The following is a 144179-nucleotide window of genomic DNA, read 5'->3' on the forward strand; positions in this document are numbered from 1 at the left end:
TTTACTAAATTGCAATTTTAAATTTCCCGCGAGGTATCCTGTTGAAAACGTCGCGGAATGTTGACGCGTGTGCGTGATGTCTCGGGTTGTAGCGGACAATTTTTTCCAGCCCGATCCAAGCTATAAGTAGTTTGCTTTAATCGCATAATAACACAGTATTCTGGACATCTGTGTTGCTGAATCTTTTGCAATTTGTTCAATTAATAATGGAAAACTCAAAGTAGAAAGATGGAGGTGGGAAGCGGTGCACTGCAGCCGCCTTTAGCCACACAAACACAGCCGGTGTTTCCTTGTTTAAAATTCCCAAAGGTGAAGCTTTACTATGGAACAGAGCGGTCAAGCGAACATGGATCCCAACCACATGTCAACCGGCATGTTTCGGTGAGAAAATTGTGGTAATAAGTCGGCTCTTATCGGAAACATCAGCGGAGCTTGCGTCCTGCTGCAGCTGCGGACTATCACCTCCTCCCAACGGAGACACTGGCGGTCAACACACCCGTGGCCACACCCCTCCGACTTTCAGGTACTATGTAATCTCACTAAAACACCAGTAACACAATAGGCAGATAAGGGATTTTCCAGAATTATCCTGGTAAATGTGTTTAATTACATCTGAATCGCTCTCACTGCCTTCGCCTTTTTTTTTTCTTTCTAGTCCTTCACTCTCATTATCCTCATCCACGAATCTTTCATCCTCGCTCAAATTAACAGTGAAATGGTCACTTTCTCGGTCTGAATTGCTCTAGCTGCTGCTGGCTATGATTATAAACACGGTGAGTATGTGAGGAGCTCTACAACCCGTGACGTCACGCGCACATCGTCTGCTACTTTTGGTACAGACGAGGCTTTTTTATTAGCGACCAAAATTTGCAAATTATATCATCGATGTTCTCAACTAAATCCTTTCAGCAAAAATAGGGCAATATCGCGAAATGATCAAGTATCCCCCGTTTGAATAAGAAAATCTCATTTCAGTGGTACTTTAACTTTAAAATCCAACCGATACTTGCAATGTATTTGTAGATTCCTAATGAAGCCTTAGCTTGACACTCTACTTTCTCGTGCTCCCGCTTGCTGCGGCAACAACAAACAAAACTCCAGACGCTCCTCTTCGTTTTGTATCGTTTACTTCTCAACTTTATCCTTCAAAAACGTAAAACAACAACGATGTGGGAGCAAATGAAAGGCAAAATGAAGCTAGTTTGTTACAGTAACAAAAAAATGATAAACGTATGCATTATCCTGTTGTATCTCACATTCTATATTGTGTTTTGCAAAAAGTTTGTCATAAACGTTACTTAATTCTTTAAAAAAATAATAAAAAAGAAAACAAATTTGTATGCATATGTAAATGTATTCAGTTATAAACATTCATTCACTTTCTTCTTTCCTTCATGGATCTAAACTTTACCGCTGTTTTTATTTAATAAGTTGTAGGTGTATTTATTTATTTCAGTATAAAAGTGTAAAAAGTGTTTTGCTTTGGTCAGGAAATGATAATGGTGTGCCAGGGCATACATACATTTTATATTTAACGCTTAAATATCTGGAGTCTACATCAACTTCAGATCTATCCCTCATTTCAAAATATATATATATATATATTTTTTTTTTTTCCGGCCTTTTTTGTCAAACAAAACTAAGTTTTTAATGGCAAACACACAAAATATGCAAAGTCTTCCATCAAAAATATTTTTCAAAGGGGAATATTTGATGTGAAGTAATCGGAACCTTGGATGAATCAATAATTCATAATAAAATTGATTTTGTGTCAATATTATGTTTCGAGCAATGACAGTTTGAAAGAAAAAACAGCTTTGTTTCATTAGTCAACATTGCAACTTTTTCTAAATTACATTTCACCTTTTAAGCTTTTTTATTTCATTTTGTTATTTTTTTGTTTATTTTAATAGTATTTTTAGAATGTGCCGTGGGCCTTTAAAACATTAGCTGTGGGCCGCAAATGGCCTCCGGGGAACACTTTTGACACCCCTGCTATAGATAATAAAAAATTTAATCTGATAAGTCTATCGATAAAAAGCAGAGTGTGGCGACGCATGCGCGTTTATCATAACTCTCTCGCTCTCTGCCCCTCCCTCACAAATGCTGCTGCCTGTGCACACCTTCACAATTTGTTTTGTTTTCAACCCCTTCTTAACCCTGAACGTACATTGAAAATTCACGCAACCATAACTCAAAATGCCGGACATTTGAGGCATTTAAGATACTCCGCCCGGATAGCCCGGACAGCCCCGCAAAAGAGGACATGTCCGGTGAAAAGAGAACATATGGTCAGTCTATTTTAGACACAAGCCAAAATAATCTAAACCTTTATTTATGATGATTATGATATTGGACACATCATTTCAATTACGCTTAAGTGTGAACATAAGGTGGGAAAATGTGTACTCACCCTTTGATGAAGCCTGGACACAAAGGGTCAAGTCACCAAGCAAAAAGACTTGCAGGCTGCCCACTTTGTCACGTCCATTTTTCTTATGTTAATATCACTGTTAAACCATATTGTACCGAGCAGCCAGGAAACATACCAAAGTGATTAGAGTCCCTGCCGCCATGTCACAAAAAGTTCCATTTTCAGTTCCATGGTGAGCGTCTGCAGTGACATTACATATAAAGACAAAAAAAGCAAAAATACACTCGTGAAGTTATTTCTTCAACTCACCAATATAAAGCCTCGCCAGATTTGCCGATTCGCACATGCTGATCATTTGAAACAAACCCTTTTGTGGCATATTTTCCCCCAAATTGTACAATCGTAAAGTGTTCCAATGACGAAGTTCCGCTTATGTATAAATTGTATCGTTATCTGCCAAAAACGTCACAAATTTTACGTAAATAAAATGACATTTCTGCAAGTAATCATGTTACAGTCTAATAAACTACTGCTTAGCTAGTGGTGTAGCTAGGGATGACAAACAATTATGTCTAAGCTTTACAATACTGTTATTATATCAACTTGAAATACAAAGTTGGGAGTTAAGCACATATTTCAATTCACACTGGGCGGTATAGCTCGGTTGGTAGAGTGGCCGTGCCTGCAACTTGAGGGTTACAGGTTCGATTCCCGCTTCCGCCATCCTAGTTACTGCCGTTGTGTCCTTGGGCAAGACACTTTACCCACCTGCTCCCAGTGCCACCCACACTAGTTTAAATGTAACTTAGATATTGGCTTTCACTATGTAAAAGCGCTTTGAGTCACTAGAGAAAAGCGCTATATAAATATAATTCACTTCACTTCACTTAAACCAACTATTGAATTTATGACTGACAAATCAAAATTTGTGCATTACCACTTGAGGAAATGTAGTTTAGGATTAGGCTTGTAACCATGTCTCAAGACTCTGCAATCTGATTGGCTAACAGCGTACTGAACTGCCTTTTGATTGGTGGGACATCAATAAAAAATGGACAAAGTATACCACTATGAATATTTATTAATGATAACAAAGCCAAACTCTAAAAACAGTTTTTTAAATAGATGTGGATCAATTTGAAGACTAATTTAGGGTTTTGGTTAATCATGGCAGGTTATGCAGAGGAGTGTTTATGGAGGTTTATTTGTCTTTATTACGAAAGCTTTTTTTTGACGCTGAATTTGTTTAAATTAAATTATGTTGACAATAAAAACATGTGAGAAAAATGTGTATCTAAAAATGTAGTTTGCTAAAATAGTGTTTTAGAATTCATTGTGTAAAAATTGTGGCTTCACGGTGGTTAGTGCGTCTGCCTCACAATCAAAGGTTGGAAAGTGAACAAGTGAGGTTATCCAAACTGTGCTGCTCGGAGGAAACATTACTTTTATTAACTGGATGAACAATGATCCTTTTTCCCTTTCAGGTGGACATTTTGTCTGTAAGACGTTTGACCTTTTCACCCCTTTCAGCGTGGGTTTGATCTACTTAATGTACCTTTGCTTTGACCGGGTCTCCCTATTCAAACCTGTGACCAGCCGGCCTGCCAACTCAGAGAGGTGGGTTGCTGGTGTTCTTCTTATCGTTGCTCTGAGAGTGTACTGTTGCGGTCAGAAGTTTACTCAATGTAAAACATTAATTGGGTGGGCAATAGAAATTGGAAATGGCAAATGGAATTATTGTGGACCTCAGCTTTTATTTTTATTTTGCCTATTACTGTGTGAATGGGCTTCACGGTGGCAGAGGGGTTAGTGCGTCTGCCTCACAATACGAAGGTCCCGCAGTCCTGGGTTCAAATCCAGGCTCGGGATCTTTCTGTGTGGAGTTTGCATGTTCTCCCCGTGAATGCGTGGGTTCCCTCCGGGTACTCCGGCTTCCTCCCACTTCCAAAGACATGCACCTGGGGATAGGTTGATTGGCAACACTAAATTGGCCCTAGTGTGTGAATGTGAGTGTGAATGTTGTCTGTCTATCTGTGTTGGCCCTGCGATGAGGTGGCGACTTGTCCAGGGTGTACCCTGCCTTCCGCCCGATTGTAGCTGAGATAGGCGCCAGCGCCCCTCGCGACCCCGAAAGGGAATAAGCGGTAGAAAATGGATGTATGGATCGATGTGTAAAAATTAATAAAAAAAAAAAAAAAAATTCAGTGCAGAAATATTTGTTGCTCTTTTTTTTTCCCACTGAAATTTTACCTAGTGAATTTTAAAACACTGTATTTTTACACACAAATATTCCTAATAATAATTTCAAACTTCATTGGACAAAATTCAAAGGCAAACATTTTTCAACATGAATTTAGCATAAAAAAAAATTTCGGAATAAAGACACAAATGAACCACCACGGGTGTTTCTAATGTTTCGACATGTAAATGCGGACGCCTGACACACTTATAAATAGGTACTGGTGTTCAAGTGTTTCTTAAAAAACACCTGGACTCGCTCCCACAGGTCCAGCTGAGCCTCTGAGTGGGCTTTTAGCTCCCCACCGAACACCACGGCGCGTCCTGCCGCTGCGTGGAAGGAAGACGGGCAAAAAGGCGTGTGAGGGACTTCCAAAAAGTGTCCAGCTTCCGGATAGGAAACCACTTGGAACGATTCCTTGCCGTGACTTCTCAAAATCCCCACGGCCTGCTTGGCGAAAAGCGCGCTGTTCCAGTTGTGGTCGTCTTCCGAAACGGCAAACAGGAAGTGGCAGTTGGCACGCTCTATTGGAATCAAAGACGGTCTATTTTTCTTCAGGGTCGCATCTGGTGTGACGTTACGTATGTCAACAATCCATGATTTGCTCATTCGAACTTTCCAGAGGACGGGTCGAAGTGGCGGTATGACAATGTCTTTGTAATGTAATGGAATTACAGTATTTCCATTGCAGCCGTTAATGCAGACCGTCGCCGTGATGCCGGAGAAAAAAGATGCCATGGACAAAGCCAGTGCACCGCTATGAGACATTGATATGACACCTATGCCGGGACCTTTTACCTGGAAAAAAACAGAATATTGCATCAATGATCCAAACGTATAAACCAAGGGTGTCCAAACTACAGCCTGCGTTATGCGGCCCACAAGACGACATCCTCAATTTGTCTCATTAGAATGCACCATTTCAATAAGCAATATGGCCGAGAGCAGGGTATTCCTATTATATTCAAAAAGACAGAGGTCTAATCCGCAGGTTTGCTGATATCCGGTGGCCAACCATAGTTATGAAGGCACACAACACAGCACTTACTTATATGACCCAATCCAAACAACCTTCCCTAGTCATGATGCAGGTAAAAAATAAAAACCCGGCACAAAATTACAACAAACATGGTCACACATAACACAACCTGCTTGTTGAACTTCGTGGATATTATAAGAAGGTCCAAGTAACATGAAAAAAAAAATCTAAATCAAAATTACATCCAAGGGATAATGGGAAAAGGCAAAAATTATTCAAAAACTATTAAGGAGGTTGTCACAAAAGGTAAACAAGATAGGAGTTGAAATTTCACATTCTTTAATATCCAATTATAATAATTATTATTTATATATTATATTGTCATCATAATATGTACCCATGTATATATATATCCATCCATCCATCTTCTTCCGCTTATCCGAGGTCGGGTCACGGGGGCAACAGCCTAAGCAGGGAAGCCCAGACTTCCCTCTCCCCAGCCACTTCGTCTAGCTCTTCCCGGGGGATCCCGAGGCGTTCCCAGGCCAGCCGGGAGACATAGTCTTCCCAACGTGTCCTGGGTCTTCCCCGTGGCCTCCTAACGGCTGGACGTGCCCTAAACACCTCCCTAGGGAGGCGTTCGGGTGGCATCCTGACCAGATGCCCGAACCACCTCATCTGGCTCCTCTCGATGTGAAGGAGCAGCGGCTTTACTTTGAGTTCCTCCCGGATGGCAGAGCTTCTCACCCTATCTCTAAGGGAGAGCCCCGCCACACGGCGGAGGAAACTCATTTCGGCCGCTTGTATCCGTGATCTTATCCTTTCGGTCATGACCCAAAGCTCATGACCATAGGTGAGGATTCGTACGTAGATCGACCGGTAAATTGAGAGCTTTGCCTTCCGGCTCAACTCCTTCTTCACCACAACGGATCGGTACAACGTCCACATTACTGAAGACGCCGCACCGATCCGCCTGTCGATCTCACGATCCACTCTTCCCCCACTCGTGAACAAGACTCCTAGGTACTTGAACTCCTCCACTTGGGGCAGGGTCTCCTCCCCAATCCGGAGATGGCATTCCACCCTTTTCCGGGCGAGAACCATGGACTCGGACTTGGAGGTGCTGATTCTCATTCCGGTCGCTTCACACTCGGCTGCGAACCGATCCAGTGAGAGCTGAAGATCCCGGTCAGATGAAGCAATCAGGACCACATCATCTGCAAAAAGCAGAGACCTAATCCTGCGGTCACCAAACCGGAACCCCTCAACGCCTTGACTGCGCCTAGAAATTCTGTACATACATGCACATTTTTAAACGTATATATATATATATATATATATATATATATATATATATATATATATATATATATATATATATATATATATGTGTGTGTATATATGCATATATTTATATATATATATATATATATATATATATATATATACATATATATACACATATACACTCATATATATATATACACACACACACACACACACAAACACATGTACATATATAAATATATATATAAATATATATATATATATACATATGTCCCGAGTCAATAAGTTTGGACACCCGTGGTACATACTAAACACCCTGTAGAGGGAGACATTTTTCAGTGAAACTACTTTGTTATGAATCATCTAACCTCAGGGTGATTCTGTAAATACACTGCAGCCTCTTCAAAATATTCCAAATCCAGATTCTTGGGTTTCTTGGGCAGATCCTGATAACCATAATAAGCCAGCGCCAGCACAACAAAACCTTTGCTTGCTAAGAGGCTGGCTCTCTGCTCATTCAGACCTCCGCCTAAAATATATAAATCCACGATTCCAGGGAATGGACCCTTTCCTGAAAAACATAAAGTATGGTCAGTTGGATTGATTAATGATTGGGTGTTTGTGTCCAACATCTGGTAAAGTTTTAATGGACGCCTTCCAACCGATTAATTGTTTTGAAAAGAACTTTGATTTATATTCTGTTGCTTTGATTAATCCTTTAAGTGTAACTAATACAAAATTAGCATGGAGTGCTGGAACTTTAAATATGTGGTCATGCCCGATTGTAGCTGAGATAGGCGCCAGCGCCCCCCGCGACCCCAAAAGGGAATAAGCGGTAGAAAATGGATGGATGGATGGGTTTTCAAAAGAGAGCACATGAGAGCAGGGCTGTAAGGAGTGAAATTACTGCCAAAACTCCACATCCTTCCATTCATCCATTTTCTACCACTTGTCCCTCTCAGGGTCGCGGGGGTGGCTGAAGCCTATCCAAACACACAAAAATGTTTTTTTCAATCAAAAAAAACAATCACAAGTAAAAATAATTTTTTCCAGTTAAAAAAAACATATGCAAGAGTAAATACAATTTTCTTAAAGTAAAAAACAATTTGCAAGTTCAAAAAAATATATTATCTTTGAAATAATCTAGTAAAATATAAAATTGATTTGCAAATTTTCTTCGATTAAAAAACTATTTTCTGCAAGTAAAAAACAATTCGCAAGAGAATAAACTATTTTCTTGGCAATCATACCGTAAAGTATAAAAATGATTTGCAAGTTGAAAAAAATATTTTCTTCTGTTGAAAAAATATTTAACCACAATTTGCTGCGAATAAAAAAAATATTTGAGAGTACAAAAACAATTTTCTCAAAGTAAAAAAACGATTTGCAGGTTGAAAAAATAATTTTCTTCAATTAAAAAAAAGTTTGCAAGTATTGAAACAATTTTCTTAAAGTAAAAAACGATTCGCAAGTAAAAAAAAAAACATTCACAAGTATTAAAAACATTTTTTTCCAATTAAAAAAAATATTTACAAGCACAAAAACTATTTTCTGCAAATTATAAAACAATTTGCAAGTATAAAACCAATTTTCTTAAAGTAAATAAGGGAATAAGCGCTAGAGAATGGATGGATGGATAAATAAATATTCGCCCAAATAAATACTATTTTCTGCAACTAAGAAACAATTCGCAAGTAAAAAAAAAAATCTTGACTTAAACTGAGTTGCAATAAAAACAATTTTCTCCAGTTAAAAAAACATATGCAAGTATAAATACAATTTTCTTAAAGTAAAAAACTATTTGCAAGTTAAAAAAAACACTTATCTTTGAAATAATCCATTCATCCATCCATCCATTTTCTACCATCCAATAAAATATCAAAATGATTCAAAAGTAAAAAAACAACTATTTTCTTCAAATAAAGAACAATTTACAAGTATAAAAACTATTTTCTGCAGGTAAAAAACCTTCACAATTACAAAACAATTTTTTGCTAAAAAAAAACACCTTTTCAAGTATGAAAACTATTTTCTCCAATTAAAAAAAAAATTGCAAGCACAAAAACAATTGCTTGCAAATTAGTAAACGATTTTCGAGTACAAAACCAAGTTTCTTAAAGTAAAAAAAACGACGAGTAAGTAAACAGAAACTTAGAAAATGTTTTCTTTTCTTACAAAAATTATTTGAAAGTATAAAAAATATTTTCTAAAAGTAAAAAACATTCACAAATATAAAAACAGTTTTCTCCAATTAAAATTTTTTTTTGCAAGTACACAATCTATTTTCTCCAAATTAAAAAACGAAGTATAAAACTAACTTTCTTAAAGTAAATAGATGATTAGGGAGTATAAAAAACATTTTTCTTAAAGTAAATAAACATTCGCAAGAATTAATAAAATTTTCTGCAAGTAAAAAACAATTTGCCAGTAATAAAAACATTTTCTTGACTTAAAAAAATGATTTGCATGTATAAAAACAATTTTCTTTACGTACAAAAAGGATTTGCAATGGAAAAAACAACTTTCTTCAAGTGAAAAGATTTGCAAGTATAAAAACAATTTCCTTCAATCAAAAAAACATGAATTATAAAACCAATTTTTTTCTAAGTAAAACATTTGGCAGTAATATCTACACACTTGCACTCAGAGCTCCCGTAATTCGCTCTCCACAACGGCAGGGGGTGCTGCCGAGTCAATCTAAGGCTGTCATAGCTACGGTTATTTGCGCATAGTGCCATCCGCCAAAAATAACAAAGAAGAAGAAGCAGTAGCGTGGGGAGTAAAATGGCGGACAGACGGGATGGGAAACATTGCAAACATTACAGCGAACATTACAACAAGATAAAAAAAATGTATGTGTTAGAATAATTTTAGCGAGTTTATCACAAAAACTTTGGGTTAGATTAAGTTTCCGGCGAGAAGCAAAAACATGTCTTTGAATCTACCAAGAAGAAGGCTTGTCAAACTCCACTGTGTAGGATGGAAAGCAACATGAAGGTGTTCTGTTTCTTTAATGTATTGTAACCAACAGAAAGATATTGTCTTGACCCAAGAACCACAAAAGCGAAGAGGAAGCAGGACCAAACCCCCCTCCAGGCACCGCTTTTTTGAACTCTTTTACAACCTCTTTTTTTAACCGGCTTTTTCTTTCGAACTGTTTTGTAATCGAAGGCGATGGCCGTTTGCGACCCTGTGCCATTGGAAGCAGCTGTTGCAATGTGGTCAGGGAAAGTCCAAATAAAGAGAAGGAGGCGTATAATCTTTCGCCAGAGCGTGCTGAGACACTGTACAACGTATTATTTTCGGGTCTCCCCATGTCTAGCATTAAAAGATTACAGTTGGTACAAAATGCGGCTGCTAGACTTTTGACAAGAACAAGAAAGTTCGATCACATTATGCCTGTACTGTCTCACCTGCACTTGGCTTCCTGTGCACTTAAGATGTGACTTTAAGGTTTTACTACTTACGTATAAAATACTACACGGTCTAGCTCCAGCCTATCTTGCCGATTGTATTGTACCATATGTCCCGGCAAGAAATCTGCGTTCAAAAGACTCCGGCTTATTAGTGATTCCTAGAGCCCAAAAAAAGTCTGCGGGCTATAGAGCGTTTTCCGTTCGAGCTCCAGTACTCTGGAATGCCCTCCCGGTAACAGTTTGAGATGCTACCTCAGTAGAAGCATTTAAGTCTAACCTTAAAACTCATCTGTATACTCTAGCCTTTAAATAGACCTCCTTTTTAGACCAGTTGATCTGCCGCTTCTTTTCTTTCTCCTATGTCCCCCCCTCCCTTGTGGAGGGGGTCCGGTCCGATGACCATGGATGAAGTACTGGCTGTCCAGAGTCGAGACCCAGGATGGACCGCTCGCCTGTATCGATTGGGGACATCTCTACGCTGCTGATCCGCCTCCGCTTGAGATGGTCTCCTGTGGACGGGACTCTCGCTGCTGTCTTGGATCCGCTTTGAACTGAACTCTCGCGGCTGTGTTGGAGCCACTATGGATTGAACTTTCACAGTATCATGTTAGACCCGCTCGACATCCATTGCTTTCGGTCCCCTGGGGGGGGGGGGGGGGGGGGGGGGTGCCCACATCTGAGGTCCTCTCCAAGGTTTCTCATAGTCAGCATTGTCACTGGCGTCCCACTGGATGTGAATTCTCCCTGCCCACTGGGTGTGAGTTTTCCTTGCCCTTTTGTGGGTTCTTCCGAGGATGTTGTAGTCGTAATGATTTGTGCAGTCCTTTGAGACATTTGTGATTTGGGGCTATATAAATAAACATTGATTGATTGATTGATGGTACAGTGTCCAGGCGTCTATCCTCAAATTGAGCCAAATTTGGGTCCGTGTCGGTTTAATTCTATGTTTCTCGTCTTGTTTAATGGATGTCATCAGTGTTTGAACCTGACAGTGTGAGTTAACTTACAGGTTGAACTTGACATAAGCATCTGTTAGCATGATCAAATTAACACCTGGCACTCTCTGTAGTTGAGTAATTGAACCCCATTTGAGGGAGTAGAGTAAAAAAAAAGACCAACCTGGAGGGATAAACAGGACTCCTCGCACTCTTCCCTCTTCCACAGGGATTCTCTTCATGCCCTCCACCATGTATCCTCGCTCGTTGGTTTCACAAGCTAGGAGTTCTCCAGTGTCGCCGTTGTGCGCCGCTATCTCAATCAGGGTCGGGCTCAGCACGTTCTTCTTCACAACTTTTTTGTGTGGAGTTTCTGGCGCCATGGCCCACAGTAAACCCATGGGCTCCACTCCGGTGTAGCTCCCACCCAGAGAGGGGTCGCTACTCACGTCTACCAAGCCCCTTTCATCGGCTTTGTAGAGGGCAGAAGCTTTGAAGAGTACCCCTTTGTCATCAACCAGCCTGGACCTTAACTGTACTGCTTTGTGGGGAGCAAGACCCTCCACTTTCACTTGGACCACTTTGTCAGCCAGGCAGCGGACACTGGGGAGGATTTTGAGGCGGATCTGAGAGGAAGCCATTTCCCTTCTTGTGACTCAGACAAACCACAGCATTTGTCCCTTTTCTCACCTGGAAAAAGCAGAAGATAAGAAGTTTCAGAAACACAGGGTTCATACACGTACAATACTCCAAAGTAGGGGTGTTCCGGTCTGCTATTGATATCTACTTTAAGTCCCATCTTAAAACTCATTTGTATACTCCAGCCTTTAAATAGACCCCTCTTTTTAGACCAGTTGTTCTGCCGTTTCTTTTCTCTGGTGGCCATGGATGAAGTGCTGGCTGTCCAGAGTCGGGACCCGGGTGTGGACCGCTCGCCTGTGCATGGGTTGGGGACATCTCTGCGCTGCTGACCCGTCTCCGCTCGGGATGGTCCCCTGCTGGCCTCACTATGGACTGGACTCTCACTATTATGTTAGATCTACTATGAACTGGACTCTCACTATTATGTTGGATCCACTATGAACTGGACTCTCATTATTATGTTGGATCCACTATGGACTGGACTCTCACTATTATGTTACATCCACTATGGACTGGACTCTCGCTTTTATGTTAGAGCTACTATGGACTGGACTCTCGCTATTATGTTAGATCTACTATGGACTGGACTCTCACTATTATGTTGGATCCACTATGAACTGGACTCTCAATATTATGCTAGATCTACTATGGACTGGACTCTCACTATTATGCTAGATCTACTATGGACTGGACTCTCACTATTATGTTGCATCCACTTTGGACTGGACTCTCACTATTATATTGGATCCACTATGAACTGGACTCTCACTATTATGCTAGATCTACTATGGACTGGACTCTCACTATTATGTTGGATCCACTATGAACTGAACTCTCACTATTATGCTGGATTGACTATGGACTGGACTCTCACTATTAATATTAGATCCACTATGAACTGGATTCTCACTATTATGCTAGATCCACTATGGACTAGACTCTCACAATATTATGTTAGATCCACTATGAACTGGACTCTCACTATTATGTTAGATCCACTATGGACTGGACTCTCACTATTATTTTAGATCTACTATGGACTGTACTCTAACACTATTATGTTGGATCCACTATGAACTGGACTCTCGCTATTATGTTGGAGCCACTATGAACTGGACTCTCACTATTATGCTAGATCTACTATGGACTGGACTCTCACTATTATGTTAGATCTACTATGGACTGACTCTCACTATTATGTTGGATCCACTATGAACTGGACTCTCACTATTATGTTGGAGCCACTATGAACTGGACTCTCACTATTATGCTAGATCTACTATGGACTGGACTCTCACTATTATGTTAGATCTTCTATGGACTGGACTCTCACTATTATGTTGGATCCACTTTGGACTGGACTCTCACTATTATGTTGGATCCACTATGAACTGGACTTTCACTATTATGCTAGATCTACTATGGACTGGACTCTCACTATTATGTTGGATCCACTATGAACTGAACTCTCACTATTATGCTAGATTGACTATGGACTGGACTCTCACTATTAATATTAGATCCACTATGAACTGGATTCTCACTATTATGCTAGATCCACTATGGACTAGACTCTCACAATATTATGTTAGATCCACTATGAACTGGACTCTCACTATTATGTTGGATCCACTATGAACTGGACTCTCACTATTATGTTGGATCCACTATGAACTGGACTCTCGCTATTATGTTGGAGCCACTATGAACTGGACTCTCACTATTATGCTAGATCTACTATGGACTGGACTCTCACTATTATGTTAGCTCTACTATGGACTGGACTCTCACTATTATTTTAGATCCACTATGAACTGGATTCTCACTATTATGCTAGATCCACTATGGACTAGACTCTCACAATATTATGTTAGATCCACTATGAACTGGACTCTCACTATTATGTTGGATCCACTATGAACTGGACTCTCACTATTATGTTGGATCCACTATGAACTGGACTCTCGCTATTATGTTGGAGCCACTATGAACTGGACTCTCACTATTATGCTAGATCTACTATGGACTGGACTCTCACTATTATGTTAGCTCTACTATGGACTGGACTCTCACTATTATTTTAGATCCACTATGAACTGGACTCTCACTATTATGTTAGATTCACTATGAACTGGACTCTAACTATCATGTTAGATCTACTATGGACTGGACTCTCACTATTATGTTTGATCCACTATGAACTGGACTCTCACTATTATGCTAGATCCACTATGGACTGGACTCTCACAATATTATGTTAGCTCCACTATGGACTGGACTCTCACTATTATGTTAGATACACTAGTAGAGATCCAACTTGCACTTACAGATGTAGCGACCAACTGTATTTTGTGACAGTGGTTTTCTGAAGTGTTCCTGAGCCCATGTGGTGATATCCTTTAGAGATTGATGTCGGTTTTTGATACGCTGAGGGATCAAAGGTCACAGTCATTCAATGTTGGTTTACGGCCATGCCGCTCACGTGGAGTGATTTCTCCAGATTCTCTGAACCTTTTGATGATATTATGAACCGTAGATGTTGAAATCCCTAAATTTCTTGCAATTGCACTTTGAGAAACGTTGTTCTTAAACTGTTTGACTATTTGCTCACGCAGTTGTGGACACAAGGGTGTACCTCGCCCTATCCTATCTTGTGAAAGACTGAGCATTTTTTGGGAAGCTGTTTTTATACCCAATCATGGCACCCAACTGTTCCCAATTAGCCTGCACACCTGTGGGATGTTCCAAATAAGTATTTGATGAGCATTCCTCAACTTTATCAGTATTTATTCCCACCTTTCCCAACTTCTTTGTCACGTGTTGCTGGCAATAAATTCTAAAATTAATGATGATTTGCACACAAAAAAATGTTTATCAGTTTGAACATTAAATATGTTGTCTTTGTAGCATATTCAACTGAATATGGGTTGAAAATTATTTGCAAATCATTGTATTCCGTTTATATTTACATCTAACACAATTTCCCAACTCATATGGAAACGGGGTTTGTACCTGAGTTATTGTGACCAAAAAAAACTATTTACCACTCCAATTGAACTGTAAGACAGGTAATAATAAAAAAAAAAAGTTTGGGTTTTTCATACATACTGTACCAATCATTGTTCTCTGAGTTTATCGCATTAAAAGGCCTGAATGTGAAATCTGGATATGAAGGGCGCGCTTGCACTTTTCAACACCAATGAACATGTATCAGCATGTATAAAGAAACGTTAGACCTTCTTCTATAAATCACCATTGAAAAGTCTCAATTTCTTGTGAGCACTCCATATTTAAGTCTGTTTTGAAGAATTACACTAGCGGAAGACCTCGTTATAGCCAAACACAGCAGTGATTATGCTAATAACAAGTGAAAACATCCTAAACTCATAAAGGCTTCTTATTTTTCCGATTACCTCATCCTTCCTTTTAAAGGGAAATTTTAAGCATGCCCAAGGGTATGTAAACAAAGCCTCTGTAATGTCTAACTGGGTGAAAGGTCACCATCGGTAGGAGGCCACGGGGAAGACCCAGGACACGTTGGGAAGACTATGTCTCCCGGCTGGCCTGGGAACGACTCGGGATCCCCCGGGTAGAGCTAGACGAAGTGGCTGGGGAGAGGGAAGTCTGGGTTTCCCTGCTTAGGCTGTTGCCCCCGCGACCCGACCTCGGATAAGCGGAAGATGATGGATGGATAGATGGATGGATATTAGCTCAGCGACAAGCAGCCATGTTGAAATTCACCTTTACTTTGTACAAAAAGCCAATCTGTACTATGTCGATGTTGATAAATAACATTGAAAGACATACTTTTTATCGAGTAACAAGTTATTGGATTGTAGCTGAGATAGGCGCCAGCGCCCCCCGCGACCCCAAAAGGGAATAAGCGGTAGAAAATGGATGGATGGATGGAAGTTATAGGACTCTAAAGCCTTCAGCTGCAAAAAATTTGCTAAAAATAAATGTAGAATGCTTACATGCGTCAAGTACTAAGTTATATGACTCGGAGGCATTCAGCTGCAAAATTAGCTTTAAAAAGTTAGCGTTGTACTGTTAGCATAACAGTTAACATGTGTCAAGTACCAAGTTATATGACTGTGAAGCGTATGCATGCAAAATTAGCTAAAATAAAATTGCATGCTAATCGCTAGCATGTGTCAATTCAAAGTTTTATGACTCTGAGGTGTTCAGCTGCAACATTCGCTTTAAAAATGTAACCTTGTAATGTTATCACGCTAACATTAACATGCTTAAAGTAAACATATGTCAATTACCAAGTAACAAGAGTTTGAACCATATCTATGCAAAGTTAGCTAAAAAATGACATGCTAATTGTTAGCATGTGTAAATTCAAAGTTATATGACTATTAGGCATTCAGCTGCAAAATTAGCTTTAAAAAGTTTGAATTGTAAAAATGTTTGCATTATAATCATTAGCATGTGTCAAGTATATGACTGAGGCATTCAGCTGCAAAATTAGCTTTTGAAAAATGTAGCATTGTGATGTTAGCATGTTAACATTGACATGCTAACAGCTAACATGTGTCAAGTACCAAGTTATATCACTATGAAGCGTATGCATGCAAAATTAGCTACCCAAAAATAACATGCTAATCGTTAGCATGTGTTAATTCAAAGTTACATGACTCTGACGCGTTCAGCTGCAAAATTAGCTTTAAAAAGTTAGCTTGTTAACATTGTGATTCTAACATTGCTATGCTAAAAGTTAACGTGTCAACTACCAAGTTATAAGACTGTGAAGCATACGCATGCAAAATTAGCTTGAAAAAGCATGCTAATCGTTAGCATGTGTCAATTTGAAGTTATATGACTGAGGCATTCAGCTGCAAAATGAGCTTTACAAAATTAGCATTGTAAAAAAGCATGATAATCGTTAGGATGTTTCAAGTACAAAGTCATGGGGCGGTTTAGCTCGGTTGGTAGAGTGGCCGTGCCAGCAAATTGAGGGTTGCAGGTTCCCGCTTCCGCCATCCAAGTCACTGCCGTTGTGTCCTTGGGCAAGACACTTTACCCACCTGCTTCCAGTGCCACCCACACTGGTTTGAATGTAACTTAGATATTGGGTTTCACTATGTAAAGTGCTTTGAGTCACTAGAGAAAAAGCGCTATATAAAAATAATTCACTTCACTTCACTTATACGACTGAGGCGTTCAGCTGCAAAATTAGCTTGAGAAAAGTTAGCATTGTAATGTTAGCATGCTAACATTAACATGCCAACAGTTAATATGTGTCAAGTACCAAGTTATATCACTATGAAGCGTATGCATGCAAAATTCGCTAAAAAACAACAAAATACTAATCGTTAGCATGTGTCAAGAATGAAGTTATATGACTCTGACGCGTTGAGCTGCAAAAATTTGCTTTGAAAAGTTATCATAATTACAATGACAGCATGCTAACATTACCATGCTAAAAGTTAACATGTGTCAACTACCAAGTTATATGACTATGACGCATAAGCATGCAAACTTAGCTAAGAAAAAGCATGCTAATAGTTAGCATGTGTCAATTTTAAGTTATATGACTGATACATTCAGCTGCAAAGTTAGCTAAAAAAAAGTTAGCGATGTAAAAAATCGTTAGCATGTGTCAAGTACAAAGTTATATGACTGGGGTGTTCAGCTGCAAAATTAGCTTGAGAAAAGTTAGTATTGTAATGTTAGCATGCTAATATTACTGTGCTAAAAGTTTACCAAATTATATGACTATGAAGCATATGCATGCAAAATTAAATGAAAATAATAATAATAAGCTAATCGTTAGCATGTGTCAATCTGAAGTTATATGACTCTAAGGCGTTCAGCTGCAAAATTAGCTCTACAAAATTAGCTTGTAAAAAAAAAAAAGCATGCTAATCCTTAGCATGCATCAAGGACAAAGTTATATGACTGAGGCGTTCAGCTGCAAAATTAGCTTAGGGAAAGTTTGCATTGTAATGTTGGCATGCTAAAGTTAACATGTGTCAATTACCAAGTTATATTACTATGAAGCGTATGCATGCAAAATTAGCTACCCAAAAATAACAAGCAAATCGTTAGCATGTGTCAAATCGAAATTACATGACTCTGACGCGTTCAGCTGCAAAATTAGCTTTACAAAATTAGCATTTTAAAAAACATGCTAATCGTTAGCAAAGTTATATGACTGAGGCTTTCAGCTGCAAAATTAGCTTGAGAAAAGCTAGTATTGTAATGTTAGCATGCTAATATTGACATGCTAACAGTTAACATGTCTCAAGTACCAAGTTATATCACTATGAAGCTTATGCATGCAAAATTCACTAAAAAACAACATACTAATCGTTAACATGTGCTAAGTACGAAGTTATATGACTGACGTATTCAGCTGCAAGATTTGCTTTGAAAAGTTAGCATTACAATGTTAGCATGCTAAGTTAACATGTGTCAACTACCAGGTTATATGACTATGAAGCACAAAGAAAAAGCATGCTATTTGCTAGCATGTGTCAATTTCAAGTTATATGACTGAAGCATTCAGCTGCAAAATTAGGTTTACAAAATTAGCAATGTAAAAAAAAATGAGCATGCTAATCATTAGCATGTGTCAAGTAAAAAGTTACATGACTGAGGCGTTCCGCTGAAAAATTAGCTTGGGAAAAGTTAGCATGTTAATGTTAGCATGCTAACATTAACATGCTAACAGTTAACATGTGTCAAGTACCAAGTTATATCACTATGAAGCGTATGCATGCAAAATTTGCTAAAAAAACAACATACTTATCGTTAGCATGTGTCAATTCGAAGTTACATGACTGACACGCGCATGCTAACATTACAATGCTAAAAATCAACATGTGTCAACTACCATGTTATAAGACTATTAAGCATATGCATGCCAAATTAGCTAAAAAAAATAAGAAAAAATCATGAAGCGCGGGCCGCAAAATAACGTCTCGCGGGCCGCAATGGGCCCGCGGGCTGCGTGCCGGAGACCCCTGCTGTAAGGCGGTCAGCTGCAAAATTAGCTTTACAATGTTAGCATTACTATGCTAAACGTTAACATGTGTCAACTACCAAGTTATGTGACTGTGAAGCATATGCATGCTGCAAAATTGGTCCAGGTTATCGGGACTGTTATTACTGACGGACAAGTGTCGCCGTGTGACTGCAGCCAGGCACGTAAGAAAACCCTCGTCTCCATTGCAACACTCCTGTCGCTTTCACTCATTTGCCGCCTATCCCCTAACATAGGGGTAGGCAACCCAGAACGTTGAAAGAGCCATTTTGGACCCAAATAACACAATGCTGTCAGGCGCCATTCATATAAAACTTGCGAGCCGCACTAACATTAAACTTTCATATTAAGGTGGGGGCCGCAAAATAACGTCTCGCGGGCCGCAATTGGCAGGTGGGCCGCGTGTCTGAGACCCCTACTCTAAGGCGTTCAGCTGCAAAATTAGCTTTACAATGTTAGCATGCTAGCATGACCATGCTAAACGTTAAAAGCCTACTGAAATGAGATTTTCTTATTTGAACGGGGATAGCAGGTCCATTCTATGTGTCATACTTGATCATTTCGCGATATTGCCATATTTTTGCTGAAAGTATTTAGTAGAGAATATCGACAATAAAGTTCGCAACTTTTGGTCGCTAAAAAAAAGCCTTGCCTTTACCGGAAGTAGCAGACGATGTGCACGTGACGTCACTGGTTGTAGGGCTCCTCACATCCTCGCATTGTTTACGATCACAGCCACCAGCAGCTAGAGCGATTCGGACAGAGAAAGCGACAATCTCCCCAGTAAATTGAGCGAGGATGAAAGATTCGTGGATGAGGATAGTGAGAGTGAAGGACTAGAGAAAACATTTTTTTTTTTAAAGTTAAAAACGAAAAAAGGCGAGGGCAGTGTGAGCAATTCAGATTTTATTAGACACATATACTAGGGTAATTCTGCAAAATCCCTTATCTGCTTATTGTGTTGCTAGTGTTTTAGTGAGATTACATAGTACCTGAAAGTCGGAGGGGTGTGGCCACGGATGTGGTGACCGCCAGTGTCTCCCGTGGTAGGAGGTAATAATCCGCAGCTGCTGGAGGACGCAAGCTCCGCTCATGTCTACGGTAAGAGCCGACTTATTAGCCCAATTTTCTCATCCAAACCTGCCGGTTGCCATGTGGTCGGGAACCATGTTCGCTTGACCGCTCTGTTCCATAGTAAAGCTTCACCTTTGGGAATTTTAAACAAGGAAACACCGGCTGTGTTTGTGTTGCTAAAGGCGGGCGCAATACACCGCTTCCCACCTCCGTCTTTCTACTTTGACTTCTCCATTATTAATTGAACAAATTGCAAAAGATTCAGCAACACAGATGTCCAGAATACTGTGTAATTATGCAATTAAAGCAGACTACTTATAGCTTGGATCGGGCTGGAAAATAATGTCCGCTACAACCCGAGATGTCGAACGCACGCGTCATCATACCACGACGTTTTGAACACGACACTTCGCGGAAAATTTAAAAATTGCAATTTAGTAATCTAAAAAAGGCCATATTGGCATGTGTTGCAATGTTAATATTTCATCATTGATATATAAACTATCAGACTGCGTGGTCGGTAGTAGTGGGTTTCAGTAGGCCTTTAACAAGTGTCAACTACCAAGTTATGTGACTGTGAAGCATATGCATGCTGCAAAACTGCCTAAAAATATTACAATGCTAACGTTGGCATGTGTCAAGTACCAAGTCATATGACTCTTAAGCTTTCAATTCCAAAATGATCTCATAGGAACTTATCAGAACACACAGCAGTGAATGTGCTAGCAGAAAACATTCCTTCAATACTCATGAAAGGCCTACTGAAACCCACTACTACCAACCACGCAGTCTGATAGTTTATATATCAATGATGAAATATTAACATTGCAACACATGCCAACACGGCCTTTTTAGTTTACTAAATTGCAATTTTAAATTTGCAGCAATTTTCTTGTTGAAAACATCACAGAATGATGACGCGTACGTGTGACGTCACGGACTGTCAGGAAATATTAGCGGTGCACCACTGGCGGCTAAAAGTCGTCTGCTTTAATCGCATAACTAAACAGTATTTTGGACATCTGTGTTGCTGAATCTTTTGCAATTTGTACATTTATTAATGGAGACTATAAAGAACAATGCTGTTGGTGGAAAGCGGTGGATTGCAGCTGCCTTTAGCACCGAGACACAGCTGTTGTTTCTTTGTTTGTTGTGAAGCAGAGCGGTCAAGCGAACATGTTTTCTCCACGTCAACCAGCATGATTTTGGATGGGGAAATTGTGATATACATCTTACCGGAGACATCAGTGGATTATTCGTCGTCCTGCAGCAGCTGTCAAAAAAGGCAGCTGTGAGCTTGGCTTCTCTCTGAGACACTACGTGTCCACTGCAGCCATCCGACCTCGAGGTATGTCTTTACAATCTTTAAAATCTCACTAACAAAATATTAAAACAATAAGCAGATTAGGTATCTTCCAGAATTATCCTAGTAAATGTGTCTAATTACATCGGAAATGCTCACACTGCCACCGCCCGGAACCGTCGCTTTTTTTTTTTCTAGTCCTTCACTATCAATATCCTAATTCACGTATCTTTCATCCTCGATCAAATTAATGGGGAAATTGTCGCTTTCTCGGTCCAAATTGCTCTTACTGCTGGTGGCTCCCATTATAAACAATGTGAATATGTGTGGAGCCCTGCAACTTGTGAAGTCACGCGCACATACTTCCGGTAAAGGCAGGGCTTTTCTATTAGCGACCAAAAGTTGCGAACTTTATCGTGGATGTTCTCTGCTAAATCCTTTCAGCAAAAATATGGCAATATCGCAAAATTATCAAGTATGACACATAGAATGGACCTGCTATTCCCGTTTAAATAAGACAATCTCATTTCAGTAGGCTTTGAAGGTTCTTATGAACACCTTCTTCCTTTCGAAGGGGAATTTTAGTCATGCCAACAAAGCCCCAGTTATGTCGAACTGGGTGAAAGGTCACCATCGTTTAATAGCAACTAAATATTAGCTCAGCAACAAGCAGCCTTGTTGAAAGTTAACTTTACATTGTACTAAAAGCCAAGCTGTACTATGTCGATGTTGCTAAATAACACAAAAATGTGATCTTTTTTCTTCAACAAACACACATTGTAAGTCACCAAAACACACTCCATATTAGTCCGAAATAATGAATATCATACCTGAGTAAAAATGCATAAAATTGGTAGAGCTTTATAAAGCAAAATTATTGAACGGACTATATAGGATGTAACCATTTCACCAAAAAGGGAAGGGGTGTTTTTATTCGGTACTATGTATTTGCCGGTGTTAACACCAAACTTTTTAACTGCTTATCGTTTTCAAAACTACTAAAATAAACGTCTAACTGTGGGTAGGTAAATTTAAACGTCAAACAAAAAATAAAATATGTTTATTTTGTGCAAGTGCTAAATTGGCAGTGGTACATACCCGGAAGAAGGACGCTGTATTTTTTTCCCGAACTTTATTTTCCCAACAATCTGATTTTAAAAAAAAAACACTATCTGTAGACCATTTATGATCTGCTTATTGTTTTTAAAACTAAGGTAATATGTTGTGTTTAACTGTGGGGAAGTATATTTAAGCTTCAATCAAAAAAGAAAATATGGTAAAAAAAAAATCTGAACTTTATTTTAACAACAAAATTCTACCAAACTAACACCATTTTACAGAACGGCGACATTATGGTTGACAATTGTTATATATTTGATCCTATAGATCAGTGGTTCTCAACCTTTTTTCAGTGACGTACCCCCTGTGAACATTTTTTTAATTCAAGTACCCCCTAATCAGAGCAAAGCATTTTTGGTTGAAGAAAAATAGATAAAGAAGTAAAATACAGCACTATGTCATCAGTTTCTGATTTATTAAATTGTATAACTGTGCAAATTATTGCTCCTTTGTAATGGTCTTTCTTGAACTATTTGGAAAAAAAGATATGAAAATAACTAAGAACTTGTTGAAAAATAAACACACTTCTATGATTACTTCTATGTGTGGAAATAAAGATTTCCACACATAGAAGTAATCATCAACTTAAAGTGCCCTCTTTGGGGATTGTAATAGAGATCCATTTGGATTCATGAACTTCATTCTAAACATTTCTTCACAAAAAAATAAATCTTTAACATCAATATTTATGGAACATGTCCATAAAAAAATCTAGCTGTCAACACTGAATATTGCATTGTTGCATTCTTTTTCACAGTTTATGAACTTACATTCATATTTTGTTGAAGTATTATTCAATAAATATATTTATAAAGGATTTTTGAATTGGTGCTATTTTTAGAGTTTTTTTTTTTTTTTAACTCACGTACCCCTTGGCATACCTTCAAGTACCCCCAGGGGTACGCGTACCCCCATCTGAGAACCACTGCTATAGATCATTTCGCATCACAGATATTATAATTATAAAGAGGATGTAAATAATTTATTTTTGGAATGTGATATTGTACATTTGTTTTGGGATGAGATGGGATGTTGGCTGAAAGATAAAGGTATAGAGATGTCCCCATTTTCAATTTATCATGAAAGATTACCTAGAAATTATTATTCATATTATTATTTTGTAAGCTCAAATATTTTAATAACAAAAGTCGATTTCTGAAAGTGAAATCCAAATGAATGGATGGATTGATTATTGAAAGTGAAATCCAAATCCTCCCATGATTAATTATTTAAAATTTTAAATGAAATCTTGGAAAAGGGCAACAAAAACAACAACAACAATACCTTATTGGAGGAATTTAAGTTGTTTTAGATGAGCCCAATTTTTTTTTTCATTTTATTATTATTTTCGTGTTGTCTCTTACTTTACTTTCTTGAATATTTTTTGTTTTTAAAAGGGTGTTGATTGCTCAACCTCGTGAATATCTGGAATTTGAAAACTTTTATCAGTAGATTGCACAGTACAGTACATATTCCTTACAATTGACCACTAAATGGTAACAGCCGAATAAGTTTCTCACATTAATCAATTCATTGTACAAATATAGACTATAGTGCCTTGAGTTGTTTGTTTATGGTCAATATATACTGTTTGTGTGTTCAATTGTTCCAAAAAATTATATATATTTCAGAGCGGCAACAATATTGACATAACATAAAACAAATCCTTGTGTTTATTTTTCAAAATGTGGCTAAAGGTGTGAAAAGTAGTCTTCGCAGACTGGACCAAACTGAACATTCTATTTTTGTTTTAATGTATTTATTTTTTAAATATATTATTTATTTACCATTATTCATTTTAACATGAGAAAAACGGTTCATTAATATTGTGTCTGAAAATGTTGCTGAATGTGAACGATAAATCAGCATTGTGTACATAATTTCTCCAAGTAGCCACTAGATGGCAACATGGGACTCAGAAACAAGTGAAAATAAATAAAGACCCCCATGGGAGGGGATATTTGCCTATATTGTTATCGACCCAATGCCAAGTCAATACAGGACTAGTATTGTCGATACTGCTACCGATAGTTGTTTTACTTTTTTACTTTCTTTAAGTCTTATGATTTTTTGACTTAAATTTGTTGATCACGACTATAAAACACAGAATACATTTTTAAACAAACAAACGCAAAAGTGTTTTATCAACAAACATATTTGGGTAAAATCAAACAATATTTATATTAAAATTATTTATACCAAAAGATATAATGATTCTTGCCATGCATAATAACAAATGATACAATATTGTATTGTATGACACTTAAACGTTTGAAACTGTAGCTTTTGATCGTAGATATTGTGTTGTCAGAAACTGTTTTATGTTTGGTCAGGTTACTCTGGTAAAATATATATTTTTTTTAAATTAAAAGTAGGTTTTACCTGATCAAATAAATGCTGTGATAAGATGATAAAAACTTTAACTGTAACGACTGACCGGTTATTTTATGCCTAAGGTATCAAACACATTTTTATTGAAGGCCGCATTGCACTCATGGCTGATTTAATATACATATATATATATATATATATATATATATATATATATATATATATATATATATATATATATATATATATATATATATATATATATGAGATGACGACTTGTCCAGGGTGTACGCCGCCTTCCGCCCGATTGTAGCTGAGATAGGCACCAGCGCCCCCCGCAACCCCAAAGGGAATAAGCGGAAGAAATAAATTGGATGGATAGATATATATATATATATATATATATATATATATATATATATATATATATATATATATATATATATATATATATATATATATATCCATCCATCCATCCAATTTATTTCTTCCACTTATTCCCTTTGATGAGTTGGCTATATATACAGTATATATATATATATATATATATATATATATATATATATATATATATATATATATATATATATATATATATATAGCCCTTTGATGTGGTGGCGACTTATCCAGGGTGTACCCCACCTTACGCCCGAATGCAGCTGAGATAGGCTCCGGCAACCCCCCTGCGACCCCAAAAGGGACAAGCGGTAGAAAATGGATGGATGGATGGGATATATATATATATATATATATATATATATATATATATATATATATATGTGTGTATATATATATATATATATATATATATATATGTGTGTATATATATATATATATATATATATATATATATATATATATATGTATGTATAATGTATTGTAGCCTCATTATTGCTTATGCATTTGGTTATTATATTCTTGCGTGTAAATTGATACATGACTTGCTTTGAGATACTAAATAAGGGTGACAAGTATCTGTTTAATGGTTAAAGTATTATTATGATTATTATAATTAACATATTATTATGTGTTAAAGTATTATTTTAATTATTCTAATTAAAGTCATATCATTTTTAACCTGTCATGCCACGTCATTTTATTATGGCCCGCCATGTTATTTTATCGTGAACCGCCACTTAATTTTACCGTGGCCTGTTCCAAAATTCCAGTGTGGCCCACCATTTCATCTTATAGGGTCCCCCATATCATTGTATTGTGGCCCACCGTGTAATTTTTTGTTGCCCGCCAAATCATTTTATTGGCCTGCTGTAACATTTAATTTTGGCCGGTCACTTAATTTTTGTTGTTGACTGCAACAATAAGCCTGTCCCACAATTTTAATGTGGAATGGCACATAATTCTAATGTCATTTTATGTGGCATGCCATATAATTTTACTCCGGCCCCTCAGATCATTTTAACGTGGCACGCCACTTGATTCTAATGTGGCCGGTCATGTCATTTTACGTGGCAGGCCATTTTATTTTATTGTGGCAAAAATTTTATCATGGACCGCCACAATAAGCCCACCACAGTTTAAATGTGGAACGCCATATAATTCTAATGTGGCCAACCACATCATTTTACGTGGCCCACCATATAATTTTACCGTGGCACGCCACAAAATTCTAATGTGGCCCAGCATATCATTGTATTGTGGTCCGCCACATCATTTTATCATGGACAGCCACAATAAGCCTGTCTCATACAGTAGTTTAAATGTGGAACGCCATATAATTCTAAAGTGGTCAACCACCCTATTTTATGTGGTCTGCCACATCACTTTATGTGGCCCGCCATATAATTTTACTGTGGCACGCCACATAATTAAAGTGGTCCAGCATATCATTCTAATGTGGTCCGCCACATCATTTTATCATGGACCGCCACAATAAGCCTGTCTCATAGTTTAAATGTGGAACACCATATAATTCTAATGTGGCAAGCCACACCATTTTATGTGGTCTGGCACATAATTTTATGTGGCCCGCTATATAATTTTACTGTGGCACGCCACATAATTCTAATGTGGCCCAGCACATCATTTTATGTGGTCCACTACATCATTTTACCATGGCCCACCATATAATTTTGTTAACCTGCCACTTTATTTTATAGTGGCCTGCCACATCATTTTATCATGGACCGCCACAATAAGCCCGTCTCATAGTTTAAATGCGGTACGTCATATAATTCTAATGTGGCTAGCCACACCATTTTATGTGGTCTGCCCTGTAATTTTACTGCGGCACGCCACATAATTTTAATGTGGCCCAGCATGTCATTCTAATGTGGTCCGCTACATAATTTTATGTGATCCACCGCATGATTTTATTGATTCCCGCCACATAATTTGATTGCGAACCGCCACTTCATTTTATATTGGCCCGTCTCATTACGTTATCGTGGCTGCCACGTAATTTAATAGTGGCCCGGCACGTCAAATATCTGGCCTGCAAACGGCTGGAAATAAAAAAAACACTTTCACTTTTGGCAGAAAAAATTTTCCGTATGCAATTGCATACATTCTCCACTTTATCAGAAATAAAGCTTTTAAATATCTGCATGTCATCTTGACTTAAAATTTTGCAAAGCAAGTTATCCTTTAATCTCTAAAATAACATAATAATCAGAACAGTTTTAGTTTGCAAATTGTGTAACAAGGATATTATTGCTATTTGACACCCCCTGATCTAATCAATATCTACAAATATGCATCGAAGTTCAAGGCCTACTGAAACCCACTATTACTGACCACGCAGTCTGATAGTTTATATATCAATGATGAAATATTAACATTGCAACACATGCCAATACGGCCGGTTTAGTTTACTAAATTACAACTTTAAATTTCCCGCGGAGTTTCTTGTTGAAAATGTCGCGGAAGGATGATGCGTGTTTGTGACGTTATTGGTTGAGCGGACATATTAGCCCAGCACCACTTACGGCTAAAAGTCGTCTCTTTTCATCGCATAAATACACAGTATTTTGGACATCTATGTTGCTGAATCTTTTGCAATTTGTTCAATTAATAATGGAGACTATAAAGAAGAATGCTGTTGGTGGAAAGCGGGGGATTGTAGCTGCCTATAGCAACCGAAACACACCCTGTGTTTCTTTGTTTGTTGTGAAGCTTTAGCGAACATGTTTCTCCATCACATGTCAACCAGCAAGTTTTTGGATGAGAAAATTGTGATATTAAGTCGGCTCTCACCGGAGACTTGTGCGGAGTCTTGCAGCAGATGTCATCTTGGCTCCTCCATTGGCTTCTCTCAGAGACACTGGCGGTCACCGCAGCCCTCCGACTTTCCGGTATGACTTTATAATCCCACAATAAGCAGATAAGGGATTTTCCAGAATTATCCAAGTAAATGTGTCTAATAACATCTGAATCGCTCCCACTTCACTGGCCTTTTTTTCTTCTTCTGGTGCTTCACTTTAACTTTCCTCATCCACAAATCTTTCATCCTTGCTCAAATTAATGGGGAAATCGTCGCTTTCTCGGTCCGAATCGCTCTTGCTGCTGGTGGTTATGATTATAAACAATGTGAGGATGTGAGGAGCCCTACAACCCGTGACGTCACGCGCACGTCGTCTGCTACTTCCGGTACAGGCAAGGCTTTTTTATTAGCGACCAAAAGTTGCGAACTTAAATAAATGGGTTGTACTTGTATAGCGCTTTTCTACCTTCAAGGTACTCAAAGCGCTTTGACACTACTTCCACATTTACCCATTCACACACACATTCACACACACTGATGGAGGGAGCTCCCATGCAAGGCGCCAACCAGCATCCATCAGGAGCAAGTGTGAAGTGTCTTGCTCAGGACACAACGGACGTGACGAGGTTGGTACTAGGTGGGATTTGAACCAGGGCCCCTCGGGTTGCGCATGGCCACTCTTCCACTGCGCCACGCCGTCCCTTCATCATTGATGTTCTCTACTGAATCCTTTCAACAAAAATATGGCAATATCACGAAATGATCAAGTATGACACATAGAATGGACCCGCCATCCCCGTTTAAATAAGAAAATCTCATTTCAGTAGGCCTTTAATCTGTAAAATAACATAATAATCAGAACAATTATCTTTGCAAATTGAGTAACGAGGCTATTATACGTAGATATTTACGTGTGGCCTTAAATAAAAATGGGTTTGACACCCCCTGATCTAATCAATCTTTACAAACATGCTTTAAAGTTTAGGCTACCCTCCCCAGCTCTCCTAAAACGCTCTTATTTTGAAGGTTCCCTCTGCGGCTGGGCTGACAGACGAGGACACGCCCCATTCACGGAGTAGCCATGGAAACCACGCGAGAGCGAGGCAGCTGCTGGAGTTCTCACACAGCGAGTGTTTCCGCTCACCTCCAATAAAGAAGTGGCGAGCCGAGGACGACGCACAACGAAGCTCGGGGAGGAGAGAGAAAAAACAGACGACAAAGACGGAACCATTTGTCGATATTTCGACACCTTTTCCGTCGTGTGTGTCCCCGCTTAACGCTTCATGCTTCGAATGTGAGACGGGAGAGCGGGGACTCGCTGCTGGGAACCTTTTGTCGGTAAGTCGCCTTATTTGCTAGCTGGAAAAGGGCCACCCTTTCTCCTTTCCACTCTTATTATGTGCTTAGTCACAACTAGGCTTTATATATCAAGCATCTACAATTAAAATACAATAAATGGTAGTTCCCTTATTTATAAACTTGACAAACAGCTGTTAATAACCACAACAACAAGCAGTGTCTAACATGTATAATTTATTATTTCTTTGGAACACAATCAGCGTATTACAATGTTATTTTTGTTTTGTTTTGACAATTAACATAATGTTTCAGTTTGCATTTTTAACATTAAATAAACATGTATACTGTTATTAAAGGTGTCAAAGTCAAAGCCCAGGGGCTAGGTTGGGATGTTTTTTTCTGACAACCAAAAATAATAATTAAAAAAAAAAAGTTAAATTTTAATGTAATCAGATATTGTTTGGATGCAAAAAAATATGTTGTTGTCATCATATGTATAATACAATAGTTTCTGCTTCACACCTAGACTTTGCCCTGCAGGGAAAACATGTTTGATCCTACTGCATACATCAGTAATAGTGCATTAGTTATGGTTCAATTTTTTAAAATAAACATACAGTAGCGTAGCAGGCCCATGTATTCATTAAAAACAAGGCACATGTTTTTATTTAAGAATTATTTTTGGCCACTGTGACATAAAAATAAAAAAAATACAATAAATGGTTGTTCCCCTATTTATAAACTTGGCAAAGAGCTGTTAATAACCACAACAACAAGCAGTGTCCAACATGTATTGTGGATTCTTTCTTTGGAACACTATCAGCTTGCTACAATGTTTAATGTTTTTTTTATTAAAATTAACATAATGTTTCAGCTTACATTATTAACATTAAATAAAAATGAATACTCTTAATAAAGGTGTAGAACTCAAAGTCCACGGGCGAGATTGGGATGTTTATAAAAAGAAAAAAGAAAAAAAAAGTTATGTTAAATTCTAAGGTAATCAGATATTGTTTGGATGCAAAAAATATGTTGTTGTCATCATATCTGTAATACAATAGTTTCTGCCTCACACCTAGAACTTTGCCCTGCAGGGAAAACATGTTTGATCCTACTGCATACATCAATAATAGTGCATTAGTCATGGTTCAGTTTTTTAAATAAACATACAGTAGCGTAGCAGGCCTATGTATTCATTAAAAACTAGGCAGATGTTTTTATTTAAGAAGTATTTTTGGCCACTGTGACATAAAAATAAAAAAAAACACAACAAATGGTTGTTTCCCTATTTATATACTTGACAAATAGCTGTTAATAACCACAACAACAAGCAGTGTCCAACATGTATTGTAGATTCTTTCTGTGGAACACTATCAGCTTGCTACAATGTTTAATCTTTTTTTTTAATTACAATTAACATAATGTTTCAGCTTACATTATTAACATTAAATAAAAATGTATACTGTTAATAAAGGTGTCAAACTCAAAGTCCAGGGGGTAAATTGGGATGTTTATTAAAAAAAAAAAGGGAAAAAAAAGTTATGTTAAATTCTAAGGTAATCAGATATTGTTTGGATGCAAAAAATATGTTGTTGTCATCATATGTATAATACAATAGTTTCTGCTTCACACCTAGATTTTGCCCTGCAGGGAAAACATGTCAGATCCTACTGCATACATCAGTAATAGTACATTAGTTATGGTTCAGTTTTTTAAAATAAATATACAGCAGCATAGCAGGCCTATGTATTCATTAAAAACAAAGCATATGCTTTTATTTAAGAAGTATTTTTGGCCACTGTGACATAAAAATAAAAAAAATACAACAAATGGTTGTTTCCCTATTCATAAACTTGACAAATAGCTGTTAATAACCACAACAACAAGCAGTGTCCCACATGTATTGTGGATTCTTTCTTTGGAACACTATCAGCTTGCTAAAATGTTTAACCATCCATCATCCATCCATCATCTTCCGCTTATCCGAGGTCGGGTCGCGGGGGCAACAGCCTAAGCAGGGAAACCCAGACTTCCCTCTCCCCAGCCACTTTGTCTAGCTCTTCCCGGGGGATCCCGAGGCGTTCCCAGGCCAGCCGGGAGACATAGTCTTCCCAACGTGTCCCGGGTCTTCCCCGTGGCCTCCTACCGGTTGGACGTGCCCTAAACACCTCCTTAGGGAGGCGTTCGGGTGGCATCCTGACCAGATGCCCGAACCACCTCATCTGGCTCCTCTCGATGTGAAGGAGCAGCGGCTTTACTTTGAGTTCCTCCCGGATGGCAGAGCTTCTCACCCTATCTCTAAGGGAGAGCCCCGCCACACATCGGATGAAACTAATTTCGGCCGCTTGTACTCGTAATCTTATCCTTTCGGTCATGACCCAAAGCTCATGACCATAGGTGAGGATGGGAACGTAGATCGACCGGTAAATTGAGAGCTTTGCCTTCCGGCTCAGCTCCTTCTTCACCACAACGGATCGGTACAACGTCCGCATTACTGAAGACGCCGCACCGATCCACCTGTCGATCTCACGATCCACTCTTCCCTCACTCGTGAACAAGATTCCTAGGTACTTGAACTCCTCCACTTGGGGCAGGGTCTCCTCCCCAACCCGGAGATGGCATTCCACCCTTTTCTGGGCGAGAACCATGGACTCGGACTTGGAGGTGCTGATTCTCATTCCGGCCGCTTCACACTCGGCTGCGAACCGATCCAGCGAGAGCTGAAGATCCCGGTCAGATGAAGCCATCAGGACCACATCATCTGCAAAACGCAGAGATCTAATCCTGCGGTTACCAAACCGGAATCCCTCAACGCCTTGACTGCGCCTAGAAATTCTGTCCATAAAAGTTATGAACAGAATCGGTGACAAAGGACAGCCTTGGCGGAGTCCAACCCTCACTGGAAATGTGTCCGACTTACTGCCGGCAATGCGGACCAAGCTCTGGCACTGATCGTACAGGGAGCGGACCGCCACAATAAGACAGTCCGATACCCCATACTCTCTGAGCACTCCCCACAGGACTTCCCGAGGGACACGGTCGAATGCCTTCTCCAAGTCCACAAAGCACATGTAGACTGGTTGGGCAAACTCCCATGCACCCTCAAGAACCCTGCCGAGAGTATAGAGCTGGTCCACAGTTCCACGACCAGGACGAAAACCACACTGTTCCTCCTGAATCCGAGGTTCGACTATCCGGCGTAGCCTCCTCTCCAGTACACCTGAATAAACCTTACCGGGCTGTTTAACGTTTTGTTTAAATTACAGTTAACATAATGTTTCAGCTTACATTATTAACATTAAATAAAAATGTATACTGTTAATAAAGTTGTCAAACTCAAAGTCCAGGGGCTAGATTGGGATGTTTATCAAAAAAAAAGTTAATGTAAATTCTAAGATAATCAGATATTGTTTGGAAGCAAAAAAATATGTTGTTGTCATCATATGTATAATACAATAGTTTCTGCTTCACACCTAGACTTTGCCCTGCAGGGGAAACATGTTTGATCCTACTGCATACATCAGTAATAGTGCATTAGTTATGGTTCAGTTTTTTAAAATAAACATACAGTACCGTAGCAGGCCTATGTATTCAGTAAAAACAAGGCAGATGTTTTTATTTAAGAAGTATTTTTGGCCACTGTGACATAAAAATAAAAAAAACACAACAAATGGTTGTTTCCCTTTTTATATACTTGACAAATAGCTGTTAATAACCACAACAACAAGCAGTGTCCAACATGTATTGTAGATTCTTTCTGTAGAACACTATCAGCTTGCTACAATGTTTAACCTTTTTTTTTTTTTTTTTACAATTAACATAATGTTTCAGCTTACATTATTAACATTAAATCAAAATGAATACTGTTAATAAAGGTGTCAAACTCAAGGTCCAGGGGCTAGTTAGGGATGTTTATCAAAAAAAAAAAAGTTCTGTTAAATTTTATGGTAATCAGATATTGTTCGGATGCAAAAAATATGTTTTTGTCATCATATGCATAATACAATAGTTTCTGCTTCACACCTAGACTTTGCCCTGCAGCTTAAACATGTTTGGTCCTACTGCATACATCAGTAATAGTACATTAGTTATGGTTCAGTTTTTTAAATAAACATACAGTAGCGTAGCAGGCCTATGTATTCATTAAAAACAATGCAGATGTTTTTTTAAGCAGTATTTTTGGCCACTGTGACATTACACAGTTGAATAGTAACACTTGGTTTTGAATATAGGAGTATTAAACCTGTAGTTTAATCGAGTGGTATAGCTATATATTGGATATTGATTACATTACACAATTAGCTTAGTGCTTCTCAATTACTTTTTGTTACGGCCCCACTAGGAAGAAGAAAAAACTTTGCACCCCTCCACTCTCTGTATTATTTGTCTATAAAATTGTTATAAGTACACCTCTGCATAGCAGTGGGTCCTTATTAAAATTAAAGAAAGGAAAAAAAGAAAGAAATATAGATCATTTTACAAAATTAATAACTTTATTAACACTGTTTTTTAGTCTGTAGCAGAAAATATTTGCCGGAAATAAAATATTAAGATCCCTATTTTTAAACTATTAACAATTTTTGACTGACTTGAACCATTGGGTACTTAAAAATAAAATTAAATAAACTCAAAAAATATTAATAAATTCAAAATGATTCGCTGCATTAACTCAGCAGTAGCACAGTATATGAAACACTTTAACCTACAATACAAACATTGACAAAACATTTAAAAAATAATGCACCTGGGGATAGGTTGATTGGCAACACTAAATTGGCCCTAGTGTGTGAATGTGAGTGTGAATGTTGTCTGTCTATCTGTGTTGGCCCAGCGATGAGGTGGCGACTTGTCCAGGGCGTACCCCGCCTTCCGCCCGATTGTAGCTGAGATAGGCGCCAGCGCCCCCCGCGACCCCAAAAGGGAATAAGCGGTAGAAAATGGATGGATGGATGGATATTAAGGAAGTCAGAATTAATGGCTACATTGTGCACATTTTAAGGCTTTTCGAAGCAGGGTTTGAAGCATGATACTGATAAAGCGTGTTCCCTGGGGTCTCGTGCATCATTTCAGAAGAACTGAATGAGCTGCATATCGTGTAAATGTATGTAAGCCTTTGTTTTCTTTCGCCCATTATTGAGCGCTCTCATGTCCTTCCGTGTGTTCTTTGTTTAAATACCTCACAGTGCATGTTCACGTGTACTCGCGTGTGACTGTGCTCCACTGACTGCATCGTCACGGAGGCACACGGGACGACTCCTGAGACGACTGATGTGCTGTTGACTTTGGAGTGGCTGTCTCTCTGCTCATATATTTCCCCGGCACAGACCGATCCCACCCTTGCTTTTGTTCCAATAAATCCTTCAGTCGTTTCCTGTTTGCCGGGTAAGACAAAAAGAAAAACGTCACGCTTATCGTAACCCAAGGATGGAAATGATTACTGTTGGGGGTAAATAAGTACTAGTCACGTTTTGATCCTGAGACAGCCCTTCTAAATCAGTAACAACTGGATTTCTTGGATTTAAGCCTGATGATTATGCTGAGAAGGTTGTTCTTCAGGATTCCTCATGTAGGAGGACACACACCAAGAAGTAAGCAACTAGAGTAAACCGTACCCGGGTCAAACTGTCAACATTAAAAAGTCCTAACTCGGGATGTAACAAGTTCATATCACAGTTATCATGAACATTTTAGTCACAGTTATCATTATTTTTGCGGTATTATTGAATGTGCTTTTGACCCATTTACTTCAAAAACTTAAACAAATTGTTTACTGTATTTTTTTGTTTTTAATATTGGTTTGTACTGTAGCGAATTATTCAAATGAAAAGTGCATAACAAATAAAATCTATTGTCATTATTAGTATTCCTGGCAGGCCTTGTGACGTCCTTCTGCGTTAAGCTGTCCTTGAAGGCACCGTAAAAACACCTTTGTATCGTATTCCAATGAATATAGAAGGAGCACTCGGTTCTACGAGAGCACAGCTTGTAGGTTCAATCTGCACAATGGAATAGCTTAGTTGCTCAAACAGTTATGTGTTAAGATTGGGGTATGTTGTTTCCTAATTTGGGAAAGACGTTGAAGTCTCTTATTTCCATGTGAGTATTTAAAGGCCTACTGAAATGAGAGTTTCTTATTCAAACGGGGATAGCAGCTCCATTCTATGTGTCATACTTGATCATTTCGCGATATTGCCATATTTTTGTTGAAAGGATTTAGTAGAGAACATCGACGATAAAGGTCGCAACTTTTGGCTGCTAATAAAAAAGCCCTGCCTTTACCGGAAGTAGTAGACAATGACGTCACCGGTGTGAGGGCTCCTCACATTGTTTATAACGTGAGCCTCCAGCATTAAGAGCTATTCGGAGCGAGAAAGCGACAATTTCCTCATTAATTTGAGTGAGGATGAAAGATTCGTGGATGAGGATATTGGTAGTAAAGGACTAGAAGAAAAAAAAAAAGGTGATTGCATTTGGAGCAATTCAGATGTTTTTAGACACATTTACTAGGATAATCTGGGAAATCCCTTATCTTTCTAATGTGTTTCTAGTGATTTAGTGAGGTAAATAGTACCTGACAGTCGGAGGGGTGTGTCCACGGGTGTGTTGGGCCAATCTCTGGGGGAAGTCACAGCAGCTGCATGGACGGCGCAAGCTCCACTGATCACCGGCATGAGGCGACTTTTTACCACAATTTTCTCACCGAAACCTGCCGGTTGACAAGTGGTCAGGAACCATGTTCGCTTGAACGCTCTGATCCATAGTAAAACTTCACCTCCGGGAATTTTAAACAAATTACATTGTTTGTGTGGCTAAAGGCTAAAGCTTCCCAAGTCCATCTTTCTACTTTGACTTCTCCATTATTAATTGAACAAATTGCAAAAGATTCAGCAACAAAGATGTCCAAAATACTGTGTAATTGCGCGATGAAAAGAGGCTACTTTTAGCCACAAGTGGTGCTGGCTAATATGTCCCCTCCAACCAATAACGTCACAAGCACGCGTCATCATTCCGCGACGTTTTCAACAGGAAACTCCGCGGGAAATTTACAATTGTAAATTAGTCAACTAAACCGGCCGTATTGGCATGTGTTGCAATGTTAATATTTCATCATTGATGTATAAACAATCAGACTGCATGGTCGGTAGTAGCGGGTTTCAGTAGGCCTTTAAGCTAGCGAGCTAGCACCAGTCAGTTCCTGAGTTTATAAAAGTGCATTCATCAATTATGTTATTAACAGCAATACGTCGGACCGTTCATCGTAACATCCTTAGTGTTAACTAACTATACATGTTGTTTTTTCATCAACAATTTTACATATAATATGTTAATAATATAGTATTTGCATTAAAGATTAACATCAAGCTTACAAGGCTTTGTCTCTATTCAACACTATTAATTGCCACAATAGTCAGTGTTAGGGGCTGAGCATTACGGGCCAAAACTGATATGCTGGTATTTTTGGTTGTATACGATATATATCGGTATTTTAAACAAAACTAAAGGTGTTTAGTTTAAACTCAACACCACAAAATCTTATTTCTACCAGTTTAAACTCAACACCACTAAATCTTGTTTCTACCAATACATATCGGTATTTTAAACAAAACGTAATGTGTTTAGTTTAAACTCAACACCACAAAATCTTGTCTCGCAGTATTCTGAAAATTACTTTTAAAAAGTAATTAATTGTAGTTACTTGTTGCTTAACCCAAAAAATATTTTAATTGCTAATATAATTACTCTTTAATAAATTAATAATTCATTAAAAAGTAAAATAATTAATGCGTTACTTTAAAAAAAAAATCAATGTCATTTGCAGTTCAGAGAAGTTTAAGAGAGCAGCATGTTACTTGCGTGTGTGTTCCTTTAAAAGGCGGTGTCTGTTGCCAAGCAACGTGTGACTTCAGCGAGGGTTTCAGCTAAACTTTTGTTGTTAGCTTTAGTAGTGGCAGTTTGTCAGGTCTGGTAATACACGTCGGCTGTGCGCGAATGTGAAAGCAGCGAAGGTCGGCGTCGGCAATGCGCGGTAGACTATAGCTGGGCGATATGGCTTTTTTTTTAATATCTCAATATTTTTAGGCCATATCGCGATACACGATATATATCTCGATATTTTGCCTTGGCCTTGAATGAACACATGATGCATATAATGACACCAGTATGATGATTCTATATGTGTGCATTAAAACATTATTGTTCATACTGCATTAATACATGCTCATTTTAAACTGTCATGCAGAGAAGGAAATCACAACTAAGTCAATTGACCAAAACTTTATTTATTAAACAGTTATCAAGCAATGGCACAAACGTTCATGTCATTTCCAAAACAGAAAGTGTAAGATTGTCAGAGACATTTTAAATGTCAAATAAAAATGAGCTGCATAATTGGAAATCAAATTGTATTCGTCCTTTGCTATGTGGTAGGTTACTACTGACGTTATTAAATTCTGTTGACTATTTTTTTCATACGGTGTTGATGTGGAAATGTTTGCCTCGGCATTTTGATGGTGTGGGCGTGTGGCACTGAACGGAGATGTTGACATGCGGAGTTTCAAACTCTCTTTATTCTCTAGCAGGTGACTTTTCAAATGATGCTACATATTAGCATCATTGAAGCCAAACCACCGCCAGACGATGGACCCCCTTCTGTTTTTCGTGGGAATTAATTCTTCCTTCATTCGCGCCTTCTTTCTCTTGTATTACCACTTGCACGGCTCCGCTAGCATCACAGCTAATGTTAGCCATGCTGCTACCTCTCTGCTGGGCGAGGTCTTATACGTATGTGACGTATGACGTGACAGTATGTGACATAGGTAAGAAGGTGCGCTTGTCTGTGAGGAGGAGAGACAAGAAAGAGCGAGAAGAGCCTGTAATGTAATGGCCACAGCTAAAAGCAACTGGGTGAGAACGTATACTTGAATATCACGATATAGTCATTTTCTATATCGCACAGAGACAACCCGCAATATATCGTCTATATCGATATATCGCCCAGCCCTATGATAGACCCTTCCCGTGTGCCATATCCTTTCTTAGCTACGTTACACCGCATCGGCCGCCAACAACCATAACAAAGGCACATAAAAAGATACCGGTATGGTGGTATTGTCTCATATGTGTACCTCTTTCTAAAATATACCGGTATTAACTGTAGTACCGGTACACCTCCCAGCCCTAGTCAGTAGAGGTGAGAATCTTCAGCCACCTCACGATTCGATTACGATGAAATTAAAAATCTATTAGTGATGTATTGATACATTAGATTACCTGTGTAGAAAGAAATCAGCCACTTGCGCGTCCAAAGTTTGTCCAAAACTGGCCTATAATGCCCTTCATCTTGAAGACGCTAGACTAATATTTATTCGAGTTTTGGCTCTTCTTTGGGGTTTTTAGGACGTACAGGGCCTTTTTTTCCTTCTCTGATTTCCTCGGTTGGGTTTTTTAGCAGTATATGCTGTAACAGCAAGTGCAGATATTGCGATCTTTCCAGGTGGGTGTTCAGCAGCCATGCTTTGCTGCAAACAAGTTTGCACCGTGCACCCGCGTCAGCCAATGAGGAGGCTCCTTCGTGAGCTCTGCCCACCCCTCCTTTCTCTAAATCCTGTGATTGGATCTGGAGGGGTTGACTGCCAGGAAGACAAATTATTTTGTCTTCCGGGCTTTTATTTACTAAAATACTTAATTGTAAGGCACAGACATACAATTTTTTTCAGAAATGATTACTGTTTCCATATACTGTAGCAGGGGTAGGGAACCTATGGCTCTAGAGCCAAATGTGGCTCTTTTGATGACTGCTTCTGGCTCTCAGGTAAATCTTAGCTGATATTGCTTAACATGATAAGAAATGAATATATCCGCTGGTAATCTGTCACGTTCAAACACTGATGACATCTTTTAAAAAGACGAGAAGCAAGGAATCATGCAGAGACAGAATTAAACTTGTCTCAATGAGGAGACGTGTTTTGGGCTGTATTCTAGTTACAGATCCAAACTACTTTGTAAAAGCCCAGCCCGCGTGCTTCCTCTATTTATTTGGGAGGTCCATTTTTAACATCACTGAAGCTGTCGCTGAGGGAAGGGGGTAAGCCCGACAGCTCCAGTTAGACACAATATATGTTTATACAAAAATGCAAATGTATTGATGCTGGTGATATCGCCTTGTCTCTCTGCTCTGTCTGCGTCACGGCGGTGTTCGGCCGTGGCAGTCAGCAGGCCGTTCCTGAACACAGACACTGATACCAGAATGGCTGGCAATCTTTTGGATTGCCAGCTTTGCACGGACAAAGAAAAATACCACTTCACTACAATTGACAATAATTATAGCAACGGCCCTTAAGCATAAAAGTTGTGATAATAGATATACAAAATTACTATAACATAATCACAGTGTTAAAAATAACATTCAAAATATAAAACATCCTCATGCATTTTAATCCATCCAACCTTTTTCTACCATACCTGTTCATGAAGTCGCATTAATGTTAAGAAGTACTTAAATTATTATTGGTTAACTTCAGAATAAAAATTTTATTAAAAAGAAAAAGAGACTTATTACACTTAAACAATGTTAGTCCTACTTAAAAATGCACGCATTTTGTTGTATTCAGTGTTAAAACATATTATATGGCTCTCACGAAAATACATTTTAAAATATTTGGCTTTCGTGGCTCTCTCAGGCAAAAAGGTTCCCGACCCCTGTACTGTAGGATGCTAATATAATTTTTTTTAGTTATAGACTATAACTTAGATACCCCAGCTTTAATAAGCGTTTATCACTTGCAACTTTACAAAAAAAAATTCCCTTCACATTTATTACATTTATGGTAATGTGTGCAAACTGGAATGTAGGTGCCCTATTAAAAAGGAGCTGGCCTAACATTTCGGTGAGGTGGTTTGCTGCAGTCAGCCAAATTTTAGAACTGTCTGCATTGCTTTATTTCCAATAAATTAATCGATTATTGGCATTTACTAATCGATTTTATAATTGTCCATGTTTGAATTGTGATACATCAAAATATCGATTATTTACCCCACCTCTGCTAGTCAGTGTATGAACTAATGTAAAAATAGTAAAGCATTTGACCTAAACTTGTGACAGGAGTCTTACTGCTTTGAATTTGAGTCCAGTTAATATTCTTATCTTCTCACGGTCTTATAACACCTCCCAATAAGTTTGGTAAAAATATGTTGCAAAAAGAGAAAGCAAAACACTCAAACAGAGTTGAACTTTGAATGGCCGTAAACTTGATCTTGGCCCATTTTTCACTGGGCAAAGATGTCCAAAGTTCACAAACAACAACATTGTGATATTTTTCCACTTTTTTTTTATTAAACATCATAAAAAATAATCCCATTTAAGGCTAAATTGGGAGTGTGACAATATGGCCTTGTTCACACTGCAGGACAATTCCAGATTTTTTTTTAAATCGGACCGAGGCCTCTTCCGTATGTGGATATAAATTGGATAACGCTCCGATCGCGGTCATCCAACCAATACGTCATCAAATAGCGATAAGCAGCATAATTATTTGCCAAAATAGACGGTTGCAAAATAAATAGTTGACAATTAGCACAGGGTAAATTAGCATAAAACAGGTGAAAATATGTTTTATATGTTATATCTGTGACTACTCGCCCACATGCTCTTTGGAGCAGACATCGAAGCAAAGGTCTTGCAAACTGCAAGAGCCAAAATGCTTGCCGTCCTTCTTCCCAATTTTCCAGGCACTATAATTCACTTCAGAAAATGTTGACTGTGATTGCAGAACATCTTTAACATTTCCACAAATGATCCAGGACTGAGACCTACAAGGATTGAAGTTAAAGTTAAAGTACCCCTGATAGTCACACACACACTAGGCATGGGGAAATTACCCTCTGCATTTGACCCATCCCCTTGTTCCAACCCCTTGGAGGTGAGGGAAGCAGTGAGCAGCAGCGGTGGCCGCGCCCGGGAATCATTTTGGTGATTTAACCCCCAATTCCAACTGTTGATGCTGAGTTCCAAGCAGAGAGGTAATGGGTCCCGTTTTATAGTCTTTGGTATGACCCGGCCGGGGTTTGAACACACAACCTACCGATCTCAGGGCGGACACTCTAACCACAAATCCACCGAGCAGGATTGAAGCCATGTTTACTTCCGTAAACACTGCAGCGTGTTCAGTATGACGTCATGTCCGAATGCGGGTCAGATTGTGTCCACATGAGACATCGCATTTGTTTTTGTAATGTGAACGATTACATAAAAAGATATGATTTGGCAAAAAAAAATCAAAATTGGACATCCTAACATGCAGTGTGAACATATCCTATATTTATGGCGTAAACTTTGTGACTTATTACTGTTTAATATGTTCTTAAAGCAGATTGTTTTTCTGTCACAACAAATGTATTTAATGAGTCCTCCTTAGTAAATGGAGTCATCGTTGTGGGAGACAAAATTACTTGTTTGCTTTACTCGAGTCTTAAAACTTCCACAGTACTCCAATGTAATGAAGAATAAAAGTAATTTTATTCCACCACACTTATATTTTCCTCCGAACACTATACTAAGAAAACCCTGTGTCTCAATACTCAATCAGCTCTCATCCGTGCCGGAAGAAACATTCTCTTAAAGAGACAGTAACGTTGTCTTCTATCCTAACAGGAAGCAATATAACAGGAAGTAAATCAAGTAAGTCACATTCACTTTAATCCATTGCTATAATAGTTACAGGATTGCTTTCAATTAACTTTATTTCCATTCTCATGAATCTTGAATTCATTTATTCCATATCAAAATATGCAAATGCTGAATAGTTTTGTTATGCTTCTACTTTTTAGATTCGACTCTGAGTACGTAGTTCAACAGTATCATTCGAAAGATGCCTGGTGCTCATTGTTCCCCATAAATGGCATTGATGGCATGCATCATATTATTTAATTGACAGGGACATTGTTTAATTCTTTAAAAAAATAAATGCAATATTTTCATTTAACAATAACAGTGAGCTGTTAATAGCTGTGCAGTCCAGTTGTTATATCTTAATTTCTTGCACTTCTGGGTCTTGTTTGTAAGTAATATAAAGTAGACGTTGCATGCAGTTACAATTCCGTGAAATGGCAGTACGGTGTGTTTTGCTTACTAGTCTTGAAGTAGTCTTTGCCATTACGCTGAATCTAGTATCTTGTTGCGCCCTTAAAGTGTTTGTACTGTTAGTGTTGTACTTATTATGCACCATATGTTTTCTTGTAGCGTGAATCTTAGTTGTAGTTTTCATTACCAAATTTTGAGGTGTTGAAATGGTCTTATGAAATCGCTAATGCTAATCAGTAGCATCGCTAGGAAAAATCCAATTAGCATCAAGCTAGCACATTTTGAATAACATAGCCTGAATGTACTTTAGAACGTTTTTTTATCAAGCATACCTTCTTTGTTGGAAAATTGAAGTATTCCCTGGAAGTGGTCTGACTGAGTTCACTCTGAGTGCTGCTTGAACGCTTGTTTGCCCGCTAAGTAGTACCGACGGAATTCGGCCTTTGCCTATAAAACAACCAAATTCGGTACCCATCTCTAGTTGTCCCTGGGCAAAGGCAAAGTGACTACGAGTTATAAATACATTTGGTGATCGTACTTATTAAAATTAACCATTTACAAAATCTTAAACACAGATAAACAAAGCAGAGCCCCCGTAAAAAGATCATATCAACAACGATCCAATACATTAGAGCTTAGCATGAAATATACTGTACATTCAGTACAAATACTACTGTAATTCCGTGATTCGCAAGATGCTTTTTTTCTATTCATATTGATTTTTACGCCAAACCACATTGTGGTGTTGTAACCCCTCAAGACCCGCATTTAGTATACAAGGTCCTTTGTCTGGCCTCAGCTCCTATATGTGACTGTTTTTTCCTCTGTCAACAAGCGGTCATCTTGGTTTTTGTTGTTGTGTTTTTGCTTCTTCCTCCATCTTTGTATTTAGTCTGTCGCTTTCCTTGACGCATTCAAACTGTGGCGCTTAACACCACCTAATACCTAATACCAAAGACAGACTACTGTGTGCCATGCAGAGCTCTGACGCTGGGCTGCCTCCAACGGCCCCCGGTGGCCTCTACCAGCTGCGGTAGCATTGGGGCCTCGTGGGTGGAAATATCCTCGCTGCTGTATCTTTGGTACAATGAGTGCTTTCTGTCCATGGACACATGCCTGTGCCACTGCTTTCCTTGGATCCCTTTGCATTCACGGAGCCGCAGGCAGCTGAAAAGCCGCAGTAACGGCTTGCTGGATGGATGGTTGTCAGCTTGGGGTCTGAAGTGGACAGTTGTCTTGTTTTCCTATCGTAAACAAAAGGCTTATACAATACATTATCTACTAGGTTATTTACGCAGATTAATCATTAAAGATTAGGACATTGATTAAACGGAACCAACGGCTAATATTAGTTAGTGTTTTATTATATTGAGTTTGTATTTATATATAACATAATGACATTTGATTAGCATGTCTGCTTCACAGTAATGAGATCTGTATTCTCATCTCTGTTGGAGCATAACTGCACTGTTTGCAAGTTCCTGTGTTTACATGGATTTTCTTCCCGGTTGCTCCGGTTTCCTCCCACCCACCAGTGTTAAGTTTTTAATTGAGTTTTAGTCATAGTCTTTTGATTAAAATATATTTTAGTTGACTAAAATTACAGTAATTTTGTCAACTAAAATATATATATAGTGTAACATACAAAGCATCTTTGAAGTTGTATTGGAAGCACTTTGATTACTGAGCTATTATTGCAGCGCATCCTTAAAACTGAAATTCACAACAAAACCTACACTCCATGAATATTTCAATAAGTACATTTCACCATAACCTCATTCTGTGTTATTTTAGCTGGAATTAAACACTTTTTTCAAATGTTAAATAATATATGACTAAAATGCTCACATGAAGAAACAAACTGGATTTATCATACATAGTGTATAACTTTACAGAGTGTGCACAATTGGCATCTTGGCCAATGTCCCGTTGAAATACAGCAACCAGTGTTATGAATGTAGAATGTGTATATCTCACATACCTGTTTTTCTTTGTGTATTGTCAAGTTGTTCAATTAATAGCTGAATAGTGTGCCGAGGACATCGATTATAGTGCACCGCACAGCTATCCTGTTCATTAGATTGGCAGGCAAGCTCGCCTATGGATACTACAAAAGTAGTGGTTGAGTAAGCAGTCTTGCTCCTTTTCTACTGTTTTAAATAGTGACAGTGATTCAATACAGTATGAATTATTTGGAAATATTAGTTGAGGCCTATTTACTGTTGATGTCCTTATGATTATTAGCCTGCAGATGGTGCTTATAGTTGGTTCTGTTTTTACAGGAGAAAATCGAGCCACAGGGTTTACGTGTGTTGTTGTCTACCGTTGCAAAGGTGAAATGTTTCCATATGTGTTCTCTTTCTTGAAGTTATAGAATACATATTTTAATGATGTGTGTAACAATACAATAGGTATGTAATGATAGGAGAATTTCATATCACGGTTACTGTGACCAAAATGATCACAATTCACATTGTTATCTCAGTATTGTGGAATTTCCCTAAAAGTTTTTTTTAAAACAAAAACTAAAATAGGTAGACACTTGGTTAGAAAAGCCAGAATTTTGCATGTCTTGTGTTTTTTTATGCTTCCCTGAAGTGTTTTAGTCTGTGTTTTATTTGTTTTAATAGCTGAACTGTAATTGTTGGACTGTAAGTATTGTTTTATAAGGTAGCACTTGAAAAATATACTTAAATGAAAAGTACGTAAAAAAGAAAATCTATTGTAGTTATGTATCGCTTTTGTCGGGCATTGTGTGTTTCGTACTCTGGTCATCCGTACTTGAACACACTGTTAATCACCTTGAACTTTTTTCATGTGAGGAAAGATTGATCATTATAATTCCGTGCTAAAAGACTAAAGTACAATTTGTATGTTCAGTGTGCACAACTGATAATCCTAGTTGCGCAGACAGCAAAAATGGGGTATGTTGCTTTAACGGGCGAAAGAGGTATGTCTCCTGTTTTATTTTAGCATTCAAGCTAGCGAGCTGGCACCAGTCAGTCTGTCGAGAGTTTATCAAAGTGCAGTTATCAATCTCGGTTTTTCAATCGTTTAATTTATAAGGGTAATACTAATCGTGGGGAGTTTTTCCGCGGTCATCATCTTTACAGTTAATCATTACACCCCTATAATACAGTCATCTATTCCCGTTCTGTTTGGCTCCCCGCTGTGATTACCCCCGCCCCTCCCCTGCATGCTACTGTGATTGGATAGATCCCTAACTTGTCCCACCCATCTAAAGACTAAATTAAACATGATTTGATTTTGTCTATGCCATCACTTTAGTCCAGTTTTTATTCGTCGACTAAATTATTAATTAAGTAATAATTAATTTCGTCATTGTTTTCGTCAACGTGCATGTGTTGTGATTCATTATCATCCCATTTTAGTCAGGGGAAAATAGTTTGTCCACGATAAGTAAGACGAAAAAATTCAACAAAATTAACAGCACCGCCAACATCCCAAAAACTTGCAAGATAGGCTAATTGGAGTCCCTCCATTGTCTATAAGTGTACCCCACTTCTTGGCTTATGTCTGCTGGGATAGACTCTTGCTCAACCACAACCCAAATGACGACAACGGGACAGGAAATGAATGAATTTTAAATTTTTAGGAATAATTATTTATATGTTCACGATATTCTTATAACGGTTAGGCAGCCATACATTCCTAAAATAGATTTAGACGAACAATATAACAAGGGTTAGTGCATGTGCCTCACAATACGAAGGTCCTTAGTAGTCCTGAATTCAATCCCGGGCTCAGGATCTTTCTGTGTGGAGTTTGCATGTTCTCTCCGTGACAGCGTGGGTTCCCTCCGGGTACTCCAGCTTCCTCCCACCTCCAAAGACATCCACCTGGGGATAGGTTGATTGGCAACACCAAGTTGGCCCTACTGTGTGAATGTGAGTGTGAATGTTGTCTATCTGTGTTGGCCCTGCGATGAGGTTGGGACTTGTCCTGGTTGTACCCTGATTTCCGCCCATGTTAAGCTGAGATAGGCTACAGCACCCCCCGCCAAACCGAAAGGGACAAGCAGTAGAAAATAGATGGAATTAGACCATTTCCTGTCACGATTATCGTGACCAAATTGATCACAGTTATCATTATTATCGCTGCATTGTTCAATGTGCTCAAAAAGTACTGTTGTACCCTGCCTTCCGCTCATGTGCAGCTGAGATAGGCTACAGCACCCCCCGCCAAACCGAAAGGGACAAGCAGTAGAAAATTGATTGATGGATGGAATATGACCATTTCTTCCCTTGATTATTGTGACCAAATTGATCACAGTTATCATTATTATCGCCGCATTGTTCAATGTGTTCAAAAAGTACTTATACACACACTACATGTAAATGGTCCTTGTGCACCCGCCACTGCAAGATAAATGCCGCCACACATGCAAAGTAAGTTTTTTAAACATGATTTTTTTTTTTTTTTTTTTTACATGAAAACATATTTAAATAATATGTTTTATGAATGGATATACTGTATAGGCTATTATTTAAGTACTGTTGGCCATTAGTTTTAAAAGATATCTGAAATATCATAAATAGCCTGTCTGTTGCGATACAGCTGGTTGCACACCGAAATAGAATTGTGAAAGTAAAGAAAGCAAGTTAAAGAGAAAGCTGTTTCAAGTTAATTGATGCATTTCTTGTTCAATCCTGTGTAAACTACCTTAATTCTTTTGACATTACTATCAACAATAACGTCTAAATTTACGCCGCTTTGGTCTTCCAACCTCCACGCGTACATCTCTGTATGACAGAACTCCCTTGTGTGTGTTTTTTCTTTGAGTAGCCAGCTTTCTCCCACATTCCAAAAATATGCATGTTAGGTTTATTTGAGACTGTAAATCGTTCAAAGGTATGAATGTGAGTGTGAAAGATTGTTTCTCTCTACCAGAGGTGTCTAAACTTTTTGACTTGAGGGACGCAAAAGGCTAAAAAAAATTGACCATGGGCCAAATACGGGTATATATTATGTTAATATGATGGATATATAATTACCGTATTTTCCGCACTATAAGGCACACCGGATTATAAGGCGCATAGAATAGATGCTACAGTAGAGGCTGGGGTTACGTTATGCATCCTTGAGATGGAGCTGCGCTGAAGGGAATGTCAACAAAACAGTCAGATAGGTCAGTCAAACTTTATTAATAGATTACAAACCAGCGTTCTGACAACTCCATTCACTCCCAAAATGAAGAAACAGCTGTTTTATTATTTTCTCCGATTCAATAAACACGTAAAAAACAGTCTGATACTGTTACGGTAAATCAAACGTTAGTGCAATCACAATATAGTAACGCTCGAAATAGTGCAAAGCAATAATATATCAATAACTCAACGTTGCTCAAACGATAATGTCACACAACAGTACACACAAAATAAACATGTGAAGCTCACTTTATTATGTTATTCTTCATCCACGAATCCCTCACATTCTTCTTCTTCAGTGTTCGAATCAAACAGTTGGGCGAATACGGCATCCGTCTCGTCGAAATCGTCATTAAACAAGTCAGTGTCTCTGCTGTTAATGTTAAATCCTCTCGCTGCTGCTAATGTTAAATTCTCTCGCTGCTGCTCTATTCCCGTGTTCTACTGTGTGACTGATCGCCTTGAGTTTAAACTCTGCGTCGTAAGCGTGTCTCTTAACGGCACCCCTCCCGCAGTCATATATCCCAGCATGCACCGCGCTTCTTCTTCTTCTACGAGGGAAAAGGAATTTGGCGGCTGCGTACTGTGGAAGAAAAAGCGCAGATCTTCTTCAACGGGGGAAAATATCGTCGGCGGATGCTTACCGTAGAAGAAGAAGCGCACTTCTTCTTCTATGGGGGAAAATTAAGTTGTTGGCTGCTTACCGTAGAAGAAGCGCGCTTCTTCTTCTACGGGGGAAAATTAAGTCAACGGCTGCTTATCGTAGAAGAAGAAGCGCACTTCTTCTTCTACGGGGTAAAATGAAGTCGGTGGCTGCTTACCGTAGTTGCGAGACCTGTTGTGGCTCAATATTGGTCCATATATAAGGCGCACCGGATTAAAAGGCGCACTGTCAGCTTTTGAGAAAATTTGAGGTTTTTTGGTCCGCCTTATCGTGTGTAAAATACGGTAATATAATAGGACATGAAGAGTGTAAATGTTTGACTCCTACCTTGTCTACTTCTGTGATGGCCTTCCTAAAGTTTTGTAATCAATCAGAAATAGCAAGCAGCTAAAATGCGCCAAACATAGTTAAGTGTGGATAGAGTGTTTTACATTTTTCCCATCATGCACTCTAATGGATTTAAATGGGTGTAATTTTGAATTTGTTTACGGGGTTTGGATGTTTTTCATTATATCCTCAGTGAGCAGGTTGTGCTTTTAAGTTAAAGTTAAAGTACCAATGATTGTCACACACACACTATGTGTGGGGAAATTATTCTCTGCATTTGACCCATCATTCTGATCACACCCAGGGAGGTGAGGGGAGCAGTGAGCAGCAGCGGTGGCCACGCCCGGGAATCATTTTTGGTGATTTAACCCCCAACTCCAACCCTTGATGTAGAGTGTCAAGCAGGGAGGTAATAGGGTGTGACAATGTGTGTTAACTTCATGTTGAGTGCATTTTTGTTTTGCAACATGACTAGGGAAGGTTGTTTGGATTGTGTCATATATGTAAATGTTGTGCAATTATTGTAAGGTACTTTCAAGGGTCATTGATCTGATTTTTCTCACATGGTCCACAAGATACCAGCAAATATGTAGCATTCAGAGACCGCTTGGTATTTAAGATTAGTTTATAAGTACTCCGTGGTGCGATACTTTAACTCACAAAGTCTCACGAATGAAATTGAAAAGGCTGGCGGGGCATAGTGTGGATACCCCTGGTCTACTGCGATTGTCCATGCTAATTTTGGTTAGCGTGCCAAGGAGCCACTCAATTAGCATTAAGCTCACAGCGTTAGAGCTGAAACCCTCATCCTGCATAACTGGATTGCTTTTTTCAGTTCATTCCAAACTAAATTATTAATTGCAATTGCATTAAACGAACAGAGCACAGTCTACCAAGTCAAATTCTCTGTGTGTTAAACATACTTGGCCAATAATGCTGGTTCTGATTGTGCTAATATAATAAACAATGGTATTAATAAATAATAACACATATATTTGTTTTTAAAAATACATAAAACTTTTTTTTAGCCTTTTAAAGAAAATATATGCATCATTCCAAATCAAATTTATCATGATGTCATATATATGATGATGTCCTGATGACCAAGCCCCCACCGCCCAATATGTTGTGGCAATCTAGGGGAAACTTTTGACCATTTGTTATAAATACATTTAATTGACACACTGTTAGAAAACCCACGATTTTGGATGTTTTGTGTTTCTTATGTTTTAGTTGTAGTATTTTATCTTTTAATGGCTACGCTTTTATCGTTGTAAATATTGGTTTGTACTGTAGCACTTTAAGCTTTTTCTAAATGAAAAGTGCATAACAAATCAAATCTATTAGTATTAATATTTTTTTATGCTTAATTCTAAGTTTAACCCAGCAGCATCACATGACCACATGGTTACAGTAATGCAAGGATTTGGACAAAGCACATACTGCACAAGCTAAAGCTCATCTTCACATTAACATTGTCTTTGCTCACTCTACAGTCATATTCTTCTGCAAGATAAAAATCTTGTTGTTCTCAACTATTCGATGAGATCATAATGCAGCTTAGGTACTTTAATCATATGCTCAATCCACACCCTAAATGACAAATCACATTTTTTCTCTACACCCATAATGCTTTAGCTATGGATGCCACCCTGCGTGAACCCTCCATAAAAGCACTATTTAAATACAGTGGGAAGACTGAGTCTATTTCTTTCCTGCATAGACTATTGTCAGTATGTGCTGTCGGCAGACATATTGTGGGTTCAAAAAGAATGTGTTTCTTTTGTATTATTGTCATAGAAGACACTATATCATCAACATAGGCTTTACTGAAGTGCTAGTCAACTTGATTTGCAAATCTAAACAAACAGATGGTGTGATAGTGGCACTAATTTGGAGAGTTCCTATATGATTGTTGCACCACAATGCACCATAAAAATGCAAATCGAGTGAACGCATTAGGATTTGTATTCATCCTGTCAGTGTAGTGCAATGTTATGATACTCACTGCGTAGGTTATGACGTCAACATTACCCTTTTGCTTGTGTGTGAGCAATTAACATAATTGTGCTTAAGTTTTCACTTTGCAAACATACCAGCCGGTCAATACTCCAACCTCTGCAAGTGCTCAGCCAAGAGCTCATTGGAAATGCCATCTCAGCGGAATCTTTGTAGCTAAACAACTTACATTTTTGTTCTGTCTGACTTTAGTTTGTCATTGATTTTTTTTTCCGCTGCAACCCTCACCGAGACTTGGAGTCCCTAATAGGAAATAAAATCAAAAGGTTGACATACAGTAGGTCTTCGTGCATGTGTTTATGCCCTCTGGCTCAAAGTGCCTTGCCAAATCTGGTCTGATTCATTCTCTCCCACAGACTTCCACCGCATGCAAGTGTGCTGTGCCATAAAAAAAACATTGAGAACATTAGGAAGACGATGATCGGTTTGGTGCATCGCCCTGCTTTTTGTGTATTGGAAATGTCTCGCTCTCTTCCAATTACCTTTAGCTTCCTAGAATCACACGTAGCTCAATAAATATACTGAGATTGATTTACCAGAGTGCTCATCTCAGCTGGAATTTTTTACAGGCAACACACTGACATTGGCATTGCGAGCATTTTTATTTGTTGGCAAGGTGTACATTGATACCTTATACATGTGCAGTAATGTCATCATCAAAGTAGCTCTGAGTCCTCTGTCAGTGACCACACAGCAGACCTGCCATCATATCCCCTGCCCTCTAATGGTAACCTTGTCATTACGGTTGCCATTAGCTCAGCAGGCGCTTGTGTGTGTGTATGTCGACTTCTCTCTCTTGCGGGTAGGCTGTCAAACGCTCTACCAGTTCTCACTTCTCCTCTCTAAGTAGGAAGTTAGTAACACAGCTAAAAAGTAGTATGCACTGCAATAAAAATATAGTTAAGCCCTTAATTTACCAACACATTAAGGCTCTACAATTACTCAATTTGAAAATAGTAATCCAATTTGTGGCCACAAATAAAATTTGCCCCGCCACAAATGCGGATTTGGTGCTTCTGGGTTCGCCTTCATTCATATACAGATTACTGTTTAATGGAACTGTGGCGGTGTGCGTAATAAATCCACTCACAACACACCTCGTACACACACCTGCTTTCCCAGGACCCTTTCCACCAAAAGTTTAGGAACTAAAACGAACCTTGAGTTACTGGAACTAAACGACTTATCAATTAGTGTTTTAGTATGTAAATAAACAGACAATATTAGGTCATATTTCTTTTACTAAAATGTAAATAAATGAAATACAAACTAATTAAATACAAACAATATGATTTAAAAACAAAGTGTAGGGATTTGTTCATAAAAAGGCAAGCTTTTGTCCTCAGTGTCCAGCCAACAGAAAGTCATCTTCTCAGTAAATTATGAATTTATGCGGGTCAGGCGAGTCCTTGTGGTCCATTTCAGCTGTAAATAACAATATATTCAGAATAAATATCAGTGTTTATTGGACAGGGACAACAAAAACACATCTGATTCAGCATTAGCATTTGGTTAATTCGGGTTGAGGCTACACAAATGACACGTCACTTGACTATTTTTACAGCATCTAAAATGATAAAATGGGTGAAAATTTCACCCGCACTGGCTCCTTTTCTTCTTTCTTCTTATGTCCTAATGGAAATACACAAGAAATAAGAAATAAACAAGTTGTCTGGCATTCTGTAATGGTGGTTGTGTGTTCAAAAAATAAGTTTTAGGAACACTCCCAACTGTATTCCACCAATCAGCAGTCAAAATCACAGCCGCCCCCTCGAAAGTTCCAGGAATCTTTTGAAAGTCTCACCCAGCTGGCAGGTACTATATATGGTTCCTGAAGAACTAAATCTATCTGGTAGTTTTTGGTGAAACTTTATTTAAATGGGAACGTTCCTGAAATAGTTCCTGCAGTGGAAAAGGGCCTTTTATGACACAGCAGAGTTCTGTTGTGCAAGTTTTGTGACTCTGTTTCTATAATTAGCATGGAAAGCTATGCATAAAAGTGAAAGAGAAGAGTTTGTCCTAAAAAAGGCGAAGTATTTGCCGTGTGACAGCAGATCCACCTCCACAAGCCCAGAGAGCGTGATTACGTCCACTTGCTTTATTTACAACTCGTTCTTGCCCTATACTTCCGGTTCTGCTCTACTGCTAAGACCTCTAAGTTATGTACTTAATCTACAAGTACCATAACATTGTAGAAATGAAATAAACAGAAAAAACATTATATCATAAGAGAAAAATGATAATACAAATAATGACTACAGACACAAATATTTGTCTTTTATTTATATGCCTAATGTTTATTTAGCATTTTCATTTTCTTATTTCATCATAATTAACATTATGATGTCGCCAAACCTCAACACTTATTGTTTTTGTAGTTTTTACCAAAAAGTGGAATTGCAAATTGAGTTTTCAGAGAAAGAAAGTTAAAATAGTATTTTTGGCCAAAACGGGCATTATTTTACGATGTTGAGTTGGTATCAAAGAGACAGAATTGTCAGTCGTGTATCTGTGTACGTATGTCAATCATTTTTAATCTTGCTTGCTGCTGCTTTCACAGTCATCCTTACAGTAGCTTTTTCCCCCCCCGCTTGGTGCCATCCTCCGTATGTTCAGGGAAACAGAATTTTCCCATTCACATTTGATAGTAACCAGTCAAAACACTGCAACATGCCACAGCGCAAGGCTACAGTATGTTGTTTTCCCAGATCGTATCAGTATTTTGTCAAGAACATACACCATTTAAGAAAAATGATTATACCCTTCCTAATTCAGCAACCATTCAATTATAAATTGTTAATGGATAATACCACAGAAATTTAACTTGGAATTAGAGTAGTCAGTGTGCAGCTCGAAAAGCATAAAACATATATTATCCTAATAAGTCGTTGCACACAGCCATTGTTGTGTAAATAGCTGCAGCACAAGGGATTGTGTCCAAATTGTTTACACACTGTCAATATCTTACGTGAGCACAATCATTATCGAGCACTGCCTTAATCCTCTTTGGCACGGAGTCCATGTTACTCCCAGTCCTTCATGCTGGCATCACAGACGTGATGGATGTTGGACAGCTTGCGGTCCTTCACCCCCCGCTTGACCCAAAGGTGGTCAATTGGGTCTAGGTCTGGAGACATACTTGGCCACTCCATAACCTTCTCATTCAGATTCCTCAGCCATGCTCTCGTCATCCTCGGAGGTGTGCTTGAGCACGTTATCTTCTTGGAAAAGTGCCCTGGTAATCATGCTCTGCTCCAGAATGTCAGAGTACATCCCCAGTGTTGGCCGCATTCATGCAGCTGCAGACCGTGGCGCTAACCTAAACTTGACTGTAAGCAAGACACAACTATCTTGCTCCTCACTGGCTTCCAACTTTTAGACAATAATGGCTGTATGTTGAGTCATTTGCAATGAATAAATATAGATTTAATGTTGAAACATGTTTTACACTGACTACTTTAAGTATTTTCATGTTAAATGTTTGTTGTATTGTCACCTGAGAAGATAGACATTACTAAAATGATAAAATGGTGACTAAAATGTTGAGGCGTGTACTCACTTGTGTGATATACCTTTTTTAACTAAGTACTTTTTTTAAATTGATTAATGGATGATTTAAGATAAGATGCCAGTGACACCAAGAATCGTCACTGAACATGATAAATGCGGTGCAGATTTATTTTTCTTACCTACCAAGAAGGGCAAGACAATATGGCTGAAAACTGTATAACGATACAAGTGTTTAATATCGGTCGAATTTGATAGGTCGTAAAGAAAATATTGATGATAATCGAAAATAAGGATCTGGAGAAAAATATATTAAATGTAAACATTATTATTTCAAATGTAGTATTCCTCTGATTGTAATCCCCTCAGCTGGCAAGGCAAAAAGGAAATGTCAACACAAACATGGAAAACACTCAATCAATGTAAACAAAATTCTAAAATCACAGTGAAGACTCAACAAGAAAAGTAAACTGCAAATATAATGAATATGTAAGAAATGCTTAATAAAGTGGAACAAAATAGTGCAAGGTGTGAAAATATAAACATAGAGAAACCTGAGAATAACTATTTTCTGCAGGTTTAGTGCCGGCTGAGCTCAAAGGTGAGCGCTGCTAAGGTGGTGTGGTATTACTGGTTACGAGCGCCTCTGCGTGACAGCGGTCTGTTTTTTAAAAATCCCCCAAAAACTGCCATGCCGGCGAGGTGACTTTACCTGTTTTATCGGCAATTTTGTCACCCTCTTCAGCACTCATTTTTACTTTCTCTTCTCACTCCATTCAAAGAATCAACCGTAAAACACCAAGATGGCGCAACCAAGCTTATTTGATACTGTTATCTGATTTGCTGTTAGTGTGTCACTTCCTGTTTGTTCTGACAAGGAAGAAAATACATATATTGTAGTTTTTATCAAACACATTTTTTATTTATATTGAAGTGAATTATATTTATATAGCGCTTTTCGCCTAGTGACTCCAAGCGCTTTACATTGAGAAACCCATTACTTACATACTGTATGAGCTACATTTACACAAGGTGTGGCTGATGAAATCTCTTGCTCAAGTACATAACGGCACTGACTAGGATGGCGGAAGCTGGATTCAAACCAGAAACCTTCACGTTTCTGGTCGGCCGCTCTAGCATCTGAACCACGACGCCCACAGATCACGTGTCTATTGCTATCCTTTTACCGGCCAGCTCTTTTACCTAGTTTCCTTTTGTAATGTCTCATTAGTAGCAAGGAAGTGTGTTCCTGTTGCATCATCTCCATCACGGCATTAACGAATAATTTTATTTAGATGTTGGTTGGAAGCCAAGGGGCATGGACAGAAGGTCGATTTTTTTTTTTTTTTTTTTGCCGTGTTTTTGCTGCTACCAGTGGTTTTCGTGAGGGAAATCAAGAAATTGCCCGTGTGTTGGAATCGACGGTGAAAGGAACTCAAATTGCCACTCATTCACTCATTAGGGAGCTGTTTGCGAAGAGAAGGCTTGTTTGAGTGACACTATGGCTTACAACCTTTTTACAAGCATGTCTGTTGTTGTTGGTTATGTAATGTGATGCTGACTGTGGATAGTAATCCATGCTCTCCCTCCCTCTCCTCCACCTCACGCTTCGGCACAGACAGGTTAAGCCGTAGAGGACTCTCGCCGGCCGTCGGAGGAAAACATGTGCAATGGAATGGTAGCGTTTCAGACGAGAGACCCTTCCTCTTCCTCCTCTTCCCTGGCAGGCAGGCTGGCCTTCCCTGCGCTCCTCCTCCTCTTCACTGTGCTCCCTCATGGCCGCGCATCAGGTAAGACGCAGACACTCTTGACTCGCCAACACAAGGCACACGCAGTAAATTGCCGCCTTCACCTGGTTTTATCGACTCCGTTGTGGTTTTGTTCCGCTCGTCTTGCAGGTCGGTCAGATTAAATTGTCTTCCTTTACCCCTGGGTCGGTCAGGTTGCAGTCCCTCCCACTCCATGGGTTATTTCATCGGCCTAATGATTCACAACAGTGTCCTGCAATATTGAGTGGGACGCGGGGATAATTTTGTCTGCTGCGGTCATGTTGCTGTCACAAGGTTTTAATCAGCTATGACAGTTCATGTCCTCTGAGAGCTTTTAGCAGAGTGAGCAAGTGTTTGTTATTAGCCTCCACCAGCCTCTGGGTCAACTTTTGCTTTTCAGTGGGAGGAAAATAGTTAATTCATCATCATATATTGCTGTACACTTAACTCTGAATTGTTTTGCAATTAAAAGGTAATCTAATCTGCTTTTATCAAGCACTACAGGTTTGTATCACACACAAAAATACAATGTTGACGTACTTGGAACCATTTGCTTGTGCCAGCTTCCTTTCCACTTCAGCTATCCCTCCTACACACGCACACGCCATCTGCACACACACACACACACACACACACACACACACACACACACACACACAAAACAAAACGCCTGCTTGTGAAATATGCCAGATGTCCGTGCTGCTAGGTTCATGGCGACCATGTATGTGTGAATTTAAAAGTGTTGTAGGGTGTGTTGAAAGTGCTAATAGGTTTACTTTTTTGTTTGAGATACCTTGAATACATAAGTGGGTGTATGTGTGTATAAGTGTGCAAACAAAACAATAGAGATGGCGGGAGCACCCAAGTCCCTTGCATCTCTTATGTAACACATGATTCATGTTGAGCCCACAGGGGCATCTCTGACGGTCACGTTCAGGGTCCAATACACTGCTAAGCTAGTCCAGCTAAATGTATCCTTAAATCCCCAGGCCACGTGCTGTGTGTGTGCGCTCAGATCCGTGCAGGACACATTGGATCCGCATGTTACTTATAGGACTTTGATTCTTCAAGTGGTAACTGACATTTTAAGCTCAAATATTATTACTTTAATCTAAGTCTTGATATTTAAACTGTAAAGCATTTGATTTATCACGCATTTGCAAAATGTTGGCGCCACTCCTAAAAGTTGTAATTTTCTAATCCATATAAACGAGGAGAAATATAACCATAGAGGAAATAGTCATTTAAAACATTTGTATGCTGGCACAACACTTAAAACCTTTAGTATATCTGTATGTGGATTTAAATTATGGCGTGGATTCACCTTAAGCACCAATATGATTTAGTTTAACAGATTGTTCAAAGTGTTGACAAAGTACAGAGGACAAAAATTATGATGAACATCTTGAACCGCCAGCACCCCCCCGAAAGGGACAAGCGGCAGAAAATAGATGGATCTTGAACCTTTTTTTTTTTAAGCTAAATATTATTTATGTATTTAATACTTGTTTACTGACTATGGTATACTATTTATGTATTATTTTTGTATTCACTGTTCTGTTACAGAGAACAAGGAAATGGGATAAAATTGCTATGATATAAAAAGGGGTAGGATTAAATAAACTCAGCTTCTTGCTTTTCCTTTTCGGACGTGCTGTAATGAAACAACTAGAAATATGTGATGCAGTACATTGTATCTTATGCATGCTTAAAATAAAATTAAACTGAACTGAACAATTATGAAATAAAATGCAAAATACTTTATACTAGAGGTGCAACATTTTGCCGACAAAAATCGATAAAGTTATAGTAGTCGTTGACGTCATTGATCTTGTTTTTCCGAGCAGAAACAAACGTTCTTGAGTCAGTGTGACCAGTGACAAGCAGCAACAGGAAGAGAAAAATGGCTGCGGCCACTGGCAACAACACTGAGGTATAAAAGTATGGAAACATTTAACGCCAAAGTGGACGTTGCGTTTCATGGCAGTACGTCTGAGATGAGGAAGCATTTAAAGTGGAGGCTTGTTGGACATCTGGAGGATGCGATCTATGATTTCTGTTGTTAGCTAGCTAACAACAGAGAGATGATGTTGTGTTAAAAAAATATTTAACTATCATCAGCTAAACTTTGTCCATATACCTGTGTGTAGGGCTGGGCGATATTGCCTTTTTTTAGTATCGCAATATTTTCAGGCCATATCGCGATATATGATATATTTTACGATATTTGATGCATATAATCACAGCAGTATGATGATTCTATGTGTCTACATTAAAACATTTTTCTTCATACTGCATTAATATATGATACTTTTGAACTTTCATGCAGAGAGGGAAATCACCACTAAGTCAATTGACCAAAAGTGCATTTATTAAAGTTATTAAGCAATGGCACAAACATTCAAGTCATTTCCAAAACATAAATTGCAAGATTGTCAAAGACATATTAAGTGTCAAATAAAAATGAGCTGCATAATAGGAAATCAAATAATATTCGTCCTTCACTATGTGGTATGTTACTAAGTTATGAAATTCTCTTCATACTTTAGCGAGTGACTTTAATATGTAGCATTACTGCTACATATTAGCAGTAATGCTACTTTTTATAGCAACGCTTTTTCCCCCCACACTTGACATATTACGGTTGTCTGTTCGACATATTCCCACTTGAAGCCGAACCACCGCCAGACGATGGAAACCCTGTTGTTTTTATCGGGAATTTAGTCTTTCTTCATTTGTTACCAGATCCGCAACATCTTTCTCTCGTACGGCTACGTTAGCAGCTAACGTTAGCCAGGCCACTATCTCTCTGCTGGGCGAGGGCGTGTATGTGAAGTGTGACGTGACAGTTTGTGACGTATGTAAGAATGTGCGCCTGCTTGTCTGTTAGAAGGAGACACAGGAAAGAGCGAGGAAAGCCTGAAGGGTACGCCCGCAGCTAAAAGTACTGTGTGAGAACGTATACTCGAATATTACGATATAGTCATTTTCTATATCGCACAGAGACAAACCCGCGATGTATTGTGTATATCGATAAATCGCCCAGCCTGTGCATCTTTTTAAACACATCATCATCACAAAATTATATTTTCTTTTTGAGCTACAGTAGACAGCTTTGGTGTTGACTTGTTTTGATTGCTGCTATTTAGTTTACATTCAAATAGATTCCTTGTTCTTACTAGCAATATGCATGTTTTTGCTTTGAAATGAACAAACGTTTTAGCGTTATTGTTTTTTTAGCAGCCAAATGACCAGCACAGTTACAGTATAAATAAATATTTGTGATTGAAGTAGTGATCTATATTGTTAGTTATCCTTTGTTTAAAAATAGCTCAAGCTGAATTTAAAAGGCGATGGCTAAATTAGAGCCATTGAATAGGTTCATACTTCATCTTCCGATTAGTTGACTATTCATTAGTGTAGTCCATGACTAGTCAAAATTGTCCTTAGTTGTACTACTAGTTAGTACTCTACGGAACAGGATAAAGCAAGCTATAGTGGGAGTATGTGGTTGCTTAGTGAAAGTCAAATGACCTTTGACCAGTGGGACACTACAGCTCTAAAGTCTCTTCCAAACATCACTTACAAAAGAGAACGTCAAAATTCCCTTCAAGGTAATTTAGGACTTTTCCTTAACACATTTAATGCACAATAGTGATAATATACCGTAATACAAACATATGTGTCGAGGGAAAACCTGTTATTTAGAGGCACAGTATAATTTAATGCTACATAGTGATAGATGCAAGACGGAAGAAGAGAACATGAGCTCTTTGAATGATGTTCTTAAAGATGGCCTCCTTCTCACTATACATAATTCACACAGGTAATCCCTTGACAGATTTCAGGGCTGGAGATTGCTCTGGAAGTTTTCATGAATATAAAATGTTGTCACTCCTGACAGGAGTATTGCAGGCCCTTCTAAACTAAACACCAGTTTGCGGTTTGACTAGAATTGGGAACTAAACTGTTCTATCGGTCATTTGCATAAAATAGTCTCACACATGTGGTGGTAATTTGTCATTCCTCATTTCATATGATTCACCCTTTTTGATATTTTTATTTTCTCCAGACAAGAAGTTGGTATATGTAGATACCCTTGGTGTTTCTTTTTAAATGGCATCCATCTAAGGATGCATCTGTAGAACTGATGTCTAGCGGGTTGTTTGTGCGGTTTGTTACACAGGAAATTGGTTAGACATAGAGGCAGAGCTGCAAGAACAAAGACGCAACTGGGTGAATAAAAGGTTATATTCAAATGATGGCATGCCTTGTTTTCTGCTATAACAGAGACAGTTGTCAGCAGGGCAAAGGCACATTTTATGGGTCTGGTAACATTATAAACAATACCCATTTAAAAACCTTCTCCACTGATGTAGAGTTACAGCTGTTTTGGAAAATGTTAGCCAGCACTAGAAGTCCCCTGTTGTGGGCTATGCGTGGCGCTAGTGTTTATATATTATGTTCATGTGTGAGAACAGGAAATGGCTATGCCTGGGACCATGAAAAAAGTGGCTTCATAGGGTGGGAAAGTTGCTGGATCGTGGCACTTGTAATATGCTCTGTAATTTGTTTTTGAGAAAATGCACTCAAGATGCCATTTCCCACTGCCTTCACATCGGTGTGTAGTGTCGACTCAAAGATATTAGCAATTCCTTGAATCTTGACTTGTTCAAGGAAACGCTTGACTACTCCCACTTCTTTTTAAAAACACTGTACCGGTAGTCTGCAGAAGCTTGCGTAGCATCATTCCTTCAACCACAGAGGGAAATATCGCAACAAGCCATGCCTTACTTCCTTAAAAAATATACATATAATGGTCTGTGGCCAGACAAAAAAGTGTGTATACAATACATAAAGTATCAGAGCATGTGGTCTTGCACACCCAACTTTTCTAGTCCTTTCTAGAGACAGTTTTTAACAAACAGTGAAGCCTGGGAACAATAGTTGCATGGCAATTAATTGTAGAGGATTACTCCCTGAAGTCCTGTTAGCTTGGCGGTTTGTAGTCATGCCGGAGTAAGGCAATACGCTGACTACTGGCCAGCTTTATGAAATGTGAGAACAAAGAGGGCTTTCAGGGGGTGTTAGAAGCCACAGGCCAAACCACTGCAAGCTGTAGCCCCACTCGATCACCAGCATGCAATTACCACTGCAGTGAAACATAGCACCACCCCTCATCTCCCACCTAATCTCTCGTCTTTTTCATTTCTACCTTTAAGGCCTTTACCCAGCTGGGACCAGAGACCATTAAGGGCAGTCAAGTTCAATTCTTCAGCTTCACTCTTTCACTATGTGTGTTTATCACTTCGGCGATAATTCTCTGTTCTCATCCAATGTCACTTAACAGCTCTTTCAGCCAATCCGTCCCTTAAGGGAACTTTCAAACACCTCTGCAGGTGACAAAATGCTCCATGGAAACAGATATTGCTACTGGACAGGTGCCTTGTGCCCCATTTTATTCTTTTTAAACAGACAGCTCTATTACTGGTTGCAGATCCCAAATGGGAGTTATTGTTGGTCACCTTCTGCCATAGGATGTCATTTTTGGAACATAATCTTAATCACATTTTAATTTGGTGGGCAGACTGTCAGGCGTCTTGCGAAGCGTGTTATTTTGGCAGGTGCTTCAGTGGTTCCGTATTTGTATATATCAAGGAGGGAAGGAGGAGGTTGTACAGAGTTAGTTTTCAAATTGTTTTTCTGGCGAATTGTGTGTGGTTGATGTACCAGGCAGTTATAATAATTTCCAAAGGGCGTCATCTAAGGGATCAGCCTGCTGAGCAGAAGACATCTCTGACTAATGAGCTGCTAAATATATCCCCAAGCCTCTCTCTTGTATTCTGTTGCGCTTGCCTCTGGTCTTTTTCTTATACTTGTCATTATGTTTCTGGGTTTCTCTTTTGTGTGGTCTTGGTTTATAATTTTCTGATTCATAAAATCCATTCGGGATGAAGTCCACCCTCCATTTAGTATGTTCTTCACAGGCTCACAGTAACAGTAGAAGTATGGTGTTAGATGCCACTCTATGTCAACATTAGCAACTTGTTCAAACAAGTTACCAGCCTACGTAGCAAGACACCAGACCCTGACACTGAATGTCTTACACATCCACACTCTCCAAGGCCTTGAGCAGTCCTATGGCGCAGTGGGAGAGAGGCCGTGCGCAACCCGAGGGTCCCTGGTTCAATCCCCACCTAGTACCAACCTCGTCACGTCCGTTGTGTCCTGAGCAAGACACTTCACCCTTGCTCCTGATGGGTGCTGGTTAGCGCCTTGCGTGGCAGCTCCCTCCATCAGTGTGTGAATGTGTGTGCGAATTGGTAAATGTGGAAGTAATGTCAAAGCGCTTTGAGTACCTTGAAGGTAGAAAAGCGCTATACAAGTACAACCCATTTATCATTTATATTTATATAGCTAGCTTCTTCTGCTGCCTTTCGGTAGACCCATTCTTGTTCAAATGAGGTTTAATATTTTGTATGCGTGAACATTCTCTGGCCCACAGAACATATTAGTGGTAGGTATGCATAATGTGTTTCAAATTACTACAGAACTGCAATGTGTCCCTTTTAAGAAATACTATTCCTAACATGGCACAACGTTCTCTACATTAGCAATCGATTAATCCTTCCATGTGGCTTTTAGTTTTAGTATAGCATCAGCGTTGTTGGAAGCTTTTAACATAAAGTATGTCTACTCCTTTAAAGTAAGGCCCTCCATAGTGCATAAGGGCACAAACTGTAGTCAGATGACTGCACTTGAAATTAACCACCCATCTGACAGGTTGATAATGAGCTGACTGGAAGGGCTGGCCTGTACATGCGCTATCTTGCTGCATTTCTGTTGATTGCTGTCATCTGAGTAGGTAGTGTGCAGCTGGGTTTTTTGGAACTGGCTGTTCAAGTGGTGCCTTTTTGTATGTTTTTGTGTATGTTTTGAAAATCCTAAGAATCCAATTAAGAAGCCAACCAAACACATTAATCCTCCAATCATTCATAAATCCATTCATACAAAAATGTAATTATCACAAGTATTATTGTTACCGCAGAGTTGTTGAATGTGCTCAAAGTGTACCTATACACACACTGAAACTGAAAGTATATTTTTAAATAACTAAAATAAATAGACACACTGTTAGAAAATACACTATTAAGCATTGTTTGGGTTTTTCTTATGCTTCACTGACAGTGCTTTAGTCTTTGTATATAGTGTTTTAATGGCTAAGCTATTGTTTTGAATGTTGGTTTGTATTGTAGCAGTTCAAGATGTATTTAAATGAAAGTGCGTAACAAATAAAATCTATTTGTATTTTTTTTTATTTCTGGAAGGCAAATCCTAGGATTCCAAATAAGAACCCAACAAAACACATTAAAGGCCTACTAAAATGAGATTTTCTTATTCAAACGGGGATAGTAGGTCCATTCTATGTGTCATACTTGATCATTTCGCTATATTGCCATATTTTTGCTGAAAGGATTTAGTAGAGAACATCGACGATAAAGTTCGCAACTTTTGGTGCTAATAAAAAAGCCTTGCCTGTACCGGAAGTAGCAGACGATATGCGCGTGACGTCACGGGTTTTGGAGCTCCTCACATCTGAACATTGTTTACCATAATGGCCACCAGCAGTGAGAGCGATTCGGACCGAGAAAGCGACAATCTCCTCATTAATTTGAGCGAGGATGAAAGATTTGTGGATGAGAAAAGTGAGAGTGAAGGACTAGAAAAAAAAAAGACTATACAGTGGCAGCGATTCAGATGTTATTAGACAAATTTACTAGGATATTACTGGAAAATCCCTTATCTGCTTATTGTGTTACTAGTGTTTTAGTGAGATTATATGGTCGTACCTGTACAACTTGAAGGTCAGCCCCGCACCTTTCTTTAGCACCACTCGACGGGTGGTGGCGATGCCATCTCTGCCCTTCGCAAGGGACCCTCTTCAGAACACGATCTTTCGAAATGATCGCTGCCTAATACACTGTACTTTGTGTGTGTGGTCCAATCCACCGGGTGTGTTTGTGTTGCTAAAGGCAGCCGCAATACACCGCTTCCCACCTACAGCTTTCTTCTTTGACGTCTCCATTAGTCATTGAACAAATTGCAAAAGATTCAGCAACACAGATGTCCATAATACTGTGGAATCATGTGATGAAAACAGACGACTTATAGCTGTGAACGGTGCTGGAACAAAATATATTTTTTTAAATAACTAAAATAAATAGAAACTCTGTTAGAAAACACACTATCTAGCATCTTTTGGGTTTCCTATGCTTCACTGATAGTGTTTTAGTCTTAGTATTTAGTGCTTTAAAGGCTAAGCTACTGTTTTGAGTATTGTTTTTTATTGTAACAGTTAAAGGTTTATTTAAATGAAAGTGCGTAAGTGCGGGCATTGTGGCGTCCTACTCTGTTCCGCTTAAGGTTAAAACACCTCTGTTTCGTATGTGTTGGGAGTACAGAATGATCAGTCTTGCACAGCTTGTAGGTTCAATGTGCACTATTGAATATCTTAGTTGCTCACACAGCATTATGTTTGTATACGTTTAAATTGGGGCATGTTGTTTCCTAATGGGGAAAGACGTTATTGTTTCGTGTTTTTGTGTTAGCATTTAGGCGAGCGAGTTTATCAAATTAAAATTATCAATCTATTTTTGGGGGATGATTTTAATTCGCTGTTATCATTTTATGGGACCTATTATGCGAAACCAACTTTTTAACTCAATGGTACCAGCTCATATGTATTTGTGATCCCTGGAAATTTTAAATCAAATTGTTGAGTTATTTATACAATAATCTTGCCTTCCTTCATACTTCTGCCCAACAAGACGTTTGGAATTGACTTTGTACTGTCACGTTTTCTGCCCTATCTTGTCAGCGGACATCTTCATACATTTTACAGTGATGGGAATTTTCCGCGGATCCGCGGAATTCCGCCGATTTTAGCTATCCTCTTGTTATGGACATGCATGCTCCGCTGTTGTCATTTCTAATACAAATCAGCATTTAGATTAAACTTATATTTGTCAGTAGACTCGCTATGGAAGCGCTAAAAACTATAACAAAGATGGCGGGGAGAAGAGGCTGTCCAAGTAGAACCACATAAATAAGACAGCCCACAAAAAGGCATATCCTGAAGGGACAGTCACAGTCCGTCAAACATAATGCATGCAACACTTTGACTAAAGAACCACATTTACCTGTTATGTAGACCACAAGGATGTGTTTTAAATGTAGAAAAAGAATCATAACATGACCCCTTTAAGACCATTTATCGTTTCATCCCTACTTAATTCACATGCTTTGTGCTGCTTTCTGATAATTCTACATCTGGATGTCCTAACCAACACTTATTATTTCCTGTCGACGTCTTGTTAATTTCCTGTCTCTATCACATCCTGTTTTCTTTTTGTGCTGTCAACTCATACCTCATAGTGTAACCAGCACGTTATATGGAGTGTTGGTTTAGTCAATGTTCATGTTAAATAAATGTTTTGTTATTATGCCATCAGCAAAAAGTATATAGCATGTACGGCTTGCCTTATGCTATAAGGCAAAAGATGAATAATATCTATGAGTAACTTGTATGTCCAGCTAGTGACAGTGATATGACACCAAAGTTTATGTTAGGAGGGATATTCCTGGTGTACAGTGGGAACTTGTTATTCATATATAACACCAAAAAAATATGTTGACATTGCCTGTTTAGCTACACACACAGAGGGACATTTTTTATCATCTGGTGTATGGGGTAAGCGGTCGACTAAGTATACACTGCATGTTGTAGGAAACAGTTGTTGCAGAGCTGGTGTCTCGGTTTCAGCATGTCACTTTCCTCAGTTGTGTACTGTAGTCTCAGTGTGTTAGAGGGTTTTTTATAAAGGTTTGCTGTTGCTGCCTTTTATTCACCCACTTGCCAGGCAGTTGTTCGTTTAAAGGGCGGCCATCAGTCTGCACAGCAAACCATCATTGCGTTTACACAGATGTCTGATGATGAGTGCTGTCTATTTAATGATCTCTCTTTCTTTGGAACGGCATATTTATGTGCCATTTATTTTAATGAAAATTTAAGAGGAAGGAACAGCTCTACAGTATGACTCATCAGCCATCAATACTTCTAGGATGTGTTGTGCTTTTGAATCATCTATTCACCACATTACACTACCATTTGTGTATTTTTCTAAATGATCTCCAACTGTCCATATCCAACAAGAGTTGGTTGACTCGGACGGATAATTTGTTTATCATTCACAATACTGGCATGACAAAAGCACAAGTATGTTTTTCTTTTTTTTTAATGCATTCTAAATCGTAAATAAATGTTAGCGAAATTCAACAAACAATGAAGCCAATTAAGTTGCTGTACACCGCCTATGTGACGCTCTAAAAACCTCCACAAAAGTTTTATATACACACTAAGTATTAATGTAATGTAGTAGCAGCCCTGGTAAAATAATAATAACATGTAATATTTAAGTTTTTGGCTCATTTTAAACATACTGTGGCGCAATAATTTCACAAACGCATCACAATGCAACTACTACCTACAGACATAACAAAACAATCACTTACTGTTTTGTAGATACCTCAGTATTTTGGTTTCAAAGTGTTCACAATAATGCCGTGACGAGTGATTGTGTCAAACAAAAATTTGGTGCGGTGACGTTGATAGGTTTTCAATGAAGTGAGTCCCTGGGACCCACAGCGGGTGTGTTGAGTGGGTCCCTGAAAAATACAGTGGATCCTGACTCCCCCAAAAAGTGTTCTTTCTTATATGCAAACAAGTGTCGTTTTATTTCTTTCTCCCCATTTCCCGGTAAAAGTTTACCAACTTCTTGGTTTATGGCCACATCCTACTGCTATGCAGATGAGAGGCATGATTTGTAATCAAGTATTAACTTTCACCTGCTCAGAGGCGATGGATCAGCTCACCGGCTGATGATGTCAATATGGCAACATAAGATAATCAGTGGGGCCACTAAATGTAGGTCGGTAACATTAGCGTGTATGATAACAATATCGCTAATACCTAATATTGATATTCAGGTCACAAATGGTAAATGGAGTACAGTTGGTGTTTTTTGGGTGTTTTTTTTTTTTTTTAGTTTTATGGGCACAATAGACGCAATGACGTCATGCCTTTTATTAGCTCCATTGTTAGCTGGCTTTTATTTACATGTATTTACAAGATAGATTGCATTAAAAAAACAGACATATGAATTATTGTCTCTCATAAAGATTGTGAATGATAGGCAATTAAAAAAAAAAGGTGCAATTCCCCTTTAAGATGCTAGACTTGGGAAAACAGTCGGGTTCAGATTATCTCGCCGTCTTTCACCTTCAACAAATGTCCTGCACACGGGACTTCACGCTCTGCTAGCTGGCAGAGTCTGACGTCTGAAATGTGATCAGCCTGCAGTTGTCACAGTTGCACTGACAGTTTGGGAGAGGTGAGGGTGGTGTGCTGCACCACATGCACATGTGCAAAAGAGGGAGGGGTGTGTGTGTGTGGAGGGGGGGGGGGGGGTGTTCCCCCCACACTCTCCTTTGTTTCCCCCCTGTAAACTGAGAAGAAGGAATGTCTGCCTCCCAGCTGTCCTCAGTGATGAGGATGATAGAAGAGCAAAGGGGGACGCACTGGTCGCCTTCACTAACATCATCCCATCTGTTCCGCCAGGTCAGAGAGTGTGTGTGTGTGTGTGTGTGTGTGTGTGTGTGTGTGTGTGTGTGTGTGTGTGTGTGTGTGTGTGTGTGTGTGTGTGTGTGTGTGTGTGTTGATTTGGAGAGTGGGGTCACACAATAGTTCCCCCCTCCCCTTGTCCCCGACTGCTTTGGCCTCGCATGCATATCTGACCCTTCAAATGCAAAATTGTCTGTTGTTCTCAAGGGAGGAACGCTGCACCGTCCCTCTGTAGGCATGAACAATGGGACGTAATAGAAGCACACGTGGCTCGCTTAAATGCATTGGAACACCAAAGGGCGGATGGGTGGGGGATGTTTTTGTCTATTTAGAGACTTCCTTCTCCCTGGGTGGACGTATTGTGTATGTGTGCTTGCATCACCTGCAAGGGAGGGATTGGGTTCTTTTGGAATAGCGCAGCTGCTGAACTGCAGTTTTGGCAGAAACTTAATTTCTGGCTATGATTGTGTTCTTGATATAACAAACAGAGGCGTAACTCACTGCCTCTGATTACATTTGTGCCATGGGACTCCCTTCAACCTCCACTTGCAATGTTATGAACCTTGTATAAATGTGCCGGCTCCTCCCTAGTCATCCTAATGTCCCTTGTCCCTTTGTACTCCTAGTGGATGGATCTACTCTGTTTCCTAGAGAAAATTGATATAAGGTTTCCCTCCATTGCGTGACTGGAAAACAAAACAGCATTTAAAATGTATTTTCAACATTTTCTCTTCCATCCACTCTTGTTTTCTTTTTTTTTTTACCCAGCTGTTGAGTGTTTGTGTCCTTCTGTGCGCCAACTTAACATGACGTACATGGTAATGCTTGCCAAAAACATTCAGCATCTACCGGTACTAGGGGTGTAACGTTACACAAAAATTTCGGTTCGGTACGTACCTCGGCTTAGAGGTCACGGTTCAGTTCATTTTCGGTACAGTAAGAAAACAACAAAAAAAATAAATTTTGGGTTATTTATTTACCAAATTTGTAAACAATGGCTTCATCCTTTCAACATTGGGAACACTACAATAATTCTGCCCACGTTAATCCACATTAAACTGCCTCAAGTTGTTGCTTTGATTAAATAAAATGAAAAAACCTTTCTTCTACATATAAAAAGTGCAACATTAATCAGTTTCAAGTCAACTCATCATGCTTAATTTATTACAGCCTTTGGGAAGCCTGTAGTTGACTTTTATTATGTAAATGTTATATTTTTATCAACATGTGATAGCAGGGACCCTGCCATTCAAAACTAGGCTGTTAATGATTAATGTAACTATTGCTGAAAACATAGTACAGTAGCAATAGGAGAGACTATTCATCCCTGAACACAATGGAGTTCAATGAAATAACAGACAGGGCTTTGCTGCGTCTAAAACACACACACACGCAAACACACACACAGCAAAATGAGCTAATGTTATGCTAAAAGCTAATTAGCCTTCACCTCAAGCCTATACTGTGAGATAACTGAGCTGAAGTTTAAGTTTCTAGAAGGTCAACGGGCTCTCAGTGATGTTTGTAATAGTTGTGACTGGAAAGTGTTTTTTAAAATTTGGGGAGAGTACCCTGTCCGCTGCTTGCCTGCTAAACGAATATCTGCTCGACGCTGAAGCATTGACTACATCGCTCTGAATACGCACTGCTGATTTGCTGTTACATTGCTCTGAATACGCACATGGCTTTGTATGTAACCAATCAGATGGTTGTGTGGGCGGGACAATGCTTGCTGCTGAGACAGAGGCAGAAAGCAGAGCAGCTTGTGAAGACTTCTGCTTACAAACTCGTTCGGTACGCCCACGTGCCGAACCGAAACCCCCGTACCGAAACGGTTCAATACAAATACACATACTGTTACACCCCTAACCGGTACTATCCTTACTATCTGACATATTCCAAGTAGGCATGGGCAAAAAATTGATTGTATCGATAAATTTCGCCAGCATACTTTTTGCCCTCAGGAGCTTTCGTAGCTTCCGCCCTCTCCCTTATTTTCTTATGGAGATTCTCACACACATAGCACAGAATGGCTAATGCTAACGCATTTGTTGTAAAAAGGAAAAAAAAGAAAAATAATTGCATCGTCATTGGTTTTCTTTTGTGGCAACAGGCATGGAACAAATGACTGCACGCTGCAAAGTTGGTTTTAAAAAAGACCACAGCACAACAAACCTATTACAGCATTGGAGTGGGGGAAATGCAACTCTTTACAAGGCGATCAAGAACATAACAACATACAATCTCAAGCTAAAAATCAGTTTACTGTGATAGAATCATTTACACAAGGTACCATGTATGATGAGACACAGTGCCCAAACAGTGGAAAAGCCTGCTTTTAGCCACCCATTAAAACTATAGACAACTCAAAGCTAAATGTTTTATTTACGGAAGTATTTTATTCAAGACATGTGTTTTGCCTCCCATAGGGAGTTCTATTTTGAATAACTGTATTTGATTAGAACAATGCATATTGATCAATGTATGAGCAAAAGCATCACATTAAATGTGCCAGAATTAGTAACAATAGCTGAATTTGATCTGTTTGTTTTTTGAAAATTATGTTATTCAAAGTCTAATGCAGTGGTTCCTAACTTGGGTTCGATCGAACCCTAGAGGTTCGGTGAGTCCGCCTCAAAGGTTCGGCGGAGGTCAAAACACACCCGACTCATCGTGTGAATAACAACTTCTCCCTATCGTCGTATTACGGATACGGCAATCTTAGAAGTCACACTGATCTGCAGGTGTGTAATTTGTAATGAGTTTATGCACTGTGTTGGTTTTGTTCTTTGAACAAGGTGATGTTCATGCACGGTTCATTTTGTGCACTAGTAAAAAAACATGGTAACACTTAAGTATGGGGAACATATTCACCATTAATTAGTTGTTTATGAACATGCAAATTAGTAACATATTGGCTCTTAGCTAGTCATTATTAAGTACTTATTAATACCTTATTTGGCATGTCCTTATTATAACCCAAACCCTTTTAAACTAAGTCCGTTTTACTTAGAATATGTTCCCCATACTAAAGTGTTCCCAAAAACATATACATTTGTCTTGAATTAAAAAAAAAAAAAATTATATTTAACTAAAGAAGGTTTCGGTGAATGTGCTTATGAAACTGGTGGGGTTTGGTACCTCCAACAAGGTTAAGAACCACTGGTCTAATGTATATCTGTTGCAAAAAGAACCCACTTTGAAAAAAATTGAATTGCACTAATGCAGTGACATTTCAAACTTCTATTTTTTGATCAAATAATATTTAAATTTGTTGTAATGATTTTTCATTTGGATTCAATGTTTTCCTTAAAAATGTAGGAGAAAAAAATCGGAAGGAATCTTAGATTGAACTAAAAAAATAAAATAAGCCATATCTTTTAGGCCTAGTTCCAACACAATCGCTGAAGAAAATGCACTTTAAAGATGCAGTACATCACAAGACAGAATATTTTAATCTAGCTTCATTAATGGTCAAAAAGTCCTGTTTATTTTCCTGAATTGAGTCTGGACCTTGTTATCTCTCCGTCATCTCACAATGCTGCACTGTACAGCACGCTTAATTCCAACAGTATGGCTAGAAATCCACAGGATTAGTAGGATAAATTGACTAACCTAGAAAAAAAGAAACTCTTTCAAAACATGACCAAATTTCGTTGAAAACAACCGCATTGCTGGAGAGAAGCCAACAATGGTACAAAAAAACATATTTACAAGGCTAAAGAGAGCATCATCATCCCCTTGGTTTTAATCTTAATCCAGCCCACCAACCCCCCTTGCATGCAAAAATTCCCTGATTGTCAAACCTCTATGCACAACACACACATTTATGGCCTGTTGTTTAATAAAGCAGCCAAACAATTGGCTGCAGAAGTCATCAGTATCTGATCTGCTTTAGAGCACATGCGGCTTGTAATAGAGGATAATTAGAATTTTAATTTGCCAGGGGGGACGACCGTTTTAAAATCCTTTTCCTCCCCCGACCAACCGTGTTTTCCCCCAATACAACCCCCCCTGCAGCTCTGCGGAGGCTAGTGCCATCGGTAACAGATGGGGAAAGGGAGATATTCACAGCCGGGCAGGCACTTCAGAATAAGTCGGGGAGGATTTTAACACCCCCCTCCTCTATGTCCCCTCCGGTGCCTTAAGGGGCAGGATGTTCAGTTTAAGAATCATCCTCATGAGTCTTCTTGGGCCGGTCTTTGTCCCCCATAATTTGTTTATCCAAGCCATCTGACCGTTAAACTCACTGGTCAGCTGACCCAGGAGATTTTCTTAAGGCTTCAACTTCACTTTTATAGGGAAAAGATGTGCGTGTTCAAAAGCACACACACAAACCATTTCTATATCATTACTACAGACATCTACACACTTGACTGAGGACCAGTCGATGAAATTTTCACAACCATTGATTGACCAGTGACACACTTTTCCGTGGCATTTGTCTGATTTATAAAAGGAATATACATTTCTCAAAAAAACACTCTCTTGCTCACCAAGATGACAACAGACGAGCGCGAGAACATTTTGTATTTAATTGTGACTCATTCCTTGTTGGAACATACCAGGGCGGAATGAGAGACGCTCTGCCTGGTGTTTTTCCCTTTGTGCTTAACGCCACTGTTCGTACAAAGAAGGAAGAGCTTGAACTATTATATATTCACAACTGGGTATTTACCTTGTACAGCTAAGGAACAAAGATTCAGTGGAAAAGGTATAAATATTTACATTGAGATAATAGTGTACATTAGCATAGCTGGCACCCCGACTGTTCCCCTTTTTTACCCAAATTGTGGTATGCATTGTTGCTGACTGCCCAAAAATCTCCCCATTGTTGTTGTCCACCAATTTTCTCTCTCTCCCTGTCACTCTGAGTAACTAAGGTATTAGTTGATGTGCTACTCAACTTGTCTGTTTTAGCTTCTTCTCAGAGTGGCTGTGGTTAGTGTTAGGTATGTATTTTTATGGTCTCTTTGCTCTTCAATCATACCCTTACTGCACGACTACATACTGTACATTCACATTTGTTGCTATTGTCTATTCCTGTCAGTGGTCAACACAGCAACTCAATCACATGATTTCTTTTTACGCCACATACTAGACCTTATTTAACCCTTCTATTCATCCAAACTTGGGACCTTAAGTGGACATACCCAAAGGCTCGGAGTTGGGGCCGGTAATCAAACCCACACTGTCTGTGCATGAAATTTAGTTGTGGGTATCATTAGTTTAAATTACTTTTTTCCGTTATTTTGCTTTTTTAGTCACCTTGTAGGGACCATGACTACGCATGTCATCCAGTTATTCAACATTGAATGAAAACCCAGAAGATGATAGTACATGAAGGCAGGAGTTAGAGGGGGAAAAAATTATGTTAACAATTAGACTTGGCGCACTTAAAATCCTTTAATTTTTTCAAGAATCAACATTGTGCCTAATGTACGTATTCATTCTGGTTGTACTTACAGACCTTGAAGCAATTTAATTTGGTACATGGTGTAATGATAAATGTGACCTGTAGTAGATGGCAGTCACACATAAGAGAAACTTGTGTAGTGCAGGAAAATGCCTGTTCAATAAATTATGCTAACAAGTATCTGTAAGACAGCAGCACGAAAATTTAAGATTTTCCATTAAGAATATCGAACATCACACAAAAATCTGTCAATATTTTTTATTAAGACTTTGGTGAGCTACCAAGCTCCAATGTTTGAGGGAACGCGGAGCATTGCGGCTACTGTACTTAGACGTACTGTGCTTCAACATACGGGTATCACTATGGTGTATGTATCAGGACCCCAAAATGGCATCTTTTAGGGGACATATTATTTGGCGTTTTGTTTTGCAATAATATGCAAAACCAACTTGTCTTACTTATTGGTATCTGCTGATAATGTGCGCGCGTCTGTCACAGTAGTCAGCGCCATAGTCAACAAGCTCCTTCTTTTTCTCTGTCTTCTTGTTGTTGGGCATTCATTCTCTACTGTTGCCATTTCTAATACAAAGTAGCGTACAGTTCTAACTTATATCTGTCTGTAGACTCGCTATTGTAGCGTAAAAACTACCGGTACAGCCAAATGATGAGGATAAAACGCTGTTGAAGTGGAGGCACGTAAATAAGACCACAAAACAGCCCATTTCTGAAGAGAGTGTCAGAAAGCGGCTTGAAGAGGGTCTGTAAAACATAATTTATTCAACATTTAGACCTAAGAACCACCATTACATGGTTTGTTGTCCACAAGGAAGTGTTTTAAATGTAGAAAAAAAAATCTGAATATGACCCCTTCAAAAATGCGCTTTATAATCTGGTGCGCTTTTGTATGAAAATAAACCTGCTCATCGGCAGTGCGGTTTATAATCCGGTGCACCCTACAGTTGAAAAATTATGGTAAATATTATACATTTGGTTGAAGATTTATAATTATAGTTCAATCATGGTAATGGCATCTTTTAGGGGACATATTATTTGGCGTTTTGTTTTGCAATAATATGCAAAACCAACTTGTCTTACTTATTGGTATCTGCTGATAATGTGCGCGCGTCTGTCACAGTAGTCAGCGCCATAGTCAACAAGCTCCTTCTTTTTCTCTGTCTTCTTGTTGTTGGGCATTCATTCTCTACTGTTGCCATTTCTAATACAAAGTAGCGTACAGTTCTAACTTATATCTGTCTGTAGACTCGCTATTGTAGCGTAAAAACTACCGGTACAGCCAAATGATGAGGATAAAACGCTGTTGAAGTGGAGGCACGTAAATAAGACCACAAAACAGCACATTTCTGAAGAGAGTGTCAGAAAGCGGCTTGAAGAGGGTCTGTAAAACATAATTTATTCAACATTTAGACCTAAGAACCACCATTACATGGTTTGTTGACCACAAGGAAGTGTTTTAAATGTAGAAAAAAAAATCTGAATATGACCCCTTCAAAAATGCGCTTTATAATCTGGTGCGCTTTTGTATGAAAATAAACCTGCTCATCGGCAGTGCGGTTTATAATCCGGTGCACCCTACAGTTGAAAAATTATGGTAAATATTATACATTTGGTCGAAGATTTATAATTATAGTTCAATCATGGTAATGCACATTGATGACACATTCTAGGCGTGTCTGCAAATTTGACAGTGACAAGCAAACAAACGCGTCAACTCAATGTAGAATTCTAGCTAGGGGCGAATCTCGAACCTCTCTATACAGAGCAAACCCACTTAGAAGTCAACAATCCTTTCCTCCAAATTAACTAAGTTTCTAACAAGTATCAACCCCAGAGGACATGAAATAGCCAGACATGCTACACTACACAGAGAAGGAAAATATGATAACTGCTTATCGCAAGCGAGAGCTTGAATGTAAACAAAGGTGGGTCTTTCTTTCTTTGGTCGTCTTGCATAAAGCACGTAGAGCCATTCCTGGCAACCAGGTCTCTCCATTTGGGTGGTGTGTTACAAATATTGAATATAATGACCAAGTACAGTGTTTCCCCCAGAATATTTGTTAGTTAAGGTGGTGTCTATCCAGGGGGAAAGGGGTGTTGCCCGCCTGTCCCGGGCAACGGACGGGTAAGGGGCTGGGTGGGTGTAAGGAACAGTGCAAATGTCCCAATTGACCTGTCGCCACCATCACGTCTCCCATCTCCTCGCTGCCTGGTAGGGCAATGGACTACAGACTGTGGTGAAGTAGGTCGGCTTTTTGGTTGTGCTCTATGCTGAATGGAAATATACGATATATATCTCGATATTTTTTCCGTAAAATAAACACAAAATTGTCCTAGTTACCTGAGATACTAAGTATGTCATTATTTTGTCTTAGTAAGTCAATATTTACTAAGTCAAAATAATATCATACTTAGTATCTCAGGTAACTAGGACTGTTTTCTTAGTAAGTCAATGTGGTGGGCGCGGCCTGCGCATCTGCGGCGAAGCGGGGTGTGCCAGGACCGGCTTCGAGATTGGCGACAGGTGAGTGGATGACACAGCTGAAAGTGTTTGTCTAATCACCTGTCGCTCTGTTAAAGGCAGCAGTCGGGAAGCAGAAGTAGTTGGAGTTGGAGCACACGTATGAGACGAAAGGGACAATTGCTGAAAAGCACACAAAGGACAATTGCTAAAGAGCACACGAATGACAACTTTATTGCAAAATAAAGCAGTGTTGTAACCCTGAGCCAGAATCCTGTCAATATGTTTGGTGGTCCGAGGAACCCGGATGAGGGAAACCTTTGCAGTCAATATTTACTAAGTCAAAATAATGACTAAGTGTAATTAATGACTTATTGTAAATAAGCATTTGCAATAAGCGTTTGGAAAAAAAGAGCTAAAAGTGGGGCCACATGCTGACACATGTTCAACTCATCATGCTTAATTTATTACAGCATTTAGGAAGCTTGTAGTTGATTTTTATTATGTAAATGTTATATTTTTATCAACATGTGATAGCAGGGACTCTCATATTTAAAACTAGGCTGCTTCATTACTAATGATTAGTGTAACTATAGCTGAAAAAATAGTAAAATAGCAATAGGAGAGAAGGAATAGTAGAGACTAGGAGAGAGGAATAGGAGAGACTTGGAGAGAGGAAGCAATAGGAGAGACGCCTGGGACAGACGGACATGGATAGAAATAGTTAAGAAAATTAGAAGTATCGGTGTCAGTAGTCGTATGTATGGCTAATATTGCCTTGTGACTATTTGATATTGAATCAAGTTTGATACCCACATTTGTAGCATCGCCTAAAACTAATGTAAATTACCCAAACAACAGAAGATGAATTGCTTATTACATTTTAACAGAAGTGTAGATAGAACCATGTTATATCAGAAAGTTACCAGCTTTTAACAGTATATTAAACAGTAGATTATTGATAGTTTGAGAAAATAATACAAACAGAAAGGTACTGTGTGTATTTTGTAATGTATATGTATGTTACTGCATTTGTCAGCAGCCAAATTAGGAACCCATTTCGAAATGCTTCTATTATCATTTATAAAACAAATAATATGTCATAATATACATGGTTAGGTTCAAGTTTATCGCAGAAGGCTGCGATGTGTATTGCAATATTGATATTAGGCCATATCGTCCACCTCTACTGTGTGTCATTACACATTTTTTTCCCATTATTTTTGCTGTGTTAATCACCTTGTGGGGACCATTATGACATACAGTATGTCATCCAGTTTATTCAACAAAGACTGAGAAGCCAGAAAATTATCTTCAGGAAGGTAAGAGTTCGAGGGCAAACTGTGATGATAACAATAAGACAATAGTAACTACAAATACAGCGTGGGCAGAGCGACACATGCCGACTGAGTTAATGGAGTCCCAGATGATTATAAAAGGCCAGTGGGATGCTTTTTGTAGGTCACTGCTACACATTTTTTTTGTACATCTTTCCACACTATGCACAAACTGAAGACAAGCCACACATATGCCTGCCATGGTGGCCTTCAATGTAGCGTTACAATTCACTGGAAGTGAATTCATTATTAGGAATTCATGTGATGTGGTCTCTTGGGCTAAATTGCCCAGCACTATAATGACATTTGCTCCCCAGAGCCCCGGTCTAACAGCACAAGCTTTTCCTGGCATGAGAGTGGAAGCCTGGCCGACTGGGCTTTTTAAGGACCACTAGTTTTAAAATGGAGCCACGTTTTTCCTGGCTTCAGGGTTTGCTTCGACGGCACCCACTCACCTCTGTTAAATCATCTGTGTGCATGACATGTTCAAATGGGGAGGTACCATTGTCATCTGTTAATCCTACTGGTTTAACAATAGCATACACTAGGTTTATTTAAGTCTACTCATTTAAAAAATGCCAAAGAGAGCATATTTCTGTACACACGTTTATATTACGCATTTCTCAGCGTTTTTTTTCCCGGTGATATGCATGACCATGTCTCTGTTTTCAACAAGCAGCTGCATTTACATATAGAATGGACAGTGATCTGATTACTTCGAAGCTTTGTTTGGAAAAAGCTGGCTCCTGAGGTTTTTCGGTGGTCCACTGCTGACTCACAACATGGGGTCATCAATTCATCACCTTTCCTCATCCCATTAGCACCCTCTCCTCTTTAGTGAGCGTTCAAGTACCCCAGCCTGCAATTACTCAAGCCATACTGGAGAGGACTTGAATGATAACCATTTATATACACAAATCCAAACCGTGTTGAGCAAACTATCAATTTATGTCAAGGCTTAACGCATGTTTTTTTATAGAGGATTAGTGGATATATGTATAAGTAGACAGTATCTGATAATCTTTTTGCATCTATCTTTTAATCGTCTATTTACAGTACACACAGATGCCAAAAATGAGTCTCGAAGTAAAGTCAAGACACACCTTTGCGTGTTTGCTTATAACCTTGTGCTGCCAGTTTAGAGTCCAGTTATTCCACAGACGTTAGAGGAAGTAAGAATTGCTCTGATGATAACACACCTTGGAGAAAAAAATGTGTTGGTGGCCTTGTTTGTTCCAACACACCTTTATTTTCATTTTGATTATTATATTTTGGTACCGGTGCCAAAATGTATTTGGACACTTTTCCATACTTTTGAAAATTAAGGACACTCCAAATTAATGTCATTATTTTTACTGAAAATGTTATGATACATTAAACATTATTGCAATCAAAGAACAATTTTCTAATTTTATAACATAGTAAACATACGAGACAAGCTCTCTTATAGTAATCAGTAAGGGTTACAAAGGCTCCGAATTTGGCTGCTAACGTATGTATTAACATATTGTGTCATTTCCCATTGTATTATTTTGTCAAAATTAAGAGAGACAAGCGGTAGAAAATGGATCATTAATTTACTTCTTCATTTACTGTTAGTATGTAGTTTCTCTCTGTTTTACCATGTTCTGTCTACACTTCTGTTAAATAGGAATAAGAACCTATTCTTCTGTTTGGATACTGTACATAAGTTTTGGTTGATGCGGTATCGATCCAATACCAAGTAGTTACAGGATCATACATCGGTCATAATAGAAGTCCTCATATTTCCTGAGATTATAAACAACAACAAAATTACAAAAGATTTTACGATATTAAAAATACCGATGTAATCATTGTTGTATTGACTATATAGGGCTCTTGTACTTGATATTGTTACAGTGGTATTTGTATAAATCCACCCATTTGTTTACATTCAGGGGCACTAGATTGCTGTCAGCGGTTAGTGATTGTATCCTTCTATGGTGTGTAGTGAAGCATGCTTAGCTATTCTTGTCCGTCAGGGATGATACTTGTAAAAAACATAGTTTATTTGTCGCTATTGGAGGCGACGATTAGTGATTTAAAAGTAGCTGAAATACAGTTGAGAGTTGTAGCCGCTAGGCAGCCATGTTTTAATGCACCGCTTGCAGAGCGGCACTTCAGTGTTTATAGCGTCACTTTTATTGTTAGTTTTAATTTAAAATATATCCGTTGTCCCTCTTTAGTCTCAATTCTGTTTCTGCTTGTAAGTGCTCTGTGTGTGTGTGTGTTGACTCACATGTGTCTCGGCTCATATTACCAGCAATGTCACCGGGCACGCATTCATATCCATGAACAGAAAATTATTTTATACTGCAGAACTTTATTAGTACCAGTATACCGTACAACCCAATTATGAGTACATCTAAAGTGTTGCTAATGATTAGGCAGAATTCCCCATATAAGCCACTCCCTTCGCAAAGCAACTATTACTGTATATCTGTTTCCTCACAGTCATCTCGCCGCTTGAGACGATAATAACGAAAGTAAAGTCATTCTGCTGCTGCTCCGTTTACACAGGTGCTCGGATATCAAGTCAGACCTGCTCCACTGAACACCAGATTAGCAGCTCCAAGCGTGTGTGTTTGTGTGTGCATCAGCCTCATCTTGTCTTCGTTGGCAGGCACAGAGCTTCAGAGCTGCCGCACACAGTCAGAGATAATGTGTGACGTTGCAGCGGTACAAAGACAGTTTAATGCGCACGGAATCAATTATAACTATATCTGATATGGCACGCCTTGTCACATGTGAGTCCACCAAAGGGACTTGAGGCCACTGTTGGCACACAGCAGGGCGGATGACACCACACCTGCCATTTTGATACCATGTCGCTCCCTCCTGCGCAGTGGAATTGTAGCCTAGATTCAAGGAACAATTCCACTGAGCTTTAATTATCTGCTCCACCTGTCAACTTGACTGAGTTTCCTGGTGAAAAGGTATTTGACCTGATGGTAGCAGCATGCAGAGACTATTAGAAGTACCGTATAGGGTTGCACAATAAAAATGATATACATTTGGCCGACGATAGAGCATTTAATACTATCGTCATGTCGTAATACTATCATCATGTCGTAATAATGCATGTTGATGACACATTATAGCTGTGTCCCAATGTAGCGTCCTCGCAAGCAAGCTAGCAGACAACGTTGCTCCACAATGCAAAGCCGCTTTTGGGTCAGCATGGTGGCAAAAAGCTAAGTTTTTTACAAGTAGGATGATGAATATCTAAACATGCCACTCTACGCACTGTAGGAGGATACAATAAGCCTTGAGGTGGGCGGATCGATTCAAATATTGACAGTGACGATACCTAGTATCAGTATATATGGTTGATACTACAGTTTCTAGTCATTTTCTTATTGTTTATAAAATCAGGTAATAAGTACCTGGATACAGGAGGGCTTTAAGGGCAAAAAAAAGAGGATTTCATTCAGAGCCAATATTAACAAATCATTTCAATAATCTATTGATATTATTACACAGCCAACCTCTGTGTTTTTGTCTGATTATAATTTTGATCAAAAATGTAATCATTCAATCATTGTTGACAATATTTACTGTCAGTATCAGCCTTTTTACCCTTTCAACAATTTTTAACAAGCCTTTGTAACCCATGTTGAAATGGTTTTGTTATCATTTACATTCCAAATAATATATCGTGATTAATATCGTTCTCGCAGGAAGCTGCAATATACATGTACGATACTCCAAAAATGTGAATTTTGTGCAAAGGTTAGTTTATTCGAGCAATTATGTATACAAAGTAAACTAATATATGACCTATCCAACCATCCATCCCTCCAACTTCTTCCGCTTATCCGAAGTCAGGTCGCAGGGGCAGCAGCCTAAGCAGAAAAGCCCAGACTTCCCTACCGAGCTACTTCGCCGAGCTCTTTCCGGGGGATGTTGCCAGGCCAACTGGGAAGTATAGTTTCTCCACCGTGTCCTGGGTCTTCCCTGTGGTCTTCTACCGATCAGACGTGCCCTAAACACCTCCCCAGGGAGGCGTTCGGGGGGCATTCTGACTAGATGCCCAAACCTCATCATCTGGCTCCTCTCGATCTATGTCATATATTGTTGTACCTTAGATTACCACAAGATATTTCAAGCTTTCTTTTGATTTAATTTTGATGATTATGGCATAAAGCTTATAAAAACCTTGTATTGAAAATAAGATCACTTTGCATGTATTTAGTTGATATCGCATGTTAGTTTCACATTTGCAGTTGAATTGCTGACATGGACTTTTGCACAATATTTTTTATTTTTTTTGTTCTACCTGTGTATCGCGATATAGATCTTCACCTATACAGCCCATCCCTTGTACTCTATACAGAATTCATGCCAACCCATGTTAATGTTCTTCAAATTCTTTGAAACACACCAGTATGGACTTGGCCAAGTAGTTGAAAACTAAATTTTTAGGACATGACATAAGAACAATCTTCCTTTTTCATTAGTGATATCGAGTCCTGCCTTAATCCTCTCGGGCATGTATTGTCATTTTGAGAAGATACACTGTGATATATTCCAAAAAATTAGAAGTCGAATGAATCAAATGGTTGTGGTAATCATTACAAGCTCCCAACTAATTTCTACTCCTCAAACCTTTTTTCTGTAGGTTGTGCGCGGCCTTCTGATGTGCAGAATGGAGACCTGCTTAACCAGACCGAGGCCAACAGGGACTCCTTTCCTCCGGGCACTGTTCTGACCTATGGCTGTGAGCCTGGATACACTGCAGACGGCCCTACCAGCATCACCTGTGCCGATTCTGGTTCTGGATCCTGGTCCCATCAACCACGCTGCGTTCGGAGCAATGGTGAGCTGCTTGGCTTTCATGGAAATACAAACAGGAACGTTTTAAACTTTTATGACACACCCGTAGTATGTGTGTGCGTGCGTGTGTGTGGTCTTGAGCTGCTGAATGAAAGTTAGTGTGTTTTCCTCCGCTGTGAAATAAGTCTGCTCTGGTATCTTCTTATGAAAAAAAGTCTGGTGGAATCACAATTAAAATTGCTGTAGTATGAAGCTTGCTTTGTCAATACTTCCAAACTTGTGAGAGTCATTAATGTACTCCTTGCAAATTATCTCTTTTTTTATGTGGCGCCACAGCGATCCCCTCCATCTTCAAACGCTGGCCTGTTGAGATTTAGGCACACGGTTCGCACACAGAGGCACGTTTTATAACGTTGGAAATAAAGGGGTTCGTAAATTTAATCAGAGATGTAACAACAGACGATAAAACTCCCCACGGTTCGTATTATCATTTTAAATAAAAATGATCAGAAAGCCATATTTTAAAACTGCACTTTGATAAACACACAAATTGATTGGCGCCGGCTCGTTGATTTTAATTCTAACATGAAAACCAGCGACATTACCGTCTTTCCCCATTAAGACACGACATAACACAATCTTAACATATACAAACACTTTGTGTCTGAACAATTAAGCTATTCTTCTGTACATGAAGGAATATAACGCTGAGGTGTCTACAACGGGAAGTGAACTTGTGTGACGTCACATAAACCGGAAGTGAAGCACCTTTATTAATAAAAAACACTCTTAAATTATTACATATTAAAATGGAAGGAAAAAAACATATTTAAACATTCAAACGAAAAAAATATGTCGTTTTAAAAGCAATGACAATATTTGTTTCTTCTGCTAAGCAAGTATATTGTGTGTATTTATTTTTTGTTTTTTGTGTAATAAAACTTAGTTAAAAGATTTCAGTGTGTGTAAGTCACCATAGTCACAGTCACCATACCGCAATAATAATGATAACTGTGATCATTTCCATCCATCCATTTTCTACCGCTTGTCCCGTTCGGGGGTGCGAGGGGTGCTGGAGTCTATCTCAGTTGCATTCGGGCAGAAGACGGTGTACACCCTGGACAAGTCGCCACCTCATCAGGGCCAACAAAGATAGACAGACAACATTCACACTCACATTCACTCACTAGGGCCAATTTAGTGTTGCCAATCAACCTATCCCCAGGTGCATGTCTTTGGAGGTGGGAGGAAGCCGGAGTACCCGGAGGGAACCCACGCAGTCGCGGGGAGAACATGCAAACTCCACACAGAAAGATCCCAGGTGCAGGATGGAACCCCCCACCTTTGTATTGTGAGGCAGACACACTAACCCCTCTTCCACCGTGCTGCCCTGTGATAATTTCGGTCACAATAATTGTGATACAACATTTTAATATTGTTACATCCCTACTTTATACATATACCCTTGTGGACACACACAAAGCCACACAAACTGCATCCAGTCATACACTACATACATATACATAACTACAGTATATCTACATGACTGCATGCATATACATAACTATATCTACAATCAAAGTTCGATATAACAGGGTCATTGGGGTCCATAAAATCCTGATTGCGTTATTCTCAAGTGTGCGTTATATAGAACTTTTATTTTTTCCGAACTAATGTAAAACGATCCCGATTATTGGGGTGAAAACAGTGGGGGTTTGCACACTTACCAGAGCACAGTGGCTTCAGATTGTGAGTTCCTGTCTTGTTGACACGAACAATAGTGTGACTCTTTCTTTAAATTGTTTGAATCCTTCTCTGCATTGTGCTTCTTTCTTGCTGGAGGGTTGGGACTGCATAATCCTGTCGTCGCGGCTGTACGGATGCATTTTTTTTTTTAAAAGGACTGTCAACACTTATCCGTTTCAGAAATGACAACAAAAATGTATTTTTTCTTGTTGATGTAGACAGGTGGAGGGGAAAAAAAGAGCACTAGCAAAGCCGAAAACAGTGCAATCGAACTGTTATGTATTTTAGGTAAATTACACATTCATGAATGCAGAGTATTAGCATGCAAATCAATAATATTTTGTTTTATTCTGAATTTTAAAGAGTGAACTGACTAATAATGACAAAGGAAAACATAAAGGCCATGATAACCTTCCACGTTCCAAAAATAATAATAAAAACGATTACCAGCCCAATGTTTTCCCTTGCAGATGTTATGTTTCTTGTTTTTGTTAGTTTTTAGTTATTTGTTTCTCCTTTGTTTGTGTGTTACAACTTCCTGTTTATGTACAAAATACTTGATTGTCGTAATTGTAATCGTCAAATATCTGTATTGTACTGCTATTAAAAAATATATATTTTTGAAAGAAAAAAAAGGCAGAACACGAACAAACATTTTTCGCATCTGCTTTGCGTCGCTGCCAACGTGAATGGCAGATTGTGCTCACACGTCACAGAATCGGCCGGGCACTATCCAACTGTAGGTCGGTACAGTTTTTATAGTCGATGCGGTGGACTCTGGTGAAAAAAACGGTTGAAAATTTGGGGTCCGTGGCACGCGGCATTTTTGAAGAAAATTGCGTTCTATCAGACTGCGTTAGATGGGACTTTAGCTGTATATCTAGTAGAGCTGTGACTCTTTTGCCACTCACATTCACTCACACGATTCGATTAAATTCTTGGTTTGGAAACAATTCTTGATTTAAAACGATTCTCAATTCAAAATAAATACTTTTTTAATAACATTGGATGCCAGTTCAATGATTAACTAAATTTCTCCATATAATAGATGAACAGCTGTAAAAAAAAAAGTGTATTACTTGAAAGAAAACTGTATTTGTTTAATACAATTTTACCCAAATATTTCATCATGTCAAATACCAATAAGGCAACAAGAGAAGTATCACACGCTCTTTTGTAAATAAATCTGTACAGCAGATACAGGCATCTACATCAAAAATATGATATGTCTAAGTAGATGGATAGGACAGATTAAAAAAGAAAAAATTAAGTTTTATGTTTTTTTTTAACCATTAAGAATTGCTACAAATAAGAATCGCGATTCATTTAAAAATAAAACGTTTTTGGCACCTCTAATATCTAGTGCTTTATATCACAGTGGCAGTATTGTCCTTGTGAACCAGCAGGGCATCTCACCCAGACTGTTTTTCTGCACAGTGGGTCATGATAGTGAGAATGAAAATCTTCTCCCCCAGTGTGTTCGCCCCCCACTGAACCGGAAAATGGCGGCTACCGCTGTCACCCGCCGTCCTGCCACCACCTGATCCACAAGACCGTCATTGAGTACTTCTGCGACGAGGGCTACGCTCTGAAAGCGGACTACAAGTTCCTCACCTGTCTGAACGGCGATTGGGACGCCCCCATGCAGATTAGCTGTCGACTCACGCAAGGTTTGACACCTCAACAAGTGTTTTTTGAGTTACCCCATTCTGTCGTGGATTTCATTGTTTCCTCTTTATTTATTTTTCATCCCACAGACAAGGAGCCAAACTCCCCTCTTGGCATACCCGCTCTGTCTATTGTGGCGTCCACTGCGAGCTCAGTGGCCCTCATCCTGCTTTTAGTTGTGCTGTTTGTTCTCGTGCAGCCAAAACTCAAGTCGTTCCATCACAGCAGGTAAGACGGACACATTGTATTTTTACACTGTGCAATTCCCTGCATTCTGGAATCCAATGTCATGCCAGCAAAACCATCCACATAACTAGTAATTACTTAGGGGAAAGTGCTTGGACAATGGAAAGCCCCTCTGTCATGCCAAAGATGATTATTGCTGCTGGTTTATGGATAACACATTTTCATAGTCATGATTACTTCCACAGGGAGGTACTAACTTGCAGCCACATTTGCACATCATACCTATCAGAAAGTGTAAGCGCATTGGTTCACACTTGCTTAAATATATATTTATATAAGATAAGGTTGTGGACATATTAAAGAAAAAAACAGCTAACACCTTGTAAAACATTCAGTCTGACTCCTGGCATTGCTTCCCCTAATAGACACGACTGCAAATCCAGTCCCAGTAAAGCTGTCTTCATCCAACAGATTGCTGCAATAAAACTACTAAATAAAGTGCCATCATTGTTAGAGGTCACATTGCCCATCACTTTTTGTCCCTCAAATGGCTCTCAACCACTTTTTTTCATCTTTTCAAAAGGTCAGGACACATTTAAACATGTTTCTTTTTTTATTTTATTTTTCATCAAACTGTTCATGCCCAGAAGCTCGGACTTTTTGTAACGGATGCCAGCTGGTGTGGCTTGAAGGTTGAAGTTGTGTATATAGTTGTTCACCAGGCACGTGCACAAATAGAGTCATCTCATCTTCTGCCGGAGCCCTTCTTTTCTTAATTTATTTAAAAAGGCCCTATTGCGCAAAATCAACTTTTCTTACTTATTGCTACTTGCTTTTGTGAATTTGTGCCTAAGTTACAAAAATTTGAAATCAAACCATAGAGCCATGGCGGAGAAATGTATGAAACAATATTGCCTTCCTTCATACTTCTTCCCAAAAATCTGTTTGGAATTTGCCCAAATTCTGACGTTTAGCCCAAGTGTGACATCAGCGGGTTATCCATATATGGTATAAATTTACCGCCATTGTAGTCCAATGCTGTAGTCAATGCACTCCTTCTTTCTCTCTCTAATCTTGTTGTGGGGCAGACTGGCTCGTACATGCACATGCATCCGCTGCTGTTCCCATTTCTAATACAAAGTAGCACATAGTTCGAACTTGTATCAGTCAGTAAACTTGCTATGGAAGCGCTAAAAACTACAACATGGATGGGGGAGAAGACGCAGTCGAAGTGGAGCCACGTAAAAAAGACCGCCATTCTGTTGAGACGCTCAGAAAGCAGCTTGAAGATGATCTGTAAAACATAATCAATGCAACATTTAGACTAAAGAACCACCATTACATGTTACGTAGGCCACAGGGAAGTCTTTTAAATGTAGAAAAAAATCATAATAAAACCAATTTAAATCAGTAAAAAAGATTCATAGTAAGGGAGTTATCCATTCTGACAGGAGAGTAAACAGGCAGGCACACATTTGTGTTTTAATTAATAAACTGTTTTGCCTATCTACAAATTGGACAACTTCCCTAGTTTTGTTTTAGTTCAAAATCCTAAGCATTGTGATTAAAGGTGGGTGTAAAAGGGGTCATGTTATTTTTGTTTTTTTCTACTTTTCAAACACTTCCCTGTGGTCTCATTGCGCGTTCCATTAACTTTGGAAGTATGAAGTTGATGCTGGGAATGACGAGCAGAGTTGAGAGCGTTCCAGTTACAAGGTCGGCCACATCCATGCAAGCTATTCCTGTGCTCACCTTATCTGATTATTAACAACTAAAGGAAAAATATGTGGTTATTCTGCAACATTCAGAGATGGTGGATGCAGAGGAAACACAGATGCTATTGCTTGCGATGTAGAATGTATAAAACACATGAAAGATTTTAATTTACCCTCCAGTAACATTACCATATGTGAACGTCCAACAATACACTGCATATGGCAGATTTAGTGTGACAAAAAAATAACAATAGTCAGAAGAGTGTCTATTATTACTGATGACTCTGCGGCTTTCCAAGTAGGAAATCAGACCTCAGGGGGCGTTCTAGTTAAAATGTCCCACTAGGAACCCGGAAATTCCGACTTTGTAATACAAATGGAACACAATGTTATTTACATGCCTCCTCCAGGCCAAGCCCCCTTTGACTGTGTCTCCACCCCATGTTGTAGTTTTTAGTGTTTCCATACGGAGTCTACTGACAGATTTAAATTACAACAATACGCTACTTTTTAGAGGAGTATTTTAGCATGTACGAGCCACGCTGCCCCACAACAGGAGGTTAAATAAATATAAGGGACTTATTGACTACAATTTTAAGACCACAACTGAATATAAATTGCAGAGTGGCGCAAAGCTCTTTGGGTAAACCTATATGGAGATATCCGCACACGTAACAATGGCAAAATATGTTACTAAAGTTTCAAATTCACCACAACTTGGAGGTTTGGAGGAAGGAAAGATTGCTTTATAAAAGGCCTTCATTGTTTTCACTTTTTTGGGACTCATGGAGATCCCAAACACATAAAAACAGATATAAAAAGGTAGAACAAGTTTTTTCTGCATGATTAAATCCCTTTAAGTTGAGCTACAACGTCTGGTGTGGTAGAATTGTTGTATATTATTCGTGTCATGCTGTACAGTACACATTTATTTTTTTACTCAATTCGATAATTGGAGTTTATAAATGTGACTTTATAAGTCAAAAGAATCCTGTTGTGATTTTTTTCTGGCTTGAACACCTGCCCCCTAAAATGTCTGTGCACGTGCCTGGTGTTGGACATAAGAAGATCCTAACAACACGTTCGACATGTTAACATTTTTTAAATGAAATGAAAAGTGAAATTCGAGGACCGCCTTTGTCTTTTCTGTGGCGGTGATCAGACGCCACAAATGATTTGATCCAGCTTTCTTCAGCTCATTGGTTGTGCAGCAGGCCAGATATCTTAGCTTAGTTTAGCTTAGCGCAGACAGCAAAATAAAAGGATAAATAAAGGGTTTGTACAGTCACAAATGACTGCGGTGTTCCTTCCACCCTGACCCTGCTTCTGTGATGAGGTCTGGTCTGCCTGTATGACTCTCTCCGTTTTTCTGTCCACCAGGAGGGAGCAAGGAGTCTCAGGCCAGTCTGGTTCCATCATGGTCGAGGGTGTTCAGGTGGCACTGCCTTCCTACGAAGAGGCTGTGTATGGGAACGGTTCGGGCCCACCTCCTCCTCCGCCGCCTCCCCTGGCTCCTCCCGAGTCCAGAGTTCCAATCGTTCTGTCCGAGGGACTCCCTCAGGGGGCCGCAGGAGGCCAAGGCTCTAGCCGAAGCCGCCAGCATAGAGACTTAGACTTCTGTCTCCCATCCACCTCGTCCTCGTTCCCCTCCCACCATCGTGCAGAGACTGTGCTTGTGCATGAGGCCCCCTCATCGTCCTCTTCCTCCTTATCTTCGTGGGCTAGAGAGCACCCTGGGGGTGCTTGTGCGGCCCCTCTACCTCTACGGAGAGACTCCGAGAGCAGCGACCAGCACAGTCTTCTCTCCGTCACCTCTGCAGATGACTTTTCTGACGGTAAGGCCAGACACCCAATTTCTCTAATACGCAGATTTCTAGCAGATAGTATAGTTCAATTTGAGTGAGTGGGCTTTTTTAAGATGTGAAGATTATTTTCCTGCCATCCAACTGTAAAGATTATGAAAACAAGGAGTCCTAAATGTTGATATAAAATGAACAGGTTGTATTCACCCATGTGACTATTGAAGGGAAGTGAACAAAGTGGTGGGCCATTAAACCAACATGGCTCCTGTGCAGACAACATAGTGCAAACTATATGAGTAAAGAGATCAGTTTTTCTTAACCATATGGCCGAGGCCCTTTGTTGGGCCGCGAGCACCAGTTAGAGGGCCACAAAAAAATATCCGTTCCTTAGCTGCGGTCCGATAGTGTGTTGTGATGCACTTTTCCACCACTTGTGGCAGTAATAACAATGTCAAACAAACAGAAGAACTCTGGAGTCATAGAGAAGTTTCTTAAGCGCAAAAATTATGACTGAAGTTGTGAAGCTGTATTTTCATTTGCACTTAAATTTTATTGACAGTTTATTTCATTAACGTATATGTGTGTGTGTATATATTTAGAATGTATTATTAATTGAGTTAGAATTATTTATTTCATCGTTTTGCACTGCATAGATGTATGTGATTAGTATGGTATTTGTTTTCGCAATAAGCCTAACCTTAAACTGTCAGATATGTACTGTCGGATACAACTATTTAATACGATTACATTCAGGAGTAAGATTACTAATTCAGTGTTACTATTTGAGTGTATATGTGTGTGTCTTTATATATATATATATATATATATATATATATATATATATATGTATATACTGTATATATACACACATATACACTCAATACACACTATAATATATATATATATATATATATATATATATATATATATATATATAATATATTCATGAAACAGACATGTTTTATTAACAAGTTAAAGGTGTTTAATAAAAATACAAGCCTGATTAACACATATAGAATCCTTTCTTTCATGAAGACAAGAATATAAACTGCTGTATTTCCTGATTCTGATGACTTGCATTAATTTGAATCAGACAAGAATCACAGCAGTGCTGTTAAGTTCCACATTTTCAAATTTACATTATGGAGGTGAAAAAAAGGCCTCCTTTCTGTCCAACGCCACAAAAAAGCATTTTTTTTTGGCATGTCATTTGTCCAGCTTCCATACTCATTTTTATACACTTTACTAGAAATACATTGACGGCAAACTCAGTAGCTTGTTGGCTTGCGTGCGCTACCTTTCTGAGACTCTTACTTTGTTAGCCCAGGCAGGATGGAGCAGCACTTTAATTGTGAAGACAGGAACTGTGCGATCGGTATTTAGGCTTTTGACAGCAGGTGTGGTGCGACAGTCTGTTGAAATAAAAAGTGCAGCCAGCATCTCACAAGCTCCTTGGGTGCGGTGAATGTCAATCAAGTGACGAAATTAACGTCTAGTGAAGATTGATAATCACAAATTTCTTGGTGTATTTTTTTAAAGCCTGGCTGGCGATCGACTGACACACCCTCCATGATCGACCTATTGGGCACCCCTGTTCTAGAACAACGCCAGCATAGGGCATTTTTCTTCAAGAAAGGCCAGAACGCTCTGACAACAGACGCTCGCTGGCCCAACACTTTGAGTCTCGCGTATTTAACGACCCGAACGTGACGTCAGGTGAATACAACCTATTGAGGTTGTGTTTTAAAAAGCTGGTTTTAACCAAATCCGTGCAATAATTACTTGGTTTCGTGCTTGCAAGTGTATGTGGCAGCATTTTTGGGTTTAGTGTGGCATGAGTCTTGTGTGTGGAAGCCCAGGATTTAGTGTTATGTCCCTTTTTCTACTGCTTTTGTCATTTACTGCTCTTTGAACGGATGGCATGATAACTGTAGAACCACCACTCACTTCCAATCCTGTGTTGTGTCTCCCTGCAGATATTCCTCTGCTGAAGGAAGCATGAAGCAGTCCCCTGTCTCCCTCTGCTGACCAGGACCGAGTGTGGCTGTCACCCCCCTCCCTCAAAAAAAAACAAAAAAAAAAACACCCCTCAAAGGGCCAGCAGAGACAAGGACTATGCCTCGGCAAAAAAAACAAAAAAAAAACATCTTTGTCCGTTGCTAGCGACTCAGAGCAAAGCCATCAGCCAGTACTTCCCGCAGGAGCGCCACAGGATCCAAGTCGGAGCGTAAAAATCCTTTGTATCAAACATATTGAGTGCTTCAGGCTTTGTATCACCGTGCACATGCTCCATCGGATGTTCCTGGCACCGCCGCGTCCTCACTTGTCTTCCCGCTCTACTTGAAGAGTTGTGAGTGACAGCTGGATGTTGTCGGTCATCTTTGAGAATGCTGCATGTTGGGTTTTTGTTTTTTGATATATATATAAAGATATATATATATATATATAGTGATGTCTTTCACTGCACCGTGGCCCACTCCGAATTACGCATGAAGCCTCTTCTGTGTGTCTTTCTCGGCATCCACGACCTAAGAGCTGCGTTGGAACTTTTTCCCCAGACCACAAAGAAGGCTTTTCTTTGCGCCCAACATGGGATTTCTTCTTTGGCATGAGTAAGGATTGTTGTTTTGCTTCCAAGGAGCGATGAAGACGCAACCGGACTCGTACGCAAGAAGCGAGACACGGCGATACGCCAGCGGGGAGGCCAATTGGTCATGACTTAAAACAAATGATCCTTTCCTGCTGTATTTATTGTGTCACTTTGTTTTACTTGGGTGAGTCTGACTTGTGAGTGTATGCATATTTGTGTGTGTGTGTGTGAGCAGGATTTAGTAACAAATCCCCCACCCCCCAGATGATATAGTCTGTCTCCACGACATCCCATGTTGCTTGGCATATAAGAAAACGCAAACAATCAAGCACATGCCTGTTAATAATCAATATTCATCATTTCTGCTGACTGGCGCCTCCCTGGAGTAATGGCGGAAAACACCACACAATTATTGACATCACTGCAACTGGTTGCAGTGACATAAATATGTTTTGTGGTCCCCAGCACATAATACAGTACCTTCCAGAGCAGAGAGAATCATGTTTTATGTCGCCGCTCAGTGGCGACCACAAACATCCCCCTAGAAGGTCTTAATCATTTTTCAGTCAAACCCCATGTGAGATATCTTGATCTTTTGTGGCGCTTTTATTATTATTGCTAACAGAATGTTGCCTTACACCTGTACATTGTTTTTTCTCTGTGTATTATCTTAAAGCATCGGCATTGGTTGCGTCTCACTATTTGTTGTCCCCAAAGGCCTTACTCTATTCGTTTCTATTCTATGTCTTTTTTTGTGTTTGTCCATCTTTTTCTGTCCTTACTTTACTTTCCAGCTACTGTGACAATGATTTTTATGCGCCTCTATATGTTTCATTATTGCTTTACCTCCCCTTCTGCTACTTGGTGTTAAAAAATATGGGGTTAAACTTTTAAAAGAAACAACTAATGTTGTGTCCAGCGGCACTGTTGTACAGTGTTTAGTTCCTGAAAATAACAGTCCATATTTTGGTTTGAATGCTTTCAGCTTCTGATCTTCCCCTGTAATGGCAGTGGGTGTGAGAATAGTAATTTAATATTTGTAAAAAGTTTAATTTAATTTTACAGTGTGTATATAACTTTCTAATTAAAAGCTTTCTTTTGAATGTGGTGTTTGTTTACATCCATCCATCCATCCATTTTCTACTGCTTATTCCCTTTGGGGGCGCTGGTGCCTATCTCAGCTACAATCGGTCGGAAGGCGGAGTACACCCTGGACAAGTCGCCACCTCATCGCAGGGCCAACACAGGTAGACAGACAACATTCACACTCACATTCACACATAGTTTATTGTAGTTACCATACAGTAATATCGATTGATCATTTACTATCAATTAAATAATAATTCAGTATTTTTGTTTATTCATAAATATATGATCATTAGCTATTATTTCCTGTCAGTTACACATTCAGCCACACATATTGATTTAGTTATAATGTCGATTAGTTTTATGACTTATATATTTTTTCGGTTCAGGGTCTGCTTGAATTTCCTGTTTGTAACAAAATTGCGGTGTTGTGTTTTAACGACATCGAGTGGCAAGCGATGGAAATTCAAGTGAACCGATTCGGTCAGTGTGTGTTTTGGACATTTAATTTTCCGTTTCACTAACTTAAATTGAAAATAAAAATGTATTGACATTTCATAAAAACATTGTTTTTTTTTTTAGTGTCGAAGAGCAATAACAATATTTAAAATCGGGTCGAATTTTATTTTATATTTCATATAACAAACGTTACAAATCCTGGTAAACGGAAACTAAAGCAGACAAAAACATCCATCCATCCATTTTCCCACCGCTTGTCCCCCTTGGGGTGGCGGGAGGGGGGGGGCACTCGTGCTTATCTCAGCTGCATTCGGGCGGAAGGCAGTGTACACCCTGGACAAGTCGCCAACACATCGCAGAGACAAAAACGGATGATTTTTCATATTATGACACCGAAAGTTTTTATTTTCAAAGTAAAACCCGGGATACTACGGTCCGATTTAATTATGCCTAATTTCACTTTGAAAATAAAACTTATGTTGTCTGCAAATGGGAAAAAAAGCTTCCTTTTAGGGAATTTTTGTTGTTTCTTTTTACCGGCTATTTTATTTTTTTAATGTGAAATATATTAGTATTAGTATTTATTGGGGCTTCACGGTGGCAGAGGGTGTGTGCGTCTGCAGTCCTGCAGTCCTGGGTTCAATCCCAGGCTCAGGATCTTTCTGTGTGGAGTTTGCATGTTCTCCCCGTTAATGCGTGGGTTCCCTCCGGGTACTCCAGCTTCCTCCCACCTCCACAGACATCCACTGGGGATAGGTTGATTGGCAACACTAAATTGGCCCTAGTGTGTGAATGTGAGTGTGAATGTTGTCTGTCTATCTGTGTTGCCCCTGCGATGAGATGGCGAGTTGTCCAGGGTGTACCCCGCCTTCCGCCCAATTGTAGCTGAGATAGGCGCCAGCGCCCCCCGCGACCCCAAAAGGGAATAAGCGGTAGGAAATGGATGGATGGATTGTAATTATTGGTCTTTGACACCAAAAAAAGAACAACACTTAATTTTTAGATTTTCTTTTCTTTGCATTCTAAAGTTAAATTCAAATAAACTAATGTTTCTTGTTTTTCAATTTCCATTGATGAAAATAAAATCCTATGACCAAAACATATTCGCTCCGTGTACCTTCCCTTCATTCTATTTCAAATTCTTAAATGCAAATCAAAAACAAATTTCGGACCATTTTTTTCTATTTTAATTTCTGAAACAAAGGTTGGACAACTATTTAATGAGACTTTTTTGAAAAGAACAATAGGGGTCCTGCTGAACAAAGATGTTCGCGTGATGCTAAAAACAAACTAAGGCTTGTCCGTTTGATATTACCAAATATATTTTTTTAGATCTTTTTGATGGAAACTGTAGCTGCCATTATGATGTTTGGTGATGTTTTCAAATTGAATTATACAAAGTATTTCAATGGTTGGAATCTGCGCTTTTGCATGATATACTAGATACTATGGTAGCTCAGACCAGGCACCAAGGAGAGTGGGTGGGGTTTGTTTCCACGGAGTGTTTATATATTTATAGCTAGAATTCACTGAAATTCAAGTATTTCTTTTATATATATTATATATATATATATATATATATATATATATATATATATATATATATATAAATAAAACAAATATATACTTGATTTTCAGTTTGTTTCCACAGAGTGTTTATGTATATATAGCTGGAATTCACTGAAATTCAAGTATTTCTTTTATACATATATGTTTATATATTTCTTTTATATATATATAAATATATATATATATATATATATATAATATAAAATAAAATATATATATTTTATATTTATATATATATATATATATATATATATATATATGTATAACAGAAATATATAAACATATATGTATAAAAGAAATACTTGAATTTCAGTGAATTCTAGCAATAAATATATAAACACTCTGTGGAAACATATATATATATATATATATATTTTATATATATATATATATATATATACATATATATCCATCCATCCATCCATCCATTTTCTACCGCTTATTCCCTTTCGGGGTCGCGGGGGGCGCTGGCGCCTATCTCAGCTACAATCGGGCGGAAGGCAGGGTACACCCTGGACAAGTCGCCAACTCATCGCAGGGCTAACACAGATAGACAGACAACATTCACACTCACATTCACACACTAGGGACCATTTAGTGTTGCCAATCAACCTATCCCCAGGTGCATGTCTATAAAAGAAATATATAGACATATAAGTATAAAAGAAATACTTGAATTTCAGTGAATTCTAGCTATAAGTATATAAACACTCCGTGGAAACAAACTGAAATTCAAGTATTTATTTTATAAATATACTGTATATATATATTGCCTCAAGGCAACCTGTATACAAATCAGCCCACGTGACACTGCAAAAGACGGAAATAGCCGAAGTGGGACTCGGGTCAGAATATGGTCCGTGTACCTTTGGTTCATTCTAGTTCCAATTTTGAAACCCAAATCAAAAAACAAAATTAGGGCTGTTTTATATTTTATATAAAGACTTCTATGGAATTACAACGAAATGAACCCAGATTTCCCTCGCCCGGACGTGGGTCACCGGGGCCCCGCTCTGGAGCCAGGCCCGGAGTTGGGGCACGATGGCGAGCGCCTGGTGGTCGGGCCTGTTCCCATGGGGCCCGGCCGGGCACAGCCCGAAGAGGCAACGTGGGTCATCCCTCCAATGGGCTCACCACTCATAGGAGGGGCCATAGAGGTCGGGTGCATTGTGAGCTGGGCGGCAGCCGAAGGCAGGGCACTTGGCGGTCCGATCCTCGGCTACAGAAGCTAGCTCTTGGGACGTGGAACGTCACCTCACTGGGGGGGAAGGAGCCTGAGCTAGTGCGCGAGGTAGAGAAGTTCCGGCTGGATATAGTCGGACTCACCTCGACGCACAGCAAGGGCTCTGGAACCAGTTCTCTCGAGAGGGACTGGACCCTCTTCCACTCTGGCGTTGCCGGCAGTGAGAGGCGACGGGCTGGGGTGGCAATTCTGGTTGCCCCCCGGCTCAAAGCCTGTACGTTTGAGTTCAACCCAGTGGACGAGAGGGTAGCTTCCCTTCGCCTTCGGGTGGGGGGACGGGTCCTGACTGTTGTTTGTGCTTACGCACCAAACAGCAGTTCAGAATACCCACCCTTTTTGGGTACACTCGAGGGAGTACTGGAAAGTGCTCCTCCGGGTGATTCCCTTGTCCTACTGGGAGACTTCAACGCTCATGTTGGCAACGACAGTGAAACCTGGAGAGGCGTGATTGGGAAGAATGGTCGCCCGGATCTAAACCCGAGTGGTGTTTTGTTATTGGACTTTTGTGCTCGTCACAGTTTGTCGATAACAAACACCATGTTCAAACATAAGGGTGTCCATATGTGCACTTGGCACCAGGACACCCTAGGCCGCAGTTCCATGATCGACTTTGTAGTTGTGTCATCGGATTTGCGGCCTTATGTTTTGGACACTCGGGTGAAGAGAGGGGCGGAGCTTTCTACCGATCACCACCTGGTGGTGAGTTGGCTGCGATGGTGGTGGAGGATGCCGGACAGACCTGGCAGGCCCAAACGCATTGTGAGGGTCTGCTGGGAACGTCTGGCAGAGTCTCCTGTCAGAGAGAGTTTCAATTCACACCTCCGGGAGAACTTTGAACATGTCACGAGGGAGGTGCTGGACATTGAGTCCGAGTGGACCATGTTCCGAACCTCTATTGTCGAGGCGGCTGATTGGAGCTGTGGCCGCAAGGTTGTTGGTGCCTGTCGTGGCGGTAATCCCAGAACCCGTTGGTGGACACCAGCAGTGAGGGATGCCGTCAAGCTGAAGAAGGAGTCCTATCGGGTTCTTTTGGCTCATAGGACTCCAGAGGCAGTGGACGGGTACCGACGGGCCAAGCGGTGTGCAGCTTTAGCGGTCGCGGAGGCAAAAACTCGGACATGGGAAGAGTTCGGGGAAGCCATGGAAAACGACTTCCGGACGGCTTCGAAGCGATTCTGGACCACCATACGGCGCCTCAGGAAGGGGAAGCAGTGCACTATCAACACCGTGTATGGTGCGGATGGTGTTCTGCTGACTTCGACTGCGGATGTTGTGGATCGGTGGAGGGAATACTTCGAAGACCTCCTCAATCCCACCAACACGTCTTTCTTTGAGGAAGCGGTGCCTGGGGAATCTGTAGTGGACTCTCCTATTTCTGGGGCTGAGGTCGCTGAGGTAGTTAAAAAGCTCCTCGGCGGCAAGGCCCCGGGGGTGGATGAGACCCGCCCGGAGTTCCTTAAGGCTCTGGATGCTGTGGGGCTGTCTTGGTTGACAAGACTCTGCAGCATCGCGTGGACATCGGGGGCGGTACCTCTGGATTGGCAGACCGGGGTGGTGGTCCCTCTCTTTGAGAAGGGGGACCGGAGGGTGTGTTCCAACTATCGTGGGATCACACTCCTCAGCCTTCCCGGTAAGGTTTATTCAGGTGTACTGGAGAGGAGGCTTCGCCGGATAGTCGAACCTCGGATTCAGGAGGAACAGTGTGGTTTTCGTCCTGGTCGTGGAACTGTGGACCAGCTCTATACTCTCGGCAGGGTTCTTGAGGGTGCATGGGAGTTTGCCCAACCAGTCTACATGTGCTTTGTGGACTTGGAGAAGGCATTCGACCGTGTCCCTCGGGAAGTCCTGTGGGGAGTGCTCAGAGAGTATGGGGTATCGGAATGTCTTATTGTGGCAGTCCGCTCCCTGTATGATCAGTGTCAGAGCTTGGTCCGCATGGCTGGCAGTAAGTCGGACACATTTCCAGTGAAGGTTGGACTCCGCCAAGGCTGTCCTTTGTCACCGATTCTGTTCATAACTTTTATGGACAGAATTTCTAGGCGCAGCCAAGGCGTTGAGGGGTTCCGGTTTGGTGGCCACGGGATTAGGTCTCTGCTTTTTGCAGATGATGTAGTCCTGATGGCTTCATCTGGCCGGGATCTTCAGCTCTCACTGGATCGGTTCGCAGCCGAGTGTGAAGCGACCGGAATGAGAATCAGCACCTCCAAGTCTGAGTCCATGGTTCTCTCCCGGAAAAGGGTGGAGTGCCATCTCCGGGTTGGGGAGGAGACCCTGCCCCAAGTGGAGGAGTTCAAGTACCTAGGAGTCTTGTTCACGAGTGGGGGAAGAGTGGATCGTGAGATCGACAGGCGGATCGGTGCGGCGTCTTCAGTAATGCGGACGTTGTATCGATCCGTTGTGGTGAAGAAGGAGCTGAGCCGGAAGGCAAAGCTCTCAATTTACCGGTCGATCTACGTTCCCATCCTCACCTATGGTCATGAGCTTTGGGTCATGACCGAAAGGATAAGATCACGGGTACAAGCGGCCGAAATGAGTTTCCTCCGCCGGGTGGCGGGGCTCTCCCTTAGAGATAGGGTGAGAAGCTCTGCCATCCGGGAGGAACTCAACGTAAAGCCGCTGCTCCTCCACATCGAGAGGAGCCAGATGAGGTGGTTCGGGCATCTGGTCAGGATGCCACCCGAACGCCTCCCTAGGGATGTGTTTAGGGCACGTCCAGCTGGTAGGAGGCCACGGGGAAGACCCAGGACACGTTGGGAAGACTATGTCTCCCGGCTGGCCTGGGAACGCCTCGGGATCCCCCGGGAAGAGCTAGACGAAGTGGCTGGAGATAGGGAAGTCTGGGCTTCCCTGCTTAGGCTGCTGCCCCCGCGACCCGACCTCGGATAAGCGGAAGATGATGGATGGATGGATGGATTTATATTGTTATTATATATGGCTTATTAGTGATTCCCAGGCCCCCCAAAAAGTCTGCTGACTTTTTACAGGGTTAAGGGAGGAGGAGTATATTTATAGCTAGAATTCACTGAAATTCAAGTATTTGTATATATGTGTGTGTATATATATATATATATATATATATATATATATATATATATATATATATATATAAGAAATACTTGACTTTCAGTAAATTATATATATATACATACATACATACATACATATAAGAAATACTTGAATTTCAGTGAATTATATATATATATATATATATATATATATATATATATATACATACATATATATATAATTCACAGAAATTCAAGTATTTCTATATACATATATATAAAATAAATGCTTGAATTTCAGTGAATTCTAGCTATAAATATACTCATCCTCCCTTAACCCCGTAAAAAGTCCGCAGACTTTTTGGAGGGTGTGGGAATCACTAATAAGCCATATATAATAACAATAGAAAAACAGCACTAATTTTGTTTTTTGATTTGGGTTTCAGAATTGGAACTAGAATGAACCGAAGGTACACGGACCATATTCTGACCCGAGTCCCACTTCGGCTATTTCCGTCTTCTGCAGAGTCACGTGGGCTGATTTGTATACGGGTTGCCTTGAGGCGTGCGCACAACCGCCATTTTGTTTCCTCTTGCCATTCGTCGTCGATGCTGAGAAGCACACCAAGAGTCCCCTCAACGCAAACGCAAGGTATTTACATTCGGAAACATTCTTCACAACACCGAATTTTATGTTTCAATCTTACCTTAGCTGAACGTTACTTAGCTGAACGTTATTGTAGTTTACCGCGGTTTGTTTGAACGTACATAGCAGTTAGGCCGCGCTTGTTAGCTAACTAGCTCGCTTGCTAGCGAAACGGCGGTAGTTTAACAAATGGTGTTTAGACAAATAGTAGCAATTTAACCGTGTTTGCTGAAAAATGCTGATTATCTCTTTATGTTTGCAGAATCCCCCATTTCAACATGAGTGGATCTCGTATATTCATCGGCCGCCTAAGCCCTTCTGCAAGGGAGAAGGATGTGGAGAGGTTCTTCAAAGGGTATGGCCGCATCCGGGACATTGATCTGAAGAGAGGCTTTGGCTTTGTGGTGAGTCCCCTACTATAATAAATATTCACCTAATACTGTAATATATCAATGATGTACAATACTATTCCAGTCAAGTTGAATAAATGCTTAACTGCAATAAAAACGGTAAAGCTTTCAGCTATTAACCACTTCTGCTTGTATTCTTTCTGATCACCAACAGGGGGCGACCTCACTTGTTGCTAAAAAAAAACAACGTTATTTACTGTTCTGGCTTTGAATTTTTTTTTTTCTCTCAAAGTAGACCAGTATATTTTACATTTATGGTAGGTTACTTGTATGGTGTAATTTGTGACAGATGTTCAGGTTAATGCTTCGATGTAGGGCTGGGCGATATTGGCTTTTATTAATATCTCTATTTTAATGCCATATCGCGATATACCGTATTTCCTTGAGTTGCCGCCGGGGCGCTAATTAAATTAAAACCTCTTCTCACTCCTGCGCTTACCAAAAGCAAGCGGTAAAAGTAAGCATGCGCTAATTATTTTTAAACCTCTTCTCACTCCGGCACTTACCAAAGGTATGCAGTAAAAATCTGAGTGTGATGTAAGCTTGGACCTTAAATCTTACTGAATAGCTCTTAATCTTCTTCCCTTTATGAGATTTCAAATTACCGGTATAGAAATCAGCATCCTCCATTTTGAAAATGATGACAGGGGAAGTGTCACTCATGACGTCACGTGTTTGACCAGGCGCTAATTATTTTGGGAAGCGAGTTTGACCCGGCAGTATTTCAAGGCAGGCGCATACTACATGCCCTGCGGCAATTCAAGGAAAGACGGTTTATCTCGATATTTTGCCTCAGCCTTGAATGAACACCTGATGCATATAATCACAGCAGTATGATTATTCTATGTGTCTACATTAAAACATTCTTGTTCATACAGCATTAATATATGCACATTTTAAACTTTCATGCAGAGCGGGAAATCACAACTAAGTCAATTTACCAAAACTGTATTTATTAAATACTGTGCATTCTCTCGCGGGTGACTTTTTAAAGGCCTACTGAAATTACATTTTCTTATTTGAAAGGGAATATTCCCATGTGTCATACTTTATCATTTCGCGATATTGCCATATTTTTGCTGAAAGGATGTAGTAGACAACATCGACGATAAAGTTCGCAACTTTTGGTCGCTAATAGAAAAGCCCTGCCTTTACCGGAAGTATGTGCGCGTGACGTCACGAGTTGCAGGGCTCCACACATATTCACATTGTTTTTAATGGGAGCCACCAGCAGTAAGAGCAATTTGGGCCGAGAAAGGGACAATTTTCCCATTAATTTGAGCGAAGATGAAAGATTTGTGAATTAGGATATTGATAGTGAAGGACTAGAAAAGAAAAGAAAAAAAGCGACTGCTCCGGGCGGCGGCAGTGTGTGCGTTTCAGATGTAATTAGACACATTTACTTGGATAAATCTGGAAGATCCCTTATCTGCTTATTGTTTTAAAAGTGTTTTAGTGAGATTTTAAAGATTGTAAAGACATACGGATGGCTGCGGTGAACACGAAGTGTCTCAGAGAGAAGCCGAGGAGCCAAGCTCACAGCTGCCTTTTAAACAGCTGCTGCAGGACGACAAATAATCCAATGATTTCTCCGGTAAGATATATATCACAATTTCCCCATCCAAAAACATGCTGGTTGATGTAGAAAAAACATGTTCGCTTGACCGCTCTGTGTTAAAGCTTCACAACAAACAAAGAAACACCGGCTGTGTCTCTGTGCTAAAGACAGCTTCAATCCACCGCTTTCCACCAACAGCTTTCTTATTTATAGTCTCCATTATTAAATGAACAAATTGCAAAAGATTCAGCAACACAGATGTCCAAAATACTGTGTAATTACGCCATGAACAGAGACGACCTTTAGCCATGTTTGGTGCAGCGCTAATATTTCCTTACAGTCCGTGACGTCACGCGTACGCGTCATCATTCCGCGACATTTTCAACAAGAAACTCGCAGGAAATTTAAAATTGCAATTTATTTGCATGTGTTACAATGTTAATATTTAATCATTGATATATAAACTATCAGACTGCGTGGTCGGTAGTAGTGGGTTTTAGTAGGCCTTTAAACTTTCATGCAGAGAGGGAAATCACAACTAAGTTAAATAAAAAATGTTTATGAATTGTTACATATGTTTATTTAATTTTGGGTTAGGAAAAAAGGAAGTTGGGAACAAAGGTGCTTGTGCTATGGTAAACCCGTAAAGCAAGAAGTGATCACTGAGCAATGGGAGTGACAGGCAAACAGCCAGTCAGGTAACTTATCAGCTATTTAGTGTCATTGTGCTATGTTGTTTTAAGTTTGATTCTCTGCCTGGAGTGAAAGGAGAAACTAAAAATGAGTGTGGCACGGGCCAAAGAAATTGTAGATTAAACAAAAAAAGTCACCTGGATTTTTATGGCAGTTTATTATTTTATTTTTTTTAAACGTATGATAGTCCTTAGGAACACTCACCTCTCTTCTTTTCAACATTTGTCTCTTCCCTATTCAGGTATGAGGAAACAGGTAGGAACTTAAGTGCAGGACTATGCAGCTAAATGACAAAATATGGCTACTTTAAAATAATAATTTGGTCCAATGATATTTAAATAATTACTGTAAAACAAAAATTCCTTACCATACTTAATTATGAGTAACAGTCCAAATATTGTTACACGGCTGTAACTTCCTGGAACTAAACTTGCACACATCGAACTGTATGGAATGGCTTCAATCTCGTTACCCTGCGTAATGACAATAAAGCTTATTCTGATTCTGAACTAAACCTGCAAAAAATAGTTATTCTGAGGTCTCTCTACATTTTCACACTATGCACTATTTTGTTACACTTCATGAAACAGCCAGTCGTGCCTTGAAAATAAATGTTACTCCTTTCAGAGATCACTTTCAGTTCCTGTAAATTTCTGTCTGTAAAACACATCTTTCTATTAGCATTTATGAAATCTAGTGACAGCATTTCAGGAATAGTATTCTAACTTTAACATTCTTAATAAATGGCAGTAAAATAAAGACATCTGATTGAGGACTCAGTGTTACAACCTGGCATTTACACATTGTGTGTTGTTAGAGTTGGTCAACTTTTTGTGTGGCAATAAACTCAGCTCTAGCTAAGTGCCATGAGTGCGTGTGTCGGTGCAGGTGAGACGGGGTGAGCGGCTGCTATTGATATGGCAAATGACTGGATTGTATGGCATTAAATTAGCCGTTTTTCTAAAAATACGTTTTTTTACTAATGTTATTAGTGTGGTTACAAACAGTTTTGCTCTTGAATTCCTGTCCTTAAAGAAGAAAATTGAACAGTGTTGATAAACATAAATGTATCCGTTCGGGGCAGTTTTGCTGTCACCTGTCTGTCACTCAGAGAGTTGCGATACAAAATCATACAGAATACATTGTAATGTTGTTAATTTTTATAGAGTTCAGATGGGATTTTTGATTTTCTGCGTGGCATAAATTTGCTCACGCAGAGGACGCGTGAGTAGTGCATAGTTGTGCATGCGCGGACCTCAGAGGGAACATTGGTGCTCCCCCTCTCGCGATTGCCACTTACAAAAGTCCAATATTTCATAACCATAATCAGTACATGGTATGCTTTGTTTATTCCAGGAGTTTGAAGACCCCAGGGATGCTGAAGATGCAGTGTATGAACTTGATGGCAAAGAACTGTGTAATGAAAGGTGAGTCGCCGACCTCTCAATAAGTACGCCATTGCTGGCCGCTTCATTAGCAACTTCTGAACAATGTTTGGAACAATACAAGAGTATAAGCCGCTCAATATGTAATAATTCCGTCGACGCAGAATATACCACTTGTTAGTTATTAATACTCAATTTGTTATCTACATTCATTACTGTGAGTTTGTAGCATGCAATGCATCAGGTTTTTTAATACTCTGCTTAATTTAAAGTTAAAATAACCCAGTGGTGCAGAAGCCTCTTGTCATAGTAATACGTCTGACACATTGGTTTTTGTGTATTATTTGGATTCATGTGGGGGATTTCTATTACGTTCTACGACATATAGCAAAAATATCAACCAAATGTACGTAACAAATTGTTGTCCTTATTTCCTGTGATGCCAGGGTGACCATAGAGCACGCTCGTGTGCGTCTGCGTGGCGGCAGAGGAGGAGGAGGAGGAGGTGGTGGAAGAGGAGGCAGCTTTGGTGGTGGTGGCGGCGGTGGTGGTGGAGGAGGAGGCCGCTTCTCTGATCGTTACGGTCGAGGCTCTCAGAACAATCGGAGGTATCACGTTCTAGCACTCCAGTTAACGACATATACAGGTTCTAATTTCAGAGAACTTAGTGGAATTTCCATTTACAAACCTAATGGATTCCTGTAAAAGAAAAGCTTGTATATATATGCAAATTTCTCTACATCCATTTACAAACTTTTTTGATTTCTGGAATAGAAGTTTGTATATTGCAGCAAATTTCTCTATAAGAAACAATGCAAATATGACTTAGTGGGTTGCAGTTTTAACAATATTTTAGCCAACGATTGTGCACTTTGAAACAGTATAATATGCTATATACTACTGAATTTAAAATTAAAAAGGGGGTAATGAATGACACACACAGTCACTAGCCCTGTGGTGCACCCTGTTTGAAATCACAAAAACTATACTTTCAACAGCCAGGTCGCTACAATGATTAGGAACAAAATATCAAATCCACTTGTATCTTCTTTGTGTGAAGTGGAAGGGAGGGGACACTGTCTACAATGCTGTGGACACTCCTTGAATGTTTCAAACCACACATTGCTTTTCTATTACTTTCCTTGAACCTACGTCCCACTGGGTGTGAGTTTTCCTTGCCCTTAAGTGGGCCTACCGAGGATGTCGTAGTGGTTTGTGCAGCCCTTTGAGACACTAGTGATTTAGGGCTATATAAGTAAACATTGATTGATATTGAATAAGCAAAACTAAAAAAATGGCTAAAAAAACACACACTACAAAGTAGCAGAGTAGCTAACCGCAAGACTGCTGACTGAATTAGCAGTGAGCACAGGGAAGCAATCAATGGATGTGCACCAAATGTTTGCACTGCATGCATAAAATGGGCGGATGAGACTTCTAGACTAAGACTAGGTTTGTACAACAAATCATATTTTTGTGCACTTTGCGGTCAGTAAATAAAAAAGTACAATGAGGTAGTTTTTAGACAAGAGTTTCCATTGCGTGTAATGTTGTTATTCCAATGTTTCTGAGGTTTTTGCCTCTCTTTCAGTCGAAATCCTCCTCCGATGCGCACTGAGAACCGTCTGATTGTGGAAAACTTGTCCTCCCGTGTCAGCTGGCAGGTCAGTATTGCTAAAAGTTATGTGTTGTGTTATAGTTTTAATTCAAAGCTGCAACACCAGACATTAGCCTCCATAGTATTCATTTTAATACTGTTTAGTCAGAAATGTGGTAACTAAATTCAGCCATATTTTTATAGTCTTAACAGCTATTCTAGTCCAAATTAAACCTAATTTAATCTGTTGTAAATCAAAGAAAAAAACAAGTAATTTGTTGTTGTGTTCCAATTTTAACCAATTCTTCACCCCTTTATTTGCCAGCCTGACTGTTGTGTCATGTGGAAGAGCTCGCTTATGCTGGAGTTAACCCCTTCTGGGTCCTTCTGTCTGGGTTGAGCCTGTGGTGTCAGCCAGTCTGTCCTACTTCTACTAGTTGAAGCCTGCTGGTCATGGGAGCGCTCGCTTCCCACTAGGGGCGCTGGTGGCCCCTTCGCTCGCAACGCCCTCTGTCCAAAGCAGGGGGCGCCTGGTGTGTGGCTGAGAGCGAGGGAGAGGAAACAGAGAGTTGGCAGAGAGAAAGCAGAGGAGAGAGCGAGAGTCGATGGCCGCGTTGATCGATGGTTCGTTAAATTGAGGGGCTTCGATCGATCGATATCCCCCCTCCCTACCCCCCTCTGGTCTTCCCGCACATCGCGAGAGAGAGAGAGAGTGTGAATGCCTCCCAGGTGCCCGTGGATATAATCGGCTGTTACCCCAAAGGGTTTCGCTCTCAGGTAGTAGTTTCCTCTCTTCCACCCTGTTCACTCTCTTAGCTGAGGCAGGGTGCCGAGGCGGGGGCGGTCCCGGCGTGGAGCCCTGGCACATATGGGGCCTTTTGTGCTAAGTTCTGCCCAAGCGGTGCCACTGCAGTTCACTTAATGCAGATGGTCTGTGCAGTTTTAATAAAAGGGGCGGCTCAAGAATCTCAAAGCTGACACGCCATTGGTTCATCCTAAATTTGCATCACCTTTGCTTTGTTTCGGCCCTAAAAGTTGTCACAATTAATGACGACACAAGAGATTGGTAGGTTTGAGGTTCTTGGCCACCTTGTGTAGTACTTCAATAGTCACAACCTAACCATCTCTCCTTTTGAGCAAATTAGTCCTTACTTATGTGTCAGCCTGTGATTGTGCCCCGAGTCTCTCCCCAAAGTAACCAGCGTTTGCATGTGTAGGACCTGAAAGATTTCATGAGGCAAGCTGGAGAGGTGACATTTGCAGACGCACATCGACCCAAACTCAATGAAGGGTGAGGCGTCTCTTCCTGCGTATCCTCTGGTGTAAAAATCCACCCTGACAATGTGTTTGGTCTATTTCCAGAGTGGTTGAGTTTGCCTCTTACAGTGACCTGCAAAATGCGCTTGATAAACTCGCTGGAAAGGAAATCAATGGCAGGAAAATTAAGCTTGTTGAAGCATCCAAGAAGAGGTGAGTTTGTCTGTTCACATTTATCAGTAGTAGATATCAAAAACCTGCCTTTTGTATTTGGTATGTGTTTCCATTAGGTACACATATGAATCCCAATTGGGTAAATTTCACACTCGGTAAAAATCTCTGTACTTTGGTTTGCATTTAAAAATGTAAGTTGTTTATTATTAGTAAAATTAACTTTTTTTAATTTGAACATTTATTGTTGAGTTAATTATAATAACTGTGATGCCCACTTTTCCCATTACATTTCCGAGTCTGTGCAGTAAAACTCCCCAATAGTTAGTGTTATCGTTTTAAGTGAAATGATTGGAAAACAGTAATTGATAACTGCGCTTTAAAAACTCACAGACGAACTGGTGCCAGCTCGTTATCTTAAAATGCCACAGTGGGTAAGGATGTAATTTTGTTTAATCTTCCATTTAAAGCGTCAGTGAAGAATGAGCTCCCGACCCAGTAAGTCAGAAAGAGATGATGCCTTATCTGCTCACAGATCCTACCTGGTGGTTGCAGCTAGTCCGTGATAGTCCCACCCCTTAATGCTTCAGTCACATGCACATTGACAAATGCATGTTGATACATTGCTGTCCGAACAACTAAGCTAGTCAATCAGTTTCCCCTAGATTGCTGCTATATGGGGCGGTATGGCTCGGTTGGTAGAGTGGCCGTGCCAGCAACTTGAGGGTTCCAGGTTCGATCCCAGCCTCTGCCGTCCTAGTCACTGCCGTTGTGTCCTTGGGAAAGACACTTTACCCACCTGCTCCCAGTGCCACCCACACTGGATTAAATGAAACTTAGATATTGGGTTTCACTATGTAAAGCGCTTTGAGTCACTAGAGAAAAGCGCTATATAAATATAATTCACTCAACTATATATGTGGCGTTGGGGGCTCAGCTGGGGGTGTGGTCAATATGACAATTTTGATACACATTTTTTTAAAGGCTAAACAAATGTTTTATGTATATTTCAGAACTGTCTTATTAGTTATTAAGAATAACAATTTTTTTCTGGTATTATCAGAATCAGCTTTATTATGTTTAACACACAAGAAATTTGACTTGGCAGTCAATGCTCTTTGTTCAATGCAATTTCAATTGTTGCTGATTATTGTAAAATGTAACCAAGAGCTTCATTATATTCTGTGCTCCCTGAATGTTGCAATTTACTTTGCCATATGTGTACACAATCTTTTGAATTAGAGATGAAAAAATAGTTGGTGCTTTGTTGTCACTGTAAAATTAAGCACACTGGGGAAAGTACACATGAAGTGCACATACATATAGGAGTCATGTTATATTATTTCAGTTTAGAATAAACTGAAAAAAGCAATGGTTATGCAGGATGAAGGTTGAGCTCTAATGCTAAAGCACAATGGACAAACTCATTGACAGGCTAACCAAAATTAGCAAAGCCGATGGCGGGGTACATATATAGACGACCATTCGCACTAACTTTCATACTTGAGGACAATTTAGTCTTCAATGAAGGTAACATGCATATTTTTGGAATGTGGAAGGTAACTGGAATACCCGGAGAAAACCCATACTCACATAGGGACAAATGCACGTCCAAACAGACATTCTGAGACGCACACGGTGTAAAGTTAGATGTTATTGTCGGTAGTAATGTCAAAAGAACTAGGGTAGAACAGGCATGATCATGAAATTCATTAATTAACTTGAAATACTTATCGCTTTAACTTTCGCCCCTTCCTTTTGCGGGGTTCCAGATATGTTCAGGTACGCCTGCAAATATATATATATTTTTTTCAAAATAAAGCATAGAGCCACATTTTTTAGATGTTTTCAAACTTATTATGGCCGGTATGTAAATAATAGACTATGCATTACTTACTTGTTTTCATGTTAAAAAACATACTTATTTTGAAGGTGTGGCGGCATGTATCTTGCATTGGCGGTGCACCATGATCATTTACCTACAGGGGAAAAAATTATGCACTTTGAACCCACAAACGGCACTTGCTACCGAGTGATCGTTATATTTCGAGAAATACAAAATGAAGGTGTTTTTGCGGTGCGTTCAAGCCCTGCTGAACAGAACAGCATGCCGAAACCCCCCGCCAGAAATAATACCTACTCAGTGGCCTAGTGGGTAGAGTGTGCGCCCTGAGATCGGTAGGTCGTGAGTTCAAATCCCGGCCGAGTCATACCAAAGACTATAAAAATGGACCCTTTACCTCCTTGCTTGGCACTCAGCATTAAGGCTTGGAATTGGGGGTTAAATGACCATAAATGATTCTCGGGCGCGGCCCCGCTGCTGCCCACTGCTCCCCTCACCTCCCAGGGGGTGATCAAGGGTGATGGGTCAAATGCAGAGAATTTCGCCATATCTAGTATGTGTGTGACAATCATTGGTACTTTAACTTTAATTTAAAAAAAATTGTTATACACTTTTCATTTAAATAAATCTTAAAGTGCAACAGTACAAACAAATATTTAAACCTTGCTAGGGAGTTGCTCTTGCAATTACGATAAATGTGCCAGTCTACTCGGTCTAGTATTACATTGCGCCTTACAAACCTTTTATACTGTAAGTATTGTACTTGTTACACACCAGCTGTTTGATTTTAACGTGCATCTTATTTGTAGTAATGATAAGCAAATTTGTTCGGCGCTGAAATCGTGATGTAAAAGCACTAATGCTAATTTAGTAGCGTGTCTAAGGCAAAGCTAATGTAATTCAAGATCAAGCTTGTGCTCCTTAGGAAAATAAAGCATTACTGTACATTGCATATTTGCTTAATTGGCCAGGGTGTACCCCGCCGCCTGCCCGAATGCAGCTGAGATAGGCTCCAGCACCCTGTGACCCCGAATGAGACAAGTGGTAGAAAATGGATGGATGCATGGCATTCAAAATTGCAACATTACTTAAAGGCAGTTTGGCTGCGTCTGCTCTGAGGGCTTGTTTCCTCACCAATTGTTTGAGGATATTGAATATTTGCCGATCAGGCCTATCGTCACAAGTATCAAAAATTGTGTCTCTGTATGATTTTACGTGAATCAATATCTGGTTGTACTAACCAAATTTGTTAGATACCCATCCTTAAACCCAATACAATACGTAAGCCAACGATTGTACTCTAACAAAAATGATGCTCAGTTGTAATGTATTCATTTAACAAAATGCTTAATATTGTGGATTTGTTTTGGAGTAGTGTAAAAAGTGCGAGTGTTTCGATATTTGTCAATCAAAACTTACCTCACAGACTATTGGGACTTATATTCGTCCATACGATGTGTCCAGGTATTACTGTGTTGACTTGACTATAAGATTAATATGATTAGAGCTAGGTGATATGTCCAAAAAAAATCACTGTATATTTTTTATTATCATCCGATCTAGATTATTATATCAAATGTATATTTGTAACATACATACACTGCTAACATCCAGCAAATGTGCATCATTAATAACAATACAGATTGGTAGAGGTGGGAATCCTTGGGCACTTCTTGATTTGATCCTTGGGGGCGATTCGATTCAGAATTAATTCTAGATTCAACACGATTCTCGTAATATCGTAAAATAATAATTGGTATATAGATTATAATAAAATCTTGTCAAAACAGGTCCCAGCTGCACTCTGGTAGTAGCTAAACTGCTAATATGCTATGTGTTCTTGTGGCAGTTGCAAGCAATGCAGACTCCGTTCGCATTTTCTCGCTTGTTCTATGGTCTCTTGGGTAGTCAAACCATTAAACACATTTGATTTGTTTTACATATTTTGTACATTGCCTTGATCATTTGTGCCACACAACCCACGTCGAGTTAACTCATTTTCCACCAAACTGACGTACTTGCACACTGGTCCGACTGTGCTGAACTGGCCTATACTTTGGTCTTGGGCTTTCTAGTCATAATACACTAATGACTTATGCTCTGTGTATCCTATTCTGTTTGCATCATTATTTACGTACTTTGTTCTTGTAGTACTCATTGGGCTAACTGGGACTGGGGATACAAAAACATGTGCATCTGGTCTGTTTCATGTGTGGTATGACGAAGTTTCTAGGATCCTAGCACTTTACCTTGCATTTGTTTGGCTTTTGCAGGTCAAAGAGTCGTTCCCGCTCTGACAGTTCCCGCTCCCGTTCCCGCTCTCGTTCTCGTTCCCGCTCCCGCGATCGTTCCCGCTCCGGCAGTCCCAGGCGTTCCCGCAGTCCCAGGCGTTCCGGAAGTCCCAGGCGTTCCGGAAGTCCCAGGCGTTCCGGAAGTCCCAGGCGTTCCGGTAGTCCCAGGCGTTCCGGTAGTCCCAGGCGTTCCCGCAGTCCCAGGCGCTCCGGCAGTCCCAGGCGCTCCGGCAGTCCCAGGCGCTCCGGCAGTCCCAGGCGTTCCGGCAGTCCCAGGCGTTCCGGCAGTCCCAGGCGCTCCGGCAGTCCCAGGCGCTCTCGTAGTCCCAGGCGCTCCCACAGTCACTCCCGCAGTGCCTCTCCCATCGCCAACGCGTCCTCCCCAAACTCCAAGTCAGCGGATCCAAATAACCAAACGAGCATGCCCGCAGATCCCCCTTCTGCCGCACCTCATGAGAAAGACCCAGGTTCCCGCTCTCCTTCCACTGATAGTCAGCGCTAAAAGCCACTCAGTTCCCATGGGAGCCAGTTGTAGAAACAATGTTTTTTCTTTATAGAATACATTTGAAGAGTTTTGCTTGCTGGCTCGACAAAAAATGCTTTGATGTTTAATTTTTATTCAGTGACAAGTGAGTGTTTTTGATACTCGGCGTGACCTCATTCTGATCTGTTCTTCCTTTTTAGTCCCATTTCCTAATGTCTTTCACACTGCCATCCTCTCCGTCAGTGGGTTTTGTTTTTTGGGGGGTGAGGGTGTGCTCATGACTAAATCTGCAACCATTCTGGTCTTTGTTCCGCTACAGCGTTTTTTCACATATGCAACACGACGGTCTATCCCACATGCTCGGCGCAGGTCAACATGGTTTCATTAGAAATGTCATTGTTACCCACTTGGTGTGATGGAGTGTGTGTGTGTCAAGTATCCCGCTTTCTAAAGACCGTGTACGTAACTTAATGTGTCCACGGTTTACACAGTCCATCAACCTGCTTCTTCTAAACGCCGTAGAGGAACTTTTTATGTTGCATCTTCATCAAGCAATGTTCAACATTGTCTACCGCTTGCCGTAGTAGTCATGGAAACAAAATATTGTAAAGGGAACGTGCAATGATTATTTCATTGAAACACTCTATATTCACAACTAGCCTTCATTTAAGACGACATGTCGAGGTCTTGTTTTTTTTTTGTTTTTTTTATTATTGGCAAGCTTTTTTTTTTTTTATGCACTTTGTGAAATTGGTTCTTTTTTCCCCCATCATGTGTGTGGTTGGTGTGTACAGAAGTTTGGAACAATACAATCTTTTGTACATAAGGGTTTTGTTTTTGAATAAAAAAGAAAGGACTATGTAGGACTTTCTCATTAAAATGATTTTAACGAGTTTTGTACTTGTGTGAATTTGAATGAATTTTTTTTAAAACATTTTTTTACACTTCCGCAACCTTAAGATTGACCCATATTCTAAGGTTCCAAAAGGGACCTGCTCGTAAAAGTAGAGGTTTGCAGTATTTTTATTTTCATTTAAAGATTGAAGTCTCAACAACTTCAGATTTTTCTATATATAGTTTTGTTTTTTAATGGCGTTTTTTGGGTCAAAATGCCAATATTTCTAAAGTTGCACAGTTGAATACGTGAAGTAATTCATAACTTTTTTTTTTTTAAATCCATATTTCAACGCATGCCTCTTGGAGTCACAGGGGTGCTGGAGCCTATCCCCGCTGCACTCTGGTGGAAGGTGGGGTCACCCTGTAAAACCCGCCCCTTCATTGCAGGGCCAACACAGACAAACATTCACACAGTAGGGTCAATTTAGTGTTGCCAATCAGCCTATCCCCAGGTGCATGTCTTTGGAAGTGAGAGGAAGCAAACTCCACACAGAAAGACTCCTGGCCTGGGAATCAAACCCAGGACCTGAGTCTATTGAAGTTATGCAAGTCTGTTATGCATATCTGCCATGTAATATATAACGATCCAAAAATGTTTGTTACATTTCAGCAGTTTTAATATGCCAGTTCAACTCATTTATGCTCATCAAAGTTCTGCGATTTATGATTTTTTGGCGCCAATCGTTAAGGGGTGCAGTTACACCAAAACATTAAATTTTTTTAAATTAGGCATAAATGCGATTTATTCGTTTTTCATGAAATAAATAATACTAAATATACTGGAATTAGTCTTAAAAAACAACAGTTATAACGGATGTCAATGGGGCTGAAAGAGGTCCTAAGAGTAAGTGTGTATGCTTTGTTTGTATCCCATTAACATTAGATAAGGGAAGTCTCTCTCTCTGTGTGTGTGTATGTATATTTATATATATATATATATATGTGTGTGTGTGTATGTATATATGTGTCCGTATGTATATATGTGTCCATATATATATATATATATATTAGGGGTGGGCAAATTAATGCGTCAATTATGAGTTAACTCATCAATCTATTAACGCCGACCATTATTTTATCGCACATTAGCGTATGTTGTTTACATGCTTTTATTTTGTTAATGCCTTTTCTTAACAAGATGGTGTCGCCCGGCGTCGCGGGCTTTTGGTGAAGATGGAACATTTGGCAAAAATACCGGACAATTCTACAAATTTCATGGCTGGCTTACAGCGTGGTCACTCCGGGATCACTTACGACCGCCAGACAATTCTGGATGTGGATAGATCGGGCCGTTTCTGACTGAATGACGCATGCTTGCTAGACCGGCTAGCTAGCATGGGAATACTTTGCCGGCTACATCCAGCAGCCTGTGAAGCAGCGGAGTATATGTGTTGTCTGTGTATTTATGAATAATGCAGACGAGGCGTGTTGGCTGAGTTCTTAACGTTTGCTTTCAGAGCGTGCATATCACAACATACAAGATGCCGTCATGGCGACACACAACCTATACCGGGCTACAGCGCATGCTCGTCACTCCTGTTGCATGCTGGGTAGGGTAGTTATTTTATTCCCTGGCTCATAACATCACAATATAGTACCATGTATATGATGCGTTCAGTTTATCAAAGCACCAAGCAAACAATCAGAAAATTCCCATCATATCAATTCTTAGATATGGTCATAATTATTTGAAGTGCACTACGCAGAATAAACACAACATTATTAATATTGCTACTACGGATAATTTGATCAAAAATTCCCTAAAACAGCCCACTACCTATAATATAGGTTTTTTAAACATAAGATCCCTGATAAAAAAAACGTTTCTGCTGTTACCTCAGAAATTGCCTGTTCAGATGTTATGATTGTGGCTCAGAGATTTGTATGTAGATTATATTTATTTTCCATAACAAACAGGATAACTTAAATACCCTGGCAGTGGCAATAAGCTTAAATGTTTGTATTTACATTTTTTGAGTTGATTTTCATAAAATATGCTATTTAACTGCTACTGTTTAACAAGGACTGATTTAAATTGTGTTTGCACAACAAATGTTTTGGCGCTTTTGTTCATGTGGGAGAATATTCCAATAAAGGTGCACTACACACTACTTTTGAATTCATTATTGGGCTTTGTGTATACAATGCAGTTAATCGCGATTAATCAGAGAAATAGTGCGATTAACTTTGATTAAAATTTTTAATCATTGCCCAGCCCTAATATATATGTGTGTGTGTGTGTGTGTGTGTGTTTGTGTGTGTGTGTGTGTGTGTGTGTGCGTGTGTGTGTGTGTGTGTGTGTGTGAAATGCAAAGGAAACGGCAGTTATATATATATATATATATATATATATATATATATATATATATATATATATATATATACATATATATATGTGTATGTATATATATATACAAACACACACATCTATATATATATATATATATACTGTGTATATATATATATATATATATATATATATATATATATATACTCATCTATGTGTATATACATATATATAACTGCCATTCCCATTACATTTCAGCGGTTTAATGGCTGTTTAACTAATTTGAGCACATCAGAGCTTTGAGTATTATTCTTATTGTTTTAATGCACAATGTGGTATTATATTTTCTTGTTTATCAATCAGCAAGAAAGAGTTTCATTCAGTTCTCATGGAAGAAGCATAGCAATCGATGTCTGTTGAAAAGTAGCAGTTAGAATGGGAGTCAATGGGGCCGAAACCGATCCTACGGGAGTGTGTAAACGTCTTTTATATCCTATTGTTATGAGAGTAGCGTATGTGTGTGTGGCAGCTGGTGAGTGACGTCAGTGAGTGTGTGAGGGCGAGCGAGGAGAGGGAGCGGTCGCTTAGGGCGTGGGTGTGGCTAGTGTTTGTGTGTGTGGGATTTGACGGTGGAGAGAGACACAAATAAAATAGCCACAATATTGCAACTAATAACTGGACTCGTCATTATCTTCAGAGAGTCAGGAATTTTGAAGACCCAAAGTGAAGGGTGTTGCCCCGAGAATCAACGGTCCTGGAGAAGTATCTCACCTGCGCTCCTTGACTATGGTCTAGGCGCCGGAAGCAGGAAAGATGCAACACTAGTCGAACATTTAAATACACATGTGTGTTTATATACATGTATCCTTCATGGTATATAAAACCACCCAAGATAGTTCCTATTGTATTTTAGCAGTTTATAGGCAGTTTAACTCAAGCTCTGATAATTACAAGTCATGGTTTTCTGGCGCCATCTAGTGGTTAAAAGGCACAGTTACACCATGACTAAAAAGACGTTCATTCATCCATCCATCCATTTCGTACCGCAGTTTGCATTAAAAAAAACATCTTAATAAATCAGAATTACAGTCTTTAAAAAAATAGTAGATATAATGGCAGCCAATGGGGCCGAAAGAGGTCCTAAGAGAATGTGTTTATGCTTTATGTTTATGTCCTGTTCTAACAACGTTGCAATCAACAACACATCCATCCATCCATTTTCTACCGCTTATTCCCTTTTGGGGTCGCGGGGGGCGCTGGCGCCTATCTCAGCTACAATCGGGCGGAAGGCGGGGTACACCCTGGACAAGTCGCCACCTCATCGCAGGGCCAACACAGATAGACAGACAACATTCACACTCACATTCACACACTAGGGCCAATTTAGTGTTGCCAATCAACCTATCCCCCTCAACAACACAATGCAATTTTATTTTACAAAATACTGAAAACCTACCTTGCAAAATGTCCGACTGCTAACCCTGAAAGTGAAAATCTCATTGCATAAGGAGCACATGAAATGCCCGTTTTGGGTCCCAAGGTTTGCCAAAGGGTTAATCATGCAAAAATGTTTGCTCAGTGAACAAGGTGGATGTTTCCGGGGGAACAACACTCCTTTTATGGGCAGGAGGAAATGACTTGTCCATCATACAGTCCCTTCACAAGAAGCCTTCGGTCCGTCGTGGGTCACGGCGGTCTGGTACACACCTGTCGGGTTATGACGTCATCGCTTGGTGTGAATACGTGATCCATTTTACTTTGAAAGGGCCTCATTACCTTTTTCCTTCCTCGTGAGCCTTTGATGACACCGGAACACCACGATCAGAACCATGGCTTCCAAGAGCTGGAAGGAAATGTAGACCATCGGGAAGAGGAAGAGCGGGCCGATCACCTCCGGCGGGAAGGCCAACTTCAGGATGGTGGAGCACAGCTGGATGTTCTGGCAGCCCGTTTCCATAGCAACGGTCCTCCGCTCCCTGAGACGGTGGCAAGTTGCGGTTCAGACAAGGCGTCTAGTGGTTGTGGGTGGTGTGTGGCGAACGTACGGTTGACTGAGCTTGAAGACGGCCGAGATGACGTAGCCGAAGGTGAAGCCGATCAAGGGCATGAGGGCGCCGGTCGCCAGGAGAGGGGGGGACATCACCGCCGTGATGGCGCCGCCGATCGCTATGGTGGCCGCCACGGTGACCCCCGTGGCGGTGATGGACATGATGATGAGACCCACCTGAGAAGAGACACGTGACTAAAGACCCACACCGATAGTTTAAAAGGAGCGATGAAATATAGCCACTCAACCTGCACCTGAGTATGGCCTCTGCTCTAATAGACACCGTGCCTAAAATAGTCGCCCTCCCTAAATTACCGTATTTCCTTGAATTGCCGCCAGGGCGCTAATTAATTTAAAACCTCTTCTCACTCCTGCGCTTACCAAAGGCATGCGGTAAAAGTAAGCATGCGCTAATTATTTTCAAACCTCTTCTCACTCCGGCACTTACCAAAGGCATGCAGTCAAAATTTGAGTGTGATGTAAGCTTGGACCTTAAATCCTACTGAATAGCTCTTAATCTTCTTCCCTTTATGCAATTTCAAATGACCGGTATTGAAATCAGCCTCCTCCATTTTGAAAATGATGACAGGGGAAGTGTCACTCGTGACATCACAAGTTTGACCAGGCGGTAATACTAAGCATGCACTAATTATTTTGGGAAGCGAGTTTGACCCGACAGTAATTCAAGGCAGGCGCATACTATATGCCCTGCGGCAATTCAAGGAAATACGGTAAATGTATATATTATATACTAATTTAGCTATACTCCTTAAACAAGGACCAGGTTTTCTCATTATTTGAGGAAATATATATACATATATATTTATATATATTAATTACAAAAGTTTATATACTGTTAAAAAGGAGACATAAATACAAAAATCACCTCAAATAGATGGCATACCTCTAAAAGTCACAGGGTGTGTAAATCATTTGAACAAACTAATGCCTCTCCTCAAATAGATGACTTCTTTTTTCATCTCAGGACAGAGTTTGGTCGCTGGCAAATACACTAATTTGGCCATGTTACAAAAAGCCTCCTCTCAAATAGACTCCTCCTTAAAATAAACGCCTAGTACTCCCTGTACTTGGTCCCTCTTTAGGCATGTTATTAAAGGCCTCCTCTCAAATAGATGCCTACTTTAAATAAGCACCCATAGGACTTTCTGTACCTTGCAACTATTTAGGCATGATACTAAAAGCCACCTCTCGAATAGATGCCTACTTTAAATAAGCGCGTATAGTACTCCCTGTACCTTGCCACTATTTATGCATTTATTAAAGGCCTCCTCTCAAATTGATGCCTACTTTAAATAAGCACCTATAGGACTTTCTGTAATTTTCCATTATTTATGCATGTTACTCAATTCCTCCTCTAAAATAGATGCCTACTTTAAATAAGTGCCCCATACTCCCTGTACCTTGCCACTATTTAGGCATGTTACTAAAAGCCTCCTCTCAAATCGATGCCTACTTTAAATAAGCACTTATAGTACTTTCTGTACCTTGCCACTATTTATGCATGTTACTCAGTTTCTCCTCTCAAATAGATGCCTACTTTAAATAAGCACCAATAGTACTTTTTGTATCTTGCCACCATTTAGGCATGTTACTAAAAGCCACCTCTCAAATCGATGCCTACTTTAAATAAGCACCTATAGTACTCCCTGTACCTGGCCACAATTTAGGCATTTTTTAAAGGCCTCCTCTCAAATAGATGCCTACTTTAAATAAGCACCTATAGTACTCCCTGTACCTTGCCACTAATAATGCATGTTACTAGAGGCCTCCTCTCAAATTAGAGGCCTCCTTTAAATAAACGCCCCATGCTCCCTGTACCTTGCCACTATTTAGGCATTTATTAAAGGCCTCCTCTCAAATAGATGCCTACTTTATTAGTATTCCCTGTACCTGGCCAGGGATTTATTATTTTGTTCTCAAGAAACAGGACAGTCGTTTGCTGTACATACTAATTTAGCCATGTTAATAAAGGCCTCCTCTGGAATAGACGCCTCCTTTGAATAAACACTTGAAATATATTTACAGTTGATGCCGTATACTGTAAACACTTGAAATATATTTACAGTTGATGCCGTCAACCACAGTATACTTTAATGCAAATGTGCTGCATCAAGATGCGGCGTTTATCACAAACCTTGGTGATGATCTTGGCGTAGCGCGGTCTGTAGTAATTGACGACGATGCCGATGCCGCAGGGCACGAGGATCATGACGAGCGACACGGCGATGTCGACGTAGGGTACGGCGCTCTGCAGGTTGTCGAAGCTCTGGCAGTAGAGGAAGAGCAGCAGGGGCATCATGCCCAGAGCCAGCAAGGTGGAACAGGAAGTCATCACAATGCTGAGGAAGTAGACATAAAGGCGTACTACGGTGTTGGTAAATCATGAACAGGAGATAGAGATCTGTCATCTCATCCTCGTGTTGTTGGAGACAGCATTGGGATTACCCATGATGCACCACTTCCTTCATATTAGTAATATTTGGCTGTAGATACTTACTTACTCCTCGTACTGTAGCAGTAGTGTATCCCACCATATACTCTATATGTGTATATATATGTATATATATATACAGTGGGGCAAAAAAGTATTTAGTCAGCCACCGATTGTGCAAGTTCTCCCACTTAAAATGATGACAGAGGTCTGTAATTTTCATCATAGGTACACTTCAACTGTGAGAGACAGAATGTGAAGAAATATATCCAGGAATTCACATTATAGGAATTTTAAAGAATTTATTTGTAAATTATGGTGGAAAATAAGTATTTGGTCAACCATTCAAAACTCTCACTGATGGAAGGAGGTTTTGGCTCAAAATCTCACGATACATGGCCCCATTCATTCTTTCCTTAACACGGATCAATCGTCCTGTCCCCCACGACAAGTTGAGTTTATACCAAAATGGATATACATGGATGATACAGCAGAGAATTGGGAGAATGTCATGTGGTCAGATGAAACCAAAATAGAACTTTTTGGTATAAACTCAACTCGTCGTGTTTGGAGGAAGAAGAATACTGAGTTGCATCCCAAGAACACCATACCTACTGTGAAGCATGGGGGTGGAAATATCATGCTTTGGGGCTGTTTTTCTGCTAAGGGGACAGTACGATTGATCAGTGTTAAGGAAAGAATGAATGGGGCCATGTATCGTGAGATTTTGAGCCAAAACCTCCTTCCATCAGTGAGACCTTTGAATGGTTGACAAAAAATACTTATTTTCAAACATAATTTACAAATAAATTCTTTAAAATTCCTACAATATGAATTCCTGGATTTTCTTTTTCACATTCTTTGTCTCACAGTTGAAGTGTACCTATGCTGAAAACTATAGACCTCTGTCATCATTTTAAGTGGGAGAACTTGCACAATCGGTGGCTGACTAAATACTTTTCTGCTTCACTGTTTTATATATATATATATAAAACAGTTGAACACTACAAACTCCTTTTTTAATTGTTATGAGTGTCACTTTGCGGCGCCTTGTAGGATTGTAACAAGAGCCAAATAGGGCCGATTGTGTGGAGGTGTTTTTCACCTGGGGCCCATCGTCATGTTCCCCTGCAGCCGGGGGCCCGATAATATCCCCCAGAGTGATCAGATAGAGGAGGAATGTGCACAACAACACACACACACACACACACACACACACGCCTTCTTCTTGATAACGGTGAATGGCCGCAGGGGATTGGTCACGTGATCACGTCAGGTGATAGATAATAGTCTTGGTTTATGAGCGCTCTAATGACGGCTGAATGAGACCCAATGTACTTGGACAAGGTTGTTGACCTTCATGGTGCGTGTGTGTGTGTGTGTGTGTGTGTGTGTGTGTGTGTGTGTGTGTGTGTGTGTGTGTGTGTGTGTGTGTGTGTGTACGTGTGTGTGTGTGTGTGTGTACCTGAGGTTCATGTCGCCCTGCAAAGCCAGGGCCAGGATGTTGGAGAGGCTCCCCCCAGGACAGCATCCACAGATGAGAACTACAACAGCGGTCATGTCAGCCAGCTGGAAGGCCTGGAGAACCATAAGTGGAACAATAATTAGAACAAAAAGTAGAACAATAAGTCAATATTCACTTGATTTCACAACAAATATTATTACGGTATGTTGTCGTGTTCAGAAGTGTAAGATTTTTCTGCTGACATTTTTAACATACAATACATATTTGTATCGTGTCATTTGTTTTAATAAATCAAAAATAATAAGAAATAATGTGATTATATGCTTCACTTTTGATATGTTTTAATTGTATACGTGTTATTTTTTGAAAAAAATGTTTCAGTATTTTTGTGTTGCATGTACCGTATTTCCTTGAGATTTGCCGCCGAGGCGCCAATTGATTTAAAACCTCTTCTCACTCCTGCGCTTACCAAAGCCATGCGGTAAAAGTAAGCATGCGCTAATTATTTTAAAACCTCTTTTCACTCCAGCACTTACCAAAGGTATACAGTAAAAATTTGAGTGTGATGTAAGCTTGGACCTTAAATCCTACAGAATAGCTCTTAATCTTCTTCCCTTTATGCAATTTCAAATGACCGGTATTGAAATAAGCCTCCTTTATTTTGAAAATGATGGCAGGGGAAGTGTCACTCGCGACGTCACAAGTTTGACCAGGCGGTAATACTAAGCATGCGCTAAGTATTTTGGGAAGCAAGTTTGACCAGGCGGTAATTCAAGGCAGGCGCATACTCTATGCCCTGCGGTAATTGAAGGAAATCCGGTATATTAATTTTTTTGTCAGTATTTTTTCCATGACTTAAAATTTTCATGTATGTTAAAACAAAAAGAGAAAATATTGTATGTCAACCAGTTCCACACAATTGCATCTCATTAGTTCAACACAAAACTATTTATTTTATGTCAATGTCATTTTCGAAAATAGAAATTGTATTTTTTTCTGAAACAGTGTAAAAAAAATTTGAATTTTAATGTGCGCTAAAAGATAAAAGACACCAACTTTACTTAATATTTTCACACAATTAGATTTTATTTGTTAAAAATCTAAATATTAGTTTTTTTGTGTGTATTTAAAAACAAAAAAACATTTTTGATAAACAATCGGATATTAAAAAAAAATCTGAGTGTGCCTCCTAATTATATTGGAATATGCAAACTATTAGTTTTTTTTAATTAAAAATATGATGACAAAAAGGTAGGTAAAGTTTTTTACTTTTTATCTAACGTTTTTGTGTTTTTCATTAATGTTCTTTTTGTGTTCAACACAAATATATTAAAAATGTAACACAATACTTTCTTGTTGACAAAAACATTAGCACACGTTTTTTGCCAGCATTGCTTGTTTGTTATTCCCATTAATGGAAGAATAAATACGGAAAGGACTGATTATACTGCAAAAATATGTTTATTTTTATTTGTATATAATTCATAAAAAAAAACATTAATTTATTTTTCATCAGTATTTTTATCCTAATACCAAAACTATTCAGAGTTTTCGCGTTGGTTAAAAAAAAAAGAACGTATTTTTAAGCCAACCGGTTCCACACAATTGCATTTCCTTAGATAAACAAAGCATTTATTGTTTTTCCATGTCATTTTCTAAAATAAAGTATTTTATTTTTATTTTTTTCTAAAACAATGTAACATTTTATTTTTATTTTTTATGTGCACTAAAAATTAAAATAAAATGTACTTAATATTTTCACACATTTACATTTTATTTGTTGAAAACTAAAATATTCAATGGGTTTTTATTTATTTTAAAAAATGTGATGAAAAATTGGACATTCAAAAAAATGAAGTTAGTAATGTCACTTCAAACACATTCTGAGTGTGCTTTCTAATTACATTACATTATGCAAACTATTGTTAAGAGAAAATTTATGACAAAAAAATTTTTAAACTTTTAAAATGTTGGTTAGAGGGCATGTGTCTTGGTTTTTTCTGTGTTGTGATTTGCATGTTTTATTTTGAAAAGCAACTCCTCATGTTTCCTTACTCTTGTGTCACCAGTCTGATGTCATCCCTGACCTTTGATTGATTCCACCTGTTTCCCATTACCCTCATGTTTCATATAAGCCCATGCCTCCCCTTGTTCTGTGCCATATTGTCTCGAGCTTTCGTGCCTGTCTAGCGTCTATGTTCATGTTACTGTCCATGACTTGCCTTGTCCCACGTCTACTTCCTTAGATCCAGAATTCCCACGCTGTAATTTTGAGTTTACCTTTTTTCTTCTCCTCAAAGCGATTTTTGTTATCTAGCCTTTGTTCAACCGAAGTGGTGAGTTATGATTTTTTCCTAATAATCTTTCCTTCCTGAAAGTACTTGAGTGATTTTTCGTTTAGAAATTTTTATAGTCATTGTTTTCTTCCTCCTGTTGGAGCGTTTTATGTCAAGTTTTCACAGCAGATACGGCGCTAATTATAGTTTGTCTTTATTTTGGTATTTTCCTCCTTTTTTAGGAGTGATTTTCGATTGTTCCCCTTTTGGAACCTTTTTCGCTGACCGTTTTTTGTTACATATAGAATTTGTATAACTCTGGCTTGGGAGGTTAAAGGCCTACTGAAATTAGATTTTCTTATTTAAACGGGGATAGCAGGTCCATTCTATGTGTCATACTTGATCATTTCGCGATATTGCCATATTTTTGCTGAAAAGATTTAGTAGAGAACACCGACGATAAAGTTCGCAACTTTTGGTCACTAACAGAAAAGCCCTGCCTTTACCGGAAGTCGTTGATGGCTCCTCACATCCTCACATTGTTTTTAATGGGAGCCTCCAACAAAAAGAGCTATTCGGACCGAGAAAACGACAATTTCCTCATTAATTTGAGCGAGGATGAAAGATTTGTGTTTGAGGCTATTGATAGCAACAGACTAGAAAAAGAAAAAAAAAATGCGATTGCATTGGGACGGATTCAGATGTTTTTAGACACATTTACTAGGATAATTCTGGGAAATCCCTTATCTTTCTATTGTGTTGCTAGTGTTTTAGTGAGTTGAATAGTACCTGATAGTCGGTGGAGTGAGTCCACGGTGTATTGAGGCCAGTGTCTGATGGAAGTCGATGGCACCTGTATGGACGGCGCAAGCTCAGCTGATCCCTGGTAAGTGGCGACTTTTTGCCACAATTTTTCCACCGAAAACTGCTGGTTGACATTTGGTCGGGATCCATGTTTGCTTGACCGCTCTGATCCATAGGAAAGCTTCACCTCCGGGAATTTTAAACAAGGAATCACAGTGTGTTTGTGTGGCTAAAGTCCAAAGCTTCCCAACTCCATCTTTCTACTTTGACTTCTCCATCATTAATTGAACAAATTGCAAAAGATTCAGCACCACAGATGTCCAAAATACTGTTTAGTTATGCGGTCAAAGTAGACGACTTTTAGCTGTGTGTGTGTGCGCAGCGCTCATATTTCCTAACAGTCCGTGACGTCATGCGTACACGTCATCATTCCGCGACGTTTTCAACAGGAAACTCCCGGGAAATTAAAAATTGTAATTTAATAAACTAAAAAGGCCGTATTGGCATGTGTTGCAATGTTAATATTTCATCATTGATATATAAACTATCAGACTGCGTGGTCGGTAGTAGTGGGTTTCAGTAGGCCTTTAAAGAGTTGTCAAAATAAAAGCTTTACTAAGAATCCCATCCCTGCATCTGAGTCCCTTCCTTGGTCCAAGCTTGACAGTATGTAAGGTTCTTTACTTTTTAACTTTTTCTATTTTGTGTTTTTTATCAATGTTTTTGTGTTCGTCCAACACAAATATAATAATGTAACACACTTGTTTGTTGACAAAAACATTTCAAAATTTTATTTAAATTTTTTCCGTGTTTTCTCCTTTTTTAAACTGTTCAATTAAGTGTTTTTTTTCATCATTTATTCTCAACAAAAAACCTCCCTTAAAAGGAAACATTTTCTGTTAGCATTTTTTGATTTATATTACTGTTAATGGAAGAATAAATATGTGTATATATTATTTTACCTACATGTATGTTTCTGCAAAATGTGCACCACCTTTGAGGTTGAAAAGGTGTAGGATATTAGACCAACCTTCGCCAAGCAGAAGGCAGTAAGCGGCATGATGCAATACTGGGACACCACGGCGATAACCACACCTTTGGGGTTCACTATGTGGTCCTGCAGGGGGACAGTTATCAGGGCGATATCATTTCTGTTTCGCACCTTGGAGGCAGACGGCGTCACCTTGATCTTGGACACCTCCATGGTGCAGCCCAGTGAGACCATGGTGATGAACAGGACCATCACCATCAGGACGTTTATGGTTTTGTCCAAGGCGGGGGACAAAAAGGACTCGAAGACCACGTCGCTGGTGTTTGCCGGCGTCATGTTGAAGGCGCTGGGCACTGCGTCGGAATCGGACATGCGGCCCCCAATAGTATCGATGGTGACGTCCATTGTCTCGTGGACTGAAACACACCAGGAGGTAGAAATAAGACTGAAAACCAAGCTGAATGTGGCACAATTTCCAAAAGTAAACAATTACTGGAGTGGGTCAAATGACTTTGTGTACGTGGTACTTCACCTGTAACACAATATTTCCTACAAATGGTGGATTAAAAGAGGTACGTCAAATTTTTCATGCATTCAAAAAACAAGGGAGGATGCCAAAAAATAGCTGTAATTATTTTTTCATAAAAAGATATTTTCTCAAATCTCAACTTCAGACATGGCATCTGTAAAGCCAAACTTACTTATTTTAAAATATATATTTAAATAATTTTTTTCTTTATTTTTATGATGTACTTTTTTTATTATTTACAGCTTTATTTATTGTATTTTTTTCTTAATCATTTTCATTTAAAATGTTATTTTTTTAAATTTGTATTTTCATTGCTTTATTTGACTGCAGACATACTGTAGCATATGTAGAAAAAATATTTCACAATGTTTATTTTGTAATTGAAAAATATGTATTTTATATTTTCATTTTTGTTTTGTTTTTCGACATATTTTTTTTAATTTGTTATTGTTTAATACAGGGGTCACAAACCTTTTTGAAACCAAGAGCTACTTCTGGGGTACTGATTAATGCAAAGGGCTACCAGTTTGATACACACTTAAATAAATTGCCAGAAATAGCCAATTTGCCCAATTTACCTTTAATAAATAAATCTATACATATATAAAAAAAAGGGTATTTCTGTCTGTCATTCTGTCGTACATTTTTTTTTCCTTTTAAGGGAGGTTTTTTGTTGGGAATAAATAATGAAAAAAACACTTAATTGAACAGTTTAAAAAAGGAGAAAACACGGAAAGAATTAAAATACAATTTTGAAACATAGTTTATCTTCAATTTTGACTCTGAAATGAATAGAAAAACTAGCTAATTCGAATCTTTAAAAAAATTAAATAAAAATAATTTATGGAACATCATTAGTCATTTTTCCTGATTAAGATTAATTTTAGAATTTTGATGACGTGTTTTGAATAGGTTAAAAATCCAATCTGACCTTTGTTATAATATATAACAAATTGGACCAAGCTATATTTCTAACAAAGACAAAACATTATTTCTTCTAGATTTTCCAGAACAAAATTTTTAAAAGAAATTTAAAAGACGTTGACATAAGATTCAAATTTGATTCTACTGTTTTTGTAGATGTGCCAGAATAATTTTTTGGGATTTTAATCATAAATTTGAAGAAATATTTCACAAATAATCTTTGTCAAAAAAACAGAAGCTAAAATGAAGAATTCAATTAAAATATATTTATTAATGTTTACAATAAAAATAAATTCTTGAACATTTATTTAAATTGTCAGGAGAGAAGAGGAAGGAATTTAAAAGGTAAAAAGGTATATGTGTTTAAAAATCCTAAAATCATTTTTAAGGTTGTTTTTTTCTGTAAAATTGTCTTTCTGAAAGTTATAAGAAGCAAAGTAAAAAAATAAATGAATTTATTTAAACAAGTAAAGACCAAGTCTTTAAAATATTTTCTTGGATTTTCAAATTCTATTTGAGTTTTGTCTCTCTTAGATTTAAAAATGTCGAGCAAAGCGAGACCAGCTTGCTAGTAAATAAATACAATGTAAAAAATAGAGGCAGCTCACTGGTAAGTGCTGCTATTTGAGCTATTTTTAGAACAGGCCAGCAGGCGACTCAGTTGGTCATTACGGGCTGCCTGGTGCCCGCGGGCACCACGTTGGTGACTCCTGGTTTAATATATTAAAGCAGCTGTCTTTCAATACATTTTATTTTTTAGTGCTGCCAAAAATGTCAACATTGAACCAAAAAAAGGAAATAGCAGAAATGATTTAAGGTCTCCACTTGAAAGAAATATTTGTTAACATTTATTATCAGTAATATTATCACGGCGCAGGCTCGAGCCCGCTTTTCTCCGGAAGCTAGGTGAGTCAGCACCTCCATTGGCAGTGCGCCGAGACACGCCCCTGCTCGCACTTGCCGCATCACACCCAAGGCTGTGGGCGATCAGCAATCAGCACACCTGAGACTGATGAGGGCAAGCGGTATATAGACCAGTGGACCCAGGGATCCTTGCCAGAATGTAATCTTCTGTTACCTGTGTAAGCACCCTGTGTCTGGCTTCCATCCCGCAAACTCGCTCTCCCCCTGTGACGCCTCGCCATTCGCCCTGACCATCTGTCTGCCCCACGGACTGCCTTCTTGTCTTGTCCCTCCTCTCGATTCAACACTACGGTAAAACGCTCATGTAATTCCCACACCTTGTCTAACACCACACACTCCTGAATTTTGGTCACAATCAATTCTTTAGTTTATTTTTAGTATTATTGTTGAGTATATATACTGTAATATATATATATATATATATATATATATATATATATATATATATATATATATATATATATATATAATAAAACCCATAGAGCTATACCGCCCCCTTGTGTCTGTGCCGTCAACTCCTTCCAGCATACATGACAAATATCGTTCATTATTATTTGATTTATTAATCATATTAATAGTGTCAATGACAAAAATATATACTTTATTTACTAATTAACATGATAAATAATACAAATTATTTATGATCAATAATTAAATGAAAATATACATATGATCAATTCATATTGTTACCTCTATCGAGATTATTTTGGACAAAAAAATAAGTAGTCAGTCACTTGAGTCAGTTTTTAAGCTTTATTTATCCAAAGTAAGACATTGAAGAACAGATTTTCATTTGCAATGCTGATCTAGCAAGAAAAGAGGCAGCATTTACATGTTAGATATGTTGAAGTGTGATGATAATCTCTCATCATCTCTCGAACTGCGAACAAAAAGGTACGCTATAGATCAGGGGTTGGCAACCCGCGGCCCCAGATTGTTGCGGGAAGTTTCCGGAATTCAATGCCTCTCCCGGACATCAACCGGAGTTAATGTTCTCAAATTTTCACCCGGACTACAATTTTAAGGGCGTGACGTGATTATATTACTCTTAACGTCCTCTTGAACGTCATCGCGCCCGCCATTCACGGAATGCTATTTGCGCCCTCTTGAACGTCATCACACCCCCCAGACACGGAATGCTATTTGCGTGCCGACCGGACACATGCATTTCGCTGCTTCTATCAGCACATGTATGTGGGGGACACAGAGTACACTGACGGTTGTGATATAAACAACTTTAACACTCCTACTAATATGCGCCACATTGTGAACCCACACAAAAGAAGAATGACAAACACATTTCGGGAGAAAATCCTCACAGTAACACAACATAAACGCAACACAACAATTACCCAAAATCCTTTGCATCCATGACACACCCTGGCTATGTTATACACCCCGCGAGCACCAACACCCCCCCCCCCCCCCCCCCCCCCCCGGCGTGGTTGAGGTGGGCGGGGTTTGGTGCTCGCGGGGTGTATAACATAGTCGGGAATTTTCATGGATGCAAAGGATTCTGGGTAATTGTTGTGTTGCGTTTATGCTGTGTTACTGTGAGGATTTTCTCCCGAAATGTGTTTGTCATTCTTCTTTTGTGTGGGTTCACAATGTGGCGCATATTAATAGGAGTATTAAAGTTGTTCATATCACAACTGTCAGTGTACTCTGTGTCACCCAGTATGCCTTCCAGTCGTGTGCTTGCAACTGCAGAAGCCTCTCACAACATGTTGCTGGACCGGCAAGCAGTTTGGACATGTTGTAGAAGGTGTTTAAGGCAATGACTTCATAGCATGCCCTTATTCTTGTCATCTGGATGACCACCAGCAGATATTGGCGAGAATAGTTGCGGCTCCCATTGTCTTCCTCATTTGGTATAACGGGTTGAAATGGCTCTTTTAGTGGTAAAGGTTGCCGACCCCTGCTATAGATGGTTTCCAACAATTCCCAAATGCTAAAAGCAAAAAACACACACGGAGAAAGTCTGCAACTGGTGGACGACTAAACAGACAGAATGACGATCAATGGCAACTTATCATTACTATTATCACTTATACTAAGCGCAGTAATTTGGCAAGGATATTTAAATACGTATTTATACTGCCATCTAGTGTATGCGTAGTACAAAACATAAATACAGTTTTAAAATATTAGTTCCTCTGTTTTTGAGGTTACAAGAAAGACTTAAAACACAGATAAAAAAAGTCTAATAAATACAACAAATCAAAATGAATTGAGACCCTCAAAACGTTGAAACTTTCAGAAGTCCTGGAGTGACTGAATGGTGTTGTAATAAATGCATTATTCATCATTTCTAACTTTACAGGACTATAACTCGGTTTTTTCCCCATATATAGCGCTTTTTATCCTACATAGTGAAACATTATTATAATAAGTACTTTATTTCTGCACACTCACTTTTTGCCTATTTTTTTTTTAGATTTTATAATGACTGAATGTCAAATACGCACACTCCATTTTATAATTATGGTCACTTGTCCAAAAAATGTCAGCCACATCTGCGGTCCTCTCCAAGGTTTCTCGTTGTCATCCCACTGGGTTGAGTATTTTCTTGCCCTGATGTAGGATCTGAACCGAGGATGTCGTTGTGCAGCCCTTTGAGACACTTGTGATTCAGGGCTATATAAATAAATACTGATTGATTGATGATTAATATATACATTGAATTGTTATATACTGTATTGTCAATTGCTTATTTTTTATTTTACTATTATACATATGTATACATATTCTATTTTACTTATTTATTATATATATATATACATACATATATATATATACATATTTTATTTTACTTATTTATTATATACATACATATTTATATATATGTATATATACATATAAATATATATATAGGATACGTACATACTATGAGTTACAAAGTTAATGTATAAAACTATTTTTCATATATTGTGATTTGCTTCTTATATTTTACCCCTTTATTCTATATAAATATATATAATAAAAAAGTTATAAATTGAAAGAGAGAGAGAGAGAGAGAGAGAGAGAGAGAGAGAGAGAGAGAGAGAGAGAGAGAGAGAGAGAGAATTCCTTGTATGTGTAAATGTACTTAGCAAAGTTAAAATAAAAAATTTAACTTTTTGGCTGCATATATTTTTTTACTTTTTTTTTATATACCTACACACACACACACACACACACACATATATGTATATATACACACATAAATAAATACATATATATATATATATATATATATATATATATATATATATATATATATATATATATATATATATATATATGTATATATATAGTCCAGGGTGTACACCGCCTTCCGCCTGATTGTAGCTGAGGCAGGCACAAGCGCCCCCCGCGACCCCAAAAAGGGAATAAGCGGTAGAAAATGGATGGATTGATATGCATAAGTACATACACATATATCTAAACGTATATACATATAGACATACATACAGTATATATGTATGTATGTATACATATGTATATATATATATATATATATATATCCATCCATCCATTTTCTACCGCTTATTCCCTTTTTGGGGTCGCGGGGGGCGCTAGTGCCTGCCTCAGCTACAATGTATATATATTATATATGTATCTTGATTGGATTATCCAGAGAATATTGCTCGATGCCGTGGTAGAGCGCAATATGTATGTGTGGGAAAAATCACAAGACTACTTCATCTCTACAGAACTGTTTCATGAGGGGTTCCCTCAATCATCAGGTGATTTCTCAGGAGATTTCTCCTGATGATTGAGGGAACCCCTCATGAAACAGTTCTGTAGAGATGAAGTAGTCTTGTGATTTTTCCCACACATACATATATTATATATGTATGTATATGTATTTATGTATATATTTATATGTATGTATGGGGATATATGTATATATGTATGAATATATATATGTATGTATATATGTATTGTTTTTGTTCTTTTACATACAAATGTGTTGCATGTGTAAATGTACTTGGCATTAAAACAAGATTATCCATTCCGACTTTGATTCTAAATGTGTCGTATTTCTCTCACACAAGGTCATTATTGTGTACATATACGAATTGTAGTCACATTGACAGATCGTTCCCAATACCTCATAATAAAATCCATGTCAGAAAGTTGTATTGGAAAAAGTGCAAAGCGGAGATATTGATAAGCAAAACAGTTCATAGTGCAGAAGAGATTATGGCCTTAACAACCTTGAAGCTAATAATCCCAGCATGCTTCACTTCCCACTCTCACAACTTGGACTCAATAAATTGTTTATTTATTGGAATATGTATCAATAATAGGAATATCATCGACAAACATTGGCATCATCCTCTCCGCACATGCACTTTCATCCATTTGATGGTCATGAAAAAGAAAAGGCACACAATTGTCCAAAATAACACAAAATAGGTGTTGTTTACCTGCCAGGTGCGTCTTCTCTTCACCGCTGCCAAACTTCTACTGGCTTATATGCTGCTGACTGCATGCTTGCAGCTGTGCACAGCTGCCATCTAGTGCACATCTGGAGCATCTGGGCTCTGCCTATAGCTAGTTTTATGAGTTGATAACGGAGTTCAACACCCGACAGGAGTCAACAAATACAGACGATAAGCACCATCAAATGATCCGATGTGTCAAACGTTGGCTCCGCTGCCTCACGCAGTGCAGAAAAGGACAGGGAGATCTGCACTGCACACACAGGTCAATAATGGAAATGAGCAATAGAATAGTGCTATAAAGTCTTTACATTTATTGACACTCATTTTGTTATTGGATTTTTGTATGGTGCACTATGCACACTGCAAAAAACTGAAATCTAAGTAAGATTACATATCTCAAATAAGAGCGATATTTGCTTATTTTCTGTCTGATCAGATAATTCTTCTCACTAACCAGATTTTATGTTCGAGTGTTTTACTTGTTGTAAGTGTTTTGGTCCTGAATGATCTCAGTAAGATATTACAGCTTGTTACTGAGATTTTATGACCTGCATTGAGTAAAACATGCTTGAAACTAGAATATCAACTGTTGCAAAGTGTCATGTTTTGTGGTCAGGTTCTGTTTTGTTTTGGATTCATTGGGCACTCTTGTTTGTTTTGTCACCTTGCCAACCCATTAGTTTTCACCTGTTATGTGTTCACGACTCACGCACCTGATTTGTCTGGACTCACGCACCTGTCATCGCTACCCTCTGTTATGCCACATTATGCTGTCCTCTTTTCTTTCACGTTGTTATGTTATGTTATACTGTGCTATGCTATGCTATGCTTTGCTATGTTATGTTACGTAATGTTACGCTGTTACGCTACGTTATATCACGCTACCCTCTGTTATGCTACATTATGCTTTCCTCTTTTATTTCACGTTGTTATGTTTTACTGTGCTATGCTATGCTATGTTATGCTATGTTACGCTGTTATGCTATGTTGTATTACGTTACCCTCTGTTATGCAACATTATGCTCTGCTATGCTATGCTATGTTATGTTATGTCATGTTACGCTACGTTATATTATGCTACCCTCTGTTATGCTACATTATGCTGTCCTCTTTTATTTCACGTTGTTATGTTATGTTGTAATGTGATATGCTATGCTATGTTATGTTACGTCATGTTATGCTGTTGCGCTACATTATATTACGCTACCCTCTGTTATGCAACATTATGCTATGCTATGTTATGTTACGTCATGTTACGCTGTTACGTTACGTTATATTACGCTACCCTCTGTTATGCTACATTATGCTGTCCTCTTTTATTTCACGTTGTTATGTTATGTTATACTGTGCTATGCTATGCTATGCTATGCTTTGCTATGTTATGTTACGTAATAGTACGCTGTTACGCTACGTTATATCACGCTACCCTCTGTTATGCTACATTATGCTGTCCTCTTTTATTTCACGTTGTCATGTTATACTGTGTTATGCTATGCTATGTTATGTTATGTTATGTTACGCTCTTACGCTACGTTATATTACGTTACCCTCTGTTATGCAACATTATGCTATGCTATGTTATGTTATGTCATGTTACGCTACGTTATATTATGCTACCCTCTGTTATGCAACATTATGCTGTCCGATTGTATTTTACATTATACTATTTCTATGCTATGCTGTGCTATGTTACATTGTGTTCTATGCTAGGCTATGTTATGTAACGATATGTTACGCTATATTACGCTACCCTTTGTTATACAACATCATGCTGTACTATTTTTATTTTATGTTATGCTTTGCTATGTTACGTCATCATATAGTATGCTCCACTTTGTTAAGTAATGTGAAATTGCGGAGTGCAATTCTACGCTATGCTATGCTACATTGCGTTTTATGCTATGCTATGTTACGTCATGTTATGTTACGCCATGTTACGCGTTGTTATATTTTGCAACCTTTTACAATATGCTGTCCTAGAGTATTTTATTTTACATTGTGCTTTGCTATGTTATGTTATGAAATTATTTTTAAGCTATGATATGTTGTCTTTTCCTTTCTTCTCTTCTTTTTCTTTTCTTACTTTCATCGGTGTAATTTCAAGTGTAGTTCATATAAAAATGTGTTCCACTTGATATTAAAATGTGTGATTCTTCATATAATCTTACAAAAAGGATATTTCCCTTCCTATTATTGCAGATTGTTTGTTTTTTCCCCTGCATTTTTGAAGGCAGTATTGCGTATAATGACTGCCATGCCGGCTCGCAGGCCTTAGTCAGTGCCAAGAACAAACGCTGCGTGTGATGGCCACACTTGACAGAATGTTACTTGGATTCTAGCGCCAACCTTCCTGGTGGCTTTCATGTGCTGTGTTGTCAGATCTTGTGCAGAGGAAAAGGAAGAACCTGTGACGGCATCCACTAACAAGGTCCTAACAGGCACCGGAGGAGAAGAGAGGGAGCGACAAAAGCCTCCTGCACACATCGCTCCTATTCCTCATGATAGTTGAAATTTTGCTAAACATTTATGTTAATTTCCATTTTTCTGGATTTAATGTGTATATTTTATGTTTATTAGTAAATCATTCAACAACTATTTTTTGGAAGGTAATAATAATTTAGTATATGTACTTGTGTTGTATTTATAGTCTAATATAAATTACTTTAATATCCAATAAAATAGAATAAAACAGATCCGCGTTTTCCTTTTATTAATTTTTGTTGTTGTGTTTATTGGTATTATAAATATGATAATAATAATGTAATATTTTAGTTTATTATTTCAATAACAATAGGTTAATGTTTTTTATCTTTAATACATGTTTTACTGTTGCATTTTAATTGATGTGGCTTTAAAAACCTTTTCAGAGCTCATACCGCATCATTTATTATATGAAGAATACATATCTATGTTTCCAAGAAATAATAATACTAATACTAATTATTATTATTATTATTAGTAGTAGTAGTACTATGCATATATATAGTTTATTATTTTAATACATTTATATATGTTTTGCTCTTGACATATATACATATATATATATATATATATATATATATATATATATATATATATATATACACACACACATATATATATATATATATATATATATATATATATATATACATATATATATATATATGTATATATATATATATATATATATATATATATATTATATATATATATATATGGGCTTCAGGGTGGCAGAGGGGTTAGTGCGTCTGCCTCACAATACGAAGTTCCTGCAGTCCTGGGTTCAAATCCAGGCTCGGGATCTTTCTGTGTGGAGTTTGCATGTTCTCCCCGTGAATGCGTGGGTTCCCTCCGGGTACTCCGGCTTCCTCCCACTTCCAAAGACATGCACCTGGGGATAGGTTGATTGGCAGCCCTAAATTGGCCCTGTGTTGGCCCTGCGATGAGGTGGCGACTTGTCCAGGGTGTACCCCGCCTTCCGCCCGATTGTAGCTGAGATAGGCGCCAGCGCCCCCCACGACCCCAAAAGGGAATAAGCAGTAGAAAATGGATGGATATGGATATATATATATATATATATATATTATCAATTTAGAAATGATTGTGTACAGAATACTTATTTATTTTTTCCAAAGTATATAATAATGATAATAATAATAATAATAATAGTATAATAATAATATTGTATTACTCATTTTAGCTCTTAATAATAAAATTATATATATATGTATATATATATGTATATATATATATATATATATATATATATATATATATATATAAGTATATATACATATATATATATATATATATATATATATATATATATCCATCCATCCATCCATTTCTACCGCTTATTTCCTTTGGTGCCTATGTCGTACAGTATATATATATATATATATATATAAATATATATATATATATATATATGTATGTGAATTTGCTCTTGGATATACATGTTTTTATTGTTTTAATTACTGCTTTTTAAAACAGTTTTTGAGTTTCTAGTTTATTAATTCAGCAATCATTCAGTACATACAGAATGGATACATATTTTTTCAAACTATAAAAACAATAAAAATAATTATAAAATTAATAACTTTATAATATTTTTTTAATATAATGATGTATTAATTTGCTTTTAATTAACTCTTTTTTCAAACTGTCATTATAATCATAATAAAATGCAGTATCTTAGTTTATAATTTGTTTTAAAAACATATATTATACATCCATCAATACTGGATGGATGTATAATATATGTTTTTACATATTATATGAAATAATATAATACAAGTGAAACTCGGCTAAAATATATATATTTTTAAATTTGATATATTTTACAGGAAAATATATATGTACATATATATATATATATATATATATATATATATATATATATATATATATATTTTTTTTTTATGGAATCCAATTTTCCCTTTAAAAATACAATATACAATTATGTACAAGAAAAACATTTTATAAACATGATAACCAAACATACATAAAAATATATACACTATAATACAATACAACATAATATAATATTTGTCTGTCCATCTACCCTGTGATGAGGTGGCGACTTGTCCAGGGTGTACGCCGCCTACCTCCCGAATGCAGCTGAGATAGGCTCCAGCACCTCCGCGACCCCGAACGGGACAAGCCTTAAAAAATGGATGGGAATATAATATAATACAATATAGCATAATATAAAATAACGCAATACTGTTATTTTTTTGTCTTCTATAGTATACATCCATCCATCCATTTTCTACCTCTTGTCCCTTTTGGGGTTGCAGGGGTTGCTGGAGCCTATCTCAGCTGCATAATAATGTTAGTAGTGAATGGTTGCAGTGTTTTTGAAAAAATGGTACGCCCAACATTCGCCTTGTTTTACATTGTCTTCCAAGTCATTTAGTATCACTCAATTCTATGCCCTTTTTTTTTTTTTTATCTTAAAAAAAAACTGTGCTGTACTGAGCGTTTATTGTTTTGGTTTTCTGTCATTGTTTTTACATTGCACAGAATCACACTATGATGTTCTCCTATTTATTATTTTATATTGAAGATCAATTCCTATCATCCTATGCCATCTATAACTTACTCTGTTTAAATGATTATGTTCATACTACGGTTTTTGTGGTACTCGAACTAATTTGGGACCCTCCTATACTAAATGTTATGCACAATACAACAACAAAGTACTGGAGTCCTTGTTAAGTTGTGTCCAACTGCAAAGTTGACTATACAGAATGAAGCACTTGGTGAATATAATAAACTCTAATCTAGTGGGTTATGCCACCCCCCGCCACTTTCATTGACAACAATGGGTAGGAAAAAAAAACAAAAAACATATCGGGGTCCTTCCCAGTGTGTGTGGACTGTATGGTGGAAGGTGGGGGGCACAAAGGAGGGCACTTTACTGGTTAAACAGGCCAAGCCCTGTAAGGACATGGGGGAGGGGTGATCTCTGCATGCTATTATTGCACTTTGCTGTGCTATTATTGCACTTTGCTGCATTACACGCCTCATTTTGTCAACCCTCCTTTTCCCCCTTCCAACTCCAGACCCGACGAGGTAATGACGAGCGCCGGGCAGGCTGCAACGTTGCGGAACTCATGGCGTCTCTCCGAGGTCAAGGGGGGAGATTGTAGCCCAGTGTTTTTCAACCTTTTTTGAGCCAAGGCACATTTTTTGCGTTGAAAAAATCCGGAGGCACACCACCAGCATAAGTGAAGGACTAGAAAAAAAAAGCAGGCGAGGGCAGTGGGAGCGATTCAGATGTTATTAGACACATTTACTAGGATAATTCTGGAAAATCCCTTATCTGCTTATTGTGTTACTAGTGTTTTAGTGAGATTATATGGTACCTGAAAGTCAGAGGGGCGTGGCCATGGGTGTGGTGACCGCCAGTGTCTCTGAGGGAAGTCACGCAGCTGCAGAAGGACGCAAGCTCTTCTCATAACTACGGTTAGAGCCGACTTATTACCGCAATTCTCTCACCGAAACCTGCTGGTTGACATGTGGTCGGGAATCATGTTTGCTTGACTGCTCTGTTCCATAGTAAAACTTCACCTTCGGGAATTTTAAACTAGGAAACACCGGCTGTGTTTGTGTGGCTAAAGGCAGCTGCAATACACCGCTTCCCACCTCCATTTTTCTACTTTGACCTCTCCATTATTATTAATTGAACCAATTGCAAAAGATTCAGCAACACAGATGTCCAGAATACTGTGTAATTATGCGATTAAAGCAGACTACTTATAGCTTGGATCGGGCTGGAAAAAAATGTCCTGTCATGAAGGCAGTTCTCCTGCCTTTTTTTTTTTTCCTCTTGTCTGCAAGTCTGTCCCTGGTCGTCAGTTGCAGGTGTGCTGCCAGCCATCCAAGCCCACCTGCACCTAATCAACGACCTGACTTAAACCCTGGATCTCCACCCAGCCAGTGCCAGTTCGTTCTTTGCCTGTGGTCCACTCTAACCTGAACACTATGATTCTGACCTTTGCCCTGAAACCTTTTTTGAACCCTGTTTTTGTATTTCCTCAGATGCTGAACAGACTTTTTGACCCCGTCTTCCTGGAGCTGACTTTTGTTACTCTTAAATTGTTTTCTCCAGTGATTTTTTGTTATTAAAAGGACTTTTTACTGATCCGCAATTGGATTCATTTTTTGAAACCTTAACAGAACGAACTGGCCAGTATGAATCCCGCGGATCTTCGCCTTGATGAGGACACACCTGCGGCAATCAGGGAAGCCGTTTCACATCAAGGCATCCTGCTTGGCCTGCATGAACAGACACTACGCCTTCTTGTTCAAGGAAATCAGGGCCTCGTAACACAAATGGGTCAACTCATGAACCAAATATCTGTCTTAACAAAACAACTTTCATCCACAGCCTCTGCCCAGTCACCTTTGACCCCTGCCTCACCTCACGCCTCTGCCACAACTCCAGAAGTTCCCGTGCCAAACCCTGAGCCTTTTCATGGGGACCTAAGCAGCTGTCGAGGCTTTCTTCTGCAGTGTTCCAACATTTATCAACTCAGACCAACAACATTCTCTGCAGATAAGTCAAAAATGTTGTTTATGGTTTGGTTACTTCGTGGCAGGGCGTTAGCATGGGCAGAGGCAGAAGATTCCCAGAATCCACTGGCACTCAGGAGATTCAATGACTTTGTTGAGCGTTTCCGGCAAGTTTTTGACCACCCAAACTATGCTGGTAGTGCAGCAAAGCGTCTCCTATCACTACAGCAAGGAAGTCACAGTGCTGCAGATTATTCTGTGGAGTTTCAAACATTGGCAGCTGACTCAGGATGGAATGACCAAGCACTTATGGAGATTTTTATTAAGGGTCTTAATGAACAGCTAAAGGATGAATTTGCTTGCAGAGACAGACAAATTTTAGTTCACTCATCTCATTGGTGATTCGGTTAGATAACCGTTTACGTGAGCGCCGCCTCGAGAAGAATGGTCAATCTAAATTTCCTCAAACTGTTCACAGACCAGCAATTAAAGCAGCAGAGATTCCACATCCTACCCTTCCTGTGGCAACAGAAGAACCCATGCAGCTGGGCAGAGCACCCCTGTCTCCTGAAGAACGGCAGCAGCGCATGAGGCTAGGTCAGTGCCTATATTGTGGGGAATCGGGTCATTTAATTTCCACTTGTCCAGTCAGGCCAAAAAGACCCGACTCACCAGTAGTCCTGGGAGTTTTAGTGAGCTATTCTAAGATAGGGTGTAGTCCCCGATTGTTACTTCCGGCTACCCTTAGGATGGCTACATTTTCCTTACCTTTGTCGGCGTTGATCGATTCTGGCGCGGAGGACAACTTTTTAGATTTTGAGTTAGCTAAACAGTCTAACATCCCCCTACAGGCACTTACAGCCAATTCTCTTAATGGGAAACTTTTGGCTAATGTTACTCACTGTACTGTCCCACTAACACTTTGCCTCTCTGGAAACCACCATGAAGAGATTCAATTTAAGATTATCTCTTCTCCTCACACACCACTCGTTTTAGAAAATCCTTGGTTGAGTTCGCACAACCCCAACATTGACTGGTTAAATTGTAGAATTACAGGTTGGAGTGAAAAGTGTCACATTAATTGCCTTCGTTCTGGCCTGGTGTCAGTTAAGGATGGTCCCTTTAATCCTCTGGAAATCTCCGATCTTTCGAACATCCCTACTTGTTATCATGATCTGGCAGAGGTTTTCAGTAAAGACAAAGCCTTATGTCTTCCTCCTCACCGTCCGTATGATTGCGCAATCGAGTTCCTTCCTGGTGCCACCTTGCCCTCTAGCCGCTTGTTCAATTTGTCACACCCAGAGAGAAAAGCGATGGAAAAATATCTGAACGAGTCTTTATCAGCAGGTTTAATCCATCAATCTTCTTCCCCTATCGGTTCCGGATTTTTTTTTTGTTGAAAAGAGAGACAAATCCTTACGTCCCTGCATAGATTATCGGGGCCTGAATAACATTACTATCAAAAATAAATATCCACTACCTTTGCTCCATTACAGGGATCTGTCATTTTCACAAAATGAGATCTGCGCAATGCTTACCACCTCGTACGTATTAGAGAAGGGGATGAGTGGAACACAGCCTTTAACACCCCCATAGGACATTTTGAATATTTGGTCATGCCTTTTAGTCTTACTAACACCCCAGCTGTTTTTCAAGCACTTGTGAATGATGTTTTGAGAAACTTTCTAAACCATTTTGTTTTCGTTTATCTCGACGATATTTAAATTTTCTCCCAGTCCCCTGCTGAACATATCAAACACGTCCGTTTAGTTTTACAAAAACTTCTGGAAAACAAATTGTATGTCAAAGCGGAGAAATGTGATTTTCACCGTGACTGTGTCCTTTTTGGGGTTTATTATTGAGGCTGGACAAGTGAGACCCGACCCCCAAAAAATAAAGGCAGTTTTAGAATGGCCACAGCCAACAAGTCGTCGGAAGCTCCAACAGTTCCTGGGTTTTGCAAATTTTATAGGCGCTTTATCCGCAACTTTAGCTCAATTGCCCAACCCCTTTGCCGTTTAACATCATCAACTCCCTTTTCTTGGACTGAGGAGGCTGAGTCGGCATTCAGAAAACTAAAGGACTTATTCACTACCGCACCAGTATTAATGCAACCGGACCAAACTCGTCAGTTCATTGTAGAGGTGGATGCCTCTGACTCTGGAGTCGGGGCAGTGTTATCTCAACGGTCTAGCTCTGATGACAAGCTCCACCCCTGCGCTTTCTATTCTCGTCGTCTATCTCAGACTGAAAAGAACTACGATGTAGGGAATAGGGAGCTTTTGGCCATCAAATTGGCACTAGAGGAATTTAGACACTGGCTGGAAGGAGCTGAAAAGCAAATTATCGTCTGGACTGATCATAAAAATCTTTCTTACATTCAATCTGCCAAAAGACTCAATTCACGCCAAGCCCGGTGGGCATTGTTTTTCAGCAGATTTGATTTTGTCCTAACTTATCGGCCAGGCTCCAGGAACACCAAGCTAGATGCCCACTCTCGCCAATTCACCTGTTCTGACACCCCCTCTGACCCAGTGACCATTCTCCCTTCCACTCTCATTGTTGCAGCCGTTACTTGGACGATCGAAGCAAAGGTGAAGGAGGCTCAACGCACAGATCCTGATCCAGGTAATGGACCCAATAACCGCCTCTATGTGCCTAACTCTGTCCGTTCTCAAGCGTTGCAATGGATCCACACTGCTCGATTTTCCTGCCACCCTGGAGTCACTCGCACACTCAACCTGCTCAAACGTAGATTTTGGTAGCCTTCAATGGATGCTGACACACTGAAGTATGTCCTTGCCTGCTCTGTCTGCGCCCAAAATAAGTCTTCACACAGTCCACCCTCTGGACTTCTCCAGCCGCTCCCCGTACCTTCTCGGCCATGGTCTCATATCTCCATGGACTTTGTCACAGGACTGCCACCGTCCCAAGGTAATACGGTAATACTCACTATAATTGACCGTTTTTCCAAGGCCTGTCATTTTGTGGCTCTACCCAAACTGGAAACTGCAAATCTCCTGGTTAATCATGTCTTCCGTCTACATGGACTGCCGTTGGACATTGTTTCGGACCGTGGACCACAATTCACCTCTCAGGTATGGCAGCTGTTTTGTAAGTCAATTGGTGCGACAGTCAGTCTTTCTTCTGGTTTTCACCCCCAATCTAATGGACAGACAGAACGGGCAAATCAGGAGCTGGAAGCCGCATTAAGATGTGTGACAGCAGATAATCCCACGCAGTGGAGTATCCATCTTTCCTGGGTTGAGTACGCCCACAACTCTCAATTAAGTTCTGCTACTGGTTCAACCCCCTTTGAAGCCTCTCTTGGTTATCAACCGCCACTATTCCCTGAGCAGGAATAGTGGCAAATTTTTAATTTGTTTTAATTTTTTAAATCAATCTAACAAACCACTACACAGCAATGCCATCCAATTCCAAAACTAAACCTGACCCAGCAACACTCAGAACTGCAATAAACAAAAATGAATATTATCAACAACAGTATCAATATTAGTTATAATTTCAGCATAGCAGTGATTAAAAATCCCTCATTGACATTATCATTAGACATTTATAAAAAAAAAAAAAAGAATAGTGTCACAGTGGCTTACACTTGCATCGCATCTCATAAGCTTGACAACACACTGTGTCCAATGTTTTCACAAAGATAAAATAAGTAGTATTTTTGGTTCATTTAATAGTTAAAACAAATTGACATTATTGCAATCAGTTGTCATTGTCTCTTACAATTATGTAGACAATAACTACATTTCCCACAAGGCACCAGAACAAAAACCAGGGTGTTGTGGCCTCACGTACACTCGCCACATGTTGACTTGTAGTTTCATTTTTACGATTCAGTCAACTCCGGTGATAAATATGCACATTGTGAACGTAATGGTAAACAATCAATCAATCAATGTTTATTTATATAGCCCCAAATCACAAATGTCTCAAAGGACTGCACAAATCATTACGACTACAACATCCTCGGAAGAACCCACAAAAGAGCAAGGAAAACTCACACCCAGTGGGCAGGGAGAATTCACATCCAGTGACAATGCTGACTATGTGAAACATTGGAGAGGACCTCAGATGTGGGCAACCCCCCCCCCCTCTAGGGGACCGAAAGCAATGGATGTCGAGCGGGTCTAACATGATACTGTGAAAGTTCAATCCATAGTGGCTCCAACACAGCCGCGAGAGTTCAGTTCAAGCGGATCCGAGACAGCAGCGAGAGTCCCGTCCACAGGAGACCATCTCAAGCGGAGGCGGATCAGCAGCGTAGAGATGTCCCCAACCGATACACAGGCGAGCGGTCCATCCTGGGTCCCGACGAGCGGTCCATCCTGGGTCTCGACTCTGGACAGCCAGTACTTCATCCATGGTCATCGGACCGGACCCCCTCCACAAGGGAGGGGGGGACATAGGAGAAAGAAAAGAAGCGGCAGATCAACTGGTCTAAAAAGGAGGTATATTTAAAGGCTAGAGTATACAGATGAGTTTTAAGGTGAGACTTAAATGCTTTTACTGAGGTAGCATCTCGAACTGTTACCGGGAGGGCATTCCAGAGTACTGGAGCCCGAACAATAATCTTGGTTATAGTAACTGACTTTTTCAATGTGAGTAAAAATGGCCACAGAAGTCAAAAAGCGCCATATTTCATGGGGTGGCGTTGAGAAGACCACATTACCCACAACCCCCTGGGGGTGCGCGCATGCGCGTTTGAAGGCGGCAGCCCTGGCGTGTGGAGTGGAGTCACGTGGAGACAGTCCGCCACCTCCGTGCTCTCCAAACAGAACGTGAGCTGCTCGGCTGCTAAAGCGACCCATGTTGTTTTTCTAAGACCCGCGTCCCTCTCAAACTTCACCGTTTCGTCGAATGAGTGATAACGACGACATCGAAGTCGACAGTGACGTGAGTACCGCCACTCTTTTTTTTCCCCCGCCCGTTTTCAAAATGCTGTTATTTGTGTTCATTTTAGCCCAAGTAGCTACCAGGCTAGCTTTAGCTACCGATAAACTGGCTCGTGCTTGTTTCTATCATCTCTCAAGTATTTGTCTGGACTTGTTAAAATGATATAAAAATAAGCAGTTTCGGTGCAAACAAAACAGATACGTTGCTAAACAATTATGGCTACAATTGTACTTTTTGTTCTGTTCTTTTGCAGGAAGACTCACCGAGATATCACTGTGGTGCGTAGTACCGAATGGGGATGGTGATTTGTCCATTATTGATACTGGCTTCCTATTCTTGCAAAATGATTCCACAATAATGCCTGTTTCTTTTAATAACAAGGCGTGGGACGTGTGTGGGCTGACTTTCCAAATCGAATGTGAAAGTAATAAGTCAGATCACGTGACGTGTTGCACAGTAATATAATATTTGTTCATTTTGACGAGCAGTGGTTCGTGCATTGCAAGCAGGGTTTCCCCCCATCCTCCTTTACGCGGCCATAGGGACACGGTAACACGGCAGCTATATTTAGACCAAAGCTTTACCAAGCTGCAGCATTTTTTTTCCTCCTCCTGCTAGTCTCTTGATAACAATTTTCACCGATGAAGTCATGTATGTGCAGGCACTGTTGTTGCATCTCTAACACGTTTCTTGCACATCTAGGTCATCTCTTTACATTATGCTGCATTCATGGCGTTGATGGTGCAGCCCGCTGCATCTCGGATAAGCTTTCGTGTCAGGAAAGGGGCTGCAGTCGGGATGTTTTCCTGTGTTGCAGCCTGTGATTAGAGCCGTCCTCTCCACAGGCCACCGAGGGACTGGCAAGCTAAATGAATGACGTATAACTAGCTGCACAACACAGTGATGAGGGGGGTGTAAAAACTCCCTGGACCAGTGTTTTTCAACCTTTTTTGAGGCAAGGCACATTTTTTTCAACTAAAAGATCCTCCGGAGGCACACCACCAGTAAAAAAGGTTAAAAAAATGAAACTCCACCAGGTCGTCGTGCCTTATTTTGAGTTTGTTGGCATTTTCTAGTGTATAGTGCTTTAGTTCTTGTCTTGCACTCTACCCACCACGCTGTCTGATAGTTTATACATCAATGATGAAATATTAACATTGCAACACATGCCAATACGGCTTTTTTAGTTTACTAAATTACAATTTTAAATTTCCCGGGAGTTTCGTCTTGGAAACGTCGTTTAATGATGACGTGTACGCAGGACGTCACGCGTTTTTAGGAAGTATGAGCGCTACGCACACACACAGGTGAAAGTCGTCTGCTTTAATGGCATAATTACACAGTATTTTGGACATCTGTGTTGCTGAATCTTTT

General features: G+C 39.3%; 4 protein-coding genes across 6 annotated transcripts; 2 read left to right on the plus strand and 2 right to left on the minus strand.

Moving 5' to 3' along the window:
• Window positions 1–4107: 4107 nt before the first annotated feature.
• On the minus strand, window positions 4108–22159 carry acot20 (acyl-CoA thioesterase 20). Its single transcript, XM_061885891.1, has 4 exons — window positions 22074–22159; window positions 11415–11920; window positions 7248–7450; window positions 4108–5411 (listed from the first exon to the last, which is right to left on the minus strand). Exons 2-4 carry the CDS (start codon window positions 11869–11871, stop codon window positions 4821–4823), a joined length of 1251 nt encoding a protein of 416 aa, XP_061741875.1. The 5' UTR covers window positions 11872–11920; window positions 22074–22159; the 3' UTR covers window positions 4108–4820.
• Window positions 22160–29005: 6846 nt separating this feature from the next.
• susd6 (sushi domain containing 6) lies at window positions 29006–92260 on the plus strand. 3 transcript variants are annotated; one of them, XM_061885894.1, is made up of 8 exons: window positions 29006–29251; window positions 48754–48858; window positions 55594–55765; window positions 81296–81493; window positions 84672–84866; window positions 84954–85092; window positions 88146–88600; window positions 90544–92260. In XM_061885894.1, exons 3-8 carry the CDS (start codon window positions 55639–55641, stop codon window positions 90567–90569), a joined length of 1140 nt encoding a protein of 379 aa, XP_061741878.1. In that variant the 5' UTR covers window positions 29006–29251; window positions 48754–48858; window positions 55594–55638; the 3' UTR covers window positions 90570–92260. The 3 variants fall into 3 exon arrangements, with proteins under 3 accessions (XP_061741878.1, XP_061741877.1, XP_061741876.1); XM_061885893.1 differs by lacking the exon at window positions 48754–48858 and having other exon boundaries at window positions 29007–29251; window positions 55598–55765; XM_061885892.1 differs by lacking the exon at window positions 48754–48858 and having other exon boundaries at window positions 29008–29251.
• A 6752-nt stretch (window positions 92261–99012) lies between these two features.
• Window positions 99013–111746, plus strand: srsf5b (serine and arginine rich splicing factor 5b). The gene is made up of 8 exons (XM_061886317.1): window positions 99013–99171; window positions 99428–99569; window positions 103183–103253; window positions 103658–103819; window positions 104803–104875; window positions 106026–106099; window positions 106171–106278; window positions 110353–111746. The coding sequence occupies exons 2-8, from the start codon at window positions 99444–99446 to the stop codon at window positions 110870–110872; spliced, it is 1134 nt and encodes a 377-aa protein (XP_061742301.1). The 5' UTR covers window positions 99013–99171; window positions 99428–99443; the 3' UTR covers window positions 110873–111746.
• A 2533-nt stretch (window positions 111747–114279) lies between these two features.
• Window positions 114280–126671, minus strand: LOC133542205 (hepatic sodium/bile acid cotransporter-like). The gene is made up of 8 exons (XM_061886101.1): window positions 126605–126671; window positions 124266–124489; window positions 124113–124199; window positions 120003–120115; window positions 118241–118445; window positions 116084–116262; window positions 115815–116014; window positions 114280–115745 (listed from the first exon to the last, which is right to left on the minus strand). Exons 1-8 carry the CDS (start codon window positions 126669–126671, stop codon window positions 115684–115686), a joined length of 1137 nt encoding a protein of 378 aa, XP_061742085.1. The 3' UTR covers window positions 114280–115683.
• Window positions 126672–144179: the final 17508 nt, after the last annotated feature.

The sequence above is a fragment of the Nerophis ophidion genome, linkage group LG24 (genome assembly GCF_033978795.1).
Source record: "Nerophis ophidion isolate RoL-2023_Sa linkage group LG24, RoL_Noph_v1.0, whole genome shotgun sequence".
Lineage (NCBI taxonomy): Eukaryota > Metazoa > Chordata > Actinopteri > Syngnathiformes > Syngnathidae > Nerophis > Nerophis ophidion.

Coding starts and splice junctions, on each gene's coding strand:
- LOC133542205 (XM_061886101.1), bottom strand. CDS start 126,671: ATGGCGAGGCGTCACAGGGGGAGAGCGAGTTTGCGGGATGGAAGCCAG. Junction 116,263..118,240: donor ACGCCAAGATCATCACCAAG/GTTTGTGATAAA, acceptor GTCTCTTCTCAG/GTGGGTCTCATCATCATGTC. Junction 115,746..115,814: donor GCTCACGAGGAAGGAAAAAG/GTAATGAGGCCC, acceptor ATAACCCGACAG/GTGTGTACCAGACCGCCGTG.
- acot20 (XM_061885891.1), bottom strand. CDS start 11,871: ATGGCTTCCTCTCAGATCCGCCTCAAAATCCTCCCCAGTGTCCGCTGC. Junction 7,451..11,414: donor AGTCCTGTTTATCCCTCCAG/GTTGGTCTTTTT, acceptor TATGTTTTTCAG/GAAAGGGTCCATTCCCTGGA. Junction 5,412..7,247: donor ATTTACAGAATCACCCTGAG/GTTAGATGATTC, acceptor GTTTTTTTCCAG/GTAAAAGGTCCCGGCATAGG.
- srsf5b (XM_061886317.1), top strand. CDS start 99,444: ATGAGTGGATCTCGTATATTCATCGGCCGCCTAAGCCCTTCTGCAAGG. Junction 104,876..106,025: donor CCTCCCGTGTCAGCTGGCAG/GTCAGTATTGCT, acceptor TTGCATGTGTAG/GACCTGAAAGATTTCATGAG. Junction 106,100..106,170: donor CGACCCAAACTCAATGAAGG/GTGAGGCGTCTC, acceptor GTCTATTTCCAG/AGTGGTTGAGTTTGCCTCTT.
- susd6 (XM_061885894.1), top strand. CDS start 55,639: ATGTGCAATGGAATGGTAGCGTTTCAGACGAGAGACCCTTCCTCTTCC. Junction 81,494..84,671: donor ACGCTGCGTTCGGAGCAATG/GTGAGCTGCTTG, acceptor CTTCTCCCCCAG/TGTGTTCGCCCCCCACTGAA. Junction 88,601..90,543: donor TGCAGATGACTTTTCTGACG/GTAAGGCCAGAC, acceptor GTCTCCCTGCAG/ATATTCCTCTGCTGAAGGAA.